Source organism: Ranitomeya variabilis, chromosome 4, assembly GCF_051348905.1.
Source record: "Ranitomeya variabilis isolate aRanVar5 chromosome 4, aRanVar5.hap1, whole genome shotgun sequence".
Classification (NCBI taxonomy): domain Eukaryota; kingdom Metazoa; phylum Chordata; class Amphibia; order Anura; family Dendrobatidae; genus Ranitomeya; species Ranitomeya variabilis.
In genome coordinates, this window is record NC_135235.1 from 274,822,703 (window position 1) to 274,966,881 (window position 144,179).

The window sequence follows — 144,179 nt, forward strand, 5'->3', positions numbered from 1 at the left end:
ATTAACATCAAGAAAAACCAGACTAGATCCCCCAAATTGCGAGGTAAACCCCATGTTCATGGTGTTGGACGTCCCCAGGTAATTCACGAAGTCCGTGAATGTATCCTGGTGCCTGTCCCAAACCATGAACATGTCATCAACATATCTAGCATAAAGCTTGATATGTTTGAGAAAGGGGTTTTTTGAGGAATAAATATATTCCTCCTCAAACCTGGCAAGAAAGAGGTTCGCCAGGGTACATGCGACGGGGGTACCCATCGCGGTACCCACCGTCTGCAGGTACCACTGGGAGTCAAATTGGAAAGCGTTATGTTCTAAAATGAACAAAAGACCCTCACAGATGAAATGGATGGTATCCATCCCAGTGGGTGTATTCTCTAGGATGCATCTGATTGTGTCAACCCCCAACCTTTGCGGGATCCTTGTATATAAGCTTTCAATATCAATGGAAGTTAAAGCATAGGTGTCTTGCCATTCAAAATCTCTTAAAATCTTCAAGAAATCTCCCGTATCTTTTAAATACGATGGAATATCCCGTAACAAGGGACGTAACAGCCAGTCAATATAAGAAGATAGCGGCTCCGTTAAAGACCCCACCCCTGACACAATGGGGCGACCAGGGGGGGCTACTGCAGATTTGTGCAGTTTGGGTATGTGGTACCAATGGGGTTTTCTCGGAAATTCTGGTAGCAACTTTTCAGCCTGTTTAGTAGAAAACACCCTTTTGTCCACATATCTCCTCAAAAAGGAACGCAAATTTTATTACTTACCTTCATTCAAAGTATTTAGCGTTTTGTTGGGTTCTATTTCTGGTAATATTTCTGCTGTATTCTTAAGAGACATACTTAGAGAGACAGACCACGGTCAAACAAACCTAGGAGTCTACATTTAAAGCAAGCTAACTGCACAGAAAATGGCCAACAAGTGATCAAGAGGGAGGGGCAGCAGGAAGACCAAACACACACACAGGAAGAGACAATTACCAATCACAAGGGAAAATGCAAACAGGAAAGAGTCACACCCAAATGGCCACCCAAAAAAATGTGTTGACAACAAGGAATTAGGGTGACACACATGCAGAGAAGAAAAAAAAATATATATGCACACACAGTGAGGAAATACAGGCAGATACCTATCTATCATGCTAAACTATCAGGGAAGTGTCAGATTGGAATAAAATATATTTGACAACAAGACAACAACCCCAAACATCAAGCCAATGTCATTAAACCCTTAACCACCACCACTACACCTTTTCATGACAGTAGTTAAGGCTACTTAAACCACAGCTCCCCCCAGAGATGAATTGGCTTGTCGGTCTCAGCTGCTGTGGGTAGGCAAGACCCTCAGAGAACATGATTCAGGTCCGTTTTCACAAACCCCAGGGTTACAATCACTGTTATTAACCATATAACAGCAACCACAAACAAAAAAAAACACACTTCTCTGTCCTCTGATGTGATTGCACATCGCAGGAAAGAGAAATAGGATCCCCAATCCCCCCTCCCCTGGTACCTCCCAGTGTCCATGGGTCCTCCTGCTTCCCACCACAGCCACTGACGACATCGTCCAGTAAGAAAATGGCAGGCACATTCGCAATGTACCCACCAAGAAATCCCAGCCAGCACCCAGCAACAATAGGATAATTTTTCCCATTGGTTCATTTTTGATCACTGTGATAGGGTCTATCACAGTGAACAAAATAAAATATTTTAAAATTAATCCCCACAATTATCAACCACTTACTTAGGGAACAATAATAAAAAACAAATTCCATTTTTCCATTAGGGTTACAGTTGGCCTAACATTACAGTTAGGGCTGTATTGGGGTTAAGGTTAGAGTTAGAATTGGTGAGTTTACTGTTTAGGCACGCCAGGGGCTCTCCAAACACAACATGGCATCCCATCTCAATTCTACATTGAAAAAGTCAAACGGTGCTCCTTTCCTTCCAAGCTCTGCCATGCACCCAAACAGTGGTTTACCCCCACATTTGGAGTATCAGCATATTCACAACAAATTGCACAACAAATTTTGACCTTCATTTTCTCGTTTTACATTTGTTAAAATTAACAAAAAAAAAATTGGAAATAAAATGTTTGAGGAAAAAAAAATTAAGTCAACATTGCTTCAGTTCCTGTGAAGCACATACAGAGTTAATAAACTTCTTGAATGTGGTTTTGGGCACCTGGAGGGTTGCAGTTTTTAGAATGGTGTCACTTTTGGGTATTTTCTGTCTTGTACACCCCTCAAAGTGACTTTAAATGTGATGTGGTCCAAAAAAAAAAAAGGGATTGGCAAATTTTGGCATCAAAACAAAAATCACTGGTCAACTTTGAACCCTTATAACTTCATTAACAAAAAAATTACAGTCTAAAATTGTTCTGATTTTAAATAGACATGTGGCAAATTTTATTGATCAACTATTTTGTGGGACATATCTCTATGATTTAAGGGCATAAAAACTTTAAAGGGAACCTGTCAACCCCAAAATGGAAGTTGAGCTAAGCCCACCAACATCAGGGGCCAATCTACAGCATTCTGTAATGCTGTAGATAAGCCCCCAATGTATCCTGAAAGATGAGAAAGAGAGGTTAGATTATACTCACCCAGGGGCGGTAACGCTGTGATCTGGTCCGGGGCCTCCCATCTTGATAGGATGATGTCCTCTTCTTGTCCTCACACTGCAGCTCTGGCGCAGGCGTACTTTGTCTGTCCTGCTGAGGGCACAGTAAAGTACTGCAGTGCGCAGAGGCTGGGCCTCTCTGACCTTTCCCGACGCCTGCACACTGCAGTACTTTGCTCTGCCCTCAACAGGGCTTGTTATCAAGAATAGAGGGGTTCTCATGCGTTTTATTTAAAGGATTTAAATAAATAATTTTAAAAAACAGCATGGGGTCCCCCCCATTTTTGACAACCAGCCTTGCTAAAGCTCACAGTTGGGGGCTGGTATTCTCAGGCTGATTGATATAGGCCCCACAGTCTAAAAATAACAGCCCACAGCTATTAGATGCACCAATTCTGGCACTTTGCCCGGCTCGTCCCACTTGCCCTGTAGCGGTGGCAAGTGGGGTAATAAGAGGTTAATGTCAACTTACTATTGTAAGGTGACATTAATGTTATGCATACTAGGCCAAATATCGGGGATATACTTGCAGCGCAGATCAACAAGAAGTAATATTGGATTCCTAGGTAGCTTCATGGTAAAATGATCATCACTTGAATTCGTACAGGTCAATGATACAGTCATCCAATACATACTCTTCTCAAATACTCAAAATAAATACATCATATTGATTATCAAACTTGTATTTATTGCTTTTAGACTTGCCTCCAAATCTTTGTACATGTCAATAAAATAACAGGATAGGAATAAATACATAGAAATTATACACAAAAAGTGATCCTTCAGAGAAGATTGACATCTAAGGGGACATATTTTTTGCCTTAAATGCATATTCATTGGGCTCAAAATTGTTTTTGCAATTGGGTTTGATCAACAATTTTGCACAGTTTGGCTGTTAACGGCTAGTTAGTACCCTGCACATTGCTGGCTGCGGAATAAGATAACGGAGAATCTATCAGTGAGCTGGTGCTGATGGGGAGTTTGGATCTCTTTTCTCTGGCTGTTACTGGGTTTCTTTGTGCTGATTTATTGAACCTCAGACCACATCAGAGTGGAGCTAAACTTTGATGTGGTCACAAAACAACTGACAGGCTCAGAAAACAACAAAGGAAATGGTAACAAGCTTTCCATCAGAACGGCCTCACTAATGGCCACCTAAATAATCTTAATATTCTGCAGCTAGTAATGGTCAGAAAAGCAAATAGGCCAACAATTTTAAAAAATCCCATATACAAAAAAAACATTTTTAGCCCAAAATGCTTGAATTTAAGATTAAAAAAAATATATATATATATATATATATCTTACAATACCCCACAATACTTTAATATTTTAATAACATAACAGGAAAAATAACTGAAAACCCATTCCTATTCCCAACAATGCACTGTATACATATACTGCATTCTGTAGGGGACGTCACTGGTGCGGATACACAGATGTCCGGGATATTATTTAATATATTTCATGCATGAGTTCAGTATCTCAAATCCGTGAAGTTCCCGAAGTTGCATTATGTATCTAAAAAAGTACAAAGAAAAAATGACAGAGGTCAAGACATAGATGCCTGGCGTTCTCTAGATGGTCACATAGAATCGAAGTCCACCTGTCTCGAGGATTGGCAGCTAAGAAGAAATTGCTCCTAAAAATGCAAACTATGATTACAATGGAGAAACATTTCATTATACACTAAATTTACTTTGCTTCTTGTTTTTAAGTTTTAGATTTGTTTGTTTTTTGTTTGATTTTTTATTTATTATAAGTCATTAAAAGGGAGCCTAAAAGATTACATGCATCATAATGACAACATTTCCCATGACTGCAACTACCAGAAGCCTAACTACGGATGACCGGCCATCAGTGCAAGCAGCAACTGGGCACCCCGGTCTCATCAATACATGTTATTACATTCCTGCTTACAGAGAAAGTTTTTGGAAAGATCCTCAAAATCATAGGTTGCCTAGAGCCTACTGGATGTCGACCTCTTGTCAGATTTCTATATTTACCAAAATTCAAAATTAATTTCTATAGTGAAAGAAAATAAATCTGATAACACCTCTATATACAGGATCCACCATTCACTATAGGTGATGTCACAGCTCACCTCCTCCTGTACAATGACTGATAACACCTCTGTATACAGTAGATAACACAGGATCCACCATTCACAATAGGTGATGTCACAGCTCACCTCCTCCTCCTATACAATGACTGATAACACCTCTGTATACAGTAGATAACACAGGATTCAACTGCCACAATAGGACTGGCGAGTAAACTCGCCCTGTTCCCCGGAATACCTCAGATGGTGAGGATGCTGGGGCCTCCACCCTTGCCCTGTCTCCTAACTGCAACCCTGCCTCTGTCTCCTTCCCCCACCCGGGGAAGAGAGGCGCTACTGTGTACCGTAGTACACCAACCCGACAAACAGGGGGACAAAGACAAGGGTAAAAGAAAATTCCACTCACACAAATTTTACTCTCACAAATAACAGAGGTATTCACCAGGGTGTGAAGGAAGGGGAAGAAAATATGTCAGGTAAGGATGAGGAATTTACAAGCGTACAAACCAAGCAACAGTCGCACAATAAACTCCTCCAGCTCTCCAAACACCAGCTCCTCACTCTCCAGATCTATGCAGCAAGTGAAAACTCAGACAAGGACCTGGCCAGAAGGCCTAGGTTTTATAGAAGAGTGGAGTGGCTAACCGAGCACAGCTGAATGCAGGGATTTCAACATGGCCGATTAACCCCTGTCCTGCTGAAAGAAAACACATTTAATACACCGGAGAAGTGCTTCTTCTCAATGGCGAAGCAGGAGCCATCAGACACTGCGGTCTTCTGGCACTGCTCTGTCGCGGGAACTCCGTGACATCAACATTTACAATAGGTAATATCACAGCTCACCTCCTCCCCCCAGTACAATGACTTATAACACCTCTATATACAGAGCCTATAACACAAGGCCAATAGCCACATAACAATAATAGATGTGGAAACAGTAAGGATAAGGTTCAGTGCAAAAATAGACAGAAGTTTTTTTGATTGGCCAGTCCGCCCTTTTTAAGACAACCCATTCTATCTGGAAGTCACTCCCCCGGAAGAAGGCTAGAGCGCCGAAACGCGCGTAGGGGATGGTGGGCTTCACAGGGCTCCAGACTTCATCAGGTAATACAGCATGACTGGTTGATTCTAACTTTAAACCTTTTGGTGGCGATTTCAGAGGTGGTTTACAGCCCCTCTGATGCCCTTTGTTGTTTCCGTGGTGTGCACCTAGATTCTGGGTTGTATATTTATGAATTGACACACTTTGGAGCAACTTTAATCTGTAAGATACATACCTGCTCGTTGCTTGGTTTCCCTGTGTTTCTCCACATGTTTTGGCTAACCCCTGTCACATCCCTTGTAATTTTACATATTTGTCTCTTAATAAAGCTGTATACTTTTTAACTTATGGTTCTTGGTGGTGCGTATTCCTTGTTTGAGTTCCACCTCTATATACAGTAGATAACACAGGATCCACCATTCACAATAGGTGATGTCACAGCTCACCTCCTCTTCCTCTTGTTCAATGACTGATAACATCTTTATATACAGTAGATAACACAAGATCCACCATTCACAATAGGTGATATCACAGCTCACCTCCTCCTCCTGTAGAATGACTGATAACACCTCTATACAGTTAGGTCCATATATATTTGGACAGAGACAACATTTTTCTAGTTTTGGTTATAGACAATACCACAATGAATTTTAAACAAAACAATTCAGATGCAGTTGAAGTTCAGACTTTCAGCTTTCATTTGAGGGTATCCACATTAAAATCGGATGAAGGGTTTAAGAGTTTCAGCTCCTTAACATGTGCCACCCTGTTTTTAAAAGGACCAAAAGTAATTGGACAGATTCAATAATTTTAAATAAAATGTTCATTTTTAGTACTTGGTTGAAAACCCTTGGCTGGCAATGACTGCCTGAAGTCTTGAACTTATGGACATCACCAGACGCTGTGTTTCCTCCTTTTTGATGCTCTGTCAGGCCTTCACTGCGGTGGTTTTCAGTTGCTGTTTGTTTGCGGCCTTTCTGTCTGAAGTTTAGTCTTTAACAAGTGAAATGCTGCTCAGTTGGGCTGAGATCAGGTGACTGACTTGGCCATTCAAGAATATTCCACTTCTTTGCTTTAATAAACTCCTGAGTTGCTTTTGCTTCATGTTTTGGGTCATTGTCTATCTGTAGTATGAAACGACGACCAATCAGTTTGGCTGCATTTGGCTGGATCTGAGCACACAGTATGGCGGCTCTGAATACCTCAGAATTCATTCCTGTGTCACATCATCAATAAACACTAGTGACCCAGTGCCACTGGCAGCCATGCATGCCCAAGCCATCACACTGCCTCCACCATGTTTTACAGATGATGTGGTATGCTTTGGATCATGAGCTGTACCACGCCTTCGCCATACTTTTCTCTTTCCATCATTCTGGTAGAGGTTGATCATGGTTTCATCTGTCCAAAGAATGTTCTTCCAGAACTGTGCTGGCTTTTTTAGATGTTTTATAGCAAAGTCCAGTCTAGCCTTTATATTCTTGATGCTTATGAGTGGCTTGCACCGTGCAGTGAACCCTCTGTAGTTACTTTCATGCAGTCTTCTCTTTATGGTAGATTTGGATATTGATGCGCCGACCTCCTGGAGGGTGTTGTTCACTTGGTTGGCTGTTGTGAAGGGGTTTCTCTTCACCATGGAGATTATTCTTCTATCCTCCACCACTGTTGTCTTCCGTGGACGCCCAGGTCTTTTTGCATTGATGAGTTCACCAGTGCTTTCTTTCTTTCTCAGGATGTACCAAACTGTAGATTTTGCCACTCCTAATATTGTAGCAATTTCTCGGCTTGTTTTTTTCTGTTTTCGCAGCTTAAGGATGGCTTGTTTCATTTGCATGGAGAGCTCCTTTGACCGCATGTTTACTTCACAGGAAAAAACCTTCCAAATGCAAGCACCACATCTCAAATCAACTCCAGGCCTTTTATCTGCTTAATTGAGAATGACATAACGAAGGGATTGCCCACACCTGTTCATGAATTAGCCTTGGAGTCAATTGTCCAATTACTTTTGGTCCCTTTAAAAACAGGGTCGCACATGTTAAGGAGCTGAAACTCCTAAACCCTTCATCCAATTTTATTGTGGATACCCTCAAATGAAAGCTGAAAGTCTGAACTTCAACTGCATCTGAACTGTTTTGCTTAAAATTCATTGTGGTAATGTCTATAACCAAAATTAGAAAAATGTTGTCTCTGTCCAAATATATATGGACCTAACTGTATATAGTAGATAACACAGGATCCACCATTCACAATAGGTGATGTCACAGCTCACCTCCTCCTCCTGTACAATGACTGATATAACCTCTATTTACAGTATGTAACACAGGATCCACCATTCACAATAGGTGATATCACAGCTCACCTCCTCCTCCTGTAGAATGACTGATAACTCCTCTACAGTGTATATATAGTAGATAACACAGGATCCACCACTCACAATAGGTGATGTCACAGCTCACCTCCTCCTCCTGTACAATGACCGATAACACCTCTATATGCAGTAGATACCACAGGATCCATCATTCACAATAGGTGATATCACAGCTCACCTCCTCCTCCTGTACAGTGACTGATAACACCTCTATATATAGTAGATAACACAGGATCCACCATTCACAATAGGTGATGTCACAGCTCACCTCCTCCTCCTGTATATTGACTTTTGCTCAGATTAAAGCATGTCCAGTTTAGACACTCAGAAGGCTCCTACACAAACAAATAAGGTCTGAGAAAGTTTATTGCTGCTAAAGTCCTTGTGCCCAACATGAATTAGAGATCTTAAAGAAGCACGTCCATAAAAGTTTTTATGCTCTTATTATATTGCAGTCATCCTATTACATAGCACGGTGTACTCACAATTGCTCATTTTGCCTTTCTGCCCTGCTAATTCTTCTCTTTTCTTTACTCTATGTAGAAACAGGAAGTCTCTTATCCCTGCATTTATCATTCCCCTCTTCACCTCCTGAACCAGCTGTTCCACTCCTCCCCCTGCCACAGACTTTTGCACTGACTCATGAGTCATGACTTGTACAGAGAAAAATGACCTTCTGTTTCTACATAGAGCTTAGATGAATTCAGCTAGTCACCGTTTAATCACGTGATATCATAGACCTAATGGAAAAGAGAAGAATTATCTGAGTAGAAAGGCAGAATGAGCAATTGTAAGTACAATTATTATAAAGTAGTGCTTTATAATATGATGACTGCAATATATTAAGAGGATGAAAACTTTGCTGAGATTGCGTCTTTAAATTAAGACTAGGGACCAGTGAGAAAATTGTAAGATTTCTGATTTTTAATTTATTTTTTTTTAACAATAGACAGAAAGCGGTTTGCAAAATAAATCAATCAGTTTTAGAAAAAAAAATTACCATAAAAACTGATTGAAACAACAGGTCCTTTTCTAAAGACACATTCGCTTTAATTTTAGTGGTCTGGTATAAAATCTGAATTCATTCTGGTTTGGCATTTTCCAAACAACAACTAATAATGAATCTTTATGTACATGGTTATACAAAATTGACATATTAAAAACATATATATTTAGTGTTTGTGTTAAGCTCAGATCTTCATCTGACCATCAACCCAGGTAATTGGACCTTTAATAAAACTAGTTTTCTTTAAATTATTATTATTACTATTATTATTATTCAATGCATTTTAAATAATTAGATGATCAGAAAGAAAAATCTTATCTAAATATTTTATTAAATTAATAGGTAGAATATTTTGTACCCAAAAAATAAAGTCCCTAGTGCCAGCATGACCTGGTGATGATAAAATCGTCACTCCCATAGACTTCCTACTTCTGGATTTGATGGACTTTTTGGATGAGATACTTACCTTGGCTCTGCAGAACACAGTTTCCCGAGTGCTATGGCAGCATTTTGTTGCACAGAAGGTCTCTTGGAGTCTCCGCCAGCATGGTTCAAAAGTAATTTCAGGATATCTGTTTGCAACAAGGTTGAGGCTGCTCCAGGAAGATCAAAGCAGTTCCCCAAACACAAGGCAGCATTCCCAACTGTGATCTCATCTTCCGAACATAGTAGGGTCACCAGGGTGCTAAAGCCTAAAAGAAATTATGTATGAGTTTTTACAGAATTTGGATATTTTAATACACACTATTAATTGAAGCAAACATAATTTTGCCATCTTGGATTCATCTTTTGTAAGTAAAATGCTACTTAGGTCATTCAGTCTTTGACTGGTCTGACCAACTGATTGGAAACTCCACATAACTCTGGAAAAGTGTTACATGATTTACGGCAATTGTTCTATAATTATTTGGAATGATCTGAGTGTCTTGGTTGAGTGCAATAATATTGTAAGTTATGGGATTCACTCCAACTGCCGGAGTTAAGAAGGAATTATTTCTCTACGAAAAAGAAAATTGGCCCATCTATGGAAGTCACTAACAAACCTCAGCCTTCCCTTTAGAAAACCCAAATCATCCATGTAGTACAGGGTTGATCATTCACAAGAATGGCCGCATTTCATATTGAAGGATGAATTTATGTGGCCATTCAAAGGTCAAGCCAACATCATCTTTCCCGGCATGATCAGCCATTTTCCACCATGGCTTTAAAATGAAAATAAGGTTATCACTTTCGACAATCGAGAAGATGGAATTTACAGAGATTTGTATTTGGAAGATTGATCTATTTTGTCAGGGAAATTCAATTTGCATCCAAGTTACTTAATGCAAATTGAATGGTCCTTATTATGCTCTGGCATCTCTCCAGACTGCAGTGCATAATAAATGGACCGTGTGAGATAAACGTAATAATCATCTCAACGCTCTACTGTCCTGCTGCCAGCAATACAGCCTGTCATTGGGTCTCAATTTCCTCTATTGTGTGACATCTTCTGTGGCCTTCTTCACTCTATGGTGGGCATTTTGCCTCTAAATAGGTCTCTGCCTTTGCTGTAATGTCCCATCGGGCTTCGTCTGAGGTCCTGGCAAGCTCTTGGATAATGTTGAGATGTCATGAGGTACACGCCAACATCAGAGACCTACGTGGCCCCAGAAGCCCCATTGCAGAGAGAAGACCAAACAAGATGTCACATAATGAGGTAAGCAAGAAAGATGTGGTAGGACAGGTGAATAGTGAGGGATGATTTTTTTAAAAACCCTTTCCCAACACTTTACAATTCAGCAAAAAGTTGGCTGCCATTTGGTGAATTTGCACAAAATTAATTGGAAAAAAATTTGGATTCAGGAGAATCCAATTAAAAAAATGACCATGTAATGTGATAGCTACAGGACATTATGGAGAATGTTGCCTAGCCACATTGTCATTATTAAGTCGCTCTGTGACACTATAGCAGTGTGTGAAATGGTGCTGGTCATTTTTTATTTTTTGGCTGATGCTCGTGAATCAAATCACGACCTGCTGTTAACATTTTTTGATTGACATGATCAACTCTACAAGGGCTCATGCACTCGACCAATTTTCCCATATGAGTGCTATTTGTGGTTTTCGTGGATAGTACTTATACCTATGAAATTTTATGGGGCTGTGCACATGTTCAATTTTTTTCCCAGGATCCAGTAGTCAGCGGAAAAAAATGGAGACATGACCTGAGTGTGGGATCAAAATTGGCAATTCAAATCTACGGGATCCATTTTCATGGACTCGCAGAATGGAGAAAGTTGGAAACTTTGCTTTCTCACACCTCAGAAAAAGTGATGCCAGAGTCTGATCAACATTGTGATCAAGTGACAGAAAGGCACAACAACTTAATGGTGCTCGTGTAGGTTCCCAAACCGTAGTAATCAATTAAGCATAACCCAGCACTCAACTTTGCGGTGAATGTTGTGGATTCTGTTTGCGGGCTCCCTCTGGTGGTTACTGCTGGTACTGGGTGACTTTGGTGGGTTGCGGCCTTTGGTTTCCATCTGTCCATCAGAGGCTGGGTGTTTCCTATTTTACCTGGCCTTTCTGTCATTTCCCTTGCCGGCTATCAATGTGTTCAGATGTGCTCTGTTTGGTTCCTGCCTACCTGCTCCCAGATCTTTCAGGATAAGCTAAGTGCTGATTTTCAGTTGTTTGGTTTTTTGTCCAGCTTGCTTAGAATGTCTCTTTGTTAGCTGGTTGCTCTAGTGGACTGAGGTTCTCCCCATGTGCCATGAGTTGGCACATGGGTTCTTGTAATCTCAGGATGGTTTTTTTGATTAGGGTTTTTTGCTGACCGCTCAGTCCCCTTTTGTGTCATTCTGCTTTCTAGTTTTCAGCGGGCCTCTATTTGCTAAAGCTATATACATCATCTCTATGTGTGTGCCTTCCTCTCATTTCACCGTCAATACATGTGGGGGGCAACTATACCTTTGGGGTTAATTCCTCTGGAGGCAAGTGAGGTCTTTGTTTTCTCTGCAGTACTAGTTAGCTCTTAGGCTGGTGTGTGGCGTCTAGAACCAACGTAGGCACGCTCCCTGGCTATCTCTAGTTGCGTTTGTCAGGCGTAGGGCAGCGGTCAGCCCAGGTTCCATCACCCTAGAGCTCGTCCGATATTTTGTATACTTTGCTTATCCTGTGCTATCCCTAGCCATTGGGGATTCATGACAGGTGAAATACTGAAAGAATGTATTGATCCCAATGTGTCATAAAGACGTTTTGGTCCCAACACGGGGCCTTCATCAGTAACGTACAGAGGGATGTGTGGTAAAGAAGACGGCTATGGAAGCCAGTAATGAGGATGTAGTAATGAGGAAAAGATTTCCACTTATGGTAGGGACATAGCCTGTGTCCTGTGGTGCCGCTACAGCAGTGGATACCGCGGCACCACAGGACACAGGCTATGTCCCTACCATAAGTGGAAATCTTTTCCTCATTACTACATCCTCATTACTGGCTTCCATAACGGTCTTCTTTACCACACATCCCTCTTTACGTTACTGATGAAGGCCCCGTGTTGGGACAAAACGTCTTTATGACACATTGGGATCAATAAATTCTTTCAGTATTTCACCGCAAAGTTGAGTGCTGGGTTATGCTTAATTCAACATTCTAATCAGACTTATTTGACCGCTTTTCTCGGATGGTGAGAAATTATGGTGTGACTCTACCCTTATGAAGACAATTTTACCTCCCAAACATCTAATTTGATTCGAAGCATCCACAGGAAATTTGCTCCTTCGTTTTATCTTTTTCTAACAATGCATTTTCAATAAGTTACAAGTAACAGCATAAACTTCTACCATCTTACTATCCTTCACTTCACTTATCTATAAGTAGACAGACTTCACTAGTCAAGATAAATCTTCCAATGACGAAAGGCTAGACAAATTATGGATTTCCAGTTGCTGCACAATCCTGACGTGTGGAGCACACTGACGATAATGGTAACTCTAAACACATAGGCACGGTAAACTGACAGAGTAAGCTGGGAAATATAATTTCAAACACGTTGGGGAACATGGGTCTCCTACCAAGTTCTATTCAACCAGTACAGTAGCTGTTATCTTACATCTTATATTACATCTGTCTTTCATCATCTTTCACTAAGCCTTCATCGGCCACCAACTGGAAAGTACGTGTTTGCTGACCTAGCAGGGGAAAGTTTGTAAACTTTCAACAAAAAGTGACCATTATTACCAGTAACTGAATAAAGATACCGGTACTTCTGCACTTCTACTCTATCGATAGATAACTAAGGAGAAGATTAAACTCCTGACCAGCCACCCTCATGTTCAATAATTAATTAAGAAGTCTAGTCGTATTAAATCTCGTAGAATTGCTTACATTTAATTGGAAGTAAATTATGTGAGGGGAAGACAGATAAGAGATAATGTCTGCTTCAGCAATAGGCTTCATAGATTTATATATCTTTGCGGGACAAGTCTACTGACGTATTGATATAGTCAAAACACTGTAAATTTATAAGATAGCCTAAGAGCACTATATGGGTCACTGAACTCTATTTGAAGGGTCTTTTATATAAAATGTTAAAGGATAGACGTTGATGGCATGTATTTCAAGTATGTGCTATTAAAGGGTTGTTTCATCATTAAAAAATGGCCATATGTCACTAAATAACAACTCACCCATTGGATTAATTTAACCAAAGTGTCCTATTATCCCAATAACCTCTTTGAAACCACAGTAGTGGTTGGCTCATGTGTGCCGCAGCCTGCTACATTACTGGGGGTCTGGGGATCAAGATGGACATACCATTGGTGCATCCTGAGCAGTCACACACGGGCCCAAGAGATAAGGCCACTTTTCACTTGCAACACAGGTGGAGTTGTGCTTTATTATGAGCTATTAGGTTGCAAAGAGGACCAGATATTGTTCTTACACAGGGGCCTCGTCTGTGTGCGCCCGCCCCTGCTCAGAATAATGTCGTGATTAGCATGCGCAGAAGCCTCAGCTTGAGTACAGCTCTTTTCCTTCTTAATACTGGTCTACTGGATGGGTTCTGGGCAAACACTGTAGCCAAAATCCTGTTCTCTAGACACTTTTAGGGCTTTGGCGCCATGATGCTGCTGGCCTGAACTGTCAATCAAGTAGGAGCACCCACCTAGCAAACAAGAATTCCACAAGCAGGGCAGCGGGATGCTCCTGAGACGGCATATTAGAAATAACTCTTTAATGCCCAAATATCTGAGGTTTGACCACTATGACACCCGCTGAATGCTAGAGCAAGGTGTCAGCAGTAACCATCATGTTACTTCATCTAAATTTGCTTTCTCAGGAGGCTTCATTATCACACCATTGTAGGTAATGACGGACTTTGCAGTTTTTATGAGAAAACAAAACCACCAGGAGACTAGAACTTCTGCTAATTAGTTCTTGTAATATCTGATGATCACACAAGTCGGACCCCTACCGATCACACAAGTATAGAATATCCTCGCAATATACGACCAGTGACTGTCATGATAAAATAAGCCATCACTTTATGATCGAACGTGATCTGCAAATTACACATTTTATTCTCTAGCTTGAGTCTTTGTAATGTGAATCTCACTCGTGAGTCGTCCTCCCATACTGATTACTGTATTTTTGATAACTGACAGCTGATGATTACTGCTCCCCTAAACTACTTATCTCCTATGCTGTCAAAATGAAAACCTTAATTTATCCAAGTTTCATGCAGCTCTCTAACAACACATTTCATATATACAGTCTGGCACTGTACATTGCATAGCTTATGGAATAAAGTACGCAATCATAGCTTCCACAGGTGCTACCTTGGGGCTTCTAGACTTGGGGGGCTTTGGACCTGGATGACTAGGGCTATATCGTGGGTGTACATGTATTATAAATGTCTATGCAGGTACCAAATGTCTAAGAAATATAATTAGGTTAATGGTTGGTAAAATTGTTTATTTTGCAAGTTACACTTACTTTTATCATACTTTAAAACTTCCCTTTTTGCTTGGGTTTCCTCTTTGGTACATACAGCAAGAACCTTCATTGCATATAGTGATGTCTTATTTCCTCCGGCCTAAGTAGAGGGACAAAAAATGTAAGTGGAAAGGAAGTAAAATCACATTGTCCAGTGAGTAACATTACATAACTCCCAACCGTCCTGGATCCAGCGGGACAGACCCGATTTTGAGACTCTGACCCGGCCAGAATCTTACTTTTCCAGCACTATAAGAGAGGACTCTCATCATCCACAGTCATACCCTCTATATCAGTGATGGCAAACCTATGGCACGCGTGCCAGATAGGGCATGCAGAGCCCTCTCTACTGGCACGCGGCATCGCCTCAGACCAAATGTACCGCCACTTTAAACTGCTAGCGCAATCGCTAGCTGTGTCAGATCAGAGCAGATATTGCTCCTCGCTTCAACACTGACTGGCACAGGAGACACGGAGAGGTCTTTATCAGTGGCGTTATGTGTTTTCCTCTTCACCCTAGTAAATCAATTGTCCCTCTGTTGGAGCAAATGGACATCATGGCTTGAGCCAGAATGGCTTACACTCTACTGAACCTGGCACGTTCATGCACTACACGTTTGGCTCCAAAGTAATGCTTAATTTCCTCCATAGCAGGCAATGCAGTGGCAATTTGTAGCCAGACCCAACTTAGAATGGTGATTACGAAATATGACTGTGCCAACTCCTATTCTCAATGACAAAATCCAGTTTAGGCAAAACCATGATAAGTGCAAGTGGCTTAGCTGTTGGTCATCTGAATACCATCTTCAGAGTCATTCTAATGGTCTAGATGTCACTGTTCTCCTGAATCTGGTGTTTTTGTTCCTGCACCTCTCATTCCTATTTTTAGCCAAGGTGGAGTGCTCATCAAATCTTCAATGTCTGACCAGGGGCCTCAGCAGTATGCAATCATGTGCATGTGCAGTAGGTCTTCTCCTGTCCAGCTGTCCATAAATGTCTACTATATTATGACGAGTCCTGGACATGTGCAGTCACCAAGATCCCGTTCTGTAAATCTCTGGCTCCATACAACATCGGGAGAGAGTGCAACATCAGGTCAGTGACGATGCTTCTGTCTAAACTACAAGTCAAGATGGAGTAGCCACCAACTGGGAAGTCAGCAAGCTGAGTGGTAGGACGCACCTGAAAAGCAATTACCCTTTAATGCCCAATTACTGTCACTGTCTTGAGTAATGCGCCAACTTGGCTAACAAAGCTAGATTTACAGACAAGGAACTGGTGGCCATATTTTAGGAATGGAGTGACGCAGGAGAAAAAGAAAAATGATGCCAGATTCAGGAGAACAACAGCATTTATATCCGTTAAAAAATACATATTCATAGCAAGTGGCATGTCTTTTTCACACTTAAAGAGGTTGTTCTGTATTATAAAACATAACTGCCTTTTTTCCAGAAATAGCGCCTCCTCTAAGATTGGGCTGTCCAAGGAAGTGCAACTCAGCTCTACTGAAGTGACCGAAGCTGAGCTACAATAACAAGCACAACCCAGAGTGGCACTATTTCTGAAAGAAAGCAGCCATACTATTCTAATCTTGGAAAAGCTTGAGATCAGATCCTGTTGAGAAAAGCCCTTTTCCAAAATGCTTTGGTAATGGCATTCCTGGCTAAATAGGATGGGAGCTGTATTTGGAATATGGTCATGTGTCCGAAGTTTTTGGGAGAAGAGCTCCATATAATGGAGCCATAAAATTTGCCTATGATTTCCTAGTACAGAAATATAGGATATGTGTGCCTCCATACAGACTCTGCAGTCTGCATAAATCCTTAGGAATCTTGCACACAGACGTACGATGATTGAGTTTGGTATGGAGCCATTAGACGGATTTCATATAGATACACAGGGCCTTATCTGTACTACCATACCAAGGCATATATATAAAAAACTATGGAATGTTTCAGTGACCACTGTATGTACGGTATTTCTGGACAGGGGCTCAAAAGGTAAAGGGGCCACTACCACCTCCAAAACAGATGGAATTGTGCATTATGATGACCTATTGGACTGCAAAGGACCCATAGATTGTTCTTGCACAGGAGCCTCTTCTGTCCATATCCACCAGTGTGTCTGGAGGTGTTATATTTACACATGAGGCCCTCGATGGAGGCAGCAGAACATACTATCAGGGTAGAAGACCTCCATTCACTGACGTATAGCCACCATGTCTACATGAACGCCTAAATGTTGGTTCTCAATTAAAACAATCCCACCACAAATCTGGAATAATAAAGTCTATAAGAATAATTAAGACATTGCATGTAATAAAGATAGCTACAGTAGTTTTCACTTTCTTAGGAAAAATGGTCTTGAAATATTAATCTTCAGATGTTTATTAAATAATGAGTTGAAAAGATGAGACGATTTCCTATTACATTACACATTTCTGCCGTGTTCTGGTGGAAAATACAACCTATAATAATGTTGGTTCTAATACATGTATTTATGAGCTGAAGATTTACTTGTAGCTATGGGCGCATACATTGCTCTCCCTTCGACGGTACTTGGCTTTGGAGAGCTACATTTTTCTAGGCTGAGGCACTATAATTGCACATATGCCAAGGCCCAGGGTTTTCGTTCCTCTCCAAGAATGAAATTCTGTAACGTGATCATTATAATGAGATAATAAGACTTACAGTCATATGAAAAAGTTTGGGCACCCCTATTAATCTTAAGCTTAATGTTTTATAAAAATTGTTTTTTTTGCAACAGCTATTTCAGTTTCATATATCTAATAACTGTTGGACACAGTAATGTTTCTGCCTTGAAATGAGGTTTATTGTACTAACAGAAAATGTGCAATCTGCATTCAAACAAAATTTGACAGGTGCATAAGTATGGGCACCTTTATCATTTTCTTGTTTTAAATACTCCTACCTACTTTTTACTGACTTACTAAAGCACTTTTTTTTGGTTTTGTAACCTCATTGAGCTTTGAACTTCATAGCTAGGTGTATGCAATCATGAGAAAAGCTACTTAAAGTGGCCACTTGCAAGTTGTTCTCCTGTTTGAATCTCCTCTGAAGAGTGGCATCATGGGCTCCTCAAAACAACTGTCAAATGATCTGAAAACAAAGATTATTCAACATAGCTGTTCAGGGGATGGATACAAAAAGCTGTCTCAGAGATTTAACCTGTCAATTTCCACTGTGAGGAACATAGTAAGGAAATGGAAGAACACAGGTACAGTTCTTGTTAAGGCCAGAAGTGGCAGGCCAAGAAAAACATCAGAAAGGCAGAGAAGAATGGTGAGATCAGTCAAGGACAATCCTCAGACCACCTCCAGAGAGCTGCAGCATCAAGTTGCTGCAGATGGTGTCACTGTGCATCGGTCAACTATACAGCGCACTGTGTTTTTTTGCCACCATGCATAACGCCTTTTTGTATTACCAAACAACTCAATCTTGGTTTCATGAGTCCACAGGACCTTCTTCCAAAAAGAAATTGGCTTCTCCAAATGTGCTTTTGCATACCTCAGCCGACTCTGTTTGTGGTGTGCTTGCAGAAACGGCTTCTTTCGCATCACTCTCCCATACAGCTTCTCCTTGTGCAAAGTGTGTTGTATAGTTGACCAATGCACAGTGACACCATCTGCAGCAAGTTGATGCTGCAGATCTCTGGAGGTGGCCTGAGGATTGTTCTTGACTGATCTCACCATTCTTCTTCTCTGCCTTTATGATGTTTTTGTTGGCCTGCCACTTCTGGCCTTAACAAGAACTGTACCTGTGTTCTTCCATTTCCTTACTATGTTCCTCACAGTGGAAATTGACAGGTTAAACCTCTGAAAGAGCTTTTTGTATCCTTCCCCTGAACAACTATGTTGAATAATCTTTGTTTTCAGATCATTTCACAGTTGTTTTGAGGAGCCCATGATGCCACTCTTCGGAGGAGATTCAAACAGGAGAACAACTTGCAAGTGGCCACTTTAAGTAGCTTTTCTCATGATTGCATACACCTAGCTATGAAGTTCAAAGCTCAATGAGGTTACAAAACCAAAAAAAGTGCTTTAGTAAGTCAGTAAAAAGTAGGTAGGAGTATTTAAAACAAGAAAATGATAAGGGTGCCCATACTTATGCACCTGTCAAATTTTGTTTGAATGCAGATTGCACATTTTCTGTTAGTACAATAAACCTCATTTCAAGGCAGAAACATTACTGTGTCCAACAGTTATTAGATATATGAAACTGAAATAGCTGTTGCAAAAAAAACAATTTTTATAAAACATTAAGCTTAAGATTAATAGGGGTGCCCAAACTTTTTCATATGACTGTATGTTTCTAAAGCGAATTCCCTCCTACAGAGTTTGATTTCTGTGCCTCGAATGGAATCATTTTGTATCTTGGATTTGTACTTCCTCCAGGTTCCTAAATGGGTCGACATTGACTAATAGGGAAGCTACATCCAATTGGTGGCACTAGATAACCAGCTTTCTTTTGCAGGATCACTAATTTGAAGAATTGGTGTGATTCAATTCTCACAACCCATTGTTGGTGGCGGCTGCACAGGAGCGAGAGAACCGCCTCCTACCTGTCGGCTTACGTGGTTCTTCTTTTGATTATCCAGCATGGCGTGATGTCACAAGTATGTCACGCCATAACTATGCTATCTCACCAGACTGGTTAAACATAGGAGAACCAGGGATGACGGCAAGACAGTGGCGGCACTCCTGCTCCAAAGTCATGGCCGAAGGAAGGGGACATGTGATTCAGTTTGCACCAACTCTACTTATTTGCATTCCTTTTTCCAATGGAGCATTACCGGACCTATAAGTCTTCTTTGTACCTTTTGGGCTGTCTCCACAAGGAGAAACAGTAGCCACCTACACTAATTACTAAAGCTACAGAACCCTGCACTAGAGTTGGGCAAAAAATTTCATACTCCAGTTTAGTGGCCACATCGGTAATCTGTGGCAACCGGATGAAAAAATTAAACACCTCCTCTTACCTGTCGGCATCTCCTAGGCAAAGTCATTGCTGCAGCATAATGCAATAGTGCTCAACTCTACCACACACCTTTACTATAGTGATAGTTGCTGCAGAGTCCCCTCTCTTATATGTATAGTGCTGACAGCCATGACTGCTTGGCCATATGCAGCACTGGCATGACTGGCTAGGCAGGCCACATAGGAAATAATATAACTGTGAACTGCAGTTGCTGGTAATTCTAGGCTTTGATCAGTACTTCTTGGTTTCTATTTTCTCATGGCCAGTATAGGCTTCAGACACAGCAAAGTAGAGAACAATGGAGGAACACCAGAATGGTATGATTGGAGCACAGTTGAGCATTCATGATACTCTTCATTCGAGGAGCTGATAAGGAGGAGCTCAGCTCTTTCCATTAGCCCCACAGACATTGAATGAAGGGTGCGTGCTCAACCACCACTGCACTCAAACTCCTCCTCACTTTGGTCATGTAGTGAGGAGGAACAGGGAACTCAGGAACCCTAGTGATCAGAGGAGGTGCAATTGGTGGGACCCCCAGTGATCAGGCGTGTTTTTCCACAATATTTACTCATAACCACAGTGTTTTAGACAGCATATGAGCTGGGACCGGTCAGCAGGCAGCGGTGATGGGTTTTCTGTGTAATTGAACATCTGTTAAGAACATTGCCCCAATATTTCAGATAGCAGCAGAATCTGCTTAAATTAGGACACAGTGATGCCCCCAGAAAATAGTCCCTCAGAAGTAGGGATGTATGTCCCTGCTGGGCCTAGTATGGATTTCTGTAAGTAAACTGGAATTTACATTTAATAGCCTGTTCAGTTATTCAATAAAAGCCATTAGTTCTTAGACTGATCTGCTGGAGGCGATGGGGAAGACAAGTTCTACCATTACTCTATAACCGTCTACCGGCAGCAATGACAGGTGACATCCCGATGTGCCCACCTCATATGACACACACTCCTAGCAGCTCGCCTCATTAAGCAATTATCAGTGTGACAGAGAAGTGTTCCAGAGCTAAACTCAACGTGAAATGCATCCAATTATCTACAATTCACCCATATCATAGGCGATCCCCCATTGCTCCCTACAGCTTCCTTGCAATGGGTGGCATATAAGTCAGGTGATTAAAGATATCACACCCATCCCCATTATTCGTAGTGACAGTACGATTCCATCTTCCCAACATCGTTATTCTCATCGCTGATAATTAGACTTACCTTAAGCAATTTGATGAGCTTTTTAATAATGCCTTCTTTGATTGACAGCTCTACTGCTGCACTGCATTGTGGAAGAACCCTGCTAAGAATACCCATGGTTCTCTGTAGGAAGATGATAAAATGAGAAAGTATGGTTATTATTATTAGTTTAAATTTTTTTTAGTAACAATAATATATATTTTATAACAATAAAACTTTTATAATAGTAATAATAACATAACTATAATAATACTATAACTTTAATAATATAAATGGTATCGTATATAACATTATATTATTAATAGCAAAGGTGATTAAATTATATTATTATTATTATTATTAATAATAATAATAATAATTCACAGTTGATATTAATAATTTTATAAAATAATAAATCAATGACTGTATATTAAAAATAATAGTAATACAACTTTATAAATAATAATAATAGTAATAATATAAATGATATATTATAGAATACTATTATATTATTATTAAAAGCAATGGTGATTTATTTATATCATTATCAATAATTCACTGTTGCTATGAATATAATAATTATATACAATAATACATAAATATTATTAATAATATAAATTATGATAAAATACCATTATTATTATAAATATACTCTCTATTATTCACTTACGCTATGCACCATCATCATATTTGATAACACTAGGCATTTTAAGGACACTTAAAAAAACAAAAAACTTTTCATGAATTAATGTTACATCTAAAAATAACTAACTTTGTAAGATATCTTAACTAAGAAATAAGCTTCTTTCTCCACGCATGAACCACATCAACTACCCCTCCTTTACTCTCCCACTGCATCCTGAACTCATCATTCCCTCTGAAAAGAGCTAAAATCCTATGCTGCTAAATAGAAAGTGGGCTGCCAACTCACAGAGGGATCAGATTAAACTGTTTATTTATGTCTGTGGAGGAGAGAGAGATGGAAGCAGAGTGGAAGAGAGTCAGAAAAACACACACGGAGAGTGCTGATCCTTTCTAGCAATTTTTTAATCTCTTCCTAGTGCTGGATTTACAGCTACACTGCTCAGTACTGCTGTATAATGTCCTCCATGCTGCTGCTGCTGCTCCTAAACACATTCTACATACATTCTACATACAGAGATGAGAGTAGGAATCCCTTATGTCTTAATGTGCTGTGTATGTGAAACATCATAGAAGATGGTCTCGGCATACCGGATAGGAGAGAACTGAAAATTGGAAGTAGATCTTTGACAGAGGAAAACTAGTGAAACAAGAAAGATAGAAGTACTGAAATGGTCAGAAATCGTGCTATTCCTAGTGTTGATATCCATCAGATTTTCCTTTTGTCTGACCACCACATCGCTGTCACTTTAACTTGTCTTACTGATAAATGAATAATACTTACAGTAACAATGATTCCATCTTTATGGCAAAGCAGAGACAAACATCTTTTACTGATATCAACTCCTCGCTCCTAAAAATGGAATCAGTAGTGAGAATAGCTATAGGAAAATCAAATTCAGTTACAACTCCCTAAAATAATGTCAATCTGTTAACTGTCCCAGCTCAATGCAGTAAACGCTCCAAAAAAAACCTCTGGTTACTCCAGTGTCTATCCAGGAGACCAGTAAAGCCATCACTAAAGAGCACAGGGGAGAGTTGAGAAACATTTACCGTAGGACACTTCTTTGTTAGAGGACACCTAGTTGACACTTGGCACAAACATGCATGACAAACTAAAAATCTTTGTTTCTTCAGGCCATGCTCCTACTAAGAACATCCACATCTTCTAACTTGGCGTCATGTGGTCTCAAGAGTCAGAACAATTACATGAATTCTACACCATGTATAGGCATGAGATCTAGTCAACGCAAGAACATCCGAAGCGTAGAGTGAGCGAGTGCAGAATCCGTTGGGGAGCTGCAGGGGCAGGACAGGTGAGAAGAATCTTTAATTATTTTAACCACATTCATCCCCTCCAGTTATTATGTTTTGGGGTCTGGAAAGACCTCAAAGAATAATCAACTTTGTTTTAGTATTCGGGGAAATTTCAATTTGAACTGAATATATTTGGACCGAGATTGAGTCAAGTGAAAATGTCCGAAAGGGATTTCGGGAGATTCGATCATTTCTGGTTATTTCTTCTCTAAGTAAAAATAAAATTGTTAAACCGTTAGTATTGATGGGATAACATTAGAGATGAGAGGCTCGTGGAATCGAGTTTGAGATGAGTTTCCTAAAATCTGCAGTTGGAGGAGAATTTAAACACTTCGGAATCCTATTCGCGAGGATCTCACCAAAAGCAAAAAATGCCAAGCTACGGTTACTGAGATTGCAAATTGTAAAAAAAATAAATATATATATATATATAGCAAGTGCAGCGCCCCAGAGTCCTGGTCGTTGCAGTACTGGTGCTCCGCCGCTAAGGGGGGCTATGGTACGTCTGATGGCACTGAAGGAGCTCATCTGACCAGGTATCACAGACACCAATACATTTCACAGTCTGGCCTCCAGGGGGAGCTAAGGGTTCTATGTATTAGGCCACTCCTCACAATCTGGTAAAACTGGGGGTTAGGCAGGAAGTTAGATCAGAAAGCTGACTGGGTTGGAACCAGGCAACACCTTGTGGCAGAGGGTGTTGTAGGGGAAGATTCAGAGGGGTCCCTGTCAGGGGTGGGATCCTGACAGACGCCTAGCAACCAGAGAGAACGTTACGGGACCGCGCCTGCACGATATAGCGGCGGTACCCCAAGAAAGGACAAGAAGCGAGGTTTATTGTGCTGAGTGAGAAACGAGATCAACGCAACAAGGAGAATACCAGTAGGAGTCGTGCTGTAAGACGAGGCAACATCCTACTGAGGCGCGTAACCGATGGCCGGAACGCCGAGGAAGTATAGAGCTCCAGGCCAAACTTCAAACCTACGGCAGGACAGTCAGTTATAGGCGGGCTGTCTCACCCAATTGACCTAGGAAGACACGGGGGTAACAACAGGAGTGGGGCGACGCTAGAGTCCCGGAAGAGCTCCGAGCCTCCCCATCATATGGGTGCGTCCTAACCATAAGATCTGGGGGACGTGGAAGAACATCAGAATCGAGTTGTGAGGGAACACCAGAAACAGACACAACAGTTGTGAGGACTATCCCATGGTGCTTAGCAGGGAAGGACTACAACACACAAGCGCTAGAAGGTAGGCACAGATTTCCACCTGCAAAGGGAGCTCTGGAGGTGCCATCGGACCGGCCAGGCTTGCGCAGCCCGGTTAACCGTATTCCGGACTGAGGATCCTGAAGCCTTCAGTAAAGAGGTAAAGAGACTGCAATCTGGTGTCCTCGTTATTTACTGCAACCTGCACCGCACCACTACAACATCACCACCATCACGCACACCTATCATTGTACGCCCCTCAGCAGGGTCACGGACCGGGTCTAGCCACCGTGACAACCCCAGAACAGAGACTCAGAGGCCCGGTACCGGGTACCCCTCGGCCCTGCGACAGTGGGGGCGCTACACAATCACCTCATCGCTCACCTCTCCAGCCATCTATTTACTACGATCAGGCAAATAATGGGTTTAAAGAAGAGGTCCCAGGGACTGGAAGACGTGCAGCGAACAGTGGGGCTGCCCTGGGAAATCTGGCAAACTGGCGAATTCCACTCATCACTGGATGACATGATACTTAATTCCTGTCTTACCTTGGTTTCTGAATTTCTTTCAAGTGATACATTAAACAGGAGTCCAAGTATTGCAGCCAAAATGTTTCGGCATCCCTCTCCTAAAGAAGGTGAACCGCACTCGTCCTATGGAGACATATAATGTGACGTTTGGGGTTTCTGGTCTAATGCACATAGAGATATTGCAGTACAATCATCAATTTGTGCTAAGCCCTAATAAGGCAGACATAAAATTCTACGAGGATCTGGTAATTGATGGGTAACTTACTATAGCCAATATACAGGAGTCCCAGAACTGCAATGAGCCTGCCATCTGCCTCCTTATAGCACCATCTTCAGTGAGATGTCCCATTATAGTAAGACATCGGAGACAGTCTTCCATATTTACTTGAACTAAATGCAGATTCTCCTGTAGAATTTTTAAAAAAATCAGATTTCCTATACGAGTATAGTTCACCAGTAACACCATATACTAAAATGAAAAATGTCTGCTTTTTTCCAAGGATGGTGCCATACTTGTCGATTGAAATTAATAGGTCTAAGCTTAAAGGGAACCTGTCACCAGGTTTGGCCGATACAAGTTACGGCCACCACCTTTCAGGGCTTATCTACAGCATTCTATAATGCTGTATATCTGCCCCCAACCGACCTGTAAGAGAAGAAGAATAACTTTTATTATACTCACCTGGGGGGGCGGTCCGGTCCGATGGGCGTTGCTGGTCTGGGTTCGGCGCCTCCATCTTATGATCCACGTACTCCTGCTTGCTTCATGTGGATGACGTGTCCCTGTTGAGGGCAGAGCAAAGTCCTGCAGTGCTCCGTCGCTGGGCCTCTCTGTCCTTTCCCAATGCCTGCACACTGCAGTACTTTGCTCTGCCCTCAACAGAGCAGATGAAAGGCAGTGGACGTAACTCGTATCAGCCAAACCTGGTGACAGGTTCCCTTTAAATGAAAAACATCTGCTTTTTTCCAAGGATGGTGCCATACATGTCCATTGAAATTAATAGATCTAAGCTTAAATGGCCTGTCTTTAGAAGTAAGCAGCATGCAAGAGGTAAAAGAAAAAATTAAGGCAGATTAATGAAAGAGGCCTAACACAGGGCTCACCATTCACAATAGGTGATGTCACAGCTCACCTTCTCCTCCTGTACAATGTCTGATAACACAGGATCCACCATTCACAATAGGTGATGTCACAGCTCACCTCCTCCTGTACAATGACTGATAACTAGTGTTGAGCATTCCGATACTGCAAGTATCGGGTATCGGCCGATACTTGCTGTATCGGAATTCCGATACCGAGATCCGATATTTTTGTGATATCGGGTATCGGTATCGAAACAACATTAATGTAAAAATGTGTAAAAGAGAGAATTAAAATAAAAAATATTGCTATACTCACCTCTCCGACGCAGCCTGCACCTTACCGAGGGAAGCGGCAGCGTTCTTTGTTTAAAATTCGCGCTTTTCTTTCCTTTACGTGAGTCCCGGCTTGTGATTGGTTGCGTGCCGCCCATGTGACCGGGACGCAACCAATCACAGCAAGCCGTGACGTAATTTCAGGTCCTTCAGGATTTTAAAATTACTTTCCGGCGTTGTGATTGGTTGCGTCGCAGTCACATGGGAGACGCAACCAATCACAGCAAGCCGTGACGTAATTTCAGGTCCTTAAGGATTTTAAAATTACGTCCCGGCTTTGTGATTGGTTGCGTCGCAGTCACATGGGAGACGCAACCAATCACAAGCCGTGACGTCACGGGAGGCTGGACACGCGCGCATTTTAAAATGGGCGCGTGTCCAGCCTCCCGTGACGTCCCGGCTTGTGATTGGTTGCGCCGCGATCAACCAATCACAAGCCGGGAGGCTGGACACGCGCCCATTTTAAAATTTTAAAATGCGCGCGTGTCCAGCCTCCCGGCTTGTGATTGGTTGACCGCGGCGCAACCAATCACAAGCCGGGACGTCACGGGAGGCTGGACACGCGCCCATTTTAAAAAGCGCGCGTGTCCAGCCTCCCGTGACGTCACGGCTTGTGATTGGTTAATGGCGGCCATGTTGCCGGGACGCGGACCAATCACAGCAAGCCGTGACGTAATTTCGTCACGGCTTGCTGTGATTGGTCCGCGTCCCGGCAACATGGCCGCCCTGACCAATCACAAGCCGGGACTTCACGTAACCAAGTAAAAGCGCGAATTTTAAACAAACAACGCTGCCGGTTCCCTCGCTGAGGTCCAGGCTGCGTCGGAGGGTGAGTATAGCGATATTTTTTATTTTAATTCTTTCTTTTACACATTTATATGGATCCCAGGGCCTGAAGGAGAGTTTCCTCTCCTTCAGACCCTGGGAACCATCAGGAATACCGTCCGATACTTGAGTCCCATTGACTTGTATTGGTATCGGGTATCGGTATCGGATTGGATCCGATACTTTGCCGGTATCGGCCGATACTTTCCGATACCGATACTTTCAAGTATCGGACGGTATCGCTCAACACTACTGATAACACCTCTATATACATTAGATAACACAGGATCCACCATTCACAATAGGTGATGTCATAGCTCTCCTCCTCCTGTACAATGACTGATAACACCTCTATATATAGTAGATAACACAGGATCCACCATTCACAATAGGTGATGTCACAGCTCACATCCTCCTCCTCTACAATGACTGATAACACCTCTATATATAGTAGATAACACAGGATCCACCATTCACAATAGGTGATGTCACAGCTCACTTCCTCCTCCTGTACAATGACTGATAACCCCTCTATATACAGATAACACAGGATCCACCATTTACAATAGGTGATGTCACAGCTCTCCTCCTCCTCCTGTACAATGACTGATAACACCTCTATATACAGTAGATAACACAGGATCCACCATTCACAATAGGTGATATCACAGCTCACCTCCTCCTCCTGTACAATGAGTGATAATACCTCTACATACAGTAGATAACACAGGATTCACCATTCACAATAGGTGATGTCACAGCTCACCTCCTCCTCCTGTACAATGACTGATAACACCTCTATATACAGTAGATAACACAGAATCCACCATTCACAATAGGTGATGTCACAGTTCACCTCCTCCTCCTGTACAATGACTGATAACACCTCTATATACAGTAGATAACACAGGATCCACCATTCACAATAGATGTCACAGCTCACCTCCTCCTCCGGTACAATGACTGATAACACCTCTATATACAGTAGATAACACAGGATCCACCATTCACAATAGGTGATGTCACAGCTCACCTCCTCTTCATAATGACCTTGGACAATAGAATAGTGCATGCTCAAATACTTCTTCTATACAAATAAACGGTGTCTCAGTGAGTCTAAGGTCCATGTGCAAGATTTTTTTTTATAAATATTTATATGAGAATATGCATTAAAAAATTAGAAAATATAATGTAAAAATTGAACTTAAACAATGGGTTATTTTCTGATTACACATTTCATGTAACAAAAAAAGAAAGTTCTTCTTACCAATAAATAAGTAACTGAGGGCAATATTCCTGATGTAAAATTGGTCCTGAAATAAGATCTCCACCTGCAATGCAATAAGAAAGACAGTCTGAGAAAGAACGACTAAAATGGTGCCGATCCGATGCTGTAACATGCAGGTCCCCAGGTTCGAGCTTGTACCAGGGAACACACGTTTCCTCCCAGTCGGATAGAAGGATCCATCTCTTCTATTTCCCATCAGTGCGATTATCACCTCACTACAAGCCCAAATTATTGTCTTTAAAACATGGGGAAAAAAAGTTTTCCTGAGACTGATGGTTGTAAAACTGCTCTCCGGTCTCTCCTACACAAAGCACAATGGCCGACTTGTCCCATTAATTGGGCGGAAAGTCTGAGAGCGAGAGAGAAGGAAGGCGAAATGTAGAAAATAACATTTCTTTACTGCATTTTTGGCAGCAAGAATAGCACAGTGAGCAGCATTATTTTATTGTTATTTTTTTTTCATTTTTTTTAAATTTAAAGTGGAATTGAAAATTTTTTTTAGACTTTCAAAAGCCTCATTCACACACCGTTTTTCCATGTTTTTTTCTACTTTTTTTGGTGTTTTATGAAATCCGCAGCTTATGAATTCTTTCAACGTATTTTTCTAAATGAATGGAAAAAAAACCAATAAATAATGCATGTAGAAATGCAGGAAAGACACGTAGAAAAAAATGTGTGTACTGTATGCAGTGTTATTTCTGCCAACACTGGTTTTTAGTGCAGAAAAATCCTAAAAAATGGTGGAAGTGAACATACCGTAAAGCTGAAAAATATATAGACTTTTTTTTTTAAGAAATTATGTTTTTTTTCTATTCTGGATGAGGTTGTAAGACGACTAGCTGAAGCAGGAGCCCCTCCCCTCTACAGCAGGAGCCTCTCCCCTCTGCAGCAGGAGCCCCTCCCCTCTGCAGCAGGAGCCTCTCCCCTCTGCAGCCGGAGGAAATTATAAATTAGAGGAAAAGTATAATAGAAACATATGCACCACTTCTGTATTTATCACCCACTCCTGGTTTTGGCTTACAAATACTGATGTAAAATACTGAATTTGTGAATGTGGCCTAAGTAATTGGGTTAATAATAAAATGCAATTAGTGTATTGTTAAAATAGGACTGACGAAGAAAGAAAAATAAGGCAGAAAAGTCAAATGAAGAACATTTGGAAGAAACACTAAGCAATTTGAGGATACATAGTGATAAAAAAGCAAAAACACCACACAAAGAACATTCCATAAAACTCACAAACTGATACAGCCTGTGAAACTTTTCATCAATGCGTTAGAAAACGTTAAGTAGGCAAAAATAATAATCTGCATTACCGTTCCTCCTGTGTTAAGCTGCATAATATATCCATTGCCATACTCGCTCTTCCATCCTTTAATGTTACACATTTGATGAGACTTTCAAAAAGCCTATAAAATATAAAAGTGTCACCGACGAAAATAATATTTTTAATGCATAAATGCAAATCAGTATACGAACCAGAGACTTATCGGTATTTTTCATATGCCTATGAATAACAAATCCCAGGCTATAGACCACGTACAGATGTAATATTGTTACATAGATGTACTTGTAAAATTCCCACCAGATATCGGTAACAACCACCCAATCCTCATAGGCAAGGAAATTAAACCATAGATGTCTATAAATGTAAGTGATGTGAAATAATAGGAAATGACACCACAAATGTGGGTTGAATGGGATGGGGATTATCGGCCTCATTCTTCTGAACTACCTTATGTCCAACAGCCGCTTCAGGTTCACAAAAAAAAATTTATTTGGTGCCCGGCAATGAGTACAAAGATCGAGGGTGCAATATTTGCTGATGAAAGTGTTAATCGAGCCGTGGTGTCTTCCATCAGTTCTATACACCGGTAAGTGATCAGAAAGGTGAGGACTGTTCATTCTGCAGGAGGCTCGGTTCTGATAGGATTCTCGGCATTGTATGTTCTCTTTTGTGCCAGGTTTATCGCATTTGACAATAACCATACATGCTGCTCCTTGTTCAGACCCAGCAGGAGCTTTTCTTTATCAATGTTATAACTGCCTCAGTTGGAATCATGAATAAAAAGTCATTGTGGTTTGATCTTATTCTTATTCCCTTTGTTATAAGATGTATAACTCACAGCTCTATGAAGAGTGAATTACAGCAGATCTCGGCAGGAGGCATCTCAGAGACGTAGTGTGGGCAGGGTTATCTACAGGCGCTGGTTGAGGTCAGCATTATACTGGCGGTCTATACCTCGGTGAATCACCAGCATGCATGATACAAGTCTCGTCTTCTGTTCTTATAGCACACAAATCATAACATTATTTGTTTTCCCTAGTAAAAAGAATATCCACATTTGGGGATAATTTTCTTTTTTATTGGATTTAGGAGGACATTGGATCAGGTCTACCAGATTTTTGGTGTTTTTGAAGGTCTGGTACACTTTTTTTTAAATCTACATCCCTTGATACTTCATTAGGTCTTTCACGACTAATGACATATAGGTATATCATCGGTCGTGTCCTTGTCTTTGATGCAGGCCCTGGCGCTGAGCCCGCATATTTCCCTGCACATGACAGCTGTGATGTGCCTCTAACAGCCATGGGTGGATACGAGATCCACCCACGGCTGTTAAGTTAAATGCCACTGTCAATCTTTGAGCGGAAGCATGACGCAAGACATGCCAATCAGCAACCCTGTCATGTGATCGCGGGACGCCGATGGGCTGTCATGACAGCCAAGGGTCTGCAGAAGATCCCCATGCTTGTCATTGCATACCTCCTATGAATGCCTTGGTGGGCATTCATATGAGATTGTAATTTATGCTACATGTAGCAGTGCTGAAGCCCTCGTATGTCTAGCACCAGTGATAGGACGATCACAGCTTCAAGTCTCTTAAGAGGACTATTGAAGACAATAAAAATGGAAAAAAAAAAGAAATATAACAATAAAACACAAAAGTTCAAATCACCCCACTTTTGTCCCATTCAAAACAAAACAAAAACAATACATATATTTTGTATTGCTGCATTCAGAAATGTCCAATCTATCAAAATATATAGTAAATTAATCTGCTCGGTAAACATCGTAATGAGTGGGAAAAAAATGAAATGCCAGAATTACCATTTTTTGGCCGCAATAAAATACAATAACAGAAAATCAAAACATTGTTTCTCCCTCAAAATGGTATCAAAAAGTCAACTCACGGCACAAAAAAATAAACCATCACCCAGACCCAGATCACAAAAAATGGAAACGCAACGGGTCTTGGAAAATGACGACATCAGCAATTTTTTTTTATTATTACAAATTTCGGATTTTTTTTCACCACTGAAATAAAAAAGAATCTATACATGTTTGGTAACTACGTACTCGTAATGGCCTGTAAAACCATAATGGCAGGTCAGTTTTAGCATTTAATGAACATGGTAAATAAATAAAACAAAAAAACTATTGTGGAATTGCACTTTTTTTTTGCAATTTCATCGCACTTGGGATTTTTTTCCCATTTTCCTGTCCACTAGATGGTAAAACCAATGGTGTCATTCAAAAGTACAACTCGTCCCACAAAAACAGTCCCTCACATGGCCATATTGACTGAAAAATAAAAAAGTTATCTTTCTGGGAAGAAGGGGAGCGAAAAACGAAAACGCAAAAATGGAAAATCGCCTGGGGGTGAAGGTGTTCAGAACTCTGAATGTAACTAGATTTCAGCTCAGAATGGCTTAACCCCTTCTTACCATGTGACCTACATGTACATCGCATGCCGGGTGCTAGTGTGCCGAGCCCAGCAGATGTCATATGTGTCGGGAGAACTGGTAAGAAGAAGACGATGCACCTGGTGCTGGATCCATTGGAGATAATTAACAACAGAGAATTATTTTTTTTATGCTTTTTTATACAACAGACTTTTGAAGATCAGCATTGGTTATTATATTACCATTGATTGACCTATGAAGCTATAGTAGGAATAGGTTTTTGTTCTTTTCATCCATGTATTCAGTACTGGGAACACATTTTCTTCTCAGTCGCCCCTTCAGACTTTCAGCTCCACGTTTCAGCTCATTGTTCTCCTGCCCTTGTCCTTAGTCACTGTATTTTTCCAAAATCATACAAAACGTGAACATACCTAGATGGCATCAGGTGTTTCAAGAGCAAAGATTTTCCTTCATCTGTTGTGGAATACACACTAAGAAGGGTCAAAGTCTTCTTCTGTATCTCAGGGATCGGTGAGGTCAACATTGCAAAGATCTGGGTGTTCACATCAGGGCGGCCGATCAATAAACGCTGGTTCTCTTCTAACAAAAATAATAAGTAATTTTAAAAAACCTTCCAAGTGTTGATAAAATACATTGAAAATCCAAGAAAGATATCAAATCCTCGATGTGGTACCTTACCATTTTCACAACAGACTACATCCCATAAGGACAGGACAGACAGACATAAATCAATTTCTATTGCATCCATTTGCGTAGAGACCAAGCTCCTAAAAACAAATATGATTATCAAAGAATGTTCTTATACAAAGATTTCCATACATTTACTAACTATATATGACTTTATAGTCCACAATATGTTAATTGACTTTGAGCCATAAATGAAAGTATAAAAGTTCACTCAGCATACTGTAGATCTTATCTACCCGCAATGGACAAACAGTCATGAACAAAAACATTTGTTACTCTCCTGTCCTGGCTCCAGAGTCCCGCATTGCTTCCTTCTCCCAGAGCTGACTTTCTCTGTGCTAATCTATTACCCATGATGCCTTCCTGTGATCCTGATCACCTCTGACATCTCCAACCAAGGACTTTTATGGCCGTCTCAGACAGCTGTTTGCTACTTGGGTATTTAGGAATTGTAGCACCTTGCGGATGTGTGCTATTGCAGGAGATGCCCTTACCCTGAACTAATCTCTGCTTCACCAGGGTGGCTATCGACTTCCCTGTAAATCCCGTCTGCTTATCAGCTACAAGTTACAAATCTGTCTCTCTTCATACCTACAATTTTGTTGCAACAAGGTACCTGATAACCAACTCATCTCAGCTACTTCTGATGATGTTCACACCTACTACAAAGCTGTTCCTGTGTTTAAAAGTAACCCTACTTGAACATACCAGACTGCATATAGATTTTTGTTATTCCTGTGATTAACTGCATCCCTTCTGGAAGATATCAGAATGCATACACATCTGTTATTTCTGTGATTACCTGCACCCCTTCTAGATGACACCAGAATGCATACACATCTCTGATATTCCTGTGATTACCTGCATCCCTTCTGGAAGACACCAGAATGCATTCACATCTCTGTTGTTCCTGTAATTAACTGCACCCCTTCTGGAAGACACCAGAATGCATACACATCTCTGTTATTCCTGTGATTAACTGCATCCCTTTTGGAAGACACCAGAATGCATACACATCTCTGTTATTCCTGTGATTAACTGCATCCCTTTTGGAAGACACCAGAATGCATACACATCTCTGTTATTCCTGTGATTAACTGCATCCCTTTTGGAAGAAACCAGAATGCATACACATCTCTGTTATTCCTGTAATTAACTGCACCCCTTCTGGAAGACACCAGAATGCATTCACATCCCTGTTATTCCTGTGATTAACTGCATCCCTTTTGGAAGACACCAGAATGCATTCACATCTCTGTTATTCCTGTGATTAACTGCACCCCTTCTGGAAGACACCAGAATGCATTCACATCCCTGTTATTCCTGTGATTAACTGCATCCCTTCTGGAAGACACCAGAGTGCATTCACATCTCTGTTATTCCTGTAATTAACTGCACTCTTTCTGGAAGACACCAGAATGCATTCACATCCCTGTTATTCCTGTGATTAACTGCATCCCTTTTGGAAGACACCAGAATGCATTCACATCTCTGTTATTCCTGTGATTAACTGCACCCCTTCTGGAAGACACCAGAATGCATTCATATCCCTGTTATTCCTGTGACTAACTGCATCCCTTCTGGAAGACACCAGAATGCATTCACATCTCTGTTATTCCTGTGATTAACTGCACCCCTTCTGGAAGACACCAGAATGCATACACATCCCTATTATTCCTGTAATTAACGGCATCCCTTCTGGAAGACACCAGAATGCATACACATCTCTCTTATTCCAGTGATTAACTGCACCCCTTCTGGAAGACACCAGAGTGCATTCACATCTCTGTTATTCCTGTGATTAACTGCACCCCTTCTGGAAGACACCAGAATGCATACACATCTCTGTTATTCCTGTGACTAACTACATCCCTTCTGGAAGACACCAGAATGCATACACATCTCTGTTATTCCTGTGATAAACTGCATCCTTTCTGGAAGACACCAGAATGCATTCACATCCCTGTTATTTCTGTGATTAACTGCATTTCTGCTAGAAAATACGAAACTGCACATACATCTGTTATTCCTGTGATTAAATTAACCCCTGCTGGAAGATACCAGATTGCACACACATCTCAGCTGTTCTTGTCCGCAGCAGAATTTCTGCAAGCAAGTAACCATATTGCCTATTTATCTACTGTTCCCAGGTGTAACGGCACACGTGGCTCTGCTTCATCTGTTGCTTTCTGTTCTGCTTCTCTGTCTGCCATCCTGCATATTCCGCTGTTCTGGTCCTTGCTTATCTACATGTTGTCCAGAAAGATCAGCTGTGAAGCACCATCACCACTCGACTGTGCTGCCTTACATGGACCTATAACTTAGAGAATTGACCTCCTCATGTGAGGCCCTATCACCGATGTTCTCTCACTAGCCACCACTAACACAATGGAAGTTTCAGTTTGTTAGTTCTCTATTCCACCTTCCCTATCTGACATCTCTACACTTTGCTTTCTTGTCTCAAATCAAACTACAGAAGCCTTGTGTGGTCAAAAGGCTGTCTCTTGCTTCTTCAGCATAGAAAAATATTTAGAATTGAGAGTCCTCAGTGGTTGATACCTTTTAATGGCTAACTGAAAAGATGGTAACAAATTGCAAGCTTTCGAGACTACACAAGAGACATGTTTTAATTTGTTACCATCTTTTCAGTTAGCCATTAAAAGGTATCAACCACTGAGGACTCTCAAATCTAAATATTTTTCTATCTACTGGCTAACACGGTACCAAGATATATTTCTTTCCTTCTTCAGCATAAGCACTATTATAATTCCCACTCTTCTTCACCTTCTTTTTTGTTGTGGCATTTCCAAGTTCTGTAGACTCTACTGGTTTGGAAGAAAAACTTGAGGCACACTGTATAGATTCCAGTAATGAGACGGTGAAGAAGAGTAGTATAGAGCAAAGTGCCACAGACAGCATTTTTGAGTTGTATAGATCTGCCAGATAGGGAAAGAGGAATAAAGGACTAACAAACTCGACCTGTCAATGAGGAACGATGAGAGAACATCTGAGATTTTTGCTTTTGAGGCTGTTTCTCCACTGTGAGGAGGATAAAATCTATGCCGAGATACTGATTTTTCAATCACAGCTCCGAGTCCATTTACATATTTAGACGTTGTAGAGTTGTAATATTGTGGCCGTTATGTTGCATTTTTAAAAATTAAGTTCATACGGTATATGGCTTTAACATTAAACATGGGATCCACCAGGACATGAAAATTTCATGACTATTTTGGTCTCCACTCATACTTTCCTTTGCATCTACGTAAAGTACTAATCGCAGAGGCTGGAGACTCAAAAAGGCTACCTTGGACAGACTTGGACAAGCCATTCCATCAGGCAGATTCCAGAGGAACATCAACCTTAACCCTTTAACTGCTTTACAGCGGTCTGGTCTTATAACTGGGTCTAATGGATTGTATCCATTGAAGAGCTTCTGTCCGGAGGAACGATCCAGAGACATAAGAATGGTCTGGTAGCCGGGTCAAAACCAGGAGGTTGGTTTAAGGGACAAAATCGTTAAGAAAGCGAATAGTCAAAAAAACGAGCCGAGGTCAAAATGAGGAATGTCCACTGGGAATAAGGTAAGGCACAAGTTCACAGAAGCAAGTCAGATTATAACTGGCAGTGGAGGGAAGGATTTCAGGAACTTAAATAGCTTGCAGCCTCATTGAAACCACCCAGCAGGGAGCAAACACTGATAGGAGTTAACTCTATAACTTCCAGCCAGCAAGTCAGAGAAGACATAGAACTACAACAGTCTCCCCATGTCGCCTGCCCGACGACAGAAGCAGAGACAAGGAGGGCAGGCATCGATACAGATGTAGCAAACCACCTTTAAACACAAAGCAATGCACTATTTGCATAGCCTGACCACTCTCCTACATAGTAAATGAGTATCTGCTTACTCAAATAGCGCAGGTGCAGTATGATATTGACGAGCCTTCCTTGCTAGTTGAACAATTGCTACATCTGTACATTAATTTCCTAATTTTCATCAATCACAAATATCACTTACTGCGCCTCCTTTCTGCTTGGAGCTGAGCCCCCAATTCACTGGGCCCCATAACCCCTGCTACACCTGGTAGTAAGGCTAGGCTCACATCTGTACTGGAGGCTCCTATTAGGAACTGACTGTAGTATTATTTTCCGACATAACGGGAGATACTATGACGACACCCAACATTCCCTATGATAGTCAGTAATGTCCATTGGTCACTTTTGGTGACTGTCATGAGATGGAGACGCCATAGGAATAAAAATAGTGGCGCAGATGTGAATGGCATCATCACTCAGGGCTACAACTTAGCAAAAGAAAAACCATTAATGAATAGTTCTGTAATTCTTACCTTTGTATTACACAGTTGTCTCCTATAATAGTGAATCCCTTATTTGTTCTAAATAGCGTTTGCGCTGTGCCTAGCATTAACAAACAGAAAAAAACCTATCAACATCTGCAATCACAGAGCAGAGTAAGCACAGAGATTATCATGGCGTAACAGATCTAGTTTACACCTTCACACAGAATTGTATTTGCCACTTTCAAAATAATATTTATTAACATTTTTTCTACTATTTTGCTACTGCAGAGTGTCTGTGTTTTATCAAGCTCAGCGCTTTTGCAAAAACGTTACAAATCTGTCAGACATTCTGCTCAGTGCTGATGGCTCTTTCCGTTCTCCCGCTCCCTTCTCTCAGTGTTAGAGATAGCAGTAGGAAGGGGATAAGGAGTTGTAAACAAATTTCAAGACTAGAGAGGGAAGAAAGTATCTACAGTCTCTGGGTGGGCAGAGAATACAGGCTGTGGATAAGGAGGAATGCTCATGGAGAAGGTTAAAAGCTGTGCTAATACATGAGCTAATGAGGACAGCAGCATCCTGGATAAACATAGACTTCACATCCAGCCTTTCTTCCTGGGAGAGACATTTCCACAAGAGAAAAATCTGAAACTTGGATCAGGCTGCAAAACTGCATCTCAGGGGTTTTTTAAATTAATGAAGGTGTGAAGATTGCAGATGGAGACTTCAAGCCATTTTATTAACTAAAGGAAATCACTAACATTTTTAACATTGATTTTTTCTATGTCAAAGACATCCATAGCCTTTAAGCGGGTTATTGAATTAAAAAAAAAGTGTAATATTATATAAAACGATCTCTACCCAAACTAAAAATATAAAAAATACTTATACACCTTTATTTGCAAAAGTGCCAACCTTTAATCTAACAATAATAATATTTTTTATTTCTACAGCGTCAACATATTCTGCAGCACTTTACAATTCACAGGAGATGTGTAGACAATGTCAGACATTACGAAGTAATCAGCATCAGTACCAACTTGCAGTTTTCTTCCAGGCTGAGACAGGAAAGTGTTTGCAGAGATGGTACATCATCAGCGCTGGATGTGAAAGGGGCTTATTTATAATATTAGACCACTTCTTTTCTATGAATTGTCTGTAACAGAGAAGAGGGGCTGGTCTAGCTATTAAAATGAGCCATTCAGCCAGCCCCCTTCACACATACAGCACTTTACAACACAAAGTGCCGAAAGATCGTCTTAAAGCTTCGCGTTGTAAATGATGTCTCATGATATGACTTATCCAAAGCATTGGAAGACACAGTATGGCGGAAACTCACAATCCTTTACAGCTTGGACAAGAAGCCGTATCCCTCCAGAGTAATAGAGTGGATTCTGCTCTTCTCTGGATAGCTTTGTAAGCAGCTGTGTAATAGATACCACATCTGCTACCCCAGCTTCTAGATCCTGCAAGGCTTTCTGCTCCTGAATGTCTTTCTTCTCCTGTAAATCCACTTGACTCAAGTAGCCTGAGAGATAAGAGAACACAGACTTTAACGCTGGTTATGTCCTGGTTATTATAGATATGATTCATCTGAAGCACAGTTGTGCCAAAGGCAGTAAAGAAATGAGTAGCCATGTTGGGTTTTTTGAATACTTGGCACCTGGCTGCTCCTCAGGGGCGGAGTTATAAATGCTGCAGAACTAGAGGCCACTATTATTCCAGTACAAAGCTACTCTAGTCTATTCAAGAGAGGTACTTCAATATTAAATTAAACCCAAACCAAAAAGAACTAAGACACAAAAGTAGTAACAATTATGAAAAATAAAAATTTCTTCCAGTCTTCGAAAACCTCACATTTCACAATCTCAATTTCTCCGGTCATATTGCGATATTGGCTGGACATTTCCCACAGAATAGACAGGATCAATAAGCTTAGTCTGAGTTAGAACAAATAAAAAAATAGTGGAAAAATTAGATGCAAAGGAACACTACTAACGGCAAAAAGGCTACAGCAAATACATTGGGAAACCGAGAAACATATCCAGCTTCAACCAATCTTTCCTTTTCATAGCTGTGAAATTGACCTCATTTCTTCCTCCTGGAGATATCCAATGACCAAGTGTGTAGTGACTACCAGAGAGTGGTGGACGGAATGCAATGGCCCCGGGGCGAGATATTTATGTGCTAGGAAGAGAAACCTCGCAGGCTGATCTTAAAAAAAACACAACGTCAAACTGAATTAAGGTCTTCAGTAGTCTTCGTTCACTGCGTGTTAAATGGGATAAACCTTGCAAGAGCGGGATATTTTTATGCAGCCAACTATAAATACAGCTCGATTATTCATCCAGAAGTAGTGACAATAATTACCTATAAAAAGTGAAAAAAAAATCATGATCCACCGTAATCATGCACTCTTGACTTGGCCATGTTAACATGTTCAGGAATGAGCTGAAACACTGAGTCTACGGGCAGTTGGTTATTTCTCATAGGAATAAGTGATTGGGCATCTTGATATTTAACATGCCCAATTACTTTTTTTTATTGACATATACCATTGCGGAACAGTCTACAGGTTCTTATACACATGTAATTTTTGAGAAGTCTTGTCTTTACTGGCGGGTTTAGCCAATCTATGCACAACTCATAGAGGACCTACCACCTGAAATACGCTATCTGTAAATCATTACTCTCATCCCTCCCCAAAAAAAGGTTTAGAAAAAAAATCTAAAAAAAAAAAATGTATAAGTCATGAGATCGACCTTTATGAAAAAGTCATGTCAGAACTTTCAGGAAAGATAACCCTGCACACATAGTCTATTCTCACAGCCGTAGTCCCATTGTCAGGACACGAGATCTCTCTGGTAGAGAAAACCGAATTTCCCAAAATTTATTTTGGGTTTATTTAATCTGATTCATCAAAAAAAAAAGTAATTTGGACCAAATCCACACAGTGTGAATCGAAAGTGCTCCAAAGAGATGAGTGAACTCAGGGTTCGTACCGGACAGTTAGTGTCCGGTGCTAAACGCCGAACATCGACTTCTTCTGGAATTCGGGTGCAAATTTCATCGTTCTGTAGGAAGTGAGAGAGCATTTTTTTCCAGCTGCAAAGTTCGGGTCCCCATGCATTTCAATGAGGTTTGGGTAAAGTTCTGCTACCTGTGCCGAACTTTGGACTTAAGTTCGAGTCGTGTGCAGGAACCCAAACTACCACGGATCTGCTCAGCCCTAACTATGAGGCCTCCAAGAACTTTGTCCAATATTGGGTAAGACAGTCAGACACTGAACATGTTGTGGTGTAGTGACCCCTGTGGCAGCTAGGGGGCGCTGTGTGTGCTCCTTAAGATATGCATTGAGGCATATCTGTTGTGATAATGGTAGTAAAACAGTGACTGGTAGTGTTGTGAATGGCCGATATGTGTCGCAGAGGGAGTATGCGTGGTAAGTCTGATGCAATGTTGTTCTGGGACCTGTAGTCCCTCAAGAGTGTGTATATCTATGGTGTAGTTGTAAGGGAGACTTACTAGGCTAGTGGTGTGAGACGGGCGGGACAAACTAGCCACACAAACACACTCCCATCTAGGGGAGTGGTTAGTAGCATATAATGTGACTGAGGTTTGGTCACATGGGCTCTAAGTGTGGATCTGAATGGTCTGTGCTGGAAGGTCCTGGAGAGAGCCCCATGTGTTGGGAGTGTCGGCTCCCTGAAGAGCACATGGCAGGGGCTCTGGACCTCGCACAGACCAGACTGTTGAATGGATGGAGATCCTTGTTGTACTGACCGGGGTCAGAGTGAGAATGTCTGAAGGATGCCTCTAAGGAAGAGAGGTATCTGAGAACCTGTGTGGCAATGGCAGGTAACGAATGGAGATTCGTGTTGCACTGACCAGGGTCAGAGTGAAAAGAAGAGAGAGACATTGCGTATGGGGCACCTCTGAGGCCAAGAGGTATCCAGGAACCCGTGAAGGTTGCTAATGGGTAACGGTCTGAAAACCGTGTGTTATGCTGACCGGGGTCAGAGATGAACTGTGGTAAAGTTGAATATGTCCAGATACTGTTCAAGCTGTTACTAAGTTCCTGTGGATGTGGTTTATGTTGTGCGAAATAAACCTAAGAGACTGTGTTTTTAATAGAAAACCGTGCCCGAGTGCGTTAATCCCGTGCCAAGCGAGTGTCCCCCAAGACACGTAGTAGGCACTATGCTACAATGTGCAAACAAATGAATGTCATGACACCCCAAATTTTAACAGATTGAGCTAAAATTAATGTCATTGTTTAAACCTGTTAGTATGAAAAACATTTTGTACAGGGAGCGGGAGGTGTTGGCATTCTGCACCTCCAAAGTAAATGCCCACCATTGTGGGATGCTTATTTATTTCCAATTTTGGACACTTTGTAGACACTGAGGCACTTTTTGTTCTATAGACTTTTGAGCAATATAGACCTCACTAAACTTGCTTTCCCCTTTGCAAGTACACTCTTCTGATGATATATCGTTACTGAGAAAGAAACGGGTTGGGAGGGATTTTTTCTGGGATAAACATCATGAGAGCAAATTGATGAAGCACAACAGGGTAGATAGACATGACCATTTATACTGGCTACCAGTGGAACCCCATGGAATGTGACATCCCCACAGCTCAAATGGATGAGATCTACACTTTTTATGCACTATGGCACTTTGTATTTGATGTGTCCTATACCCACACGATATTTAATAACACAGGTTCATAATTTACCAATGTATTATTGAAGATTCGATTTGTGAGTCATTATTGTTGTCTTGGTCTATTCTGGCCTGGGTCATTCCTGATTTTATCATTATTATTAAACATTGTGTTTCAAGGAATCTTTCTGTTATGTATAGATTATATATCCTGAGTAATTAGATCATGTAGATATTAACAGGTATCCAAACTGTATACCTTATGCCCCCTTTCCAATTCCCATAAAATGGCAGTAACATTTCTTACATGGGCTTTTATAGTGGCTATTAGTCCTTGGTGACCTCACACCTATAGATTTTTATGATTGGCCGTGTTATAGGATGGTCTTCTTGCTGTTTAGCAACATAGGCCCACTTCTAGCTGTGCCTACCGGTACTCCCTCTGATGGGCCAGTCGTGCACTATAAGAACCCTGATGTGAACTTGTACAATATATAATTGTAAAAGAGATCATTTTATTTGGAATATGTAAAAGCTGACTTACCTTTCACAAGTTTCTGCTTGGTATCATCTATGTCTATAATCTTCTTATAACATTGTCTTGCCTGTGAAAAATAACTCACACTGAACTGCATGATCCAAAATGGTGCCTACATCTTTACACTGCTTTTGCAGTAGAATTTTAAAAAGGACCATACACATATGATAGCTGTTGGCCGAGTGCACATTTGGCCATTAGTAATCTCTCCCACTTTGCTTGGCGAAACATTCATGCGGTTTCAAAGAAGGGAATGGAGAAAGTCACCTCCAAAATGGCTCTGGTAGAGCCTCATCTACTGAAGAACAAAAGGTTTGATTTTTCCTTCAGCCTGATTTTTCTCTCCCCCAATATTTTGTATTTTAAGACCCCCACACACACCAGACGGACGGTTGGCCCTAAACAAATCAGTGAGTTCAGATGACTTTTGTGTAATGTGTGTGGGGGCACAAGATGAGCCGTAAATGTCGGATAGATGTGGGACCAGAATCTATCTTATGAATGTGGCTCCATCGCGTGGTAACAGTGGAGATGTGGCTGTGCCTGCACAGTTACCTCCACTGATTTGTATTGAAGTTCCAAAAATATTCAGAACTCCTAAACTAGTGAATTGAGAGAATCACCATGTGTGGCTATCTCTCCACCCTCAAGATAGAAGAGGTTCCCGCTGGGACCGACATCTATCCATAGAATGACCATAAATGATCAATATGAGGATAACCCTTCAACACTCATTATTCTTCAGTTTCACACTTTGACAGTGTGCAATATCGGAAGCAGCCACTAAACAATGTACATAGCCACGCTATATTCACTCCATACATTGTTTAGATCCAGTCACCCCCCAAAGCAAATAGCAGCTGATTGGTGGACACCGATATTCATGACCCATGAAAGAAAGCTCAGATCCTTAAAATCCTGAGAATTAAAAAAAAATACATTCCTTTAATTTTCTAAAAACTTTAGCATTTCTATAATAAGTGAGATTTTTTTTCCATTTTTATTGATCTTGCTTCTGAATTGGCTATGTTCACATCACGGTATGCAGGGCTTACCTCCCCATAGCGTTTCAGCGCCAGATGAGCTTTTCCCATAAGCACATAAGCCTTCACACACTTGTCATCGCACTAAAAAAAAAGTAGCATGTAATACATGATATAATGTACAAACTGTAAGCTGCAAACAGTAAGGTGCAGACAAGTAGAGATTACATAGAACTATAAACGCAGAAATCCAAACAGACGAAAAATAAAAGCTTAACATACTATTATGTCTCGATACATGAAAATGTACATGTTATGAATGCAGCTGTCCCTACGCCGGCTGCTTCGACTGTTACGCACCGCTACACTAACTTTCTAGGTGGTGCTGATAGCAGCGAGGCCCAGAACCCTAATCAGCCCCTCTAGACCATGCGAGTGCTGCCTAGTGGTGAATACCTATGCAATAAAACATTTTGATAAAGGTCTAGAGCAGGTCAGTAGATCAATGTCAAGGCAGGCTCTTTGGCCAATAGGGGGTGCATGGCACCTTTTTTAAATCACCATAGGTCCTGTGTCACTTTCCAGTTATTGTGTTATATTCCGATTTGTTCTGCTTATTATTGGATCAAGCCTTTGTCTTTTGATCTGCTTTCTACACTTTGATTACCCCCTTTCGGGGATTTAGTATGGACTATATGATTATACTTCTGCTTCCAGTTTCTGCCTGCTTCCCTGAAACTGAACCTGGCTATTCCACTAAATATACGACTGACTTTGTCACTGACTCACTAAAACCTCCTCCCTCAACTCATTCTACCTGCCAGAAGCCACTCTGTGGATACAACTCAGGGGCCTCCACAGCAGATGCCAAAGTTTTCTTAGGACCTCTGAAGCAGGTAGCCTTGCACCAAATCTGTCCATGGAAGTTGAGCTACAGATTTAATACTGTATGAAAGAGATTAAAGGGTATATCAGGGACTTTGAATAAAAATATTGTCTAAGCACTAACAGTCAGGTAGTTGCTACCTACCTGCCTTTTGTTCCCGGCTCCATTCTATGCCAGCACAGAGTGGTCACAGACTTCCGCTGATGTCATGTCAACAGAGCAGCTGTTTCTTTCCCTGTTGACAGGGTGGACTGCTGGAGTCATACTGATTGACAGCCGACTCCCCACTGCCTAATTAGAGGAAGCCGACTGTAAATCAGTATGACGCCAGTAGTCCTGCCCTGTCTACAGGAAGAGAAGCCACTGCTCTCTTGATAGAGAGTAGCTGAATTTCCAGCAGCAGTCAATGACCGGAATTGGGTACAACAGCCGGGTATTTGTCTCTGTTAGCAACTACATGCCTATTAGTGGTTAGTCATTTTTTAAAAATTATTACTGCGTTTGATTTATATACTGTAATATATCCATATTATTTAGAATCCAACTAGCTCATCGGAAGATCCAACAGTAGGCCCAGGCGCACAAATAGACCCAACTCAAAACATCCAGAAGAAGACAACTCAATTTTGAGCTGAATTCTAGAGCTAGTCGCTTGTCGCGGGGCTGTTATATACATTGTTTCTAGAGATTAGCAAATTGCTTGGTGGTAAATCAAATTTCCCTCAAATTTTTCAGAAATTTCAGACTCCGAATTTATAGGGATCTGATTCAAGTGAAACCAGCAAAATGACAGCCGGACAACATTTGACTAGATTAAAATTGGCTCGGAAGGGGGTCACAAAACTTCAAATAGTCACGTGGTCCTCACCTGTATTGTTTGGTCCAGTCAACGGTCAAAGGGTAATTTTTATTTTACTCTTCTTTTATCTAAGTTATTATGCTCTTGTATTTGGAGAGACAACATTTGAGTCTCATCAACTAAATTCAATAAGAAGTGAATTTCCTGGCTGAATTCAACTTTCGGCAGATTCGCTCTTCGCTAGTTAATTCCTAAGTAGACTATCAGACTTTAGTGAAGACATTCTGTGTCTGATTTTGCAGAAAATAAAATTGAAGTGGTTTCCTCTTGTAGGCCATGGTCAGATACTAATACGGATAATTTCATTTCCACAGCCTGACCTGATACCAGGCTCCATCAATACAATATCTCAGCTCCACCTTATATCTACAGTCATTTATATCATACATAATTAACTTTTCTCATTTTTGCTCCTGGTAATGAGAAGATAATCTACCAAAACCACAAGTAAAAGAATGATCATTGCAGATTCTTTACAGTCTATGTATAATTTTTGGCCTTTATGTAAGCTTCAATGCATTTGTAATAAATACTGTCAATTGCTCTGACTGCGGGTTTTACTATAGCCATGGGAGTAAAAATACACTTTCGTGGTGAATTTAACCATACAAGTGGGAGCACTTATTAATATTGTATGCAGCATACTATGGATGTGCAAACTTCTCTGAGAGTGCAGAGACTGGAGACATTGTAAATTCATTGATAACATTCTTATATACACTCTATGGCTTTTGACTAATCCATTATTTGTCAGCAATTGTACAAATAATATTTATATGTACTAAATGCATAACAGGGGAGGTAACTTTTTGTCATAGGCCCAAATCCTCGCCACATGAGATAGGTGTTGCTGTACTGATTTGCTGTCTTTAGTTTTTACTAAACGTGGCAAAGGTTAATATAGTCAGAGATCTCTACTTTGGTCTTCTCTGTCCATATGACATTGTTCCCAAAGTCTTTTGGTTTGCTCTGATGTAACTTTACAAACTTTATCCATACTGCAGTGTTCTTTTTAGAAAGAAGAGGCTTTCTCCTAGCAAACTTTCTAAACAAGCCATAGTTGTTCAGTCTTTTTCTAATTGTACCATTATGAACTTGAATATTTAAAATGCTAAGACCTTTAGAATCTGAGCTTTAGCTCTTCAGTGTTTTTGTTATTTCTCTAAGTAAAACACAGTATGATTTTGAGGTTAATTTGCTAGGACATCCACTCCTGGAGAGATCACCAATCGTCTTCAATGTTTTCCATTTGTGACTAATCATTCACATTGTAGAATGATGGACTTCACCTTGTTTGGAAATTACCATATAACCCTTCACAGATTGACAAACAGCAACATTTGCTTCTCTAAGATTATTGATAATGTCCTTCTTTCTTGTCTTGGAGTTAACAACTATCTTAATACTATAGAGCAGCAATCTGCCCAAACTTCTATTTTTATAGAGGCGATCAGTCACACTTGCTGATAAACAACTATTTAAGACCTAAGACACTCTGTTTTAGTCTCTGTGGCTGCCTATATTGTGGCTCTTCAACAGCCACAACACATGCAGTGATTGATAACAAACAAACCACGAGACATGCAGCCACTACAAACTCAAACGTATTAATCGAGCATGCCGAAGATACTCTATTAGAACACAAGCATGGCGGATAACACCTTATCCGAGCATGCTCGCTCATCACTAGTCCTGATATGTAAAACCATAGCATTCAAAGAGGGTGTATATAGTTTTCTCATGACCGCACAAAAAGTGCCACAAGTTCGCTCTGCCAATGGACCAGCTGCACATGCAGTATGTCCTCTCTTGATACATAAATATGTGCCATCATAATTTGTAATTGACGTTGTTCAACCTATATTCATATGTATATATACGTATATATATGTATATATATATATATATATATATATACAGGGGTTGGACAAAATAATGGAAACATCAACAAAAGTTAGTTTGATATGGTGTAGGTCCACCTTTTGCGGCGATTACAGCCTCAATTCTCAGAGGTATGGATTCATACAAGGTGTGAATTGTTTCCAGAGGAATTTTAGCCCATTCTGCAGTTAAAACACCCTCCAGTTCCTTGAGCGACGATGGCGGCGGAAATCGACGTCTAACTTGAATCTCTAAAATCAACCATAAATGCTCAATAATGTTGAGGTCTGGGGATTGTGGGGGCCAGATGAGATGCTCAACTTTATTAGAATGTTCCTCATGCCATGCTTTAATGATTCTAGCTGTATGAATTGGTGCATTATCATCCTGAAAGATGGCGTTCCCCTTTGGGAACAGTGCGTTAACCATTGGATGCACTTGGTCACCCAAAATGCCTAAATAATCTCAGCTGTTAATTCTTCCATGAAGGGATATCATTGGCCGGCGGATCTCCACGAAATAGCACCCCAGATCATCACAGAACCTCCGCCATGTTTTACGGTTGGGAGAAGGCAGTCTGGATGGAATGCTTCTTTCGGCTGTCTCCAAACGTACACTGGAGGTCGGAAATAGGGTAAACGATGATTTGTCTGAGAATATCACGTTTCCACTGCTCGAGGGACCAATCCTGGAGGTTTCTACACCACTCTAAACACTTGGAAACATTTGTCATTGAGAGCAGCGGTTTTCTAATTGCAGCTCTTCCATGGAAGCCAGATTTGTGCAGCTCCCGACGAACAGTTTTCATGGAAACTGGGTTCTGTAGGTGTTCTTTGAGCTCAGTAGTGATTTTCGGAGCCGTGGTTTTGTGATCCTCTCTCACAATTCGCTTTAGAGTCCGACGGTCTCTCTCAGACAACTTTGACTTTCGTCCAGACCTGTGCTTTGCTGCCAACGTTTTTCCTTCTCTTTCAAATGCAGTCATTACTTTGGAGACAGTACCTCTTGACACGCCAAGTATTCGGGCTCTTTCTGTTACACTAGCACCTGCCATACGAGCACCAACAATTTGGCCTCTTTGAAAATCCGAGAGGTCTGCCATTGGTATCAGGTTCTCATCAATGTTCTTACAATTCTACAAAACAAACAGTTAATTTACATACACATATCACAACACAAATAATCAACTACAAAACATTACCATATGACACGTTTGCATGTTTATCACATGTTCGAAGATTATGATGCCAAAACGTTAGGTGTTTCCATTATTTTGTCCAACCCCTGTGTATATATATATATATATATCTATAACTATCTATCTATCTATCTATCTATCTATCTATCTATCTATATATATATATATATATATATATACACTACCACTCAAAAGTTTGGGGTCACTTAGAAACTTCCTTATCTTTGTTAGAAAAGCACAGTTTTTTCCAATGAAGCTAACATTATATGATTCAGAAATACACTCTATACATTGTTAATGTGGTCAATGACTATTCTAGCTGTAAACATCTGGTTTGTAATGCAATATCTTCGAAGGTGTATAGAGGCCCATTTCCAACAACCATCACTCCAGTGTTCTTATGGTACTTTGTGCTTGCTGACTATGTAAGAAGGCTAATGGATGGCTGGAATACCCTTGAAAACCCTTGTGCAAGTATGTTAGTGCAGCGCCCCAGAGTCCTGGTCGTTGCAGTAATGTTGTTCTTCCACCAGGGGGAGCAATATTACGTCTGAGGGCAATAAAGGAGATCTTCTGTCCAGGTATCACAACCACACACAACACACTTCACACTCCAGCCACCAGGGGGAGCAAAGGTTCTATCTACTAGGCCACTCCTCACAGTTAGGTAAAACTGGTAGTTGGAGGGAAAGTTAGGGAGTTCCTGGCTGGAGACTGAGAGAAAGGTCTCCAGGCCGAGCTGGCTGGAGGGAGTTCCAGTCAGATCCAGACTGCGGTCTGAGGAGGATGAGGGTCCATGGAGCTGCGCCTGCCCCACGTGCGGCAGCATCCAAAGGAAGAGATATAGAAGAGAAGTGTATTGCAGTGAGTGAGAAACGAAGGCATAGCAACAAGTGGATACCAGAGAAGAGAGTGGCCGAGAGAAGCTGCATCCTTCTGGTGTGCGATCCAGTGGCCAGAATACCGAGGGAGTAAGGATCTCTATGCTTTACTTCAGAGACTGGCAGGACAGTTAATTCTAGGTTGGCTGCCCGACCTTTACACACAGGAGACACGGTGGCAACTTGTGGGGGCCGGGGCGTCTCTAGGGTCCCTATAAAAAGCCTCAGGCCATCAGTCATACGTGTTTTGTTCTATCCGACCATGGGGAACAGTGAGAGGAGTAATAACAGTGAGGACCTTATTAGAGCTTATGCAAGTGAGGACCTACTGTGTTACTGTGTGCATAGGAAGGCTATTGCATTCCACCTGGACAAAGGGACTCTGGATTTGCCTTCAGACCGGCCGGACTCTGCCTACCCTGTGATCCAGTGCCCTGGACTGAGGACACTGAAGCCTTCAGTAAAGGTAAAGAGACTGCAACCTTGTGTCCTCGTTATTCACTGTGCCTCACACCATCCACCATCTACACTCTGGGAAGCCCTGGGGATACTCTTCACCTGTGGGAAGGTATACCATCAAGCTGCCATAACATCACCCCAGCGGACCCCTAAGCAGCATCGGTCACCCTGACCAAATACCACAGGTGGCGTTACAAACACTTTCCCTTTAAAGACCTTTCCCAAAACCATAAAAACTCCTTTCTTTATTGAACGTCCCTCAAAGGGCCATGGACCGGGTCAGGCCACCGTGACATCCCCATCGAGAACCGAAGGACCTGGTACCGAGTACCCCATTGCCCTTACGTGGGGGCGCTCCATTAGCACAGCTGAAAACAGTTTGGCTGATTAGAGAACCTATAAACCTGACCTTTCTTTGAACTAGTTGAGAATCTTGAGCACTACATTTGTTGGTTTCATTAAACTCTCAAAATGGCCAGAAAAAAAGAACTTTCATGTGAAACTCGACAGTCTATTCTTGTTCTTAGAAATGAAGGCTATTCCAATGCGAGAGATTTGCAAGAAACTAAAGATTTCCTACAACTATGTGTACTAGTCCCTTCAGAGGAGAGCACAAACAGGCTCTAACCAGAGAAGAAAGAGAAGTGGGAGGCCCCGCTGCACTACTGAGCAATAAGACAAGTACATTAGAGTCTGTAGTTTGAGAAATCGATGCCTCACAGGTCCTCAACAGGCAGCTCATTAAATAGTACATGCAAAACGCCAGTGTCAACGTCTACAGTGAAGAGGCGACTCCGGGATGCTGGCCTTCAGGGCAGAGTGGCAAAGAAAAAGCCATATCTGAGATTGGCTAATAAAAGGAAAAGGTTAACACAAGCAAAAGAACACAGACATTGGACAGAGGAAGATTGGAAAAAAGTGTTATGGACAGACGAATCCAAGTTTGAGGTGTTTGGATCACACAGAACATTTGTGAGACGCAGAACAACAGAAAAGATGCTGGAAGAGTGCCTGACGCCATCTGTCAAGCATGGTGGAGGTCATGTGATGGTCTGGGGTTGCTTTGGTGCTGGTAAAGTGGGAGATTTGTACAAGGTAAAAGGGATTTTGAATAAGGAAGGCTATCACTCCATTTTGCAACACCATGCCATACCCTGTGGACACGCTTCATTGGAGCCAATTTCATCCTGCAACAGGACAATGACCCAAAGCACACCTCCAAATTATGCAAGAACTATTTAGGGAAGAAGCCGGCAGCTGGTATTCTATCTGTAATGGAGGGGCCAGAGCAGTCACCAGACCTCAACCCCATAGAGCTGTTGTGTGAGCAGCTTGACCGTATGGTGCCAAAAAGTGCCCATCAAGCCAAACCAACTTGTTGGAGAGGCTTCTGGAAGCATGGGGTGAAATTTCTCCAGATTACCTCAGCAAATTAACTGCTAGAATGCCAAAGGTCTGCAATGCTGGAATTGCTGTAAAGGGAGCATTCTTTGACGAAAGCAAAGTTTGAAGGAAAAAATTATTATTTCAAATAAAAATCTTTTTTTCGAACCTTAATGTCTGGACTAGATTTTCAATTCATTTGGAAACTCATTTGATTAATAAAAGTATGAGTTATTACGGAAAATACAAAATTGTCTGGGTGACCCTAAACTTTAGAACGGTAGTGTGTGTGTGTAGATATATATATATATATATATATATATATATATATATATATATATATATATATATATATATATATATATATATATATATATATATATACACTCACCGGCCACTTTATTAGGTACACCTGTCCAACTTCTTGTTAACACTTAATTTCTAATCAGCCAATCACATGGCGGCAACTCAGTGCATTTAGGCATGTAGGCATGGTCAAGACAATCTCCTGCAGTTCAAACCGAGCATCAGTATGGGGAAGAAAGGTGATTTGAGTGCCTTTGAACGTGGCATGGTTGTTGGTGCCAGAAGGGCTGGTCTGAGTATTTCAGAAACTGCTGATCTACTGGGATTTTCACGCACAACCATCTCTAGGGTTTACAGAGAATGGTCCGAAAAAGAAAAAAAATCCAGTGAGCGGCAGTTCTGTGGGCGGAAATGCCTTGTTGATGCCAGAGGTCAGAGGAGAATGGGCAGACTGGTTCGAGCTGATAGAAAGGCAACAGTGACTCAAATCGCCACCCGTTACAACCAAGGTAGGCCTAAGAGCATCTCTGAACGCACAGTGCATCGAACTTTGAGGCAGATGGGCTACAGCAGCAGAAGACCACACCGGGTACCACTCCTTTCAGCTAAGAACAGGAAACTGAGGCTACAATTTGTACAAGCTCATCGAAATTGGACAGTAGAAGATTGGAAAAACGTTGCTTGGTCTGATGAGTCTCGATTTCTGCTGCGACATTCGGATGGTAGGGTCAGAATTTGGCGTAAACAACATGAAAGCATGGATCCATCCTGCCTTGTATGGAGCATCTTTGGGATGTGCAGCCGACAAATCTGCGGCAACTGTGTGATGCCATCATGTCAATATGGACCAAAATCTCTGAGGAATGCTTCCAGCACCTTGTTGAATCTATGCCACGAAGAATTGAGGCAGTTCTGAAGGCAAAAGGGGGTCCAACCCGTTACTAGCATGGTGTACCTAATAAAGTGGCCGGTGAGTGTATATATATATATATATTATGCACTGTATAAATAAATGAATTGACAGAGACCATAATACTTTACGCAGTAACTATGGAGTATTTCCACAATGGCTTTAGCCGCAATTCATCAAAGTGTTTTCACCAGAAGTATGAAGCACCAGACTTAATGAATCAGGCCCTATATTTTTTGTGATTTTTAAGGGTCTCTCTCAATATACCTATCCAACTTCTTACTGGGAGATCCAGCTTCACAGAGTAAAATTCTTCTTTGTTTCTGAATCATGTCAGCAAGATAGTGAGGTTCAAAGAATGTCACAATGTGCACAATCCATAACTGGGCAGTGAGAGACCAGTCCAGCTGTCAACACGTTTCCGGTGTTTCCACCCTTACATATGGTTCATGATTAAGGTTGAAACACCACACATGCGTCGACAGTTGAGCTGGTCTCTGACTGCCCAGTCATGGGTTGTGCACATGTTATCATCTTGACATGCTTTTAACCTCACTATCTTGCTGACATGATTCTCTAATAAAAAAGAATTTTACTCCGTGAAGCTGAATTTTCCTCTAAGCCTATTCTATTGTGTCTAGGCAAAGAATACATGGGACTCAGATGCCGGTGAGCTGGGTTTTTTTTTTCAATTTTCTGATATGTCCCATGTGATCAAGGATTTACTGAGGCTGTAAGTGACTAACACAGATCAAATGGATGAGAGCATTTACAAAAAGGCAGGTCTTGTGGATTGATCCTGGCATACCTTGGTTAGTATCAAACGGTGTGCACTGGAGGATAAACGGTGAACCGGTGATAGTGTCATGAGTGTCTAAAACTCAATGGTGGATGAGGAGATAGAATTACTCAATTTGGCATGAAAATTATGGAAGATTATGAAAGAAAAATCTCAGAACACGCAAGGCATTATGACATGCTGTATTTAGTGTTGGTTAGGTCCATACCAGTTAGAGTATACATACTGAACCCTGCCCAATGCAGAAAGTTCCGATAATGGACATGTCATCATCACAACTGGACCATAAAGATATGGAAGGCGGTGGCCTGGTCTGAAGAATCAAGTTTTCTTTTACATCACAAGGACGGCCAACTGCGAGTAAGTCACTTATACATATAAAGAGAAAGGGGTTCAAGGTGACGGCTCAGCCTCCAAGTTCCAAGGTCAAAGATGCAAAGCTCCAAATGGATCTACATATAATATTTTGTGCCAGATACCCCAGGACCACTTCAGAGGTCTTGTGGATTCCATGTCATGATGGCTCAGATATGTTTTGATGGCTTCAGAGTATGACCTGCACAATATTAGGTTGGTGGTTTTCATGCTGTGGCTCATCATTGTACAATGTATAGGCTTTATTTGGGAAAATCTTGCTGATTCTTTGATATGAAGCTTCCAGAATTAGCAGTTATAGCTAGGGATTTTTTTATTCAAGGGAAAGGTGTTACCAAGCAGCCATTGGAATAGGTCCACCATGAACCCCAGCCAAAATTTGCTAGAATTTATTTGCTCAGACTCATACGTGGGGAGGTCCCCTCTGTAAGACATTTATACGCCCTGAAAAGGGACTGTTTAGTTGAAAAAAGTAATTTACCTAGCACCTCTCATTTTACGTAACTTCTTAAAATAAGCTGTCGTGTGTACACCTGAAAAATCAAACAATTGTTTTTATTACTTGTATCTTGTCCTTTTTTTCTCTCTCTCTAATTTCCTGTTGTCTCTGAAATGTTAGTTTAAGGCTAGCTGTCATAAAGTCCCCTATAATGTACAGAAACAAGGAGACTTCCTATATTCTTGTCTCTATGTAGAATAAAGGATATACTGAGTAGAGTTGCTGTGCATCCAGCACTGTAGTGAGATAAAACACTCCCTACAAAGCTGCAGCAGTCTCTCTCTTTTTGTTCTTCATCTGTCCCTTGCTATATACATTAATAGGAAGCTATATTCTGATCCCTCAGAGCTGGCAGTCTATCTTAAGCAAGGTGGGGTTTTTTTTTTAGAGTGAATGATCAGTTTGGAAGGCCAAGGGGTGAAGTGGCTCATCAGTGGAGACAGTTTATATTTCTCTGAGATTTTCATACTCGTTCGTACTATTGATTTATGCAAAGTTTGTTGAAATGACAAGATTTGACCATTTAAGATAATGCATTTCTGGTGTAATGCTTATTGTCATGAATTAATACCTGGAATGTAGACGTTTGCTTGGACATGCTTTATGTATCATCTTTTAAGAAGCTTTTTCTATCTTTGCTACTCAAACATTAATTTCATATAAATGGAAAAGAACTAGCGCGGATGGTTTTCATGGCCGCTGTGATATGGACTACCTCGAAATTTTAATTACCTCAATTTAAATTACAAAAGGTTTACCAAAGCCGTCAAAGTTTCGGGAGTTAGGAAAGAGTTTACTTTTATTAGAGAAGCTTTACAAATGACTTTTTACATTTCCATTGACTGTGGAGGGAACTGAGACTTAATTTCAAAGTGCTTAAAGGACTTTCTAATGCCACGCAAGTCGCACACACGGAATTTTGAATAAGAATTTTTCAGTGAACAGACATTTTACGCTTCAATTTCTAAAGGTATTATAATCATTTAATTGTTGGATCCCAGCAGCTCTGTCATTTTGACTTATTTTTATGATACTGATTGTTGGTTTCTAACCTCTGAAGTCTGGATTTTAACTCAAATCAGTGTTGAAATGTCTCCTTGAGAAGTTTGTCGTTGGCAACCATAATCTCTGACAACTATGTTGATATTGTTAAAGGGAACCTGTCAGCAGTTTTGGCTGATACAAGTTACGGCCATCACCTTTGAGGGCTTATACACAGCATTCTATAATGCTATATATAAGCCCCCAACCCGACCTGGAAGAACTAAAAAATAAGTTTTATTATACTCACCTGCGGGGCGGTCCTGTCCGATGGTTGTCGATGGTCTTGATCCGGTGTCTTCCATCTTCTTATGATCGCCGCCCTCCTGCTTGATTCTTGTGGATGACGCGACCCTGCATCATCCACACAGGCTCCCCAGCATTGCGCTCCTACGCAGGCGTACTTTGAGGGCAGAGCAAAGTACTGCAGTGCGCAGGTGACAAAAAAGGTCAAAGAGCCCCAACACCTGCGCACAGCAGTTCAGCCCGGCTGCTAATGCAGCCACAGTGACCGGGCGTAACCTCAATGATGTCACCGCCGGTCACTGAGGCTGCGCTCACGTAGTTCATTCCCCAGTGGTTCTTGGCCTGGAGGGTTGCATCTTGGCACCGTCTAGGTTGAAAACTATTAATCCCCCAGACATGGATTATGGTGTGGGACGGAATGACAGACAGGTATGGTATATTGTTTTTGTTAAGTGAGTATAACTGTGTTTGTTATTTTTAAATAAAATGGAAAACTGTGTTTAGTCTTATTTCTAACAAAGGACTTTATTCTGGCTGTGTCTTTATTTACCATACAACTATAGGATTAGTAATGGATGGGTGTCTTATAGACGCCTCTCCATTACTAATCCGTGGTCTTGATGTCACCTGACAATACAAAGACAACATCAACCCCACAAATATGAATCCCACTTGCCACTGCTACAGGGCAAGTGGGAAGAGTGGGCAAAGTGTTGTGAATTCTGCTCTTGGGCTCCCTCCGGTGGTTGTAAGTGGTAGCGCTGCTGTCTCTGAATCGCAGCATTTATCAGGTGTGTTCACTTTTTGCAATTTTGACTGGGCTATTTAGTCTTGCTTCACCCTTTAGTGAGTGCCAGTTGTCCATTGTTCCTGGAGGATTCACATCCCTGCCTGGTCTCTTCTGCTTTGCAGTTCATTTCAACAAAGATAAGTTCTGGCCTTGATTTTTGCTGTCCACATGCTGTGGCCTTATTGTTCAGTTCTTTTCCATGTTTTTGTCTTGTCCAGCTTGGTCTGTATAAGGATTTGTTTAGCCAAGCTGGTATCTCTGGAGATGCAGATATACCCTCCATATCTTTAGTTAGCTGTGGAGATTTCGTATTTTCTGTGGTGGATATTTTCTAGTGGTTTAATACTGCCCGCATAGTACTCTGTCCTATCCTTTCTATTTAGCTAGAAGTGGCCTCCTTTGCTAAATTCTAATTTCAGTCTGTGTATGTTTTTTCCCTCTCCTCTTACAGTCAATATTTGTGGGGGGCTGTCTATCCTTTGGGGATTTTCTCTGAGGCAAGATAGTTTTCCCTTTTCTATCTCTAGGGGTAATTAGTCCTCCGGCTGTGTCGAGATGTCTAGGGAGCGCTAGGTACATTCCACGGCTACTTCTAGTTGCGGTGTTAAGTTCAGGGTCTGCGGTCAGTACAGGTACCACCTTCTCCAGAGTACGTCTCATGCTGCTCTTAGGCCACCAGATCATAACAGCAAAGTGCCAGAATTAGTACATCTAATAGATGTGCCTTTCCAGGGCAGCTGCAGGCTGCTATTTTTAGGCTGGGGGGCAATATCCATGGCCCCTTCCGAGCCTGAGAATACTAGCCCCCAGCTGTCTGCTTTAGCAAGGCTGGTTGTCAAAAATAGAGGGGACTCCATGACATTTTTTGTAATTATTTATTTAAATAACTAAAAATACAGAGTGGAGACCCCTCTATTCTTGATAACCAACCTTGCTGAAGCTGACAGCTGAGGGTTGCAGCCCTCAGCTGTGAGTTTTGCCTGATTGGTTATCAAAAATACAGGGGAACCCTTGCTGGTTGTTTCTTTTTTTTAAATTATTTATTAACAGCACAGGAGCGACTGATGAATACTCCCATCTGCCGCTCCTGCTCTCATCTCCCATCAGCTGACACAAGTGACTGGAGGTAAACTTTATACCTGTGATCACAGCTGAGCGCTCACACTGTCTTCTGACAGCACGGGAACCGCGGCTCTCTGACCGATGGGGATGATTTCACCGCCGATGAGAAGCGCTACGCTGGTGTTTACCACGTTGTCACACAGCGTGGAAAACACCGGCTTTTGTGCTGTGTATGTTCGGCTATATTCAGCGGTTTAATCGACAATTAAATCGGCGAATATTGCAAATTCGGTGATCGTGAGCCGAACCGAACATTGAAATATTCGCTCATCTCTACTGGACAGACACGTGTCTGAGTTGGTTTCCTGAATATTACATTGAGCAGGGGGTTGCACACGATGACCCTTGAGGTTTCTTCCAACTCTAACATTCCATGATTCTATACATGACCATAAGCACTCCACTTCTGCTGTTAGATAAATGATTATTCATTGGTCAGCTTTCTCCCCTGACTTCAATATACAGAACAATGTTTGACCACAGCAGCAGCCAATTTCAAGAGAATAAAAGGATCAGCCATTTCAGTTTCAGCATACTGGGTCCTTCTTTTCCCCCAACATCAACTGTCAGCCCCCATACACATTAGCCTATTGGCCGATCTTGTCGGTAATGGTGGGTTTGGCTGTCATTTGTCTAATGTATGTGGGGAGCCCCAATGGAAATGTAGAAGCCCCAGTCTGTATTTTTGCATCGGAACTCAAGTCTTATCTGACCATATCCCTATTTTTCAAATACGGTCAAACCAACATATTACTAGAACATGACAACATTATAACACCATTCGAGAAGTTACATTTCCTTTCTCTTAAGCATCATCGTCTTTTCGAACTACAATCCTTACATAACATGATTATATATGCTTTGAAGATATCATATAGCAACACAACACGATGATCCAGAACGTCATTGTTGCCTTTTTCTTTTTTATTTACATGGAAGTTCTAAAGAATCAAATGACTAACATGTTGTATTGTAGGGTTTTAAATATGAAAACCACAAAAATGCCCCAACTAAATAAAAATGTCATCAATAATAAAAGAAACCTATATTAAACCGTCATGCATTTGGCTAAATTGGACAGTGAGAATACAGGAATGCAATTGCGAATTCCACCATAAACAGGTTTTAAGAAAGCCCATTGTACGCAGAGAACATGATTGAGCAATGGAGACAACATATTAAGGCCATGACAGCTGTGGTGTCATACAAAGGGAGAATGAATTCTTTACATATATAATTGCAGGTTGCTGATCTAATGTCTCTTGTTGTCTGCGTCATTTCCTCCCCCACATAAATATATTCAGCCTCCAGTCACGTATTATTTAAAGCTGATAAAAGACACATCTTCACCTGCTCATATCCTTAACCTACAAGTGTCTCATCAGTGGATTGAGCCCATGGAGAACTGTCAAACGCTTAGCAAACTAGAATATGTCCCAGGGGTACTAAGTTCTGGCTGCTATGTGCAAAAAATTTTGAAGTTTTCACTTTGGTCACTGAGTGTGATATTAGACTTCTCATTCTGCAGAGATCACATCTCGGTAATCATCTCATCATCATCATGGAAGGTGTCAACTATTCATAACAGATGAGTTCACAGCTCCCCTGCTCCACTTCCCTGCCCAATGACCTCTGCATAAATCATAAAGCATGCCTGGAACTTTGATGAGGTCACAAATTAGCTTAGATGATGGCTCGGCAGAAGAGAGATAAGACTTTCACATGGTGTTATTAGATGAGCTCACTGATGGATTTAATGAAAACTAAAGTTGAGCAAGAAGATTTGCCAGACCCTGGTCTAGAGGCCATGTTGGTAATCCTTGGCCATTGGACCAGACCATTGTGAAGCTCCTCCTACCTGGGGCATCCCAACGCCAAATGTATGATATCATGGTGGCACGATGAGGTTCTGGAAATGTCAGGTGCAGTAGTTTACAGTATTCTGGTCCGGTGGCCAAGAACTATCACTGTGGCCACTGAACCAGGGTCCTGCAAATCTTTTTGATGAACTCTAGTTACCATTAAATCCATTAGCAAAGTCATTTGGTGGAACAGTGTGTAATAAGTCTTATCTCTCTGCTGCTGAACCATCATCTAGGCTGATTTATGAGCACACTGAAGTTCTAGGCATGCTCTATGACTTGTGCAGAGGTCCATAAACAGAGTGGGGGAGATGAGCTATGAAGTCACCTGATATTAAGTGTTGATACGTTCTAGGATGATTACTGAGAAGTCATCTCTACAGAATGATAAATTTAACATGAGACTCAGTAACCAAAGTGAAAACTGCAAGATTTTAAGAACATAGTAGCTAGACAAGATAACTTTAGTTATTATTAAATCCATCAGTGAGCACATCTATTGACAACGTGTAAAAGTCTTATCTCTTCTGCTGGACCTTCATCTAAGCTGATTTATGACCTCATCAAAGTTCTAGGCATGCTCCATGATTTGGTGTAATTCATAATTGAATTCCTTTATTAGCGCCATCCAATTTAGCCAACTGCACGATCAGAGTCCTTCAATTTTTTATCCTCATCTCATTCTTCATTCTGCTAAGTACAGTGACACATAGCGGCTGTAGAAGCCGAACAATCCAACATTTTCAATTCAATAAATGCTTATTAAATAAAATAAAAACATTTAATTCAAAAATGTCCCCCCTGAGTCAGCCAAAGGAAAAGTACACTTTATACATACTATAGATCTAATAGTTTTCATTATCTAATCACGTCTAACAGGAATAACTTACCTTTAATGCCCACTCACAATCACTTATAGCGCTATCGTACTTTTCTAGTTTTATATAAGCCTGTGCCAAAAGAAAAAGTGTATAACATAAAGAATATAAAAAGACAAAAGTAGATATTGGGCAGTAATAAGTATTCTTTTAAGCCTTTAACACAACCAAAAATTAAGACAAAAGTTTAGTGCACGACTCTTTCCTGTTTAACATAATGCGCCATCACCAAGGTATAACATTAGTTTCACCTGAAGTGTGAGTTTATTCGGACCCCCCAATTCTCCTACATGATACTTCTTACATTTAATGACAAATACGTTTACAACACATGGTCCTGCATATATAATACGTGACAGATATGTAAACTTGTTTGCAAATACATATGAGAAACTACAAGGGTATGTTCCGGTGGGATCTTTCCAATGTTGATCGTCCATAGTGGGAAATTTCCAGTGAAATCTAGGTGTCAAAACGTTTACATTGCAACGGATGATATCCGCAGTTATATTTGCAACATAATATGTCAGGCTGCAGACTTCAAATCAGCACCTGTCAAATTTTATGCCAAATTTTGTCTTCCCTGTGTGGATGAGATTTCATGAACTCCCATCTACAAGGCTGCTACAGGAATATGCAGGCAGTAAATATTCTTCATGTAGATGTGAAAAATAAAATCCACTGTGTATACCGTAAGTATAACACCTCTATATACATTAGCTAATACAGAATCCACCATTTATGAAAGGGTATGTCACAGCTCACCTTCTCCTCCTGTACAATGACTGATAACACCTCTATATACAGTAGATAACACAGGATCCACCATTCACAATAGGTGATATCACAGCTCACCTCCTCCTCATGTACAAAGACTGACTGATAACACCTCTATATACAGTAGATAACACAAGATCCACCATTCACAATAGGTGATATCACAGCTCACCTCCTCCTCCTGTACAATGAGTGATAACACCTCTATATACAGTAGATAACACAGCATCCACCATTCACAATAGGTGATGTCACAGCTTATCTCCTCCTCCTGTACAATGAGTGATAACACCTCTATTTACAGTAGATAACACAGGATCCACCATTCACAATAGGTGATATCACAGCTCACCTCCTCCTCCTGTACAATGAGTGATAACACCTCTATATACAGTAGATAACACAGCATCCACCATTCACAATAGGTGATGTCACAGCTTATCTCCTCCCCCTGTACAATGAGTGATAACACCTCTATATACAGTAGATAACACAGGATCCACCATTCACAATAGGTGATATCACAGCTCACCTCCTCCTCCTGTACAATGAGTGATAACACCTCTATATACAGTAGATAACACAGCATCCACCATTCACAATAGGTGATGTCACAGCTTATCTCCTTCTCCTGTACAATGAGTGATAACACCTCTATATACAGTAGATAACACAGCTTCCACCATTCACAATAGGTGATGTCACAGCTCACCTCCTCCTCCTGTACAATGACTGAGAACACCTCTATATACAGTAGATAACAAAGGATTCACCATTCACAATAGGTGATGTCACAGCTCACCTCCTCCTGTACAAAGACTGATAACACCTCTATACACAGTAGATAACACAGGATCCACCATTCAGAGGTGATATCACAGCTCACCTCCTCCTGTACAATGACTTATAACACCTCTATATACAGTAGATAACACAGGATCCACCATTCACAATAGGTGATGTCACAGCTAACCTTCTCCTCCTCCTGTACAATGAATGTGAACACCTCTATATACAGTAGATAACACAGGATCCTCCATTCACAATAGGTGATGTCACAACTCACCTCCTCCTCCTCCTGGACAATGACTGATTACATCTCTATATTCAGTAGAGAACACAGGATCCACCATTCACAATAGGTGATGTCACAACTCACCTCCACATCCTATATGACAGATAACACCTCTATATACAGTATATAACACAGGATCCACCATTCACAATAGGAGATGTCACAGCTCACCTCCTCCTCCTCCTGTACAATGATAACACCTTTATATACACTAGATAACACAGGATCCACCATTCACAATAGATGATGTCACAGCTCACCTCCTCCTCCTGTACAATGATAACACCTTTATATACACTAGATAACACAGGATCCACCATTCACAATAGATGATGTCACAGCTCTCCTCCTCCTGTACAATGACTGATAACACCTCTGTATGCAGTAGATAATACAGGATACACCATTCACAATAGGTGATATCACAGCTCACCTCCCCCTCCTCCTGTACAATGACTGATAACTCCTCTATATACAGAAGATAACACAGGATCCACCATTCACAATAGGTGATATCACAGCTCACCTCCTCCTCCTGTACAATGACTGATAACACCTCTATATAAAGCAGATAACACAGGATCCATCACTCACAATAGGTGATGTAACAGCTCACCTCCTCCTCCTCCTGTACAATGATAACACCTTTATATACACTAGATAACACAGGATCCACCATTCACAATAGATGATGTCACAGCTCTCCTCCTCCTGTACAATGACTGATAACACCTCTGTATGCAGTAGATAATACAGGATCCACCATTCACAATAGGTGATATCACAGCTCACCTCCCCCTCCTCCTGTACAATGACTGATAACTCCTCTATATACAGAAGATAACACAGGATCCACCATTCACAATAGGTGATATCACAGCTCACCTCCTCCTCCTGTACAATGACTGATAACACCTCTATATACAGTAGAAAACACAGTATCCACCATTCACAGTAGATGATATCACAGCTCACCTCCTCCTCCTGTACAATGACTGATAACACCTCTATATACAGTAGATAACACAGGATCCACCATTCACAGTAGATGATGTCACAGCTCACCTCCTCCTCCTGTACAGTGACTGATAACACCTCTATATATAGTAGCTAACAAATGATTCACCAGTTACAATAATCAGTAGTCACAGCTCACTTCCTCCCCTTACCCACACATCTCCCTTTGCCCTGATAGGATCATGCAGATTAGCAGCTCAAAAGTCTTCTACAAAAAGGGCTTCTTAAAATACGCCTAGTGGCCAGTGTGAAAATGCCGAGATATTTTAATTTATTTTTATTTTTTGAAATATAGATATCAATATGAACAATTAAACAGGAAAATCTTGAAAATTTGAGAAAAAAATTTAAATAAATTTTACATGAAAAAACCCTTTTTAATAATAGATCATTTTCTGATGACACATGCCCGAGGCTGCAGCCTTGCTGGTGAAAGAATGTACTGGGTAATGACAAATACAGTGGAGAGACACGTTATGGAGATTTTCTCCAGCATTGATTTTCATACTAAAGTCCGATATCTACAGTAAAATAATGCATGTCGTTATATCCTATATTGGCCTAGTACGATATACAGTGTATAAGACGGGCTGAGTATCACCAAGCTGCACCCTGCAACTCGTGAAACTGGTCGGGCGTCATTTCTCGAAGTCACAAATGTTAAGTATGTATATTGGGGCAGTTACTATACTCTTACTGTCTATTTATAATATTGGTAGTTAACATATATTTTGACAGTATGTAGAGATGTATCACATGACCGTTTTTTTTTTATAAGAGATGAGTGAATTGAATTTATGCAGAATTTTTAAGACTTAGTTGAACCCAGCAAATTTGAACAATTTTTTATTCACTTGGTGCAAATCATTGAAAATGACTGCCACCATTTCATTAATTGCATTAGATTGTATCAGACAGGGAAGGGTCACGGATGGGAAAGCTTCCCCATAACGCATTGTAGCTATCACCCCACATAGTATAGCATATCAAATCAATTTGAGACTATGATAGCCAGTATAAAAGCCAAAGTAGGAAATGCAGCAGCTATTTAAAGTCAAAATAAGGAAAAGTATTGCAGATAAATAGTGACAGCACAATAGTGAAGAACAGTTCATATGTATACCCATAGCCATATATTTTGAGGTCATTTTGACATTACTAAGCTTGAAAAGAGTTACCGTAAATACAGTCCTATGAAATCTCAGAGTGTTTGACACGTTTTTTCAGTGCAGCGTTTTATCTTTAGATACTTACCTGAGCTCGGTTTGTATACAAGACCTGCATGTCTTTTAGTTTCTCAAGCCCTTTACTGTACCGTTGAATTGCACTTTGATAGTCGCCTTGTGCAAAAGCCTGATTTCCCTGATCTTTCAGTGCTGTAAAGCAGAAAGTATGTAAGACTAAATTATATGACACCTTTTGAGACATTTCTTACTTAAACTGCATGCATTTTTGGTTAACAATCATTTTTGCAATTGGAATGTAGTTAAAATTTTGAACCCTTAGTTTTACATTACCCATTGTCAGACTGTAGAATTTCTAGTGAATCCATCAGGGAGCAGATTTGATGGTCAGGTCTGTAACTTATTTCTCTACTCCTCTAAATTTATTTATGACTACATCAGAATTGAACTTTCAGTTGGTCAAAAAACAGCTTAGAAGATGATTCAGGAGAAGAGAGATGAGTGTTACAGACCCTGCCTTTTGAGCACGCTCACGCATGGATTTGAATGTTACAAGCCTATTTAATGGTCAGTCTGTAAATTGTATCACCTCTAAGATAATCAACGACCACATCAAAGTTTAATTCATAAATCATCTTAGAAGATGGTGCAAGAGAATAGAGATAACAATTAGAATCCTTTATGCTTGGATATAGATTGAACTTGATGGACTTGTATCTTTGAAGCCGTGCCATCAGAACAAGTTCACCGAGAGATTTTATTGTTACGAGTCCATCTGATAGCTGGATATTTAAACCTCATTTACCTTTTTCCCTGAAAGATCCTCTAAGATGATAGATGACCACATCAAAGTTGAACTTTCCTTTGCTCATAAATCAACTTAGAACATGATTCAAGAGCAGAGAGATAAGAGTAACAGAGGTAAAGTTAGGTAAACAGCTCGCCCTTGTGAAAGTTTTTCTAAAATTCTTGGCATGAAGAAAACCATTCTTGCCCGGTGTGGCTCTGCGAACATTCAAGAAAAAGGAAGCTCCTACTGTTTTCCACATAAAACGGTAATCATTATTCCAACATCTTTAAAATTGTGACATTCTCCAGTATATCCAAATAAATTGTATTATTTTCCTACATGTGTCAGAGCATAACTAGGTCTTTATTTGTGGTCGCAATTTTAAAGATGTTGGAATAAAGCTTACCGTGAGAGTAACAGACCCTGCCGTTAGAACAAGCATTACTGATGGATTTGACTGTTAACTCAATCACGGTCCGCTATGTCCTGTGATACATAGAGGCAGGAGAAGCTAATCGTTCTAAATTTTCTAAGGAAATCAGATTGCAAAAATTCTTGTAAGTTAAAAAATTGCCATCAAGACTACAAAAGACTCATTACCGCCGAGACTCACAGATATGAGTACACCATATTCTTTGTCAATGGTGATGTAACAAAATGTGCAATATTTTTGCTCCAGTTTTAATTGCAACCCATCACTTTTGGACTATAGTTTTGTGGCCTGTCTTGATTTCAGTAGAATCATAGAGCGTTTGTTAAATTACGTCTGCATTAAAACTAAGCTTGAATTAACCCTCATCGAACCACTTGAGCCTTATCACCCAATGAACACTGATCCTACTTCAGTTAGGTTTAATTAATATCTATTTTTTAATTTATGCTTTCCAATTTGTTGCTCAAAACAATTATCACATTTCATATCAGTTGACTTAACTTGGTTTGTGATCAGATTAATTACCTTTATCCTTCAGAGGCAAATAATAATCATTAAAAAGCATCCTCATTGTGTGTAAACTCTTTTTTTAAGAGGGTGTAATGTCTAATTAACTTTCGCAATGACTTGACTTTTGTGCGATCTTAAGGTGATCTCTAAATTCCAATTTTCATTCGCTTTGAATGCCATGGAATATTTCAAAAATAAATAAATACATAAAACCTCTTGAGAAGTTGGTTGGAGAAAAAAAAATGTTATGGTCCCCATAAAGCATTAGGCACTATATGTCCTTTATAGAGATTGACGTAACCAGAATCTCTGTTTACATATAGCTGTTTCATGGTTCTTGCCCCTCATCAGTGCAATGTAGAAGACTTGTTCGCTGGATTAGGAGCCTTCAATGGTGGGATCGAAGAGGTAAAGTTTCTCCTTAAATGTCCAGAAAAATAGAGTAAAGAATGACCGCACCAACAGCTGGTTCTACCACCTAAACAACATCAATCCCGTTTGTTACCAGAAGCTATAGGATATCGGGTGCTCTCGCTGAAACAAAGTCCAAGTCATTCGTGCGAGAAGAAAAAAAGAAGAAATGCGGGCACTCACCATCCAAAACTTGTTCTTTATTCCAACATAGCATAAAATGCAGGACAGGCAGGGAAATGTATATCCACTAGACGACGGCCGTTTCGCGCGAATGCGCTTCCACGGGTCTTGAACCAATTCACGGGTTCAAGACCCGTGGAAGCGCATTCGCGCGAAACGGCCGTCGTCTAGTGGATATACATTTCCCTGCCTGTCCTGCATTTTATGCTATGTTGGAATAAAGAACAAGTTTTGGATGGTGAGTGCCCGCATTTCTTCTTTTTTTCTTCTCGCACGAAAGTTTCTCCTTAACGCCTTAAGGAACAGGACAATTACATTAATTTTTGCCTCTTTGTTTGTAAGCAGCCATACTTTATTAATTTTTTCTGATGTGGTTGCATGCGACTCTGCTTTATGCAGTACAAATTCTATTATTTTTAGAGCTGTTTTGATAGAGAACACCTGACAACACTGCTGCAGAGGAAGTCATGCTTGAGGAAAGAGCAATAGTCCTATAATACGGTAATGAAAACTTCAGCACCGAACAAGACAGAAGCAGTAAATTTTGCTGCAAATACATTTGTGTGAATCTGGCAATAAAGAAAAGACAAATCTCATCCAGCGATTCATCCAATAAATGGTCTTTATCCAGGAACTCTATGTTGATAACAGCCGGACATAAGGAAGGTGGTGAATAGGTAAGAGCTATATGTCATACGGCTCTTACCTATGCCCCATCTTCCTCATGTCTGGCTGCTATCGAAACATTGGACGCTATCTGTCTTTTTTGACGGATTCAAATAAATAAATATGTTTGCAACAGGATTCTCTGCTTTTGTCTTCTGCGGTGCTGAGCTGTTTTGAGGTACATATAAATTACTAGTTAATTTTTATATTTTTTTGCTGCTCAAATACAGTAAAAACTTATTTTTATATTTTTTTTTTACTTTGCAAGTTTCAAACTATATAGCCGGTTGAATGAATGCTACAGGTTATAACAGCCATATGGATTCCTGTCAAATATGTGTAATAAAATATTTTTTACGTGAAAAAAAATCAGATTTTTTTTTTTAATTTCGGGGATGGAGTCCTATTACTTTAATATTTTTTGCAGATAGTGTGTATATATATATATATATATATATATATATATATATATATATATATATATATATATATATTTATTACTTATACCAAATATGTATATTACTCAGATGTTGTCCCTTGAGAGATCATCAAAGATTTCTGGGGAAAATTAGTTTTTTTCTTTCACTGATCATTTTTTCCACTGTTACTGGGGCGTCCATAAGAGCCCAAATTAAAAGGACAAACAGCCAAAGTGGTGACATTAGTGAATGGCAGAGATGTTGATCTAGTCTGCTCTGCTATCCCGGCAGACACCCGGTGATCATCAGGTGCTACAGGAGCATCGGCGGTGTTGATGCTTCTGTACACTACATAGCACTCATTAGTTTTTGCCATAATCGTGGTGCACAATAAGACTGAATTATGCTCCAGTCACTGGCTAAAGTAATGTTTCTGGCGGTGGCACATGAAAGTTGAACGATGATGTGCCTATAAGAGATGTTCACCTCTTAATGAATTAGCGCATCCTATTGCAGTGTACAAACCTCCAGTCTTGATTAATCGGGGCCAATATTTAGTTTTAGCCATAATAGGTTTTTTTCACTCAGTTAGTTAAGGTTAATGTCACCTTCATCTATGGATGATGAATCAACTCATAAAAATGTAGTCTCCTTTTTTTTTTCTAGTTACCATTTGCGAGTGCCTTGTTCTGCTTTCTTTTTTCAGCACGTTCACAGGCATCTTTTTCCAAAAGCGCGATGAAGCTATCTAGAAAAAAAAAGAACCATGATGATTGTTTATTTTATCATAAAAGTTGCCGGAAGAGTCAGTGTTTATGAACCTGGGCATTTTATGGATCCATGTTGTATGGATTTACAATACACACATATTTCGTGACATAATTCAATATTGTACCTCTGCGCGCGTTCAGTTTTATGCAGAATTACACAAATGGATCTTTTAACAGAGGCATTTTCCAGAGTCACACAGAATAACTATGGGATCATAATGGTAAAAAAAATTCACGGGGACTTTACAGTATGTGCTATGTGTGCATTCTATAATGCCCGTGTGTATTGATGGGGTATCCTGGCTCTGCTTACTTATGCATTGGGAGTTAAGAGGAGCAGATTTCATCACATATAATTATACCTGTCAGGATGAGTGCACGACCAATGGATAACATGCACCTGTCCTGATGTACAGATTAAAACAAGTGCACGATACCTGATTGTCTGTAGGAAATATCTGTCCATGCGAACATGAAGGTGATCACCAAATGAATGTTCTATAGTTATTCGGAGGTCATTGAAGTGCATTGACAGACCAACTGCCCAAATACACCATAAGGGTACATTCATATGTTGTGGATTTGCTGCAGAAACTATCCACCAGGAAGTCTGCAGTGGCAGATTCACACCAACACATTTTCCGTTCGGACTTCATTATCATCTTCAAAGGCTTTTTTTCCAAAATTGCAAGTTATTCCCTACCAACAGATCCCAGCACCGAGAAAGGAGGTTCCATTTGGAATGGAGTGGATGTGGGCATGTCCATGTCCGACCTCTTCTCCACTTATTGACAAAGGGACTGCAGGATATTGCTCTTTCTCCTGCAGACCAATTGACAATGCCTGGAGCAAGAGGGGGTCTAAAATTTCAAGGTTCTGGATACCCAGTGATCAGCAGATTATGCTACAAGTAGGGGATAACTTGCAATTTTGGGAAAACCACCTTAAAAAAAACCTCACTTTTTATCACTCCAAGCAGTGTTTCCATGTCACACCTGTGGTGTGGTGATTGTCTGTATAGGTCAGATTGGGCTATCACTGGAGGACCGAGTGCACCGAGATTGACATGGAAACACTATTGGGAATTTGGCTGCAAAAGGGAGAATTATGTATTTTTTTTATCTTACTAGTTTAAAAACCTTTATTTAGTCTAGATAATCCTACAATCTGTAGTAAAAGGGCTTTACAGTGGTAGTACCGCACTAAAACTACAGCATAATAAACATATGCACAACAGAAATGGACATGCTACCGATGGGACTTCTGCTTCCATGAATAGTAAAGGTCCCACCAACAATATGATGGACAGATAATACATTATAATTATAGTGAAACCCCTTAAAGTATCTAGAATGTATCTCCCAGGCATTGTTGCATCTTTGGGTAGAATAAGAAAAATCTGCAATACTAAAACCCATGATGTCCATGTGTGGAGCAGTTTCTGTGAAAAATAAAAAATTAAGCCCGTTTTTCCAGTCCTAGATGTTCCCTGTAAGGTTTACTATCAGCCAAATGTTCTTACCTTGACTCATCTCTGACTTCTTGATTGCATAAGAGGAAGGGACCGAGAAAGAAAGATAATTCCAGTAAATGGTAAATGTACATATTATTTCCACCTATTTCTTTACATGTTGCGGTACCCTCTTCTCGCTGTTTCTGGCTCTGACGAATTTCAGCTCTGATTATGATCATAAAGTAATCAGCACGTTATTCATGGCAATTGCTGCCTTAGGTGCCATGTACTAATTCCCCTTAACTAAGCAATTATATACTACATATACTTAGAATGACATCACCTAATGCCGTAACATTCACCTCTTTATTACTTTCCATGGAATAAGCTATCAGCAGTTATTACTAGAGGTTGATTGGTGCATTATAACATTTATTGTAGAACATCTGTGGTACTGCAGGATTCCACATAAAATATGACGATGTAAGGACCCAACAAGTGCAGTGTGGGGCCCCTAGGGTAAGCTTTACAGGTCGGCTCTAGGGAAGGACCCTTCTGTCTCGAGAAAGTCAGACACGATACAGTTCTTACAACATTGGTTCAACTTTACTCTTCTTCATGTCTTGATCACTAAAATGTTGAAAACAATATTTACAGTCTCTGGTGTTGACCTCAGACCTCTTCTCATCCACCGCCTGAACACAGGACACTCGCATAGTTGGGCCAACATCACAGATGGCTTTCTTCCTCAGCCCTTACTAAAGACTCTCTCCCTGTCTCTCACACCTTATTTGCTTGTCTCTGTACTAGTAGTAAGGCCTCTCCTGATTGTGGAGCTCCACCTGCAAGCTGCTTGTGCTCTCTGCAACTGACCATAACTGCAGGAAGCTTTCCCAAAAGTAACCCTACCACATTTACCATGCATGCTTGTGCTACTACTCAGCCACTCTCCATTAAACAACTTTACTCAAAAAGAACCTGATTCATCTAGGACTGGACAAGCTCTTTCTCCTGTCGCTAGCCTCAAACCATGCTGTAATTCCACCTTTCCACCCTCCACCCTTCAAAAGAAACAGCCCACAGTCGAGATCAAACAGCAGCAAGTTATAAAGTAAACAGTTTCAGGGCTAACCATTCAACATTTGGTCATAATGTACAATTGGGATGTAACATGGAGGGGCTATAAACAGAGCAACTAAGTGGGACCCATCTATTTGTAAGAGGATCTCAATCCTTTTGTAAGGAAGTAACATAAGCAAGGATTCCACGTGTTTTTTTCCAAGTTCCTGTCAACAAAAAGACCACCATTAACAGCAGTCATTAGTAGACTGGTAGCTTACATTAGTAGCCAATTCTCCTAGAACAAAGTAGAGGATCCCCAAACAAGGAGACCTTCCAGACTGAAACCATAGATTCCTACAACAGCATTCTGGTTTCATCCATGGACAGGGCATGTAGGAGGTGTGAAAAAGAGTTATGTGTCTTGAAAAAAGGAATGTGGCTATGTGGAAACTACAGTTAAGTCCATATATATTTGGACTGAGACAACATTTTTCTAACTTTGGTTATAGACATTACCACAATGAATTTTAAACAAAACAATTCAGATGCAGTTGAAGTTCAGACTTTCAGCTTTCTTTTGAGGGTATCCACATTAAAATTGAATGAAGGGTTTAGGAGTTTCAGCTCCTTAACATGTGCCACCCTCTTTTTAAAGGGGCCAAAAGTAATTGGACAATTGACTCCAAGGCTATTTAATGGACAGGTGTGGGCAATCCCTTCGTTATGTCACTCAATTAATCAGATTAAAGGCCTGGAGTTGATTTGAGGTGTAGTGCTTGCATTTGGAAGGTTTTGCTGTGTAGTAAACATGCGGTCAAAGGAGCTCTCCATGCAGGTGAAACAAGCCATCCTTAAGCTGCGAAAACAGAAAAAAACCACCCGAGAAATTGCTACAATATTAGGAGTGGCAAAATCTATAGTTTGGTACATCCTGAGAAAGAAAGCAAGCACTGGTGAACTCATCAATGCAAAAAGACCTGGGCGCCCACGGAAGACAACAGTGGTGGATGATCACAGAATAATCTCCATGGTGAAGAGAAACCCCTTCACAACAGCCAACCAAGTGAACAACACTCTCCAGGAGGTCGGCGTATCAATATCCAAATTTACCATAAAGAGAAGACTGCTTGAAAGTAAATGCAGAGGGTTCACTGCACGGTGCAAGCCACTCATAAGCATCAAGAATAAAAAGGCTAGACTGGACCTTGCTAAAAAACATCTAATAAAGCCAGCACAGTTCTGGAAGAACATTCTTTGGACAGATGAAACCAACATCAACCTCTACGAGAATGATGGAAAGAGAAAAGTATGGCGAAGGCGTGGTACAGCTCATGATCCAAAGCATACCACATCATCTGTAAAACACGGCGGAGGCAGTGTGATGGCTTGGGCATGCATGGCTGCCAGTGGCACTGGGTCACTAGTGTTTATTTGATGATGTGACACAGGACAGAAGCAGCGGAATGAATTCTGAGGTATTCAGAGCCACCATACTGTGTGCTCAGATCCAGCCAAATGCAGCAAAACTGATTGGTTTGGTCATCGTTTCATACTACAGATGGACAATGACCCAAAACATAAAGCCAAACAACCCAGGAGTTTATTAAAGCAAAGAAGTGGAATATTCTTGAATGGCCAAGTCAGTCACCTGATCTCAACCCAATTGAGCATGCATTTCACTTGTTAAAGACTAAACTTCAGACAGAAAGGCCCACAAACAAACAGCAACTGAAATCCACTGCAGTGAAGGCCTGGCAGAGCATCAAAAAGAAGATAACAGCATCTGGTGATGTCCATGAGTTCAAGACTTCAGGCAGTCATTGCCAACAAAGGGTTTTCAACCAAGTACTAGAAATGAACATTTTATTTAAAATTATTTCATCTGTCCAATTAATTTTGGTCCTTTTTAAAACAGGGTGGCACATGTTAAGGAGCTGAAACTCCTAAACCCTTCATCCAGTTTTAATGTGGATACCCTCAAATGAAATGTGAAAGTCTGAACTTCAACTGCTTCTGAATTGCTTTGTTTAAAATTCATTGTGGCAATGTCTATAACCAAAATTAGAAAAATGTTGTCTGTCCAAATATATATGGACTTAACTGTATCTGTAATCCTGCGATATGAGCCGTATTGCTGTGTCCTACCGGAAAGACCTGTCTAAAAGTGTGATAATATCTAATAGGAAACCGACCATAGACTGCCATAAAACAGCCTGAATTGAATAATGTCACAGCCTGGGGGCCTGTTAGAGGCTTCTGGGACCCAATCCAACATCTGTAACAGAATCTCCACAATTTACAGCTACAGGTTCTCCTCCTTTGTGAAGCACTGCCTGGTTGCTAGTGCAGCCTTCCTGTTAGCGTTTCCTAATGATGACTGCACAGCTTTCCCCCTCTCAAAATAGCTGCGGATGTATTAGCAAGTGACCAAACCTGTCCAACTACATCCTCCAATCAAAGCACACTGTACATGATAAAAATGTTTCTTAATTGGAGGATGCTGATGGCTAGGACTGGTTACATGTGACTCCATCGGTGACCATTTTGTGGATGGGAGAACTGTACAACCTGAGAGGAAGGTACTTACCATATATATTAGCAAGTAATACAAACTCATATCTCCAAAATATCTGCCCCTTAAAATTCATTTGGCACTGAAAACAAATGAAACTTTAAAAGAGTAATCAAAAAAATATGTAGAACTTACGGACGAAGTACCAGATCCATTATTGAGTGTTCTGTTTGTCTTGGTTCTGGTTCCATCTTGGTCATCTGCATTCTTCATTAAAAAAGCAAGCTTTTCATCTGCTCTTAAGATGGACCTTTCTTGAGAAGATGCCTCTTCAGAGTTTAGACCTTGTAAAATATCAGCTTCAAAGGAGAAGTGTTTGTAAAGCAACTGAGAAGTTAGGTCATTGCCATGCACAAGACGACACAGTGTCCTTTATTAACAAATGTTAAGGAAAATTCTGCAAAACTATGATGATTTAGTTGATATAGTTGACTAAATGCTTTACCCCAAGTCCCCACTGACTCCTTTTTACTGAAAAGCATGTACGAAATATACTATCACTTTCTGTGTAATAGGCATGCTACTTTAATGGAAGTCCGTGACCTATTTTAACTCTAAAACTGCTGACCGGTTTAGGGGAGAGCAGTGTAAACATACCCGGAGTGATGGCCATATCTCCTTTCCTCTGAATGACAGCTGAGTGTTCAATCAGGAGATCGCTAACACCATCAATGATAGATGTGGTAACATAATGGAAGGACTTAAAGGGTTATCCCAAACAGTTAAAGTTATCACCTATGCAAAGGATAGGAAATAACTTGAGGATTGATGAAGGACCGATCACGTATGCGCAGCACCCACTCCATTCCGGACAGTGCACTTTAGAACCCCGTTCTCCCTAATCTTTGATAGCTGATCGTTTTTGCACTTAAATGATTCCTCACAACATCCAAAATTATCAGGAGAAAACTAAAAAGGTCTGATTTTGGAAAACCAGTGTATTTCGACTGCAGTTTATTTAAAAAAACAAACAAACAAACTGTACTTTACTCACCCTACCCGGGTCCAGTACCAAGTCTCTACTGCTACTACAATTGCCTGTTATTGTGTGCAGTGCTGACATCATGTCGACAGCATTACAGCTAATCAGTGAGCTCAGCAGCTCTGAGCGGCTTGTGAGGACATTAACAGATGATAAGCAGAGTAGACTGAGCGTTGGACCCAGGAGATATTAACAGATGAGGAGAAGCAGAAAAGACTCAGCTTTGGACCCACAGGACATTAACAGATGAGGAGAGGCAGAGGAGACTCAGCATTGTACCCATGAGAGATTAATTGATGAGAAGAAGCAGAGGAGACTCAGCGTTGGACCCAGGAGACATTAACAGATGAGGAGAGGCAGAGGAGACTCAGCATTGGACCCACAGGACATTAACAGATGAGGAGAGGCAGAGGAGACTCAGCATTGTACCCACGAGACATTAATTGATGAGGAGAAGCAGAGGAGACTCAGCGTTGGACCCAGGAGACATTAACAGATGAGGAGAAGCAGAGTAGACTCAGCTTTGGACCCAGGAGACATTAACAGATGAGGAGAAGCAGAGGAGACTCAGCGTTGGACCCAGGAGACATTAACAGATGAGGAGAAGCAGAGGAGACTCAGCGTTGGACCCAGGAGACAATAACAGATGAGGAGAAGCAGAGTAGACTCAGCTTTGGACCCAGGAGACATTAACAGATGAGGAGAAGCAGAGTAGACTCAGCTTTGGACCCAGGAGACATTAACAGATGAGGAGAAGCAGAGGAGACTCAGCGTTGGACCCAGGAGACATTAACAGATGAGGAGAAGCAGAGTAGACTCAGCGTTGGACCCAGGAGATATTAACAGATGAGGAGAAGCAGAGTAGACTCAGCTTTGGACCCAGGAGACATTAATAGATGAGGAGAAGCAGAAGAGACTCAGCGTTGGACCCGTGGAGGATGAGTTTAAAGAAAAAAACTGCAGCCATTGGACAGAGGTTTTCCAAAACAGGAAAACTACTTTAAATACATTTATTTGTGAATTCTAAAGAAAAAAAAGAGAGAAAGTGAGCCATAATAGAAATTTAAAACATGGTAAGTGTATAAATAAGGATCAGGAGGAAAATGTTTTAATAAAAACTAAAGAAAAGAACAAGAGTTAAATTTATGTATGATATGGTATTAATTATGATTATGAAGAAGATCCCTACTCAAATTATCCATGATAAAGGAAGAAGTCATGAAAGATAAATTCATAAAATGACTCAATAAAGAAACATTTATTAAAAAAACTGAAGACAAAGACATAAAAATGCATTAAGAAAATACCCTAAACTGTTTATATGATTAATTAATTCATGGCACTTACATATCTCATCCACATCCATCAAGAACTTCTCTAGATTTTGGTCTTCGGACATTTTGTTGAGCCTTCGAAATAGTGGAAAGGTCAAACTTTCACTATGAAGTGCCCAGAGAATTTTACACTTTTCTATTCTATGGTTTCCTATTTTGATCCAATTGATGCACGACAGAAAAGAATTCCAACTTTTTCCAGCCATAGTAAAATCTCTACAAAGGCCTGAAAAGCTCAATTGCACCCCACTACGGCTTAGTTCACATTTATACTTTGCTTTATGCTGAGCATTTGAATCAGGGTTTACATCTAACTCCAAAAAATGTGATCAAAACAGGCCCTCCAGAGAGTACCAAAAATGGAGCCATTGAGTATTTTGGAATAGACAGCCACTATGGCCTCCGGTTGTCCCTCATTCAAGTGTTTTCGCCTTCTTTTTTTTTTAGCTGGACACAATGATGTGGTAGACTACAATTTTGTTTAAGCCTAAAAAGACGACCAGAACAGCAAAAGCCAAATGGAGTGCAAATTAACTCTGTTTGTCCCATTATGCTCAGTTGAAAGTTCCATCCCAATCCCATTTTTCGAAGATGTAGATGAAAATCCAGATGCAGTGCTCAGTATTGTGCTTCCACCAGAGGTCTCACAATTGATTCCCTTGAATGGAGTTGTCCAAAACTATGATATTGATGACCTGTTCTTAGTATAGCTCATCAGTATGAGATCGGTGGGAATCTAACACCTGGCATCCACATTGATCAGCCAGTAGCTAGTCCTCCAGAGCCAGGACACCACATTTCTGTATATTCCATACATGTAGTAGCCATTTTTGGATACTGCGACCACAACACAGTGTGCAAAGCTGTGCTACTCCTGCTACGTATACTGGGTACATGCAAACAGTTGACTATCGGAGAAAATAATCACCCTCCACCAATCTGATATTGATGACCTATCCTAAGTATTAATCATCATTATCCTAGTCTATGACATGCCCTTTACAGAAGTGAACCGTGCTAATGGGATTTCTTTTTTTGCTTATTTATGCACTTTTATGTTACTTTTATGTATGTTATAAATAATTTAATCACAAAATCAGACAGGAAATAGTAAATTACAGTGTAATTTACTTTGTTTGCTAGGGAAGAAAAGGAATACACAGCATTTTGGGCTCATATATCTTAATCAGAAAGCAATCATATATATTTATTTTTCTTCTTCGCGTTTGTCTCAGATGATATAAAAGGCACTTTACACATATACCTCTAACACCCGTAACATGACGAACAGCTAGAATAGGTAAGTGATTTACAACTCTGTGCTATGTGATAATAATGGTTTCGCAGTGCACTTGCAAAGAGCTCCCCAATTGCTTTGGTCTTATTATGATTTGTTACCGAATTTCCAGAATGGCAATATAATGTTTTAGATGTCAAAATCAATATGAGACTTAGAAGAAGTATGAGAGGCTCCGGACATAGAGGGGAAAACAATCATCGCCCTTGGCACATCGTTCCTACCAAATGCATTTATTTGTCTGGTTATTGTTGTAAGACTTATAGCAGAAAAAAGTAGCAAGAGGTTTTTCATCCATCCTCACTGTCGGATCACGTGTGAAATGTGTTGAAAGGCTCATCGCCCAGTGACATGGCTCCGGTGAAAGTGCTAAAATTGATGTATAGAATAGTCTTGTGGAATGATTACCCTGTAATCAATGGAACACCTTGAAATCACGCCAAGAATCGTCTACAAATCGACGGACACTGGTGGCATATTCCAGGAAATCTAAAGGAAAATACTTTTATACATCTGACTCAGTTTTTCATGTTGGAGGCATATAAAGGAGCATAAAGAAACGCAAACCAAAAAATATATATATTTAAGGGGGAATAGTCTATTGTCTAGATTAGAAAATGCCCAAATTTTGGTGCATTCTGTATTTCGTGCTCGGGTGTTATCCTATTATCTGGGAGTGCTTGTATGTTATATTCGAGTCCCCGTGACTGCATGATTTGTGGCTGTTAGACAGCCTGAACAAATGTGGGGATTGCCGGTTTGTTAGAGAATCCCCACGTGTTGTAACTAGGGTTGAGCGACTTTTACTTTTTTGGGGTCGAGTCGGGTTTTGCGAAACCCGACTTTGTCAAAAGTCGAGTCGAGTGAAATCGGCCGATCTTCTTGCAAAGTCGGGGTCGTTGTTCGGCCGAAACACGAAACCCAATGCAAGTCAATGGGGAAGCATAGTCGGCAGTGAGCAGAGGCCAGGAAAACACCTACAGTGCCCATTTTAATGCGAAAAACATCAATTCTTGTTACTTAAGCTTGCCAATCTTAATTTACCTTACAATAATAGGTAGCCATTGAAAATTTGGGGGTCATTTGGCTAAAGTTGTGGGGGGTAGGGCTGGTTCAAGTTTTCAGTGGGCCCAGGAAACGTGGAGTACGTCACGGCGGTGGAGCAGTTAGAGGTAAGTATTGCAATGTTGCAAGTGCTGTGATCCTGAGCAAGCAGGGGGTCCCACTTGTTCGCATTGGCACTGGCACAGGGCCCCTCACAGTACGGCGGTGTGTTTGCACGGCGGGGGCGCCTCCCACCGGCAGCGACACTTTGCGTACTATGAGGGGCCCTGTGCCAGTGACGTCGCCAACGAGTGTGCCCCCCCACCTGATGAAGGAACCTGCACTTTCACCTGCACCTTCCTCTTTGTCCCCGTGTAAGGTGGTATAGTATGCGGGAAGAGGAACCTGACTTTCAGCAGGGTCAGATTCAGGCTGTGTAGAGTGCAAGGGGAATGTAGTGGTCTGGGTCAATGTACCAGCGGGCTAATCTAGCAGTGGCTGGGCAATGGGCAGGATGAGGAGGAAACACAGATCTAGGCCCAAATAATAGAGTGGCCTAAATGCAGTTCAAAATTGGTAACAGGACTAACCAGGCGGCATTGCTTTGTTCAGTGGAGGACCACTGTAATGAGAGGCTGACAGAGTGAGTAGGGCCAAATAAGTAACTAGGCTAAATGCAGTTCTAAATTGCTAACAGAAGGAAACAGGCGGCACTGCTTTGTTCAGTGGAGGAGAACACCAAGGAGCGGCAGACCCCGTTACTAGGGCCCAACCCAAGTAGTATGGCAACTGTAGTGTTACATTTAAAAATACTTAATGAGAGCCAGAAGATTGAAGCTCAGACAAGGAAACCCGGAGGAGAACACCAAGGAGGAGGAGAACACCAAGGAGCGGCAGACCCCGTTACTAGGCCCCAACCCAAGTAGTATGGCAACGGTAGTGTTACATTTAAAAATACTTAATGAGAGCCGGAAGATTGAAGCTCAGACAAGGAAACCCGGAGGAGAACACCAAATAGGAGGAGAACACCAAGGAGCGGCAGACCCCGTTACTAGGCCCCAACCCAAGTAGTATGGCAACGGTAGTGTTACATTTAAAAATACTTAATGAGAGCCGGAAGATTGAAGATCAGACAAGGAAACCCGGAGGAGAACACCAAGGAGGAGGAGAACACCAAGGAGCGGCAGACCCCGTTACTAGGCCCCAACCCAAGTAGAATGGCAACTGTAGTGTTACATTTAAAAATACTTAATGAGAGCCGGAAGATTGAAGCTCAGACAAGGAAACCCGGAGGAGAACACCAAGGAGGAGGAGAACACCAAGGAGCGGCAGACCCCGTTACTAGGCCCCAACCCAAGTAGTATGGTAACTGTAGTGTTAAATTAAAAAAATACTTAATGAGAGCCGGAAGATTGAAGCTCAGCTTTTTCAGTGGAGGACAGCGTGATTTAGTGGCGCAGACAGACAAAGGTAGTATCGTATGTGTTAACTAAAAAAGTTGGCTCTATGCAGTTTTAAATTGGTTACAGGGGTACACAGGCAGCATTGGTGTGGTCAGTGGAGGACAATTGCAAGGAGGGACCGCAGACAGACTTCCTAGGCCTAAAATAATAAATTAGGCTCTATGCAGCTTAAATTTGGCAACAGGAATACACAGGCAGCATTGGTGTGGTCAGCGGAGGACAATTGGAAGGAGGGACCGCAGACAGACTTCCTAGGCCTAAAATAATAAATTAGGCTCTATGCAGCTTAAATTTGGCAACAGGAATACACAGGCAGCATTGGTGTGGTCAGTGGTGGACAATTGGAAGGAGGGACCGCAGACAGACTTCCTAGGCCTAAAATAATAAATTAGGCTCTATGCAGCTTAAATTTGGCAACAGGAATACACAGGCAGCATTGGTGTGGTCAGCGGAGGACAATTGGAAGGAGGGACCGCAGACAGACTTCCTAGGCCTAAAATAATAAATTAGGCTCTATGCAGCTTAAATTTGGCAACAGGAATACACAGGCAGCATTGGTGTGGTCAGTGGTGGACAATTGGAAGGAGGGACCGCAGACAGACTTCCTAGGCCTAAAATAATAAATTAGGCTCTATGCAGCTTAAATTTGGCAACAGGAATACACAGGCAGCATTGGTGTGGTCAGCGGAGGACAATTGGAAGGAGGGACCGCAGACAGACTTCCTAGGCCTAAAATAATAAATTAGGCTCTATGCAGCTTAAATTTGGCAACAGGAATACACAGGCAGCATTGGTGTGGTCAGTGGTGGACAATTGGAAGGAGGGACCGCAGACAGACTTCCTAGGCCTAAAATAATAAATTAGGCTCTATGCAGCTTAAATTTGGCAACAGGAATACACAGGCAGCATTGGTGTGGTCAGTGGAGGACAATTGGAAGGAGGGACCGCAGACAGACTTCCTAGGCCTAAAATAATAAATTAGGCTCTATGCAGCTTAAATTTGGCAACAGGAATACACAGGCAGCATTGGTGTGGTCAGTGGAGGACAATTGGAAGGAGGGACCGCAGACAGACTTCCTAGGCCTAAAATAATAAATTAGGCTCTATGCAGCTTAAATTTGGCAACAGGAATACACAGGCAGCATTGGTGTGGTCAGTGGAGGACAATTGGAAGGAGGGACCGCAGACAGACTTCCTAGGCCTAAAATAATAAATTAGGCTCTATGCAGCTTAAATTTGGCAACAGGAATACACAGGCAGCATTGGTGTGGTCAGTGGAGGACAATTGGAAGGAGGGACCGCAGACAGACTTCCTAGGCCTAAAATAATAAATTAGGCTCTATGCAGCTTAAATTTGGCAACAGGAATACACAGGCAGCATTGGTGTGGTCAGTGGAGGACAATTGGAAGGAGTGTCTGACACAGTAAGTACTCCGAGTCCCAAAACCTAAAGTGATGTTAATGTATCCAAAACAAAAATAAACCCCCCCCCCCAAAAAAAAAAGGGTGGCATACTTAGGTACAGGGGTGTGCTCCTATGCTGACTTTCAGACATTGTAATTTGGCGCAAAGTATTTACTGGTGCAAATGTAGGACAGGGCCCCTGACTATTTTAACTAGCATCATACATGTCAACAAACTGTTATTGTCTGTGCCAGGCATGGAAGGATTTCAGCGCCTATACTAAACAGTGGTGGAGCAGCGACAGATAATTTAGCAAGTGGTAGAGCACTGTTTGACCTTGGGGGGGGACACTCTCTCCTGGCCAGCGGTACAAGCCCAGGGCCCCTCATGTTACAATGGTGTGTCTGATGTTGGGTGCGCGCCACCACCGCCAGAGACACTTCATTGTACTATGAGGGACCCAGTGCCAGTCCGGTCGACCAAAAGTGGGCACACGCACCTCTTCAGACAAACGGCACTCTGACGGGTGCTTGCGACAAGTGGCGAGACCACGGCCCCGTGGGGGGAGTTAGTGCATTTAGGGAGGTGAAAACATGTTGTATTCTGGACAAACAGCTGCTGCAAATTAAGAGGTTGGAACAGTCAGTAACACCAGTCCCAAAGCAAGACCTTTTTACAGGAAAGCTAGGTGTCAGCCGGGAAAGGTGGGGCAAAATAATTTGAAATCCATGAGTGGTTCATTTTTATGAAGGTTAGCTCATCAACATTTTGGGTAGCCAGACGAGTCCTTTTTTCGGTCAGTATTGAACCAGCAGCACTGAATACTCTTTCTGATAGCACACTAGCTGCTGGGCAAGCAAGCTCCTGCAATGCATATTCAGCCAATTCAGGCCAGGTGTCTATTTTGGATGCCCAGTAATCAAAGGGGAATGATGGTTGAGGGAGCACATCGGTAATGGAGGAAAAATAGTTAAGGGGTAACATTTCTCCTTATGGAGAGTGACATACCATCTGGCTTGTCAAGGTAAGGAGGCTTATTCAAGGTTGTCAAGTCAGTGCTTATGCTGGGTTGAGGAGCACTTTCTGGCAAATCCACTTCACTTGTCTCCCTCAAAAACCCAGAACCCAGCCTTGCACTGCCAGCAGTTTCTATTGCCCCCTGAGAAGCTTCCTCATCCAACAAATAGTCAACCCCATCATCCTCCTCGTCCTCCTCCTCTTCGCCCGCCACCTTGTCCTGTAGACTTCCCTGAGCAGACAATGGCTGACTGTCATCAAGGCTTCCCTCGTCCTCGGCTGCAGACGCCTGTTCCTTTATGTGCGTCAAACAGACGCATTAGGGGGATGCTCATGCTTATTATGGCGTTGTCTGCACTAACCAGCCGTGTGCATTCCTCAAAACACTGAAGGACTTGACACAGGTCTTGGAGCTTCGACCACTGCACAGCTGACAACTCCATGTCTGCCATCCAACTGCCTGCCCGTGTGTGTGTATCCTCCCACAAATACATAACAGCACGCTTCTGTTCGCACAGTCTTTGAAGCATGTGCAATGTGGAGTTCCACCTTGTTGCAACGTCGATGATTAGGCGATGCTGTGGAAGGTTCAAAGCCCGCTGATGGTTATGCATACGGCTGGAGTGTACAGGCGAACGGCGGATGTGAGAGCAAAGTCTGCGCACTTTCAGCAGCAGTTCGGGTAACCCCGGATAACTTTTCAGGACGCACTGCACCACCAGGTTTAAGGTGTGAGCCAGGCAAGGAATGTGTTTCAGTTGTGAAAGAGCTATGGCAGCCATAAAATTCCTTCCGTTGTCAATGACTACCTTGCCTGCCTCAAGATGTACAGTGCCCAGCCATGACTGAGTTTCTTGCTGCAAGAACTCAGACAGAACTTCCGCGGTGTGTCTGTTGTCGCCCAAACACTTCATTGCCAATACAGCCTACTGACGCTTGCCACAAGCTGTTCCATAATTGGACACCTCGTGTGCAACAGTGGCAGCTGCGGATGGAGTGGTGGTGTGACTGCGGTCTGTGGACGAGCTCTCGCTTCTGCTGGAGGACGAGGAGGAGGAGGGGGGACGAACGCCTACAGCCAACTGTTTCCTACACCGTGGGCTACGCAGAACTGTCCCAATATTACTGTCCCCTCTGGACCCTGCATCCACCACATTAACCCAGTGTGCCGTGATGGAGACGTAACTGTTGTGAATTAGACTTTTTGGCTCCCTCTGGTGGTTACTAGTGATATGACTCTGGGATTTTCTTCCCTCAGTTTGCACCCACCTGGGTCGTTAGTCCAGGGGTGTTGCTATATAAACCTCATGGATCCTTAGTCCAGTGCCTGGCATCGTTGTAATCAGATCCTTTTTGTTTGCTCCTATCTGCTGGTCCTGGTTCGTGCAAAATTAAGCTAAGTCTTGCTTCTTTGTTTTTTCAGTTATTTGCTTGCTCTCATTTTTGTCCAGCTTGTACTAAATGTGATTCCTGACCTTGCTGGAAGCTCTAGGGGGCTGGTGTTCTCCCCCCGGGCCGTTAGACGGTTTGGGGGTTCTTGAATTTCCAGCGTGGATATTTTTTTGATAGGGTTTTTGCTGACCATATAAGTTATCTTACTATATTCTGCTATTAGCTAGTGGGCCTCTCTTTGCTAAATACCTAGCTCATTCTTACGTTTGTCTTTTCCTCTTACCTCACCGTTATTATTTGTTGGGGGCTTGTATCCAACTTTTGGGGTCTTTATCTCTGGAGGCAAGAAAGGTCTTTCTTTTCCCTTCTAGGGTTAGTTAGTTCTCCGGCTGGCGCGAGACGTCTAGAATCAACGTAGGCACGTTCCCCGGCTGCTGTTAGTTGTGGTGCCAGGATTAGATATATGGTCTGCCCAGTTACCACTGCCCTATGAGCTGGTTTTTGTGTTTGCAGACTTGGTAACTATTTCTGAGACCCTCTGCCATTGGGGTCATAACAGTATGCCAGGCCAACATTGAATGTTTAATGCATTGCAGAAGTGGGATTATAAGAAAGGAAATTCTGAGTTTTTTTTTTTTTCCTCTCTTCCTCCCCTTTACCTTTGAGTGGCTTGTGCTTGCTGCAGACATGAATGTCCAGACCTTGATTACAAGTGTAGACCAGCTTGCTGCTCGTGTGCAGGGCATACAAGATTTTGTTACCAGTAGCCCTATGTCTGAACCTAAAATACCTATTCCTGAACTGTTTTCTGGAGACCGATTTAGGTTTAGGAATTTCAGGAATAATTGTAAATTGTTTCTTTCTCTGAGACCCCGTTCATCTGGAGATTCAGCTCAGCAAGTTAAAATTGTTATCTCTTTTTTACGGGGCGACCCTCAGGATTGGGCTTTCTCGCTAGCGCCAGGAGATCCGGCATTGGCAAATATTGATGCGTTTTTTCTGGCGCTCGGATTGCTTTACGAGGAACCCAATCTTGAAGTTCAGGCAGAAAAAGCCTTGCTGGCTATTTCTCAGGGCCAGGATGAAGCTGAAGTGTATTGCCAAAAATTTCGGAAATGGTCCGTGCTTACTCAGTGGAATGAGTGTGCTCTGGCCGCAAATTTCAGAAATGGCCTTTCTGAAGCCATTAAGAATGTGATGGTGGGTTTCCCCATTCCTACAAGTCTGAATGATTCCATGGCGCTGGCTATTCAAATTGACCGGCGTTTGCGGGAGCGCAAAACCGCTAATCCTCTGGTGGTGTTGTCTGAACAAACACCTGATTAAATGCAATGTGATAGAATTCAGACTAGAAATGAGCGGAAAAATCATAGACGTCAGAATGGGTTGTGTTTTTACTGTGGTGATTCTACACATGTTATATCAGCATGCTCTAAACGCCTAACTAGGGTTGTTAGTCCTGTCGCCATTGGTAATTTGCAACCTAAATTTATTTTGTCTGTGACTTTAATTTGCTCTTTGTCTTCTTACCCTGTTATGGCGTTTGTGGATTCAGGTGCTGCCCTGAGTCTTATGGATCTGTCATTTGCCAAGCGCTGTGGTTTTGTTCTTGAACCGTTGGTAAATCCTATTCCTCTTAGAGGTATTGATGCTACGCCATTGGCAGAAAATAAACCGCAGTTTTGGACGCAGGTAACCATGTGCATGACTCCTGAACATCGGGAGGTGATTCGTTTTCTTGTTCTGCATAAAATGCATGATTTGGTCGTTTTGGGTCTGCCATGGTTACAGACCCACAATCCAGTCTTGGATTGGAAGGCAATGTCTGTGTCAAGTTGGGGTTGTCAGGGAATTCATGCTGATTCCCCGCCGGTGTCTATTGCTTCCTCTACTCCTTCGGAAGTTCCTGAGTATTTGTCTGATTATCAGGATGTATTCAGCGAGTCCAGATCCAGTGCTCTGCCTCCTCATAGGGACTGTGACTGCGCCCTAGATTTGATTCCAGGTAGTAAATTTCCTAAGGGTAGATTATTTAATCTGTCTGTACCTGAGCATGCCGCAATGCGTTCGTATATCAAGGAGTCTCTGGAGAAGGGGCATATCAGTCCATCCTCTTCCCCTCTTGGTGCGGGATTCTTTTTTGTGGCCAAGAAGGACGGATCTTTGAGACCTTGTATTGACTATCGTCTTCTGAATAAAATCACTGTTAAATTTCAGTATCCTTTGCCTCTGTTGTCGGACTTGTTTGCCCGGATTAAAGGTGCCAAGTGGTTCACCAAGATAGATCTACGTGGTGCGTACAATCTTGTGCGCATTAAGCAAGGAGATGAATGGAAGACTGCATTTAATACGCCCGAAGGTCATTTTGAGTACTTGGTGATGCCTTTTGGGCTCTCTAATGCCCCCTCAGTGTTTCAGTCCTTTATGCATTATATTTTCCAGAAGTATCTGGATAAATTTATGATTGTTTATCTGGATGATATTCTGGTTTTCTCTGAAGATTGGGACTCACATGTGGAGAAGGTCAGGATGGTGTTTCAGGTTTTGCGTGAGAACGCGTTGTTTGTTAAGGGCTCAAAGTGTCTCTTTGGAGTACAGAAGGTTCCCTTTTTGGGGTTTATTTTTTCCCCTTCTGCTGTGGAGATGGACCCAGTCAAGGTCCGAGCTATTCATGATTGGACTCAACCCACGTCAGTTAAGAGTCTTCAGAAGTTCTTGGGTTTTGCTAACTTCTACCGTCGTTTTATCGCTAATTTTTCTAGCGTTGTTAAACCTTTGACGGATATGACCAAGAAAGGTTCTGATGTTGCTAACTGGGCTCCTGCAGCCGTGGAGGCGTTCCAAGAGTTGAAGCGCCGGTTTACTTCAGCGCCTGTTTTGTGCCAGCCTGATGTCTCACTTCCCTTTCAGGTCGAAGTGGATGCTTCGGAGATTGGGGCAGGGGCCGTGTTGTCACAGAGAGGCCCTGGTTGCTCGGTAATGAGACCATGTGCTTTCTTCTCTAGGAAGTTTTCGCCTGCTGAGCAGAATTATGATGTTGGCAATCGGGAGTTGCTGGCCATGAAGTGGGCATTTGAGGAGTGGCGTCATTGGCTCGAAGGTGCTAAGCATCGTGTGGTGGTCTTGACTGATCACAAAAATTTGATGTATCTCGAGTCTGCTAAACGCCTGAATCCTAGACAGGCCCGCTGGTCATTGTTTTTCTCCCGTTTTGACTTTGTGGTCTCGTATTTACCAGGTTCAAAGAATGTGAAGGCTGATGCTCTTTCAAGGAGCTTTGTGCCTGACTCTCCTGGAGTCGTAGAACCTGTTGGTATTCTTAAAGAAGGAGTTATTTTGTCAGCCATTTCTCCTGATTTGCGACGCGTGTTGCAGAGATTTCAGGCTGGTAGACCTGACTCTTGTCCACCTGACAGACTGTTTGTTCCTGATAAGTGGACCAGCAGAGTCATTTCCGAGGTTCATTCCTCGGTGTTGGCAGGTCATCCGGGAATTTTTGGCACCAGGGATCTGGTGGCTAGGTCCTTTTGGTGGCCTTCCTTGTCACGGGATGTGCGGTCATTTGTGCAGTCCTGTGGGACTTGTGCTCGAGCTAAGCCTTGCTGTTCTCGTGCCAGCGGGTTGCTCTTGCCCTTGCCTGTCCCGAAGAGGCCTTGGACACACATTTCCATGGATTTCATTTCTGATCTCCCGGTGTCTCAGGGCATGTCTGTCATCTGGGTGGTATGTGATCGCTTTTCTAAAATGGTCCATTTGGTGCCTTTGCCTAAGCTGCCTTCCTCTTCCGATCTGGTTCCTGTGTTCTTTCAGAATGTGGTTCATTTACACGGCATTCCTGAGAATATTGTGTCTGACAGAGGATCCCAGTTTGTTTCCAGGTTCTGGCGATCCTTTTGTGCTAGGATGGGCATTGATTTGTCGTTCTCGTCTGCCTTTCATCCTCAGACTAATGGACAAACGGAGCGAACTAATCAGACTCTGGAGGCTTATTTGAGGTGTTTTGTTTCGGCAGATCAGGATGATTGGGTGACCTTCTTGCCATTGGCTGAGTTTGCCCTTAATAATCGGGCTAGTTCCGCTACTTTGGTTTCGCCATTTTTCTGCAACTCTGGTTTCCATCCTCGTTTTTCCTCGGGACATGTGGAACCTTCTGACTGTCCAGGGGTGGATTCTGTGGTGGATAGGTTGCAGCAGATCTGGAATCATGTGGTGGACAACTTGAAGTTGTCACAGGAGAAGGCTCAGCGTTTTGCCAACCGCCGCCGCGGTGTGGGTCCCCGACTTCGTGTTGGGGATTTGGTATGGCTGTCTTCTCGATTTGTTCCTATGAAGGTCTCCTCTCCTAAATTTAAGCCTCGCTTCATCGGTCCTTACAAGATATTGGAAATCCTTAATCCAGTTTCCTTTCGCTTGGATCTTCCGGTGTCGTTTGCCATTCACAACGTGTTCCATAGGTCTTTGTTGCGGCGCTACGTTGTGCCTGTGGTTCCTTCTGTTGAGCCTCCTGCTCCGGTGTTGGTTGAGGGCGAGTTGGAGTACGTGGTGGAGAAAATCTTGGATTCTCGTCTCTCCAGACGGAGGCTTCAGTATCTGGTCAAGTGGAAGGGCTATGGTCAGGAGGATAATTCCTGGGTGGTTGCCTCTGATGTGCATGCGGCCAATTTAGTTCGCGCCTTTCACGCTGCTCATCCTGATCGCCCTGGTGGTCATAGTGAGGGTTCGGTGACCCCTCCTTAAGGGGGGGTACTGTTGTGAATTAGACTTTTTGGCTCCCTCTGGTGGTTACTAGTGATATGACTCTGGGATTTTCTTCCCTCAGTTTGCACCCACCTGGGTCGTTAGTCCAGGGGTGTTGCTATATAAACCTCATGGATCCTTAGTCCAGTGCCTGGCATCGTTGTAATCAGATCCTTTTTGTTTGCTCCTATCTGCTGGTCCTGGTTTGTGCAAAATTAAGCTAAGTCTTGCTTCTTTGTTTTTTCAGTTATTTGCTTGCTCTCATTTTTGTCCAGCTTGTACTAAATGTGATTCCTGACCTTGCTGGAAGCTCTAGGGGGCTGGTGTTCTCCCCCCGGGCTGTTAGACGGTTCGGGGGTTTTTGAATTTCCAGCGTGGATATTTTTTGATAGGGTTTTTGCTGACCATATAAGTTATCTTACTATATTCTGCTATTAGCTAGTGGGCCTCTCTTTGCTAAATACCTAGCTCATTCTTACGTTTGTATTTTCCTCTTACCTCACCGTTATTATTTGTTGGGGGCTTGTATCCAACTTTTGGGGTCTTTATCTCTGGAGGCAAGAAAGGTCTTTCTTTTCCCTTCTAGGGTTAGTTAGTTCTCCGGCTGGCGCGAGACGTCTAGAATCAACGTAGGCACGTTCCCCGGCTGCTGTTAGTTGTGGTGCCAGGATTAGATATATGGTCTGCCCAGTTACCACTGCCCTTTGAGCTGGTTTTTGTGTTTGCAGACTTGGTAACTATTTCTGAGACCCTCTGCCATTGGGGTCATAACACATAACGCCCCTGGCCATGCCTACTGGTCCATGCATCTGTTGTCAGGTGCACCTTTCTACTCACAGATTGCCTGAGCGCATGGACAATGCGGTCTTTAACATGCTGGTGAAGGGCTGGGATGGCTTTTCTCGAAAAGAAGTGTCGACTGGGTAGCTCGTAGCATGGTACAGCGTAGTCCATCAGGGCTTTGAAAGCTTCAGTTTCAACTAACTGAGATTAGTCTAGCAATGTGGGCGTTCAAACCCTGTGTACGCGGATGCGAGGATGAGTACTTCCTTTTCCTAATGAGAGTCTCATGTAGGGTGAGCTGGACTGGAGAGCTGCATACGGTGGAACTAGCAGGGGTGCCGGTGGACATGGGTGACAGAGAGGGTTGGTGACGGTATTCTTGATGGTGCCCTACATACAGTTTTTCCGACCACGAACCAGGTGATTCCCTGACTGCTTTGGCCTTGCGACGAAACCACCACATTACCTGCAGGTGGTGTGGTAAACGGTGGGCTTACAGGGAGGGAAGGGATGTCGCCTTGCTTATTAGCTTCATTGTGAAAGGGTGCTACAACATTAAGGGACGTTTGGTAGTGTGTCCAGGCTTGCAAGTGCATGGTGGTTAAATGTCGATGCATGCAACTTGTATTTAAATTTTTAACATTCTGACCTCTGCTGAAGGTCCTGGAGCATTTCTTACAGATGACTTTGCGCTGATCATTGGGATCTTGGTTAAAAAAATTCCACACTGCACTCTTCCTATTGGATACCTTTTCAGGCATTGCACACTGAGCTACTTGAACCTGATGGCCACGCTGTCCTACAACTGGTTTTGGTTTTGCCAGACGTTTTTGGCCAGATACGGGCCTGCCAGATGGAACCTGTTGCGATGTTGATGTCTGCTGCGGCTCCTCCTCCTCCGCTTCAGAGCTACTGCAGCCTGCATCCTGTTCCCCCAATGGCTGCCAATCGGGGTCAACAACTGGGTCATCTATGACCTCCTCTTCTATGTTCTGTGCACCTTCCTCTGGGTCACCGTGTAAGCCGGTGCTATAGCGTTCGTGACGGAGATCCATAGTCTCCTCGGGGTCAGATTCTGGATCAGTACACTGCGAGGGCAATGTTCTGATCTGAGTCAAAGGAACAGCATTATAATCTGGCTGTGGCTGTGCATCTGTGCACTCCATGTCCGATTCATCTTGTAATGGGCATGGCCTGTTAACAATTTCACTTTCGAACCCAGGCACGGTATGTGTAAAGAGCTCCATGGAGTAACCAGTTGTGTCGCCTGACGCATCCTTCACTGTTGTTCTGGGTGAAGGACGCAAGGAAGCGACTTGTTCCTGAGCGGGAGCATCCACTGACGACACACTGCTCTGACATTTGGCACTTTCCGAGGAGGAGGAGAAAGAGGTAGAGGCAGAGTCAGCAATGAAAGCCAATACGTGTTCCTGCTTCTCCGGCTTCAAAAGCGGTTTTCCTACTCCCAGAAAAGGGAGCCTTCGAGGCCTTGTGTAGCCAGACGATGACGCTGGCTCAACAACTGGAGACTTAGGGGCTATATTGCTTTTCCCACGACCACCTGATGCTTCACGACCACCACCACTAACATCATTACCAGCTGGCAATGAATGCCCACTGCCACGACCTCTTCCACCAGACTTCCTCATTATTGGAAAAATGTAATCAAACTAACAACCGTTATGTGGTCCAGTAAAACCAGGAAGAAGGTGTACGTGAACTGGTTGTGAATTTAAATCTCCCTTTTTTATGTGTGGGAGAATCCAGGGAAAAATCAGGCCCACTGTATTACACAACAACACAGTTTGATTTGCAGAAAGAGGGTGGCAGATATGGCACTAGCTGGAATGACGCAGATGCACCCACTGGCAATAGAAATGTCCCTCTTTTTTTGGATATGGAGACAAGGGATTGAATCAGGCCCACTATATCACGGTATAGTTCCTGTGGCACAAAATGACTGACAGATACCACAGACAGCACTCGCACAGATGCACAGGTTTGGCAAGATTATTATCCCTTTATTTTATTTTTTGGGGGGGATATGTGAGACAAGTGATTTAATCAGGCCCACTGCTACACAGTAGGTTTTCTGTGGCAGAAAGTAAAAAAAAAAAATATGCCACACACACGACTGCCACTAATGCAGATTTGCCAATCTTAATCTCCCACTTTTATTTTTTTTCCTGGGAGAATTAGGAAGAAATCAGCCCCACTGCTACACAGTAGGTTTTCTGTGGCAGAAATTTAAAAAAAAAAAAAAGATGCCACACACAGGACTGGCACTAATGCAGATGTGCCAATCTTAATCTCCCACTTTTATTTTTTTTTCTGGGAGAATTAGGAAGAAATCAGCCCCACTGCTACACGGTAGGCTTTCTGTGGCAGAAATAAAAAAAAAAAAAAGATGCCACACACAGGACTGGCACTAATGCAGATTTGCCAATCTTAATCTCCCACTTTTATTTTTTTTTCTGGGAGAATTAGGAAGAAATCAGCCCCACTGCTACACAGTAGGTTTTCTGTGGCAGAAATTAAAAAAAAAAAAAAGATGCCACACACACAACTGGCACTAATGCAGATTTGCCAATCTTAATCTCCCACTTTTATGTTTTTTTCTGGGAGAATTGTGAAGAAATCAGGCCCACTGTTAAAAAAGTAGGTTTTCTGTGGCAGAAAAACAAAGACAGATGCCACACACAGGACTGGCACTAATGCAGATTTGCCAATCTTAATCTCCCACTTTTATTTTTTTTTTCTGGGAGAATTGTGAATAAATCGGGGCCACTGTATTAAAGTATATTTCCTGTAGCAAAAAGTGGCTTGAAGAGATATAACCAAAAAAAAAAAAAAAATTACTATCTCCCTACAGTTATCTCGGAAAAGTATGTCAGGCAGCAATAAAAAGGACTGCTGCACACAAAAGTCAAAAGGGTGGACAAACAAACAAGATAGATAGCTGTGCAGAGATGAAGGAGCAACAGGATTTGTGCTTTGAAAAAAGCAGTTGGTTTGCACAGCGGCGTACACACAGCAACGCAGCTATCAGGGAGCCTTATAACATACAGAGCCGTTATACAGAAATCGAGCCTCCACTGTCCCAAAAAGAAAAGGTGGTGTTGGACAGTGGAAATCGCTACAGCACAAGCGGTTTGGGGCTTTATGTACCCTGCCTAACGCTATCCCTGCTTCTGACGAAGCGGCAGCAACCTCTCCCTACGCTCAGATCAGCAGCAGTAAGATGGCGGTCGGAGGGAACGCCAGTTTATAGCCCCTGTGACGCTGCAGAAAGCAAGCCAATCACTGCCATGCCCTTCTCTAAGATGGTGGGGACCAGGACCTATGTCATCACGCTGCCCACACTCTGCGTGCACCTTCATTGGCTGAGAAATGGCGCTTTAAGCGTCATATGAAACGCGACTTTGGCGCAAAGATCGTGTACCGCATGGCCGATCCCACGCTGGGATCGGGTCGGGTTTCATGAAACCCGACTTTGCCAAAAGTCAGCAACTTATGAAAATGACTGATCCGTTTCGCTCAACCCTAGTTGTAACTGTCTAACAGCTCCTCCTTCTTGCTTCGTGAGAATTACACGTTCCTACATCATTCACACAGTTTCCCCAGCATAGCGCTCTTATGCAGGCGTACTTCTCTGCCCTGATAAGGGCAGAGCAAAGTATTGCAGTGCACAGGGCACTGTGTCAGGGCAGAGAACTACGCCTGGCAAGGAGCGCGGTATGCCGGGGAGACTGTGTGGATGACGTAGGGACGCAAGAAGAAGGACGGCATCGCAATAAGAATGGAGGTGCCAGACCAAGACCAGTGACACCCCAGACCGGACCGCCCCGCAGTTGAATATAATAAAAGCTTTTTTACTTGTCTTGCATGTTGGGTCGGGGGCAAATATACAGCATTATAGAATTCTGTATATCAGGCCTGAAAGGTGGTTGCCGTATCTTATTCGGTCAAAACCTGGTGACAGGTTCACTTTAAAGAGAGAGCATTTTCCAGCTCAAAAGTTTAGGTCCCCATACATTTCAATGGGGTTTGGGTTCGGGTACCGGAAACGAAATTTGGAGTAAACTTCAGGTCTGGTACCAGAGCCTGAACTTCCAGGGGTCCGCTCATCCCTAATTCTGCAACATCAAACACGTACCAAAAGCTCATCATGGTAACGTAGCCTTAAACTTGCCTAAAAAGTTCTAAATTTGCGTCAAAAGTTCTAAACATGATTCAAAAAACTTGTCCTCAAAAAGTCCTAAATGTGCCTTAAAAAGCTTTAAACTTGCCCTATACTAAAAGTTATTAATCTACAGCCAATGCTAAAAATACAATTCCTGAGAAATTTTAAAGAAGGCGCAAAAACAAACCACAAAATTTAAATTTGCATTTGGCATTTAAAGTCGAATTCAGTAAAGTTACTTACCAGAAGCAGCAGATGAAGTGTGCACCGTCCTGCTCTCAAATACGGCAGTCGCTCACTGTACACTGCTGACGAGGGAGTTCAGTCGCCTAGCAACATGTAAACCAAGCTGAGGCCTAGCTCTGAATTACACAGCTCCCTCCTCCCTATTGTATTGTTTTCCACCTCAAACACACAGGCGGCTTTCTGTGTAAACTTCACTCATTGCTTTTCACATGGAGGCAACATGTTAGTCACTCTTCGTTTCCTAAGGGGTTGAATTTGGGATTCATTGTGGTGATTTCATAAGAAGTCAGAGGCCTCATTCAGACGTCCGTTTTTGATGTTGATGTTTTTCACAGATACAATAACTGCTAGTGATGAGTGAACGTTCTCAAATGAGGTGTCATCCGAGCATTCTCGACTGCTAACCAAGCCCCTTTTGGAGAGCCTGAAAAACGTATTTTGTCTGAAACATGTTAACATGTCTTTGTTTTTTTTTCCACAAAAACAAAACAAAAACATATCCGTTCTTGACCAAACGCACGGATCCACCTCAGTCAATAAAATCAGTAAAAAAATACAGACAGCAGACGGATACCTGTCATGAATCCCCAATGGCTAGGGATAGCACAGGATAAGCAAAGTATAATAAATATCGGACGAGCTCTAGGGTGATGGAACCTGGGCTGACCGCTGCCTTACGCCTGACAAACGCAACTAGAGATAGCCAGGGAGCGTGCCTACGTTGGTTCTAGACGCCACGCACCAGCCTAAGAGCTAACTAGTACTGCAGAGAAAACAAAGACCTCACTTGCCTCCAGAGGAATTAACCCCAAAGGTATAGTTGCCCCCCACATGTATTGACGGTGAAATGAGAGGAAGGCACACACATAGAGATGATGTATATAGCTTTAGCAAATAGAGGCCCGCTGAAAACTAGAAAGCAGAATGACACAAAAGGGGACTGAGCGGTCAGCAAAAAACCCTAATCAAAAAAACCATCCTGAGATTACAAGAACCCATGTGCCAACTCATGGCACATGGGGAGAACCTCAGTCCACTAGAGCAACCAGCTAACAAAGAGACATTCTAAGCAAGCTGGACAAAAAACCAAACAACTGAAAATCAGCACTTAGCTTATCCTGAAAGATCTGGGAGCAGGTAGGCAGGAACCAAACAGAGCACATCTGAACACATTGATAGCCGGCAAGGGAAATGACAGAAAGGCCAGGTAAAATAGGAAACACCCAGCCTCTGATGGACAGGTGGAAACCAAAGGCCGCAACCCACCAAAGTCACCCAGTACCAGCAGTAACCACCAGAGGGAGCCCACAAACAGAATCCACAACAGTACCCCCCCCCCCTGAGGAGGGGTCACCGAACCCTCACGAGAACCCCCAGGGCGATCAGGGTGAGCTCTATGGAAGGCGCGGACCAAATCAGTCGCATGAACATCGGAGGCGACCACCCAGGAATTATCCTCCTGACCATAACCCTTCCACTTAACCAAATACTGGAGTTTGCGTCTGGAAACACGAGAATCCAAGATCTTTTCAACAACATACTCCAATTCTCCCTCCACCAGCACCGGAGCAGGAGGCTCAACCGAAGGAACAACAGGCACCTCATACCTCCGCAACAACGACCGATGGAACACATTATGAATAGCGAACGATGCTGGGAGATCCAAACGGAAAGATACAGGGTTAAGAATCTCCGAGATCCTATAAGGACCGATGAACCGAGGCTTGAACTTAGGAGAAGAGACCTTCATAGGGACAAAACGAGAAGACAACCACACCAAGTCCCCAACAAGAAGTCGGGGACCCACGCGGCGACGGCGATTAGCAAACTGCTGAGTCTTCTCCTGAGAACTTCAAATTGTCCACCACCTGATTCCAAATGTGATGTAGCCTGTCCACCACCACGTCCACTCCAGGACAATCCGAAGACTCCACCTGACCAGAGGAAAAACGAGGATGAAACCCCGAATTACAAAAAAAAGGAGAGACCAACGTGGCCGAACTAGCCCGATTATTAAGAGCAAATTCGGCCAGTGGCAAAAAAGCGACCCAGTCATCCTGATCAGCAGAAACAAAACACCTCAAATAAGTTTCCAAGGTCTGATTAGTTCGCTCCGTCTGGCCATTCGTCTGAGGATGGAATGCAGACGAGAAAGACAAATCAATGCCCATCTTGGCACAAAACGTCCGCCAAAACCTAGACACAAACTGGGATCCCCTGTCAGAAACGATATTCTCCGGAATCCCATGCAAACGAAGCACGTTCTGAAAAAACAAAGGAACCAACTCAGAGGAGGAGGGCAACTTAGGCAAGGGCACCAAATGAACCCTCTTAGAAAAGCGGTCACACACAACCCAGATAACGGACATTTTCTGTGAAACCGGGAGATCAGAAATAAAATCCATGGAAATGTGCGTCCAAGGCCTCTTCGGGATGGGCAAGGATAACAACAACCCACTAGCCCGTGAACAGCAAGGCTTAGCTCGAGCACACACTTCACAAGACTGCACAAAGGTACGCACATCCCTAGACAAGGAAGGCCACCAAAAAGACCTGGCCACCAAGTCTCTTGTACCAAATATTCCAGGATGACCAGCCAACACAGAAGAATGGACCTCGGAGATGACTCTACTGGTCCAATCATCCGGAACAAACAGTCTTTCTGGTGGACATCGATCCGGTTTATCCACCTGAAACTCCTGCAATGCGCGTCGCAAGTCTGGGGATACGGCGGACAATATTACCCCATCCATAAGCATACCAGCAGGCCCAGTGTCTCCAGGAGAGTCAGGCACAAAACTCCTGGAAAGAGCATCTGCCTTCACATTCTTTGAACCTGGCAGGTATGAAACCACGAAATTGAAACGAGAAAAAAATAATGACCAACGAGCCTGTCTGGGATTCAAACGCCTGGCAGACTCAAGGTAAATGAGATTCTTGTGATCAGTCAAGACCACCACGCGATGTTTAGCACCCTCAAGCCAATGACGCCACTCCTCAAATGCCCACTTCATGGCCAAAAGCTCCCGATTACCCACATCATAATTGCGCTCGGCGGGCGAGAATTTTCTAGAGAAGAAAGCACATGGCTTCATCACCGAGCCATTAGAACTTCTCTGTGACAAAACCGCCCCGCTCCAATCTCGGAAGCATCAACCTCCACCTGAAAAGGAAGTGAAACATCTGGTTGACACAACACAGGAGCAGAAGAAAACCGGCGCTTAAGTTCCCGAAAGGCCTCCACGGCCGCAGGAGACCAATCAGCAACATCGGCACCCTTTTTAGTCAAATCAGTCAAAGGTTTAACAATACTGGAAAAATTTGCAATGAACCGACGATAAAAATTAGCAAACCCCAAGAACTTCTGAAGGCTCTTAACAGATGTAGGTTGTGTCCAGTCGCAAATAGCCTGAACCTTAACGGGATCCATCTCAATAGTAGAAGGAGAAAAAATGTACCCCAAAAAAAGAAATCTTCTGGACTCCGAAGAGACACTTTGAGCCCTTCACAAACAGAGAATTGGCCCGCAAAACCTGAAACACCTTCCTGACCTGTAGAACATGAGACTCCCAGTCATCAGAAAACACCAAAATATCATCCAAATACACAATCATAAACTTATCCAGATATTCACGGAAAATATTGTGCATAAAGGACTGAAAGACTGACGGAGCATTGGAGAGTCCAAAAGGCATTACCAAATACTCAAAATGGCCCTCAGGCGTATTAAATGCGGTTTTCCACTCATCACCCTGTTTTATCCGCACCAGATTATACGCACCACGAAGATCTATTTTAGTGAACCACCTAGCCCCCTTAATGCGAGCAAACAAATCAGTAAATAATGGCAATGGATACTGGTATTTGACTGTAATCTTATTCAGAAGGCGATAATCTATACAAGGCCTCAGGGAACCATCTTTCTTTGCCACGAAAAAAAAACCTGCTCCCATAGGGGACGAAGATGGACGAATATGTCCCTTTTCCAAGGACTCCTTAATATAATTCTGCATAGCAGTATGCTCTGGCAGTGACAGATTAAATAAACGACCCTTAGGGAACTTACTGCCAGGGATCAACTCTATAGCACAGTCACACTCTCTATGAGGAGGGAGCGAATTGAGCTTAGGCTCCTCAAAAACATCTCTATAATCCGACAAAAACGCAGGGATCTCCGAAGGAGTAGATGAAGCGATAGAAATCGGAGGTGCATCATCATGAACCCCCTGACATCCCCAGCTTAGCACAGACATTGTTTTCCAGTCCAGGACAGGATTATGAGTTTGTAACCATGGCAGACCAAGCACTAGTACATCATGTAAATTATACAGTACAAGGAAGCGAATCACCTCCTGATGAACGGGAGTCATGCGCATGGTCACTTGTGTCCAATACTGCGGTTTATTCATAGCCAATGGTGTAGAATCAATTCCCTTCAGAGGAATAGGAACTTCCAGAGGCTCTAGACTAAAACCGCAGCGTTTAGCAAATGACCAATCCATAAGACTCAGGGCAGCGCCTGAATCCACATAGGCATCGACGGAAATGGAAGACAGTGAAAAAATCAGAGTCACAGACAAAATGAACTTAGACTGCAGAGTATCAATGGCAAAGGATTTATCAACCCTTTTTGTGCGTTTAGAGCATGCTGATATAACATGAGCTGAATCACCACAATAAAAACACAAACCATTTTTCCGCCTATAATTTTGCCGTTCACTTCTGGACTGAATTCTATCACATTGCATAGTCTCAGGTGCCTGTTCAGGAGACACCGCCAACTGGTGCACGGGTTTGCGCTCCCGTAGACGCCGATCAATCTGAATGGCCATAGCCATAGACTCATTCAGACCTGTAGGCGCAGGGAACCCCACCATAATATCCTTAATGGCCTCAGAAAGACCATTTCTGAAGTTTGCAGCCAGGGCGCACTCATTCCACTGAGTAAGCACCGACCATTTCCGAAATTTCTGACAATATATTTCCGCTTCATCATGCCCCTGAGAGAGGGCTAATAAAGCCTTTTCAGCCTGAATCTCTAGGTTAGGTTCCTCATAGAGCAATCCCAATGCCAGAAAAAACGCATCCACACTGAGCAATGCAGGATCCCCTGGTGCCAATGCAAATGCCCAATTCTGAGGGTCGCCCCGTAGGAACGATATAACAATCTTGACCTGTTGAGCAGGGTCTCCAGAGGAGCGAGATTTCAAAGAGAGAAACAATTTACAATTGTTCCTGAAATTCAGGAAGGTAGATCTATCTCCAGAAAAAAACTCTGGAATAGGAATTCTAGGTTCAGACATGGGAGTGTGAACAACGAAATCCTGTATATTTTGAACCTTTGCCGCGAGAATACTCAGGCTGGAAGCCAAACTCTGGACATCCATGATAAACAGCTAAGATCAGAGCCATTCAAGGGTTAAGAGGAGGTAAGAAGCAGCTAGACAGCAATTAAGGGCTAGGCAGCAAAACTCTGAAGGAAAAAAAAAAAAAAAAATTCCCTTGACACTTCTTTTTCTCCTGCTTCAGCCCAAACAATTAACACTTTGTTGGCCGGCTATACTGTCATGAATCCCCAATGGCTAGGGATAGCACAGGATAAGCAAAGTATAATAAATATCGGACGAGCTCTAGGGTGATGGAACCTGGGCTGACCGCTGCCCTACGCCTGACAAACGCAACTAGAGATAGCCAGGGAGCGTGCCTACGTTGGTTCTAGACGCCACGCACCAGCCTAAGAGCTAACTAGTACTGCAGAGAAAACAAAGACCTCACTTGCCTCCAGAGGAATTAACCCCAAAGGTATAGTTGCCCCCCACATGTATTGACGGTGAAATGAGAGGAAGGCACACACATAGAGATGATGTATATAGCTTTAGCAAATAGAGGCCCGCTGAAAACTAGAAAGCAGAATGACACAAAAGGGGACTGAGCGGTCAGCAAAAAACCCTAATCAAAAAAACCATCCTGAGATTACAAGAACCCATGTGCCAACTCATGGCACATGGGGAGAACCTCAGTCCACTAGAGCAACCAGCTAACAAAGAGACATTCTAAGCAAGCTGGACAAAAAACCAAACAACTGAAAATCAGCACTTAGCTTATCCTGAAAGATCTGGGAGCAGGTAGGCAGGAACCAAACAGAGCACATCTGAACACATTGATAGCCGGCAAGGGAAATGACAGAAAGGCCAGGTAAAATAGGAAACACCCAGCCTCTGATGGACAGGTGGAAACCAAAGGCCGCAACCCACCAAAGTCACCCAGTACCAGCAGTAACCACCAGAGGGAGCCCACAAACAGAATCCACAACAGATACCGTCCATGTGTCATCTTAACGCTGTCCGTTTTTTCTGTGAGGGCGCAGTCAAATGACCATATCACTCGCTTGAGGATCGCATTGCAATCCTTGGACTGGCCAGTAGCTCTCCTGTTTGCTAGGCAATCTCTACGTGTTTTGTGGCTGTCGAAAAGCCTCAAGACCTGCAGAAGTGGGAATTTGAACATATTTTTCTAGCACACCAAAGTCATTCGATTAGCACATACGCATGCTCGGATAACACCTTATCCAAGCACATTCACTCGTCACTAATAGCTATCTATTATAGGTGAAAACATGTTAACATTTGTTTTTAGATGTACAAACTGGCACATTCTGATCAGGAGAGAGGACTGCAAGTCCGAGGAGTGCAATGCGATCCTCAGGCGAGCAAAATGGCCGTCTGACTGTGCCATTAAGCTGAGTTTAGACAGTCATTTAAAAAAATGGAATACTACTATATATGTACTAGTTTGGTCCATAAAATGCTGTGATTTTTTTCACACAGACCACAATTGGTCACACGTTCAGTATTTGGTCAGTATTTCATATCAGTATTTGTGTAGGCCAAAATACAGGGGTGGTGACGTGTTTCTATTATACTTTTCCTCTGATTGTTCCACTACTGGTTTTGGCTTACAAATACTGAGGTAAAATACTGACCAAATACTAGTTATTATTGGTGCAGTTGAGCCCATGGACATCGCACTGACCATGGACATCGCACTGACCAAAAATACGGCCGTCTGAACTTAGAATAATTAGTAGGAGAAGCTTAGAATATTTGTTTTGCAGAATAGAAAAACTGACACACCAATAGTAAAAAACAGACATATGGACCAAAAGTGTATGAAAATCAGATTCAGCACGCTAATGAAAAATTGAACATTTTTCTTGTATGCATTTAAAAACAAAACGTCCGAGTGAGTCCTGGCAAGAAGCTGTGGGATGATACACCCAGAGGCATAATTCATTTTGTCTACAATTTTTCTTTACAAAAAAAAAAAAAGACAGATTTGGCTTCCTTCACACAGACTGCAGTTTTTTTCTGGCCTGTAAATACTGTCATAACATTCATAAGTTTTTACAAGTGTTCATCTGTGGCCTTTTTTTTAACCAACCATGCATTTTTTTTTACAGCCATTGTTTTCCTATAATGAAGTCTATGGGAAAGTTCATGAAAAATAAAGGCCACATCTCAAGCAAAAAAAAAAAGAAATGCTACGAAACAACCACCATTATGATTACAAAAAATGTGTGTGGAATCACCATAATGGTAATTTTACATAGCTTTTGGGGGGAATCTGACCATTTTTACTCCAATTGATCTCAAGAACCTGGGTCTACAGATCCTCATCTCAGTGGAGTTGGACATGCCCACAGTAGTACGGTCATTTCTCCAAAGTATTCCAGGAGCCATTTTTCAAAACAATGCCAGGTCATATATTGTTTGTGCTACTGTGAGCTCTAAAGCACCTCAATGGCCTGCAGGACCGGACTGGTCTCCCATCAAGAACATCTGAGACGTCATTGGTCGGCAATTGCACAAGGAGCTGCCAGCAGCGGATCTTGATGATTTTCTCAAGTGCATTCAGCTCAGCAGAACATTCCTCAGACAACCATTAATAAACTCAGTGATAGCAAGACTAAGTGTGGGAAGTTCTGCGAATGAACAAATAGACATGTTTTAAAACGTTTGCATCCATTTTTTTCATCATTTGTATATCATTAACATGTCTGCGCACCCGGAGATTGTCATAATTGCATGACTTTTTCTTCTTGGTGTTGCAATTTCAATATTGAGGAATACATATGGCATTTCCATAGATGTTATATTGTAGTATGTGATACTTAATAATTAAAATCCTGTTCACGGAAAGCTTCTAAAGACTGTTAATTTCAATGCATATATAAGAATGCAGTATTAACAATAGCTTTCTTAAGTAAATACACTAACTATAGTGGGAGGATTTGTGAAGAGTCCAGCCCCACTGCCAGCAAAAAAAGTTGCATTTTTTACTGCAAGTTGTGTAAAAAAAAAAAAACACTGACGTAAAAGAAAAATGTGGAAATTGTAGGGGGCTTCAAAGTTACATAGAGTTTGACTGATTTAGTAAATTTTCTGCCACTTTTGTAACTTGCATTATCCGGCACAGTTTGAAGACCTTTTCAAGATTTATGAGTCCTGCTGATTTATGAGTCCTGCGTTCTGTACTATATACTGAAGCAATTCTACAATTTCCCTTGGGATCAACAAAGTGTATGGTATCGTATGTACTGCAGAGGCGTACCAATTGCATGATATATTGGTATTAGTAAACCATTCTGATGTGTAGAAAACTCAATATTCCAATATTGAGGAAAGAAAACACCAGGAAAGCATGACCTAAAGGCTGTGTGTAATTCAAGACATGAAAGATATGCAATTCCTAAATAAAGCTCTACGTAGGAGAGAAATGATTACTGTCGCTACAGCCCAGGGCATAGAGAATGGACACATCAGACTAAAGTAATCAATGGAACCAGCCTTGCTTCAGGCCTGACCGCACAAGTCTATAGGCACCTACAGGACTCTATCGATAACTACTTTGCAGTCATTTATTAGTCTTTCAGAAATTAAAGGAAGGGATGATCCTTTATTCTCATGTCAGTGGTAGAACCATTGACATTAACAAATGGGGCCTATACACTATGGGGGTTGGTGTTTTGCAGTAGAGTAAAAATCCCTTTACTTAGAAGTCACTGTTGGGAAGAGTTTGCACAGGACCCACATAGGGCATTAGGGGAGCTTAGAACCAGGCACTAGTTGGTGTCAAAAGTAGAGATGAGCGAATTTGTTCGGATTCGGTTCCGAATATGATCGGATTCCAATATTATTTTTGCAATATTCGTCGAACACAGCTGAACGTCATTATAGTCAATGGGAGTAGAAATTACCAAATATGTTCAGAACCGATCATAAGATATACATTCGGCACAAATAGTATTCGAATATGGCCCGAATATGTCAAGATCAGATTCGGGCCCAAATTCGCTCATCTCTAGTCAGGAGTAGAGATGAGCAAATTTTCTCCCCGAATCTGATTTTGACATATTCTTGCCATATTTGAACACTATTCGTGCTGAATGTTTGTCTTATTTTCAGTTCCGAACATATTCGGTAATTTCTACTCTCATTGACTCTAATGACGTTCGGCTGTGTTCGACAAATATTGCAAAAAGAAAATTCAATCCCAATCGTATTCAGAACCAAATCCAAACAAATTCACTCATCTCTAGTCAGGAGGTATCCCATCCCTCGCTCCCAACTGTTAGGGCCTTCCTCTCCCATCCCATTCCACTTCTATGCTGTGTTGTCCTCCAGACTAACCCGTGTCCGAGCATGACACATTGGCTGAGCTGTTTAGAAAAGAAGACCCCAGACAAGTTCCTCTAAACCATTAGGAACTCCAAACCAAACCCCTTAAACTACTACTCTCCCAAGACCGGAATTGAATTTTATAAAAACATAAGGCATCTCACCACTCGATGTTGATAAATTAAATTCTACTGAAGCGTCCATGTAAAATCAGGACTTTTGATTTCTTTACCTTAGCAAATGCTCCTTGATACATCTAGTACAATTTTACAGGCATTGACTACAGGAATTTATATAGAACCTATAATACAATTTCCGTGGCCAGACCGGAAGACACCCCTTTTGGCCAAATACATTTAAACCTAAACAAAAGCGAACTTTTTTCTGTGTAATGTTTATGGAACCCCAGAGAAATATATACCAAATATGTTATATGGCCATAATTATATGGTCCAGGGAATTCATACACAAAAAAAGAAATGAGGGGATTTTTTCAGAATAAACAATACAAATCTTTATTAAATATATTAATATAACAAGCAGGCATATAGACAACCAGTGTTCACAAATGAGAAGCAGCTAAAACAATTTCCTGGCGTAGCCAGAGATGGACAGTCTGACGCCAGGGGATAGGAGAAAAAAATGTGTCCCATAGAACAACACCATGTACCGTTTAAATGGAGTAATGACTCTCCTAAATCATGTCATATAATACCAAAAGATGGGTGTAAATACTCCACAGTGGCTGGATTAAATATATATTATATCAGCTGGAGGAGCCCTTGTTAAAGGTAATTACGATCTATGAAGTGTGGCTCTTTTCATAAAATAGTTAATGATCGATAGAATTATCCACAAAATCATAATAAAGGGCCATACTTCAGGTATATTATGAACTTTTTACCTTGTGACATGGTGATCACCCCAGCGTAATGGTGTTGGTGAGACATGCCAGAGCCTCGACGCGCGTTTCACCGCCTACAGCTGACGAAGCCGTAGGCGGTGAAACGCGCGTCGAGGCTCTGGCGTGTCTCACCAACACCATTACGCTGTTGTGATCACCATGTCACAAGGTAAAACGTTCATTATATACCTAAAGTATGGCCCTTTATTATGATTTTGTGGATAATTCTATCGATCATTAACTATTTTATGAAAAGAGCCACACTTCATAGATCGTAATTACCTTTAACAAGGGCTCCTCCAGCTGATATAATATATATTTAGTCCAGCCACTGTGGAGTATTTACACCTACCTTTTGGTATTATATGACATGATTTAGGAGAGTCATTACTCCATTTAAACGGTACATGGTGTTGTTCTATGGGACACGGTTTTTTCTCCTATCCCCTGGCATCAGACTGTCCATCTCTGGCTACGCCAGGAAATTGTTTTAGCTGCTTCTCATTTGTGAACACTGGTTTTCTATATGCCTGCTTGTTATATTAATATATTTAATAAAGATTTGTATTGTTTATTCAGAAAAAATCCCCTCATTTCTTTTTTTGTGTATGAATTCCCTGGACCATATAATTATGGCCATATAACATATTTGGTATATATTTCTCTGGGGTTCCATAAACATTACACAGAAAAAAGTTCGCTTTTATTTAGGTTTGACTACAGGAATTTGATGGACTCAGCTTTTGCACCACTCTAATTTCTTTTAGAATTTTCGTAGGATTTCTGTGCAAACCTCAGTTGTTCTAAAACATAAAACTGTACCTAATGCAAAACCATTACAAGATCCAGATTCCAGTAATGTTTGTTATTAAATCTTCTCACGAGATTAAAATCCAAATTTAGAGCAAAACAATAAAAACAGGAGCACACGTTACACAAGCCCAACCAAAGGTTTCGCCACACAGCTTCATCTGGGATCGTTGAAATCGAGCATTTTCTTCGGGTGGAAAAAAGAAGCATCATTTGACAACATAGAGAACTGTTATGTTTTTATCATTTTCATTCTGGGAAATATTTTTGGACTTCAGTAGCTGACCCCAGCCAGCTCTGTTGATAGTTTCAGGTTTTGGTTAATATTTATTCATAGACATGGAAATATCTACGTGTCTTGGAAGGGTCAAGTATGGCAGACCTATAAGCCAGTGTTTAATGTTGCCTGCAGCAGGTCCGGGAGAAGAAAAAATCTGCACAAAAAATGATGTGAATATTTAGGCAGGATGTGGGGCCGAGAAGATACTTTTATTGTTCTAGGTTTCTCCTCTATTTTGTCTCCTAGACATTCTGGGAAAATGTGCAAGTATGGAGTTAAATACTAAAGATTGTTACTAAACTTTTATCTGTTAAAGTCAACACCTAATTCAATAGTCTAATAAAAACTAAATGTTTTACCCCCTTTTTTCCTACTCCACCATGTCCCAGACAATTAGAATTCTGATATATTACTTTCCCATATATTGCATATTAGGCATGAAATGCATATGAGCTAATATACTATTTGCATAGTAATATACCTTATCTCCGGAGTGGGCAGGTTGGGTATTCCTTGCCATTCACAACCAGATTTAATTCCAGAAAGTCCTTGAATTATGTCACTGTGACATTTCATCTGCTCAGGGGATATGCATACCGACTCATCAGACTCTCTACAGTTCATAAAAGAATAATTTATTTTGTCCTTAACACGTGCCGTGATTGATGGTAGCACAAACGTGCCAGACTATAGAGATGTCACATTGATTTAAAAACCCAGTTTTCATCCAAATATCTAGACTAGAGCCAGGTGCTTTCCTAGTAAGTGGAGTGGCTGCCTGAGTGACCGAGTAATGAGCCTAATAGTAAAGTAGTCACACTTAACAGGGCACAATCGAAAGAAGAGCAGCATGTTCAGGTTAGTGGATATGTAATGATATGTGATTACCATGTTCTTCCTCAATCAAAACTAAATGTTGAAGCTTTTGCATTGCAGATAGCAGTTACCCATAGGTCATCAAGCCTTTCCTCGCATTTTCTTACCTGGGTGGGCTCTAGCCTGTATTGAAATACCAAGGATATGTGGTTTGCTGTTGTAAGGTAGCAATCATATCAGATATCGCAAAGAAGACAAACAGCAAACACAGTTCTTGATTCAACAAACAGAAATTAAAGTAAATCTGTCATGTCCCAAAAGGCTATTAACCTGTAGATATGGAGTCAATCTGCATGTTAATAACGTTCCAAAGCTGGGCAGCCTCCGCACTGAAAGCTCTTTTGCCGGGAGGAAATTAACATTATTCTTCTCGGCAGCATCTGGCTTTCAGTCATAGACACAAAGTCAGCGCGGCTTGAGTCATGGCTCAATACATAGTGAGCGGTGATTGAAATTGTGAACTGGCACTGACTGACAGCCTGCATCAGTACAGCGCTGGCTGTCAGTCCGTGCCGGGTTTGCGGTTACGACGTACAACTGTCACTCACTAAGTATTGAACGATGACTGAAGCCGCACTGTGACAAAGTTGGAACCTGCCAGGAGGAATAAGGTTCACTTTCTCAGGGTAGCTGAGCTTTCAGTGGCCACTCGGCTTTAGAAAAGTATATAAATGTAGTCTTGCTAGGAAACTGGGCATGGGACCTTAAAAGACACCCATGCTGACCACGCCCAATTGGCTAAAAAGTATCTATTTATATACAAGGAAGAGTGGTCATGTCACAGGAACAGAGAGTTGGAGGAACAAGAGAAAATCTGCAACAGAGTCAGGAGAACAGCAGCATTTACCCCACATAAAAAATACATATATATGGCAAGTGACATGCACCAGGATGGTAAAGCCCTCCTCATAGCTACCACTCAGTCATATATTTCTTACTTCCCCATTGGCATGGCCAAGAACTGCAGCTTTATTTGTCAGAATTGCATCTGAGGCGCTCATTGCCCACCACCATCTTTTACAGGGTATAATCCACATAGGGAAAACATGAATGAAGCCTCATCTTAACTCATCCTAGATAAGTATATAACTAATTGATAAAATGTCAGGCTTAGTAAACCCCCCCACCCCCTGTTAAACCATTTGTACTGAATGATCTTGCACTGTGACATAAGAGAACAAACTTCATTTTGTGCCTGTGGTATACATCTTGTCTTATAAGAAGGTGATTATTTGATGGAGATCAAACAACACTGCTGGTTGGGGAAGATTCACATTTCTACTCACACTCCTAAAGTTACAATGGGCTACATATTTCAGAGGGAACTTTCCTTTGTCTGTGACATTATTTAAGTGCCTTCATGTGCAAATAAAACAGAAGTCTCGTCTACTATACCATACAAGGCTGTGCTGTATTGACTTCCTCGAGATCTCTAGACATACTTTCGTATTTGGAGTTCAAAAGACATAGAAGAGTGGGAATTTCACTCAGTGAAATATATTTAAGAAGCCGATGTGCTAGAAGATCATAATCCACTCTGACTCAATGGAGATGGGCTGGAAATACAATCAAGTCTTATCCGAGTAAACAAATGTCAAATGAACAGGAGATTTGCTCATCTGGTGAGGTTGTATGATAAAACCACATAATGCACTTGAAAGCAGACTGCTGCAGATCCGCAAGGACTACATCCTGTGCTGCCTGGAGATAGATAACCATGGATGGATGGATAGAGTCGGAGACCCGGGTGAAATGATATGCAGTTTACCTGTCAGCACGTTTCAAAGTTACTAAGTTTACAACGTTCTTCAGGACAAACCACAAAGACAGGAAGAACCACAAATATGTCTTTCTGGTTTGTCCTTAAAGAGAACCTGTCACCTCAAATTGGCGGGATATGTAAATGCCTTTTTTCCGGTCCGATGGGTGGAGTTTCTTCTTCATTTCTCCACCCCATCCATCCCTGTTGTCCGCAATATGTTCGAGAATTAGAGTACTTGTCCTCCATAGTTCGTGCGTGCGCAATGCAATCTTCGCTCATGCACGCGCAGTATGCTTTGCCCAACTGCGGGCAAAGCTGAAAAGCATTACTGCGCATGCGCCCGTACCCTATGTTCCAGAACACAGCAAAATACATCTGGGACATAGTGCGCGGGCGCATGCGCAGTAATGCTTTTCAGGTTTGCCCGCAGTTGGGCAAAGCATACTGCACGTGCGCGAGCAAAGATTGCATTGCGCATGCGTGAACTATGGAGGACAAGTACTCTAATTCTCGAACATATTGCGGACAACAGAGACGGATGGGGTGGAGAAATGAAGACGAAATGCCGCCCATCGGACCGGAAAAAAGGCATTTACATATCTCGCCAATTTGAGGTGAAAGGTTCCCTTTAAGAAAAAACGTTTAACCTCAAAACATAACAACAAATAACCAGTATATAATTTCTCTCGGGTCTCCGACTCCATCCATCCATTGTCATCTCTGTCCAGGAAGCAAATGATGTAGCCCAATTTTTCCAATTATCATTTATTTTAGCTGTTTTGGCTTTGTATGACTTAAAATTTGACAATGTTGGCTAAATTTGCACCGATATTTTGATTCTAATTTTTGGTGCAAATTAAGCCAATCAAAGGGTGGTGTAAAATTAAGAAAAAGTCCAAATTTATTCTCCAGCATAAGTCAGTGTAATAAATTTCGCCCAACTTTTTGGAGGCTGATCCAAGTTTATGCCATCTAAACATGCAGGATGAGTAAATGTGTCCCAATGACAAATTAATATTTCTTAGGAGAAACTGTTATAACTGGCAGTTACAGTATGCATAGGAACATGTGATGAAAGCCTGAAAGGTAACTTCTGAAACCTATGACCCATAATTGGTAAGAGACCAGTGGGATCCCGTCTCACCTAGAAGAGGACCTACATGCAAGGGCATCAATTTTCTACACGAGATCAGAAAGAAAACAAGTCATTGCTCTCACTTTAATAACCTAAAACAGAAAGCCTCTTCAAGTAATACTTTTACAGATCTTTTTTACTTTATATGCCAGACCAACATCCAAAAAAAAAACCCAAACCAGTAGGAGACCATAAAAGCCAGGCATTTATCTTCTGCTGCAGTAGTAAGCCAAATAATGTTCTGCAGCAAAACTGCACGTCCCCAATAAAGTTTGCAAATATCATTACCTGCAAAATGTGACAGAACATTAAATGTGAGTTAGAGGCGAGCAGCGTCTGTTGTGTCCATTCTCAGGAGCCATCGGGGGCGCTTCAAAGTTAGTCACATCGGAAATGGAAATAGGAGCGATCGGTACAAGCCACTGGTGGGAGGGTAGGACGAGAGGAATGATAACAAAAAGTGCTATCACCTATTAGATAAGTCGCTTGTCACCGGAATACTAATCTTACGGCCAGAAGTGACTGCACTGCTCATGGAGCTGATGGTAAACACACTCAGTCATTAGGAGTCTTATTAAATTACGCAGATTAATGACTTACACCTCGTGGGCTACTATTATAATTCACCAGGGATGTACTAACAACATCTGCTCTGGTGATTGCTCCCATAACACATGCCAGAAACCCTCCATTTAAGATAATGATGGAGATTATGATTATTTGTTATAATTTCGCTCAGTTGGGACCCTGATGAGCTAAAATACATCTTATTAGAGACCTAGACATATTGCAATTACCGTAAGCCTTTTCTTATATTACTACATATATAGCCAAAATATCCAAACCTATATATCCATCTACACTCTACTTGGAGGAGCTTTTGGTCCAGGTTTCCTTTCCGAGGCCCCAAGGTCAGATGTCTAATCCCCCATATTTTGAGGTCCTAGGGACTACTAGCATGTACACTCCTAATATGTATCGAAAGTGGTGTGTCGATTTTTGCTGAAGTGATTGGAGACTCTTCTCCAAGAGGAGATGGATATATAAGTTAAGATCTCTCAGCCCATATGGTCTTAATGAGGGCTTTACATTCTCAGCCTTCCTTCAGGATTAAAGGTCAATGGATGCCCTTTTGGTAAATATGATGGCAATCGTTACTGTTTGAGTTATCACTCTATAATATAGCATATGCCTCCAACTATAGGAATTTTGATATGAAATTGATAGTCTAAAACATGGTTTCCTGCCATTAAGAGGAGTTACGGTATATTGGGGATAATAAGCACATGGCTATGAATATAATTTTGTGATTGAGTAAACATGGTCAATGTTGGGGTCATAACCTTCGGCTGAAGATGGAGTTTTGAATATAAATTATGCAGTTTTAGGATATCTCCATTGGCATATAATAAATGGTATTCAGCAAACAGATTATTCATTTTTGGTATTCCAAACATGGATTTTTTATATATACTACTCCATTGCTGCCATAAGTGTACTGTTGGGATGCGGCTCGGCACATTGCCTCTGATGGTTTCATAGTAGATATATTATTGTGTCCTGTTACCTAAAGTGGAGGTTCTAATAAGAGAAGAATAACCAGAACATTTTTTATAAATGTCTTTATTATATCACATAATCCTATGGATTTTGAATCCTGGTAGTGTATCTTGAATAATATTCATCATGGGGAGATGCGGCACCTATTGGAAGATATGGAGTATAATCCTCGGGACATGTATTTGTGTAATTGCAATCTTCCTGTTTCTGACATGCGCAGTTTGTCCCCCTCGGCTGTACCACAGGGCGCAGATGCACATGTCATCGGGTAGACCCAGAAGCAACATAAGAGCTGCATGAAACTACTGCTTGTAGCGTGTGGAGTAAGGCACAGGTGCGTGCGTGCACCCAGTTATGACCAGAGGTAGTCCAGAGGAATATTACGCCCCCGAGGAGCCGTGTGGATTCACACTGGGTCTCTCTTACTCTAAACATTAATATAAGCATGGTGGTGTCATTGTGATATAACTTGTATTTGAGCCACATTATAAGGATTTGGTCACTATGGTCACACAGCATTTTCATGGGGAATCCCTTTGAGCTCAATGTATTATGTTAAAGGACCCCAGATTGGTCCAGTTGATGGAGTATCCTGATTTGTTGACTCTTTCTGATGACATCAGACCCAAAACTTTAAAAGGTTTGGTAACCCATGTGCTAGCTCATTATAGCCTCAACCCCCTGATGACGCCAGTCCATCTGGTGAAACATATTGGAGAGGCTTAGTAGCTTATTTTAGTGGATAGTCACTGTATCTATGGGAGTGTATAGGCGGCGGCCGTGCCAAATATATCCTTGCCACTAAAATAAATACTTTGTTAGGACTTTAAACATTTATGAATCTTATGAAATAAGCAATATACTCATGGTCACAGACATATATTCAATATACTGACTATACGTATTTTAATAGCTTTTTTTCCTTTAATTGTCCTATTAAAAGTTAATGGTCTTTAGTTAGGGTCCAATTTCCTTTGGCAAGTTGTTAATAATTTGTATGATTGCCCTACGCTGACTATTTGAACAGCATTAGTTGTAAATTGGTAGGATTGCTGCTCCACACGCGGAGCTATAGAGGTCGAGTCTTCTTCTTCTCTGAAGATCCAATTTGTATAGTGAATCTCCCACACTTCAAAGACTTACTGATGAGGAATTTAGATTGTGAGCCCCAATGGGGACAGTGGTGATGAGGTCTGCAAAAGCGCAGTGGAATTAATGGCGCTATATCAGCAAGAAAACTCCATAATACATGGAAAATGGTGTGTAATCATTATTGACTGGCAGATGCTACCTAACGCATACATGTACCAAAATACTTTGGGAAGGTGACTGTAATAAAGCACAACTAAATACATAAGCAGGGGCAGCATCGGCTAAACACCCCACAAAATATGAATGAAACTGCAGTACCAAGGTAGCTGCGCAGAGAACACCCATTGCTCATGTTTCGCAGGAAATGCTTCATCTACGGAATTTATGCCTAATTTTTTTTACAGATGTAAAATTGAATATTACATATTACAGCTCCTGATAATAGGAACAATTAAATTAATAATAATAAATATAATTACAACAGTAACAATTATAATAAGATCGTATCATTGTTATAATTTATCATTCTTAAAGTGACATGCCAAAGGAAAAAACAATAATGGAAAAGTGAAGAAATAAAACAATCTGTCCTTATCTAACTCTCTTTATTGTACATTTTTTTTCAATGTTATATAACGACGTGTATAAATAAAATTTTCCAACTAACCTGATGATGAACGGTTCCCTCCAGAGCTGAAAAATAATAAGATGCACACAGAATTATTTCCTGTTCTGCTGGTTTGCAATGTTATTGGATTTTATGAAAAGTTGTTTCCTAGATAAATTTCTATCCAAAAGATTGTGACTGTTCATCCTGATCTATAAATCGCAATGTTCTTTTGTTTCTTTAGTCACTTGGACTTCAGAGAATAGAGCGGAATTATTTCAAATTGACGACTAGAACTTTTTTCAGACTTTGTTGTCAAAGTTAGGAGACATTTTATACATTTGTTGTGTTACACCAATTGAAACTTTAGTTGATTTTTTAAAGTGCCCCCTTTGAGCCATTCGGAATGAAACATTGACTTAAAGGGGTTACTGCAACATGAAAAATGGGTAATAAATTGTGGTCCTTGTAAAGAGAAACAATTTTGCAATTTACCTCTTATTAAATATTCTCTCTGTTCTCAAGAAGAGAGGGACTTTTATTCCTATAGTTTATTGCTCATTGCCATCAATCCAAACTGTCAGTCATCAGTATTGCACCAGCAACCAAAAATCCAGGAGGAAGGGTTTTGCTGCGCTCCTCAAGATAGATCTTGAGACAACCCTTTAAAGGGTTATTCCCATCTAATATGGCAATAGCAAAGTCATGGAATATACTAGTGATGTACTATCTACTGTGTGAGGATTAAGGGACCGCATCTTCTAATTTTCCATATCGTTAGCAGGGTCATTATGCAGAAAATTGCACCCTAATCCATTCATTTAAACTAACCTGGCCACTATTGACCTATAACTAGTGCAGATTTGGCCTCACACTTTACATAAAAAATGGAAAACATCCAGGAAAACATCCATCAAGTGTCGTGTCTGCCATCCCTCCCCACAACTTCCACTGGTTCACTCTCCACATTTGACTCTGTCACAGAAGAAGTCTCCAGGATGCTCTGTTCTTCTCATCCTACTACATGCACTACTGACCCCATTCCCTCACATCTCCTCCAGTCTTTCTCTCCAGTTGTCACTACTCACCTAACTACAATCTTTAATCTCTCCCTCTCCTCTGGTATTTTTCGCTCCTCCTTCAAACACTTATTACTTCATTATTTTAAAAAAAACCTCTGTCGACCCATCCTCTACCAATAACTACCGAACAGTATCCAATCTGCCCTTCATCTCTAAACTCTTGGAACGCCTGGTCTACTCTCACCTTACCTGTTACCTCTCCACTCACTCTCTCCTAGATCCATCACAGTCCGGCTTCCGCCTCCTACATTCTACAGAAACTGCACTCATCAAAGTGACCAATGACCTTTGGACAGCAAAACATAACGGTGACCAATCTGCTCATTCTTCTCGATCCTCTTTGTAGCTTTTGACATTGTTGACCACCATCTCCTACTCTCTATGCTCCAACCAATCAGCATTAAGGAAACTGTTCTCTCCTGGTTCTCTTCCTATCTTTCTGACCACTCCTTCAGTGTATTGCTTACTGGCGCCACTTCTCCTCTTCCTCTCACTATTGGGTCCCTCAGGGTTCAGTCCTTGTCCCGCTTCTCTTCTCCCGTGTGTGCCCAATCGCCCAAATGCATATTTAGTTGTTACTTAATCAGGAAGTACTTCATCACGCCTCCTGATGAAGTAGCAACGAAACGTGCGTTGGGGCGATGGGGCACACACAGACTGATACTCTAAGTATTTTACACCTTCTTTCATTTGTTTTTGCTTATGCAATACTGTTACACTGCCTTAAAGCGATAATGGATTAAGTGTGGCTGTATTACCACAGGCTACACCTGTATTTGGCTGCATGCAGCCTCATTGTTGTCTAAGACTTGAATTTTGGTTATTCCCTGCACTAGTATCCCTGCTGCATATACAGAGTGGTTTTTAGTTTCTTTTTATATTTTGTTTCTTCATACATTTTGTATAATGGACATATTGTATTATTTGCATTTATCATTTTCTATATTGTCATGTACTTTGCACTTTGTTGTGTCAGTCTGTTTGTTCCCTATAGTGAAGCTCACCAGCATCTGTATTTTAATCTTAAGCAATGTTTTAATTTTTTCTAATAAAATTTGATATTTTAGGATTATACTCTGTGAGCATTCAGTTCTTTTTTTACTAATTTTACATGTGTAAATGTATGTATGCGGGTAAATGTATAAACCTCTGTGTATGTGTGAGTAAGATTATATGTGCATATGTGTATGTATAAATGTATGTATGAGTGTGTAAATGTATGCACGTTATGTGTGTGAGCGTGAATGTATGAGCATGTATAAATGTATGTACATACGCAAATGTATATATCTCTGTATATGTGTGTAAGAGTGTGAATGTATGTGTGCATGTGTAAAATATGCATGAGTATGTTTAAATGTACGCATCTCTGTATGTGTGTAACGGAATGTATGTGTATATGTGTGTATTGCACACATGTGTAACTGCATATACAGTATGTGTGTATGTGTACATGGATTTATGCATTTGTGTAAATGTTTATACCTGTGAGAGTGTGACTATGTGCATGTGTAAATGTATGTATGGATGTGTGGAAAGATCAAATGTGATTGATGTAAATATAGTCAATTGTTATAGAAAACCAACTAAAGAAAACCTTTAAAAACTAACATTTAATGCTATTCACTAAAAAGTATGTATTAATTAATCGAAACCCAGAAAAAAGGGGGGGACTTAAATACCAGGAGCAGTAGATATGTAAGTCTGACCGTCCCTAGTAGACCCTATAGAGCTGTTAGCCTACCTACCTGCGAAGGCTGGCACCCCAAATATTCAATACCTGGTTTGTAATTGTCATTGGACCAACTAAGTCAACAATGAATATTACATATATAGATACATAGATTGAAAAGTTAATTTTAAAGGGGTTTTCAGTTGGTTTTCTATAACAATTGACCCTATTTATATTGTGTGTATGAGGAAATGTATGCACGTGTGTGTATGTTTGTAAGAGTGTGAATGTATGTGTGTGCCTGTATAAGTGTATGCATGTGTATAAATGTATGCGTAAGTTTAATGCATGTGTGTGTATAAATGTATGTACCTATAGTGTGTGTATAAATGTATGTACCTATAGTGTGTGTGTGTATAAATGTATGTACCTATAGTGTGTGTATAAATGTATGTACCTATAGTGTGTGTGTATAAATGTATGTACCTATAGTGTGTGTACAAATGTATGTACCTATAGTGTGTGTATAAATGTATGTACCTATAGTGTGTGTATAACTGTATGTACCTATAGTGTGTGTGTATAAATGTATATACCTATAGTGTGTGTATAAATGTATGTACCTATAGTGTGTGTATAACTGTATGTACCTATAGTGTGTGTGTATAAATGTATATACCTATAGTGTGTGTATAAATGTATGTACCTATAGTGTGTGTATAAATGTATATACCTATAGTGTGTGTGTATAAATGTATATACCTATAGTGTGTGTGTATAAATGTATATACCTATAGTGTGTGTGTATAAATGTATATACCTATAGTGTGTGTGTATAAATGTATGTACTTATAGTGTGTGTGTAAAATGTATATACCTATAGTGTGTGTATAAATGTATGTACCTATAGTGTGTGTATAAATGTATGTACCTATAGTGTGTGTGTAAAATGTATGTGTAGCGCCCCCACCGCCGCAGGGCCGAGGGGTACCCGGTACCGGGCCTACGAGTCTCTGCTTCTGGGGGTTGTCACGGCGGCTAGGCCCCGGTCCGTGACCCTGCCGTGGGGCGCACAGTAAATAATAGGTGTGGATGTTGGTGGTGCAGTTGTGGGGTGCAGGTCGCGGTAAATAACGAGGACACCAGGTTGCAGTCTCTTTACCTCTTTACTGGAGATCTCTGAGTCCTCAGTCCAGAATATGGTTCACCAGGCTGTGCAAGTCCGGCCAGTCCAATGGCACCTTCAGAGTTCACTTCACTTCACAGGTGGAAATCGGTGCCTTCCTTCTTAGCGCTATGTGTTGTAGTCCTTCCCTGCTATGCTTACGGAAAGTACCCCACAACCGTTGTGTCTGTTTCTTAAGTTCCCTCACAACTCGATTAAGTGATGTTCTTCTAATCTTCCGTCCCTTCCTGATGTTACAGTTAGAACGGCACCCGTTTGTCGGATAGGCCTGGAGTTCTTCCGGGACCCTAGAGACGCCCCTCTCCCGCAATTGCCTCCCAAGACTTCATAGGTGATATGTGTTAGACAGCCCGCCTTAAACTGACTGTCCTGCCGCTGTTTAGAGTATTGCTTGAAGCTGGTTATTGTAATACTCCCTCGGCGTTCCGGCCACCGGTAGTGTGCCTCAGTAGGATGTTGCTCCGGTCTTACAGCACGACCCCTACTGGTATTCTCCTATTGCTTGATCTCGTTTCTCACTCAGCACAATCTATCTCGCTTCTAGTCCTTTCTTGGGTCCCGCCGCTTCCCGGAGCTGGCGCGGACCCGTTACGTTCTTTTCAATGCCAAGCCTCTGTCAGGATCCCACCCCTGACAGAGACCCTACTGTCTCTTCCTCCACAACACCCTCTGCCACTAGGTGTTGCTTCGTCCAATCCAGTCATCTTTCTGATCTAACTTCCTGCCTGACCCCCAGTTTACCCACTATGGTGGGGAGTGGCCTAATGAATAGCACCCTTAGCTCCCCCCGGAGGCGCAGCTGTGAAATGTATTGGTGTCTGTGATACCTGATCAGATGAACTCCTTCAGTGCCATCGGACGCACCGTAGCTCCCCTTAGTGGCGGAGCCACAGTACTGCAACGACCAGGACTCTGGGGCGCTGCATATGTACCTATAGTGTGTGTATAAATGTATGTACCTATAGTGTGTGTATAAATGTATGTACCTAGAGTGTGTGTGTATAAATGTATGTACCTATAGTGTGTGTATAAATGTATGTACCTATAGTGTGTGTGTATAAGTGTATGCACCTATAGTGTGTGTGTATAAATGTATGTACCTATAGTGTGTGTATAAATGTATGTACCTATAGTGTGTGTATATAAATGTATGTACCTATAGTGTGTGTATAAATGTATGTACCTATAGTGTGTGTATAAATGTATGTACCTATAGTGTGTGTGTATAAATGTATGTACCTATAGTGTGTGTGTATAAATGTATGTACCTATAGTGTGTGTATAAATGTATGTACCTATAGTGTGTGTATAAATGTATGTACCTATAGTGTGTGTGTATAAATGTATGTACCTATAGTGTGTGTACAAATGTATGTACCTATAGTGTGTGTGTATAAATGTATGTACCTATAGTGTGTGTATAAATGTATGTACCTATAGTGTGTGTGTATAAATGTATGTACCTATAGTGTGTGTGTATAAATGTATGTACCTATAGTGTGTGTACAAATGTATGTACCTATAGTGTGTGTGTATAAATGTATGTACCTATAGTGTGTGTATAAATGTATGTACCTATAGTGTGTGTGTATAAATGTATGTACCTATAGTGTGTGTGTGGGTAAATGTATGCTCCTATAGTGTGTGCATAAATGTATGTACCTATAGTGTGTGTGTGTAAATGTATGTACCTATAGTATGTGTGTGTATAAATGTATGTACCTATAGTGTGTGTATAAATGTACATACCTATAGTGTGTATAAATGTATGTACCTATAGTGTGTGTTTATGTGTAAATGTATGTACCTATAGTGTGTGCAGCGCCCCCACTGCCGCAGGGCCGAGGGGTACCCGGTACCGGGCCTCTGAGTCTCTGCTCTGGGGTTGTCACGGTGGCTAGACCCGGTCCGTTACCCTGCTGAGGGGCGTACAATGATAGATGTGGATGGTGGTGGAGGTGCGGTGCAGTAAATAACGACGACACCAGGTTGCAGTCTCTTTACCTCTTTACTGAAGGCTTCTGGGTCCTCAATCCGGAATACGGTTAACAGGGCTGCGCAAGTGCGGCCGGTCCGATGGCACCTCCAGAGTTCCCTTTGCAGGTGGAAATCTGTGCCTACCTTCCTGCGCTTGTGTTGTGGTCCTCCCCTGCTGTGCTTACGGGATAGTACCCCACAACTGTTGTGTCTGTTTCTCGTGTTCCCTCACAACTCGATTCTGATGTTCTCCCTCTACGTCCCCCTGATCTTACGGTTAGGACGCACCCGTATGACGGGGAGGCTCGGAGCTCTTCCGGGACTCCAGCGTCGCCCCACTCCTGTTGTTACCCCCCTTTGTCTTCCTGGGTCTGGGTGAGACAGCCGGCCTGTAACTGACTGTCCTGCCGTAGGTTTGAAGTTTGGCTTGGAGCTCTATACTTCCTCGGCGTTCCGGCCACCGGTTATGCGCCTCAATAGTCTGTTGCCTCGTCTTACAGCACGACTCCTACTGGTATTCTCCTTGTTGCGTTGATCTCGTTCCTCACTCAGCACAATAAATCTCGCTTCTTATCCTTTCTTGGGGTACCGCCGCTATATCGTGCAGGCGCGGTCCCGTAACGTTCTCTCTGTTCGCTAGGCCTCTGTCAGGATCCCACCCCTGACAGGGACCCCTCTGAATCTTCCCCTACAACACCCTCTGCCACAAGGTGTTGCCTGGTTCCAACCCAGCCAGCTTTCTGAACTAACTTCCTGCCTAACCCCCAGTTTTACCAGATTGTGAGGAGTGGCCTAATAAATAGAACCCTTAGCTCCCCCTGGAGGCCAGACTGTGAAATGTATTGGTGTCTGTGATACCTGGTCAGATGAACTCCTTCAGTGCCATCAGACGTACCATAGCCCCCCTTGGTGGCGGAGCTACAGTACTGCAACGACCAGGACTCTGGGGCGCTGCATGTGTGTAAATGTATGTACCTATAGTGTGTGTGTGTTTATGTGTATATGTACTGTATGTACCTATAGTGTGTGTGTGTATGTAAATGTATGTACCTATAGTGTGTGTGTAAATGTATGTACCTATAGTGTATGTACCTATAGTGTGTGTGTATAAATGTATGTACTGTGAGGCAGTGACCCCTGTTACACCTAGGGGGCGCTGCATGTGCTCCTCAGGATATCCATGGAGGCCTATCTGTAGTTGTAATGGTTGAACTAGCCACACACACCTCCCACCTATGGGAGTGGCTACAAGTATATAATGTGACCATGTGGGTCACATGGGAAAAATGGATGGACCTGAGTGGTCTGTGTGCCAGGTCCTGGAGGGCCTCTGTGATGGGAGGTCCTGGGATTAGGACTAGACTGTGTGTTGGACTGTCCCTGAATAGCGCACAGAGAGGACGCGTGTGCAGAGTCCATCATGGCACTGCATTTGGGGAAGCTACAGCCCATCTGAGGATCTGGACTGTCAGGTGGCCTGGTGAGCAAGGCATTGCCCGGGATGATGATCCCAGTTTGGCAGCTTCCCTGAGAGAGAGAGTACTGACAGGAGTCAGCGTATGGAGCAGGAGCTCCTAGAAGGTAACCCAGCGTACGGGGTGCTATGCGGTCACCGAAGGCAATTGGTCAGATAAGGATCAGCGTGTTTAGAGACCGCAACCCAATGTCATGTGCGCTATATGACTAGGGACATTGATGACCTGTTCAGCGTACGGACACCCATGGTAACTTGACGAAGTGACAGGTCCAGCATGTTTAGTGTCCATGAGATAAAGCCGAATATGAAGTGTCTAAAGATAAAGCTGCAACTTAATGTCACCGGTTGGTGCGTATTGTGTTCTATGAAGTGTATATGATGAACTGTGCATAATCAGGTTTATAATGCCATTATAAACCGTGTGGACTGTTTAAGTAGAAAAACCGTGCCTAAGTGCTTGAATCCCGTGCCAAGCGAGTGTCCCCCAATACACTCAGTAAGTGCAATCTTACAGTACCTATAGTGTGTGTGTGTATAAATGTATGTACCTATAGTGTGTGTGTGTGTGTGTATAAATGTATGTACCGATAGTGTGTGTGTGTGTGTGTGTGTGTTTATATGTATGTATTTGTTAGACATGTAAATAAGTGAACAAAGGAAACAATAGACCTCCGCACTGCTGTTTTTTTTTTTAGGCTAGACTCTGTTATTTTTATCACCCTTTATCAGTGAGCCGATATTATATCCTTTTTATACAACGGGGTGCGACTTGCGAAGTAATACATAACAGTCCATGAAAAGATAAAAAAGTGCACTTACCCGTGTATGTAAAAAGTCACAACTTTATTCGGACAACATTACAATAACAGCCAGGGAGAGTGTAGAAAAAATGCGGACAACGATCGTTTCGTGCCTCAGCACTTCAACGGGTCCAAAACCAGGTTTTGGACCAGTTGAAGTGCTGAGGCACGAAACGATCGTTGTCCGCATTTTTTCTACACTCTCCCTGGCTGTTATTGTAATGTTGTCCGAATAAAGTTGTGACTTTTTACATACACGGGTAAGTGCACTTTTTTATCTTTTCATGGACTGTTATGTAAATAAGTGAACCCCTCTCTTTCCAAAACACTCTGTACATCACTGCGCAGATCAGCTGAGATATATGACAATAATATTCACCCGTCATCATACAGCAGAGTTCTAGGTAGAGTGGATAAACTGCTCCGGTTCTTTTTCCCTTATGTCTCTATGTGTAAGATATCAATGTACTGTGAGCTCCCATAATTTTTAACCCAAAAAAGAAATTCCAACCAGCTGCGTTCACGCGGGTCGCCGCATCTTCAAAACGACGCACACGACCTGCGTACCCAATGTTAAAGATAGGTACGCAGGCTGCATGCAGACGTAGGCGGAGCCAAGCGGCGGAGGTGCGGCCGTGGGCGGGGCTTCACGGAGGAAGTCCGCAACCCTCCGCAGCTCAGCAAAACGCTAGTGTGAAACTAGCCTTAGTCTGACTTACAACGTAAAAACATCATTGTCGAGTGTCTGTACTCTGTGTTCCAAGATCCTTTATCTCCTATTGAAGAAGCCCAATTAAAATTTGATAGCTCTTATTGCGGTTTTTAATAATTTACGACACTACAACTACATTTTTTTTTCTTTCTGAGTTGCAACTTGCAAATATAAACTGACAAATTATTTATATGAACTTCCTATGGAGTTATGTCCGCCAAGACTCCATGTACGAGACTGCACCATGTTTCATGTTCGACTTTCTTTTCAGATAAAGTCCTGCGAGAGAATGAGGAAAGCTTTTAAAATCACTTTGTTTGAATGACGCTTGTTAATTCTCACGATGGAACAGGACGGGGGAGCTGATTGTCTGACCCCATAAATATATCATGAGTTCAGAATATCAAAGTAGGATGTTTTCACGGTTTTCCATGTTCTTTGTGCAGTAGTTTCTGAAGTGTCAAAAAGTTTGGATGAAAAAAGTTGGATTACTAATGGAATTAGGAACTGGAGGCGGTCAGGGACGATACGTGCTCGTGAGTATCCTCATACTACCCATGTTATGTCTCACCTGGTGAGGTGGATCCTCAAAGCCCTGGGTCTGGAAGTGCAGTTGTTATACAGATCAAGTAAGTGAAGCCAGGACATCCAAAAGGAACTACATAAATGGTCCTTGCAGAACTGCAGGAAGAGGAGCAAATAAAGATCTAAAATCAGATGATTATTATTATTTATTGTTATAGCGCCATTTATTCCATGGCGCTTTACATGTGAGAAGGGGTATACATAATAAAAACAAGTACAATAATCTTAAACAATACAAGTCATAACTGGTACAGGAGGAGAGAGGACCCTACCCGCAAAGGCTCACAATCTACAAGGAATAGGTGAGAATACAGTAGGTGAGGATAGAGCTGGTCAAGCAGCAGTTTGGTTGATCGGTGGTTACTGCAGGTTGTAGGCTTGTCGGAATCAGATGGAACAGAGTAAAATTTACTGAATACAGCAGAGCTGATTTTGTCAAAGAGTCAAATGAAGAGCTGAAATAGCAGAGCTGAAATTGTCACAGTTCAATGCAGAGCTGGCAGCAATACATCAGAGTTGACACAGATAGCGGAGCTGAATTTGTTATACAGTTCAATGCACAACTGTAAGCAATATATCAGAGTTGACTCAGCAATAACAGAACTGAGTTTGTCAAAGAGTCCAATGCTGAGCTGGCATAGCAGAGCTTGATTTTTCACAAAATCAAAAGCAGAATTGGCAAGTGCTAGAGCAGTCCAAGGTATCAGTGTCAATGCCAACTACTAATGATGAGCGAACGTGCTTTTATAACATGTTGCCCTAGCATGCTCGGGTGTTATCTGAGTATCTTGGGTGTGCTCAGATAATATATTTGAGTCTATGTGGCTGCATGTTTTGCGCCTGTTAGACATTAGACAGGATTGCCTGTTATTATTATTAATTAACATAGCACCATTAATTCCATGGTGCTGTACATGAGAAAGAGATTACATATAGAATTATGGATATCATTTGTAGTAAATGGAGCGCCCCCACGTAAGGGCAATGGGGTACTCGGTACCGGGTCCTTCGGTTCTGGGAATGTCACGGTGGCCTGACCCAGTCCATGGCCCTTTGAGGGGCGTCCACTAAAAGAAGGAGTTTCTATGGGAATAGTGTTCGTGACGCCACCTGTGGTATTCGGTCAGGGTGACCGACGCTGCTTTAGGGGGCCCGCTGGGGTGATGTTATGGCAGCTAGATGTTATACCTTCCCACAGGTGAAGTATGCCCCCAGGGCTTCCCAGAATGTAGGTGGTGGACGGTGGATGATGTAAGGCGCAGTGAATAGCGAGGACACAAGGTTGCAGTCTCTTTACCTTTACTGAAGGCTTCAGCATCCACAGTCCAGGGCACCAGACCACAGGGTAGGCAGAGTCCGGCCGGTCTGACGGCAAATCCAGAGTCCCCTTATCCAGGTGGAAATCAGTAGCCTTCCTATAGCGTCTGGGTGTTGTAGTACCTCCCTGCTGAGCTTCTCGGTAAGGTCCTCACAACTATTGCAGATGTTATGTCTCTGTCTCTCTGTCCCCTGATGAATAGGATAGGACAAACCCGTATGACTGATGGCCTGAGGCTTTTTACAGGGACTCAATCACGCCCCGGCCCCCACAAGTTGCCACCGTGACTCCTGGGTATAAGGTCGGGTAGCCAACGTAGAATTAACTGTCTTGCCAGTCTCTGAAGTAAAGCGTAGAGATCCTTACTCCCTCGGTGTTCTGGCTACCGGATTACTGCGCATCAGAAGGAGGCAGCCTTTTACAGGGCAGAAATCCTTCTGGTTTCCTCTCCTTTTTGCTATGACTTCGTTTCTCACTCACAGCAATGTAAATCCCTTCAATGTCTCTTTCTTTGGATGCTGCCACACATGGGGCAGGCACAGCTCCGTGGACCCTCGTCCTCCTCAGACCGCAGTCTAGATCTGACTGGAACTCGCTCCAGCCAGCTTCTGCCTGCTTCTGACTCACTTTCTGTCCAGACCACCAGTTTTTACCTAACTGTGAGGAGTGCCCTAATAGATAGGAGAGTAGCTCCCCCTGGCGGCCTGGAGTGTGAAGTGTGTTGTGTGGTTTGTGATACCTGGTAAAGAGATCTCCTTTATTGCCTTCAGACGTAATATCACTTCCCCTGGTGGAAGAATAACATTACTGCAACGACCAGGACTCTGGGGCGCTGCACCCCCCCCATTAAATCCAGTACTCCCGGACTGGGAAAAGAAAACAACAATACATTAGCAAAAGGCATGCAAAATTTTTGAAATGCTATAAAACAAATTAATATAACGGTGCTTCACTTTATGGGAGGTGAGAATACTTGAACGTTACAAACAATAACATATTTACATTGTGCATACGACTTTAAGTAAATAACAGTCTTTAACTATGAACTAGAATTACCCGTACAGGTATACTATCTATTATCTACTAAGTGCAATTACCCTCTAAGGGTGTACTATCACAAAACCTCAAAGTGCAAATCAACATTTTCTTTATTCTTCCACACATGCAGGACTATCTATCAACCCCCACGGGCTCACTGCATTTTTTTCCTTCAATTTATTCACATAAAACCTCAATTTTATTCAAAGTACATAATTTAACATTTTATTCTCAAAGTACATCAAACGTGCTACCAGGAGCTACAGACTCTCACGCCTGCTCAGCTATTCTCCTTACGTACCAGCTCCGCCTAGCTGATGTTCCATGACAAGCTTCCTTTATTTTATTTAACAGTGCATTATCAAACATTTTACTATTTTCTAACCTTCTGACTACATACTCTTAACTATGTAAACATTATTCAAAGTGCAATACTTCAACATTCCCTTTAAGAGAAAACTCAAGTCTTTTTCTGAGGTAGTGAAAAAAATCACATCATCAGCATTCAAGTCAATTTAAAGGTGACGTGATGTGAGGGACCAGTGACGAACCACCGAACGTTGGTCTTGGGTGGGCTACAAGACGTGTAATCCTGACCTGGAATTCTGCCACACCAACGGATTTTTCTTCAGGTCTGTAAGGCAAAGTTATTTTTACAGCAAGATTAACAGCAGTTTCTGTTAAGAGGCAGTCTCTGCAAAAGCCTCCTTTGTAAAACCAGTAGGAAGCACCTTTAAGAAGGTGGAAACTATTTACCGGAACAGTTTGTGACCATGCACACTCCATGATTCTGCAGTTCTTTAAAGGCAATGATAAATCTTGTACAAAACAGGTGCCGAACTTGGAATCCTTTTAGAACTGAGGACCCCTTTAAGGCATAACCCTGGACAGGTTAAAAAGGTAGGAAAGAGCAATGTTTTTGAACTATTTACATTCAATCAGTGTTTCGAGGCTTATTGCAGTAGTTTCCAAGGCTTTACCCTGCACATAACCCTTCTTGGCCTGGAAGGGTAGAATCCAAGGTTACACCTGGTGCTGGATAAACACCATTAGTCTGTCTTTCGTGGATTGTCATATCATGCGCAGCGATGGGGATCTGTGTAGCCCGTATATGGGCATTTGCTGCAGCAGAGGTAGCGGCTGCTGCAAGATCGGTCACTGGAACGGAGTCAGCAGCTGTGGCAGGAGCAACCCCGGTCACCGGGGCAGGGTTGTTCCTCATACCTGCTTCAGATGCGAACCCTCCGGTGCCGGTCTGCTCCTTCTCCGTTGGGGTCTGGAACGCTGGTTGCAGGGCTTTGCGCTGCGGCGTTGTCATCTCTGTTTGCAGCATTTCACTTTCTGGAAGGGCCTTGCTTTCTGGCTTCGGAGCGCTGAAACTTCTCTCTTGCGCCAGACCAGACGAGGCTGCCGACAGGCATCTGTGAGGTTCCCGATGAAGGTCTTCTTCCACCCGGCCACAGCTTCCAGCTCCTGGCACATGAGCTGACAGGTGTGTTCTTCCTCTTTCTTCTGCAGGAGGTCCGGATTCATAATCGGTGAAGGGTGCAGTTCTTGCAGGCCCTGGCTGGGAGAGTCCTCGTGCTCCATCCCACGCTCCAGTGTCCGCTCACCTCCCTTGGCCATGTTGGTTTTCGGCACCTCCTCCTTCCTCACCTCACAGTCTTGGCAGAGGGCAGGCATATTTTTTGCGTCGCTCTGCTGGACCCGCCCACGATGGCACGCCCTTCTTCTTCTCCTGCGCTCCTCGTGGCGCTGTAATGGCGGCAATTTTGGTGGGAATTTTTGGCGGTAAATGGCAATACACAGTCTTTCAGTAATCACAGTTCAAATACAATTCTGGCACAGTTCTTAGGCACACATGACCCGATTTTCAGGCTTAAGTAGATCCTGTTCGTGACGCCAAAAGATGGGGCGCCCCACGTAAGGGCAATGGGATACTCGGTACCGGGTCCTTCGGTTCGGGGAATATCACGGTGGCCTGACCCGGTCCGTGGCCCTTTGAGGGGCATCCACTAAAAGAAGGAGTTTCTATGGGAATAGTGTTCGTGACGCCACCTGTGGTATTCGGTCAGGGTGACCGACGCTGCTTTAAGGGGCCCGCTGGGGTGATGTTATGGCAGCTAGATGGTATACCACCCCACAGGTGAAGTGTATCCCCAGGGCTTCCCAGAGTGTAGGTGGTGGATGGTGGATGATGTAAGGCGCAGTGAATAATGAGGACTCAAGGGTGCAGTCTCTTTACCTTTACTGAAGGCTTCAGCATCCACAGTCCAGGGCACCAGACCACAGGGTAGGCAGAGTCTGGACGGTCTGAAGGCAAATCCAGAGTCCCCTTATCCAGGTGGAAACCAGTAGCCTTCCTCTAGCGCCTGGGTGTTGTAGTACCTCCCTGCTGAGCTTCTTGGTAAGGTCCTCACAACTATTGCAGATGTTATGTCTCTGTCTCTCTGTCCCCTGATGAATAGGATAGGACAAACCCATCTGACTGATGGCCTGAGGCTTTTTACAGGGACTCAATCTTGCCCCGGCCCCCACAAGTTGCCACCGTGACTCCTGGGTATAAGGTCGGGCAGCCAACGTAGAATTAACTGTCCTGCCAGTCTCTGAAGTAAAGCGTAGAAATCCTTACTCCCTCGGTGTTCTGGCTACCGGATTACTGTGCCTCAGAAGGAGGCAGCCTTTTACAGGGCAGAAATCCTTCTGGTTTCCTCTCCTTTTTGCTATGACTTCGTTTCTCACTCACTGCAACGCAAATCCCTTCAATGTCTCTTTCTTTGGATGCTGCCGCACGTGGGGCAGGCGCAGCTCCGTGGACCCTCGTCCTCCTCAGACCGCAGTCTGGATCTGACTGGAACTCGCTCCAACCAGCTTCTGCCTGCTTCTGCCTCACTTTCTGTCCAGACCACCAGTTTTTACCTAACTGTGAGGAGTGCCCTAATAGATAGGAGCGTAGCTCCCCCTGGCGGCCTGGAGTGTGAAATGTGTTGTCTGGTTTGTGATACCTGGTAAAGAGATCTCCTTTATTGCCTTCAGACATAATATCACTCCCCCTGGTGGAAGAATAACATTACTGCAACGACCAGGACTCTGGGGGGCTGCACAAACAAATTTACAATGACAGACTGGTACAGAAGGGAGAGGACCCTGTCCTTGCGGACTTACATTCTGTGGGATAATGGGGAAGAGACAGAAATTCGGGAGTGCAGCAGCTCTGGTGGTGGTGATGTGGCAGCTCTAGTGGTGGCGAGGCTGCAGCTCGGGTGGTGGTGAGGCGGCAGAATGGTTATTGCGGGCTGTAGGCTTTCCTAAAGAGATGGGTTTTCAGGTTCCGTCTGAAGGATCCGAGGGTGATGGATAGTCGGACGTGTTGAGGCGTGGAATTCCATAGGATGGGGGATATTCGGGAGAAATCTTGGAGGCTGTTGTGTGAGGTACGAATAAGTGTGGAGGAGAGTAGGAGGTCTTGGGAGGATCGAAGATTACGTGAGGGAAGAATTTAGTTCAGAGATTTAGGGAGGGGACAGGTTGTGGATGGCTTTGTAGATCAGTGTTAGTAGTTTGAACTGGATTCGTTGGGGAATTGGGAGCCAGTGGAGGGATTTGCAGAGGGGAGAAACAGGGGAGTAGCGAGGAGAGAGGTGGATTAGCCGGGCAGCAGAGTTGAGCACAGACTGGAGTGGTGCAAGAGACTTAGCATTGAGGCCACAGAGGAGGGTGTTGCAGTAATCAAGGTGGAAAATGATGAGGGCATGCACAAGAGTTTTAGTAGATTGAGGGCTGAGGAAGAGACGAATTCTGGCAATATTTTTGAGTTGGAGGTGACAGGAGGTGGCAAGAGTTTGGACGTGCGGTTTGAAGGACAGGGCAGAGTCGAGAGTTACCTCCAAGGCAGCGGATTTCAGGTGGGGGACAGAGCATGATGCTGTTTACCATAATAGATAGATCGGGCAGGGGAGATATGCAACATGGAGGAAAGATGATGAGTTCAGTTTTGTCTACATTGAATTTTAGGAAGCGAGAGGTGAAGAAGGAGGATATGGCTGATAGACACTCCGGGATTCTGGACAGCAGAGAGGTGACATCTGGGCCAGAGAGGTAGATCTGAGTGTCATCAGCATACAGGTGGTACTGGAGGCCATGGGACTTTATGAGTTGTCCTAGGCCAAGAGTATAGATGGAAAAAAGTAGCAGCCCCAGGACAGAGCCTTGAGGGACACCAACAGAGAGAGGGCGGGATGAGGAGGTAGTGTGGGAGTGGGAAACGCTAAATGTGCGGTTGGAAAGATATGAGGCAATCCAGGACAGGGCAAGATCTTTGATGCCAAGGGAAGAAAGAATCTGTAGCAGTAGGCAGTGGTCGACTGTGTTGAAGACAGAGGACAAGTCGAGAAGGAGGAGGATGGAGAACTGTCTGTTAGCTTTAGCTGTGATTAAGTCATTAGTAATTTTGGTCAGGGCAGTTTCGGTGGAGTGGAGGGGGCAGAAGCCAGATTGGAGGTTTTCAAGGAGAGAGTTATATGAAAGGTGGGAGGAAAGCTGGGCATGGACATGCTGCTCAAGGAGTTTTGAAGCAAACGGGAGCAGTGATATGTGGCGATAGCTGGGCATAGCAGTTGGGTCAAGGTTTGTTTTTTGAGGATGGGTGTGATGGTGGCATGTTTGAAGGAAGAGGGGAAGGTACCAGAAGATAGCGATAGGATGAAGAGATGGGTTAGGGCTGGAATGAGCACGTTACTGAGGTTGGGGAGCAGGTGGGAAGGGATGGGGTCAAGTGCACAGGTGGTTAGGTGTGATTTGGAAAGAGGTAAGATCTCCTTCAGTGATGTTGGAGAGGGAGGTTATTACATTTCATTGTTTGTTACATGCAGCCATAAGGACTTGAACTTATTACCTGGACATGCCCAAGATACTCGGATAACACCCGAGCATGCCCAAGATACTCGAATAACACCCAAGCATGCCCAAGATACTCAAATAACACCCAAGCATGCCCAAGATACTTGAATAACACCCAAGCATGCCCAAGATGCTTGATTAACATCCAAGCATGCCCAAGATACTCGGATAAGACCCAAGCATGCCCAAGATACTCAAATAACACCCAAGCATGCCCAAGATACTTGAATAACACCCAATCATGCCCAAGATACTTGAATAACATCCAAGCATGCCCAAGATACTCGGATAAGACCCAAGCATGCCCAAGATAATTGGATAACACCCAAGCATGCCCAAGTTACTCGGATAACACCCAAGCATACCCAAGATGCTGGAATAACACCCAAGGATGCCCAAGATACTCAAATAACACTCGAGAGTGCTGTGATAACACATTATCTGAGCACGTTTGCTCATCACTACCAACTACCTTAATACTCAGGTAGTATTCAGCCACCTGAGCCAGTCTATAAGGCCTGGGAGCATGATGTCAGCAATGTGCATTGGGCTGCCATGATAATCTGATGCAGCAAGAAGCAACAAGTCCACATATTTAAACAATGCCTAGTGCTGGATCATGGAACAGTAAGTAACAACACACTGTTCTTTGTGGAAGTCTTATGCTGCTTGTCTAATCTCTGCCCAGCAGGTATTTTTATATTAAGTTGAAGCATTATTAAAAAGAGATTAAAACTTATCACCAGATCAGGGTAATGTAACTTAGGGTGTGGAGACCTTTTTCCATTGCTCAACATCATCTACAGTAAAAAAAAATAAAATAAATAATAATAATTAAGCAACTTGGCAAATAGTCTAAATACTGTCCTACTGTTTTGTCTACGTCAATGCGTTGCCATAGTAACAGACTACAAGAATAACCTGTGTAGTCTGACCCTGCAGTGTCACTTTCTGACATTTGTCCTAAATCCCAATCTTCTCGTTAATTTAATGAAGATAAGTTAGCAAGAATCATGGGACAGAGAGAAGGAACGATGACTACAGGACGAGACTATGTTGGGTTTCTTTGGTCGTCAGCCTACAGATGTAGCAACATGACAAATGTGACGGATCCCTAAAAAAGGTACACAATGGAGGATAAAGCCCATAAATCCTGTCCCTAGATTGTGGCAGGTATTAGGTTGCCGTGATGTGGAAGATGCGCTCATACAATCAGATTTGCAGTAAGATTCTGCGTTCGATGCAATATATTAATACATTTTTATAAAATGTTACAAACGAGTTATGCCGAATAGAAAACCGCTGCCCGTGTGATCCTGCCGCTCCTCTATCACCGGCACAGCGTCGAGCTTTATCTCACACACAAGTAGCTTTTCTAACAATATTCCTTTTATGAGCTCATATATAATACCTTGAAAAGAACAATAATCTCGCTTTATACATTTCATTATAATTCTCCATTTCCATTTTTTTGCTAAACGACATCTTGGAACTAAAAAGAAATCTCAAACTCTTAGTATTAAATATGGAATCTGGTTTAGCTTTACATTAACATAAGCTGAACACAGTAAAATATACATCAAAAGGTTGTAAAAAAAATGCCTTAAGACGTAATATTATGAGATTCTCCTCCACGCCAAGTTACCGCGTGACAAATAAAGACAGGAATATTCTGGGAGAAAACGGGCAGCGATGCAAACTCAAGCTGCTGAGAGATGTGATTGTGGCGCTGATGTGGAAGAAGACCTGGCATCGGAGCTGGAGATGTCACGGTTGGCGTCAACATCAAGACATCTGCCACGTCTTACATGGAATTAACAGAATTAATAGTGATTAATGGTAGAAAGATGTAATAGCACAGCCGAGAGAGGGGAAAATCCATGGTTTGCAGTAAGAATGTGACCGTTCGTAATCCATTCCTGCAGACAAAACCATATTATAAAAAATAAAAGGACAAGGAAAGTCCAAAGCATGATAAAAAATAGCAACAATACCAGAACCAAGGGATCCATTTGGCAAAGACCACCTCAATATAGGGAAAAGGGGACAGTGCTCATTGAGCCCATTAACCAAATTCCTATTTCTCCATCAACGTACAGCACATACAAATCATTTCAACCTCTATAAGTTCGTTATCAAACTCAATTGCAATGGTGCATTTTCGGTCCTAGAGTGATCCGACAAAACATCAGATCCCACTCGGACCAATGTCAGTCTATAGGACCGTGAAAAAGTCCAATATTTCTCTAGAACAGAGTCTGTCCGAGAAAAAAAACTCACTGTATATCGGAATTTGATCAGATATTTGGATCATACTGGGCCATGCAACTCAGAGTCCATTGAAAACATTGGACTGCACTCGGGTAACCTATGACTGCAGTCCGATTTCCACGGACTGACAGAATGGACAATGTTCTTTCTCCATCTTCTCCTCATCCAAGAGAATCAGATCCCACTATGATCAGATTATGATCAGCATAATTAATACACAACTGAGTGTCCACCAAGTTCCTTTAGGGATGAAAATCTATTAACAGATTACCCAAAGGGTAAATATATATCCAATTTAGGGGACAATGTGCTTGAAACTTGAGTTATTGAAATTTATCTAATACACATGGCCTAAATTATTATTAAAAACACTAAAGTGGTATTTCTGTATATTAAATTCTGGTTTCCTATATTAGGTATCGCTATCCTGTCAGTTATCATTCTTCCTACCCAGATTAATGGCTGCAGTCCTCTAGCTAGTATAGCCTTGTGAGGATAAATATAGCAAATATTAAGTGCAGAACCACGAAAGCTAATTAAGATTAACTCAAATCTCCCAACATGTTTCGCCTAGAGAGGCTTCATCAGGAGGTTGAAGAGCCACAATATGGTGACCAGTGCTACAAGCGGATTATTTCATAAGCCATTAAAAGCATCACTCAGGTATCCTGACGGGTGCAGAGTGCAGCAGCCAGTGTTGCCTTGCCAACCAGAGGCTGGTGAGCCATAATAATATGGAGACCAGTGCTGCAAGCTCATTATTTCATATGCCATGTCACCTATCCGGGTATCACTTTGCTGCTCCGCACACTGTCAGTTATCCTGACTTTTTTTAGTAATTGCTTACATTGCCTCATTTTTTTTAAGAACACACTGTTTTATTCCTCTTTAATTTCCCCTCGAAATGAGTGAAAATAGGAATTGGAGATACCGTAAATGCAAACTGTTCAATGGGACCAGCAACCACCTTAAAGGCAACTTTCTGCTGTCTATAAAATAGCATAACGCACTGAGCTATCAATATCATAACTGCCAATCACTGGTGGATTGTAAGCGCGATATAAGGTTGGCTAGAGGGTAAAGGGTTAATAATATATTGTCTTTACATAGGCGCCCTCTGCTGTCTGTACTTGTCCTTGTGTACTTGTGTTACAGCTCCTCTTGTCAATAGGGCATTTCCTTACAAAGTCTGATACTTTTCAATCAGTAGGGAAATTATCAAAAAGTAGGATTGGGAATGGAAATGCCATGAAGAGTAACAGAGGAACAGCACAATGTAATATTTCAAGAAAATACACCAAATGTGACGCTGAGTCTCTTCTCACGGACTAGCCGTGGATCAGGGTAGCAAGGGGAGGGTACGTCATATACAGAGGGAAGAGACAAAAGCCAAGTCAGGTAAAGGTCCGGGGTCAAAATTCCAAGGTCAGAGTGAATCAAGGCAAAAAGGATAATACAAAAAGGTAATCAATAGGCAAATCCAGGGTTCGGCAACAGAAGATCAGAATGTCTAAAGTCTGAGCACAGAGCACACTATACTGAAAGTTGCAAATGGCAGAGATCTGGGGCTGACAGCTTAGATAAATAGCTGGGTAATCACTTGGAACAGGGAACACCTGAAGAGAGCCCAGCACTTCCCAGTCTCAGAATGGATGGCCAAGCTGTCAATCAAAATACCCACAACTCAATATGCCCCTGCACTAGATTGGATGACTGAGCTGTCAGTCACTGCGTCCAAGACACACTGACCGGAGGAAGTGTCACTGAGGCACTATAATTTTATTATAAAAGATAATTCAAAGATCCTCTTTAAAAATATTTTTATTCCTACCATCGTGTTCATTCAACAGATGATTTTTCATACTATACGAACTTACATTTCTGTTCTTTTTTTATTATTATTTTTTGCATTGCTCTTCCAAAGCACCGAGGATTTTGCCTGGAACAAGGACATGTTTGCATGACAATTTCTACCGTACATCAGCTAATTGTGTCCCCTGGAAAATAACAACTTCTTTGACTCTGCAAAAAAGCAAAAGGGCCTAAATATGAAAACTCAAATACTCAGTGCAAAATAATACACATTGCTCCCTCATGTTACAATATTAATTCGTTCAGGGACAACTGTTATAACTTGAAAACATTGTAACGTGAAACCACAGCTCCATCAAAAAGTAATAATTGGATCGGAATTCTCCAAGATGTCAACTCAAAAAAAGTAAAGAATTAAGTAAAGGGGAAAAAAAGCAGAGAACTGATAAATGTGAAGCAAGATCAGACAAATCAAAGTTGGAAATAGCTGCTAAAAACCAGTAAAAAAAACCTTTATTTAAGACTAAAGCTCCTTTCTGGTCCTGTTCAGAACACACAGACTACAAAAAAGTAACAGGTAGAAAGCAGCACAGTACATGTAGTACAGGTTGGGAACAGCGCAATACATATAATGCAGGTAGGGAACAGTACAATGCATATAATGCAGGTAGGGAACAGTACAATGCATATAATGCAGGTAGGGAACAGTACAATACATATAATGCAGGTAGGGAACAGTACAATACATATAATGCAGGTAGGGAACAGTACAATACATATAATGCAGGTAGGGAACAGTACAATACATATAATGCAGGTAGGGAACAGTACAATACATATAATGCAGGTAGGGAACAGTACATGTAGTACAGGTAGGGAACAGTACAATGCATATAATGCAGGTAGGGAACAGTACAATACATATAATGCAGGTAGGGAACAGTACAATACATATAATGCAGGTAGGGAACAGTACAATACATATAATGCAGGTAGGGAACAGTACAATACATATAATGCAGGTAGGGAACAGTACAATACATATAATGCAGGTAGGGAACAGTACATGTAGTACAGGTAGGGAACAGTACAATGCATATAATGCAGGTAGGGAACAGTACAATACATATAATGCAGGTAGGGAACAGTACAATACATATAATGCAGGTAGGGAACAGTACAATACATATAATGCAGGTAGGGAACAGTACAATACATATAATGCAGGTAGGGAACAGTACAATACATATAATGCAGGTAGGGAACAGTACATGTAGTACAGGTAGGGAACAGTACAATGCATATAATGCAGGTAGGGAACAGTACAATACATATAATGCAGGTAGGGAACAGTACATGTAGTACAGGTAGGGAACAGTACAATGCATATAATGCAGGTAGGGAACAGTACATGTAGTACAGGTAGGGAACAGTACAATACATATAATGCAGGTAGGGAACAGTACATGTAGTACAGGTAGGGAACAGTACAATACATATAATGCAGGTAGAGAACAGTACATTTAGTATAAGTAAGGAACAGTACCTTTAGTATAAGTAGGGAACAGTACATATATGTAGTACAGGTAGGGTACAGTACAGGTAGGTAACAGTACAGTACATGCAGTACAGGTAGGGAACAGTACAATACATATAATGCAGGTAGGGAACAGTTTAATACATATAATGCAGGTAGGGAACAGTACATGTAGTACAGGTAGGGAACAGTACAATGCATATAACGCAGGTAGAGAACAGTACATCTACTATATAATAGTCTAAGGGTCACTTCCGTCCGTCTGTCTGTCTTTCTTTCTGTCACGGATATTCATTGGTCGCGGCCTCTGTCTGTCATGGAATCCAAGTCGTTGATTGGTCTCACCAGTTGCCTGTCATGGCTGCCGCGACCAATCAGCGATGGCCACAGTCCGATTAGTCCCTCCCCTACTCTCCTGCAGTCAGTGCCTGGCGCCCGCTCCATACTCCCCGCAGTCACTGCTCACACAGGGTTAATGCCAGCGGTAACGGACCGCATTATGCCGCGGGTAACTCACTCCGTTACCGCCGCTATTAACCCTGTGTGACCAAGTTTTTACTATTGATGCTGCCTATGCAGCGTCAATAGTAAAAACATCTAATGTTAAAAATAATCAAAAAATAAAACATTATATACTCACCTTCCGCCGCCTTTCCCGCTCCTCGTGACGCTCCGGTGACCGCTCAAAGCAAGCGGCAGGTTCCGGTGGCAAGGATGGTATGCGACAAGGACCTGCCATGACGTCACGGTCATGTGACCGCGACGTCATTACAGGTCCTGCGCGCCTGCGCGAGAAGGACCTGCCATGACGTCACGGTCACGTGACCGGACCGCGACGTAATCACAGGTCCTGCGCGAGAAGGACCTGCCCTGATGTCACGGTCACGTGACCTCAACTGTTGTGAACTGTGTTTCTGGGCTCCCTCTGGTGGTCACTAACGGTATTGTGTTAGGTATGTCTTGTTGCAGGCCTGAGCTCCAGCTGTGTCGTTAAGCAGCGGGTGTTTCCTATTTGAGTCTCCTCTGGACTCAGTCTCTTGCCTGGCATCGTTGTATCCAGACCTATTTGGTCTCCTCCGGATTCCTTTCAGTCTGCCTCATGCAAGAAAAGCTAAGTCTGTTTTGTACAATTTGGATTGTTTGCATTATTCAGTGTTTTTGTCCAGCTTGCTTTACATTTGATTTTTGACTCGCTGGAAGCTCTAGGGGGCTGATATTCTCCCTCCACACCGTCAGTCGGTGTGGGGGTTCTTGAATGTTCAGCGTGGATGTTTTGTAGGGTTTTCTGCTAACCGTATAGTCCACTATCTATTTTCTGCTATCTAGACTATTGGGCCTCACTTTGCTGAATCTAGTTCATCTCTACGTTTGTGTTTTCCTCTTGCCTCACCGTTATTATTTGTTGGGGGCTTTCTATATCTTTGGGGTTCAATTTCTCTGGAGGCAAGCGAGGTCTTATTTTTTCCCTCTAGGGGTAGTCAGTTCTCCGGCTGGCTCGAGACGTCTAGAACCAACGTAGGCACGTTCACTGGCTACTTTTAGTTGTTTGTGTCAGGATCAGGTATGCGGTTAGCCCAGTTTCCACCTCCCTAGAGCAGTATTTATATTTTTGCTATCTTGCCGGAATATCAGAGATCCTCAGCCATTGGGATCATAACACTCAACGTCATCACAGGTCCTGCCAACCCTGGGACCAGAAGCTGGACTACAAGGGGCCCTCGGAAGGTGAGTATATGTTTATTTTTTAACCTGTGACATATGTGGTTGGGCAATATAATACGTAGCTGAGCAATATACTACGTGGCTGGGCAATATACTACGTGGCTCTGTGCTGTATACTACGTCACTGGGCAATATACTACGTGGCTGGGTAATATACTACGTGACTGGGCAATATACTACGTGACTGGGCAATATACTACGTCCCCGGGCAATATACTACGTGGGCTGTGCAATATACTACGTGGGCTGTGCAATATACTACGTGGCTGGGCAATATACTACGTGGCTCTGCTGTATACGTCGCTGTGCAATATACTACATGGCTCTGTGCTGTATACTACGTGGCTGGGCAATATACTACGTGGCTGGGCAATATACTACATGGCTGGGCAATATACTACGTAACTGGGCAATATACTACATAACTGGGCAATACACTACGTCACTGGGCAGTATACTACGTCACTGGGCAATATACTACGTGGGCTGTGCAATATACTACGTGACTGGGCAATATACTACGTCGCTGGGCAATATACTACGTGACTGGGCAATATACTATGTGGCTGGGCATCCATCTGAAGGGGTTAAAATATTTTACAGGCAGGAGCTTTGCTAATGCAGCTGTGCTCGTGCCTGTAAAACCCCGGGGAATGAAGGTAATGTAGGTCAATGACCTGTATTTACCTTCATTCGCGGTGATGCGCCCCCTGCTGGATGTCCCTAGAACGTGGGAAAATATTCAGAAAAGTTCCCAGGCTCGAGGTCATATGAAGACATCCAGCAGGGGGCGCATCACCGTGAATGAAGGTAATGTAGGTCAATGACCTGTATTTACCTTCATTCGCGGTGATGCACCCCCTGCTGGATGTCCCTAGAACATGGGAAAATTGTTATGGTTCTCAATGGCAAGAGAACATAGCCCAGCAAACATACGAACTAGCTCTTGGAAGGATGGAAACTAAACTGACCATGAACTAAACCTGCCGCACAACTAACAGTAGCCGGGTAGCGTAGCCTGCGTTTTATCCCTAGACGCCCAGCGCCGGCCGGAGGACTAACTAATCCTGGCAGAGGAAAATATAGTCCTGGCTCACCTCTAGAGAAATTTCCCCGAAAGGCAGACAGAGGCCCCCACAAATATTGGCGGTGATTTTAGATGAAATGACAAACGTAGTATGAAAATAGGTTTAGCAAAATTGAGGTCCGCTTACTAGATAGCAGGAAGACAGAAAGGGCACTTTCATGGTCAGCTGAAAACCCTATCAAAATACCATCCTGAAATTACTTTAAGACTCTAGTATTAACTCATAACATCAGAGTGGCAATTTCAGATCACAAGAGCTTTCCAGACACAGAAACGAAACTACAGCTGTGAACTGGAACAAAATGCAAAAACAAACAAGGACTAAGTCCAACTTAGCTGGGAGTTGTCTAGCAGCAGGAACATGCACAGAAAGGCTTCTGATTACAATGTTGACCGGCATGGAAGTGACAGAGGAGCAAGGCTAAATAGCGACTCCCACATCCTGATGGAAACAGGTGAACAGAGAGGATGATGCACACCAGTTCAATTCCACCAGTGGCCACCGGGGGAGCCCAAAATCCAATTTCACAACAGTACCCCCCCCCTCAAGGAGGGGGCACCGAACCCTCACCAGAACCACCAGGGCGATCAGGATGAGCCCTATGAAAGGCACGGACCAAATCGGAGGCATGAACATCAGAGGCAGTCACCCAAGAATTATCCTCCTGACCGTATCCCTTCCATTTGACCAGATACTGGAGTTTCCGTCTGGAAACACGGGAGTCCAAGATTTTTTCCACAACGTACTCCAACTCGCCCTCAACCAACACCGGAGCAGGAGGCTCAACGGAAGGCACAACCGGTACCTCATACCTGCGCAATAATGACCGATGAAAAACATTATGAATAGAAAAGATGCAGGGAGGTCCAAACGGAAGGACACAGGGTTAAGAATCTCCAATATCTTGTACGGGCCGATGAACCGAGGCTTAAACTTGGGAGAAGAAACCCTCATAGGGACAAAACGAGAAGACAACCACACCAAGTCCCCAACAGAAAGCCGAGGACCAACCCGACGCCGGCGGTTGGCAAAAAGCTGAGTCTTCTCCTGGGACAACTTCAAATTGTCCACTACCTGCCCCCAAATCTGATGCAACCTCTCCACCACAGCATCCACTCCAGGACAATCCGAAGATTCCACCTGACCAGAAGAAAATCGAGGATGAAACCCCGAATTACAGAAAAAGGGAGACACCAAGGTGGCAGAACTGGCCCGATTATTGAGGGCAAACTCCGCTAAAGGCAAAAAAGCAACCCAATCATCCTGATCTGCAGACACAAAACACCTCAAATATGTCTCCAAGGTCTGATTCGTCCGCTCGGTCTGGCCATTAGTCTGAGGATGGAAAGCAGACGAGAAAGACAAATCTATGCCCATCCTAGCACAGAATGCTCGCCAAAATCTAGACACGAATTGGGTACCTCTGTCAGAAACGATATTCTCCGGAATACCATGCAAACGGACCACATTTTGAAAAAACAGAGGAACCAACTCGGAAGAAGAAGGCAACTTAGGCAGGGGAACCAAATGGACCATCTTAGAGAAACGATCACACACCACCCAGATGACAGACATCTTCTGAGAAACAGGAAGATCCGAAATAAAATCCATCGAGATGTGCGTCCAGGGCCTCTTCGGGATAGGCAAGGGCAACAACAATCCACTAGCCCGAGAACAACAAGGCTTGGCCCGAGCACAAACGTCACAAGACTGCACGAAGCCTCGCACATCTCGAGACAGGGAAGGCCACCAGAAGGACCTTGCCACCAAATCCCTGGTACCAAAGATTCCAGGATGACCTGCCAACGCAGAAGAATGAACCTCAGAAATGACTTTACTGGTCCAATCATCAGGAACAAACAGTCTACCAGGTGGGCAACGATCAGGTCTATCCGCCTGAAACTCCTGCAAGGCCCGCCGCAGGTCTGGAGAAACGGCAGACAATATCACTCCATCCTTAAGGATACCTGTAGGTTCAGAATTACCAGGGGAGTCAGGCTCAAAACTCCTAGAAAGGGCATCCGCCTTAACATTCTTAGAACCCGGCAGGTAGGACACCACAAAATTAAACCGAGAGAAAAACAACGACCAGCGCGCCTGTCTAGGATTCAGGCGTCTGGCGGACTCAAGATAAATTAGATTTTTGTGGTCAGTCAATACCACCACCTGATGTCTAGCCCCCTCAAGCCAATGACGCCACTCCTCAAAAGCCCACTTCATGGCCAAAAGCTCCCGATTCCCAACATCATAATTCCGCTCGGCGGGCGAAAATTTACGCGAGAAAAAAGCACAAGGTCTCATCACGGAGCAATCGGAACTTCTCTGCGACAAAACCGCCCCAGCTCCGATTTCAGAAGCGTCGACCTCAACCTGAAAAGGAAGAGCAACATCAGGCTGACGCAACACAAGGGCGGAAGAAAAGCGGCGCTTAAGCTCCCGAAAGGCCTCCACAGCAGCAGGGGACCAATCAGCAACATCAGCACCCTTCTTAGTCAAATCAGTCAATGGTTTAACAACATCAGAAAAACCAGCAATAAATCGACGATAAAAGTTAGCAAAGCCCAAAAATTTCTGAAGACTCTTAAGAGAAGAGGGTTGCGTCCAATCACAAATAGCCTGAACCTTGACAGGATCCATCTCGATGGAAGAGGGGGAAAAAATATATCCCAAAAAGGAAATCTTTTGAACCCCAAAAACGCACTTAGAACCCTTCACACACAAGGAATTAGACCGTAAAACCTGAAAAACCCTCCTGACCTGCTGGACATGAGAGTCCCAGTCATCCGAAAAAATCAAAATATCATCCAGATACACAATCATAAATTTATCCAAATAATCACGGAAAATGTCATGCATAAAGGACTGAAAGACTGAAGGGGCATTTGAAAGACCAAAAGGCATCACCAAATACTCAAAGTGGCCCTCGGGCGTATTAAATGCGGTTTTCCACTCATCCCCCTGCTTAATTCGCACCAAATTATACGCCCCACGAAGATCTATCTTAGAGAACCACTTGGCCCCCTTTATGGGAGCAAACAAATCAGTCAGCAGTGGCAACGGATATTGATATTTAACCGTGATTTTATTCAAAAGCCGATAATCAATGCACGGCCTCAAAGAGCCATCTTTCTTAGCCACAAAGAAAAAACCGGCTCCTAAGGGAGATGACGAAGGACGAATATGTCCCTTTTCCAAGGACTCCTTTATATATTCTCGCATAGCAGCATGTTCAGGCACAGACAGATTAAATAAACGACCCTTAGGGTATTTACTACCCGGAATCAAATCTATGGCACAATCGCACTCCCGGTGCGGAGGTAATGAACCAAGCTTAGGTTCTTCAAAAACGTCACGATATTCAGTCAAGAATTCAGGAATCTCAGAGGGAATAGATGATGAAATGGAAACCACAGGTACGTCCCCATGCGTCCCCTTACATCCCCAGCTTAACACAGACATAGCTTTCCAGTCAAGGACTGGGTTATGAGATTGCAGCCATGGCAATCCAAGCACCAACACATCATGTAGGTTATACAGCACAAGAAAGCGAATAATCTCCTGGTGATCCGGATTAATCCGCATAGTTACTTGTGTCCAGTATTGTGGTTTATTGCTAGCCAATGGGGTGGAGTCAATCCCCTTCAGGGGTATAGGAGTTTCAAGAGGCTCCAAATCATACCCACAGCGTTTGGCAAAGGACCAATCCATAAGACTCAAAGCGGTGCCAGAGTCGACATAGGCATCCGCGGTAATAGATGATAAAGAACAAATCAGGGTCACAGATAGAATAAACTTAGACTGTAAAGTGCCAATTGAAACAGACTTATCAAGCTTCTTAGTACGCTTAGAGCATGCTGATATAACATGAGTTGAATCACCGCAATAGAAGCACAACCCATTTTTTCGTCTAAAATTCTGCCGTTCACTTCTGGACAGAATTCTATCACATTGCATATTCTCTGGCGTCTTCTCAGTAGACACCGCCAAATGGTGCACAGGTTTGCGCTCCCGCAGACGCCTATCGATCTGGATAGCCATTGTCATGGACTCATTCAGACCCGCAGGCACAGGGAACCCCACCATAACATCCTTAATGGCATCAGAGAGACCCTCTCTGAAATTCGCCGCCAGGGCGCACTCATTCCACTGAGTAAGCACAGCCCATTTACGGAATTTCTGGCAGTATATTTCAGCTTCGTCTTGCCCCTGAGATAGGGACATCAAGGCCTTTTCCGCCTGAAGTTCTAACTGAGGTTCCTCATAAAGCAACCCCAAGGCCAGAAAAAACGCATCCACATTGAGCAACGCAGGATCCCCTGGAGCCAATGCAAAAGCCCAATCCTGAGGGTCGCCCCGGAGCAAAGAAATCACAATCCTGACCTGCTGAACAGGATCTCCAGCAGAGCGAGATTTCAGGGACAAAAACAACTTGCAATTATTTTTGAAATTTTGAAAGCAAGATCTATTCCCCGAGAAAAATTCAGGCAAAGGAATTCTAGGTTCAGATATAGGAACATGAACAACAAAATCTTGTAAGTTTTGAACTTTCGTGGTGAGATTATTCAAACCTGCAGCTAAACTCTGAATATCCATTTTAAACAGGTGAACACAGAGCCATTCCAGGATTAGAAGGAGAGAGAGAGAGAAAGGCTGCAATATAGGCAGACTTGCAAGAGATTCAATTACAAGCACACTCAGAACTGAGAAAAAAAAAAAAAAAAAATCTTCAGCAGACTTCTCTTTTCTCTCCTTTCTCTGTCAATTAATTTAACCCTTTTAGGCCGGTCAAACTGTTATGGTTCTCAATGGCAAGAGAACATAGCCCAGCAAACATACGAACTAGCTCTTGGAAGGATGGAAACTAAACTGACCATGAACTAAACCTGCCGCACAACTAACAGTAGCCGGGTAGCGTAGCCTGCGTTTTATCCCTAGACGCCCAGCGCCGGCCGGAGGACTAACTAATCCTGGCAGAGGAAAATATAGTCCTGGCTCACCTCTAGAGAAATTTCCCCGAAAGGCAGACAGAGGCCCCCACAAATATTGGCGGTGATTTTAGATGAAATGACAAACGTAGTATGAAAATAGGTTTAGCAAAATTGAGGTCCGCTTACTAGATAGCAGGAAGACAGAAAGGGCACTTTCATGGTCAGCTGAAAACCCTATCAAAATACCATCCTGAAATTACTTTAAGACTCTAGTATTAACTCATAACATCAGAGTGGCAATTTCAGATCACAAGAGCTTTCCAGACACAGAAACGAAACTACAGCTGTGAACTGGAACAAAATGCAAAAACAAACAAGGACTAAGTCCAACTTAGCTGGGAGTTGTCTAGCAGCAGGAACATGCACAGAAAGGCTTCTGATTACAATGTTGACCGGCATGGAAGTGACAGAGGAGCAAGGCTAAATAGCGACTCCCACATCCTGATGGAAACAGGTGAACAGAGAGGATGATGCACACCAGTTCAATTCCACCAGTGGCCACCGGGGGAGCCCAAAATCCAATTTCACAACAGAAAATATTCAGAAAAGTTCCCAGGCTCGAGTGTTGTGAATTTGGATTCTGGGCTCCCCCGGTGGCCGCTTGTGGAATTGGACTTGTCATCCTCTTTCCTGTTTCACCTGGTTCCATCAGTAGTGGGTGTCGCTATTTAAGCTCATTTCTCTGGTGGTTTCTTGCCGGTCAACAATGTTATCTGATGCCTCTCAGTGCTTGTTCCTGCTTCTAGACTACTACTAGATAAGTTGGACTTTTGTCCATGTTTTGTTTTGCCTATTTGTTCCAGTTCACAGCTGAAGTTTTGTTACTGTGTCTGGAAAGCTCTCGTTGATCAGGGATTGATACTCTGGCGTTATGAGTTAATGCCAGAGTTTAAGGTAATCTCTGGATGGTGTTTTGTTAGTGTTTTTCTGCTGACCATGAAAGTATACTATCTGTCTTCTGCTATCTAGTAAGCGGACCTCAAATTTGCTAAGACTATTTTCCTGCTGCGTTTGTTGTTTCATCTGAACTCACCGTCATTATATGTGGGGGGCTACTGTCTTCTTTGGAATATTTCTCTAGAGGTGAGCCAGGTCTTATATTTCCCTCTGCTAGCTATTTAGGTCTTAGGCCAGAGCTGGGCATCTAGCGATAAATAGGAAATGCTACCTGGCTATTTCTAGTTGCGCGGCAGGCTTAGTTCATGGTCAGTATACTTCCATCTTCCGAGAGCTTGTCCCTCTATAGGCTTGCTATGATCTCTGCCTGCAGAGATCATGACAGTTTGACCGGCCAATAAAGTGTTAAAGACCCAGGTTGAGAAAGGAGAGTTATAAGAAGTCTGCTGGAATTTTTTTTTTTTTTTTTCCTCCAGTCTGCCTTGCTGCAGTCTTTTTTCTCTCTCTCCTCCTAATCTCTGTATGGCTCTGTGTGCACCTGACAATAATGGATCTCCAGAGTGTAACTGCGGGTTTGAATAATCTCATCACGAAAGTACAAAATTTACAAGATTTTGTGGTACATGCTCCGGTATCTGAGCCGAGAATTCCTTTGCCGGAGTTCTTCACAGGGAATAGAGCTAGCTTCCAGAATTTCCGAAATAATTGTAAGCTTTATTTGTCCCTGAAGTCTCGTTCAGCTGGAGACCCTGCTCAGCAGGTTAGGATTGTGACTTCCTTGCTCAGGGGTGACCCTCAAGATTGGGCCTTCTCATTGCCAGCAGGGGATCCTGCGTTACGCGATGTGGATGCGTTTTTTCTGGCCTTGGGCTTGCTTTATGAGGAACCTCATTTGGAACTTCAGGCAGAAAAAACTTTGATGGCACTATCTCAGGGGCAAGACGAAGCTGAAGTTTTCTGCCAAAAATTCCGTAAATGGTCTGTGCTTACTCAGTGGAATGAGTGCGCCTTGGCGGCAACTTTCAGAGAAGGTCTCTCTGATGCCGTTAAGGATGTTATGGTGGGGTTCCCTGTGCCTGCAGGTCTGAATGAGTCCATGACAATGGCTATTCAGATTGATAGGCGTCTGCGGGAGCGCAAACCGGTGCACCATCTGGCGGTGTCTATGGAAAAGACGCCAGAAAGTATGCAGTGTGATAGAATTCTGTCCAGGAGCGAGCGACAGAATTTTAGACGGAAGAATGGATTGTGTTTCTATTGTGGGGATTCTACTCATGTTATATCAGCATGCTCTAGGCGTACAAAGAAGCTTGATAAGTCTGTTTCCATTGGCACCATTCAGTCTAAGTTTATTTTGTCTGTAACCCTGATTTGCTCTTTGTCATCCATTGCCACGGACGCCTATGTTGACTCTGGCGCCGCTCTGAGTCTTATGGATTGGTCCTTTGCCAATCGTTGTGGTTTTGATTTAGAGCCTTTGGA

General features: G+C 42.4%; 1 protein-coding gene across 1 annotated transcript; it reads right to left on the reverse strand.

Annotated features, from left to right (window-relative positions):
* Positions 1-3,303: 3,303 nt before the first annotated feature.
* On the reverse strand, positions 3,304-92,987 carry TTC12 (tetratricopeptide repeat domain 12). Its single transcript, XM_077249979.1, has 22 exons — positions 92,931-92,987; positions 75,381-75,442; positions 73,187-73,350; positions 69,487-69,505; positions 67,865-67,942; positions 63,853-63,974; positions 59,742-59,801; positions 43,427-43,498; positions 42,378-42,438; positions 38,506-38,694; positions 37,218-37,287; positions 32,860-32,948; positions 32,592-32,760; positions 29,790-29,882; positions 28,453-28,516; positions 25,210-25,350; positions 24,963-25,067; positions 22,675-22,743; positions 21,291-21,392; positions 15,076-15,175; positions 9,569-9,794; positions 3,304-4,145 (listed from the first exon to the last, which is right to left on the reverse strand). Exons 2-22 carry the CDS (start codon positions 75,430-75,432, stop codon positions 4,076-4,078), a joined length of 2,115 nt encoding a protein of 704 aa, XP_077106094.1. The 5' UTR covers positions 75,433-75,442; positions 92,931-92,987; the 3' UTR covers positions 3,304-4,075.
* Positions 92,988-144,179: the final 51,192 nt, after the last annotated feature.

Bases quoted from the DNA above. Each gene is read 5' to 3' on its own strand.
- TTC12 (XM_077249979.1), bottom strand. From the start codon at position 75,432: ATGTCCGAAGACCAAAATCTAGAGAAGTTCTTGATGGATGTGGATGAG. The intron at 32,761-32,859 runs GTAAGGTACCAC...TATTTTTGTTAG, and splicing joins TGTAGTCTGTTGTGAAAATG to AAGAGAACCAGCGTTTATTG. The intron at 29,883-32,591 runs GTATGTTCACGT...TATATTTTATAG, and splicing joins AAACACCTGATGCCATCTAG to GCTTTTTGAAAGTCTCATCA.